We start from the raw sequence: 127,801 nt of genomic DNA, 5'->3' as shown, positions 1-127,801 counted from the left end.
GATTCTTGTTATGCAGCATATTGTGCAATTTTAATATGCTGTGATTTCTAGTCTTTCGACAGATTTACAACCAGCTAAAGTATACAGAAGTGGTTTTACAGAATGTTCAATAAAAATTAACTGCTGTTGTTTTTAAACACCCCCACAGGCTAATGCTATATCAACTAGTTGTTGTTTTGGTGAGTTTCTTTGTACCGTAGTTAGTAGAAGAAGCAGTAGCTGAAAAGAACAATGTGATTTATGGTGAGACTGAGAGCTAAAAGCATTAGTTTGGAGAAAAAGAATACTGCTTTAACATTTTACATTCAATAAATATTTATTCTGTATACGAAATGGTTCAAGCCATATTTCACTTTAATAATTTAAGGTTATTCTGGGGTGCCTTTGGATATCCGGGGCTCTGGCAGCCCTAAGGTCCTTGGGGCGGGTCTGGGGCCCCTCACACCTGCTACCGACCACATCTTCCTGCTGCAGGAACCTTTTAAATCATATATACTCAAGGATACTGCAGGCATTTGGATCCAGCTGTTCATAGACACACAGTTATTCTTAATACGAAGCTGTAGCTTCAGCTATATTTAGCCCTAAATAACACTATGGGATCTTTATAGGTTTCGCTTTTGATGTTTGTATACATGTATTTACTCCGTCTCCTTGTGTTGTGGTAGATGTTTTTTTCTTTCTTTCTTTTCTTCCCTCTTGTTTCCTGCTGGTTGGGAAGCAGGTTTCTAGGATTAATTCTGTTTTCTCTGTGCTTCTTTTTTCTAATTTAGTCTCTCTATTTTTCTCTCTCAGTAATGCTTTTCCCCTCTTCCTTTCTCATCTACCTTTCTCTATTTCCTTTCCCTCTTTAAATTTTTGGTGATGATCCAGATCACCATCACGATCTAGGAATTTTTGGAAAGAGTCTGTGAACAGAGGTATTAACTTGAGGTGGAAGTCAGTGTATCTCAGGGGAAATTAGCTACTTTGTGGATGTCTGCGCTCTCTGAGTGCTTTTCTAGTTTTTTTTTTGTTTTAACTTAACTATAGTTCTGCTCTGCTAAAAAATCAAGATAAAAAATAATATTTATATATTATAGTTTTATAAAGATCAGCCAAATTCTAATAATTAAAGTTTTAAAAATATATTTTAGAAAAATTTATATCAATAAAAAAAGGTGAAATAAACCGCGTGTGAGTAACAAATATGAAAAATAAAAAAATTGAATACAGGTAATTTATAGGTAATTCTTTTTGTTAAGAGAAATTTAAATCCTTTCAGCTATTTATAAAATATTTTAACAATCCTTTCTACAAGGGAATTAAAAAAATATATAGAAAGTTATCGGTAATATAAATAAAATTAGATTATTAAGTCTGTTTGATGAAAATACGCCTTCCATGTTGTAATTGAGATGATTATTTCAGTATTTATCTATGTCTCGCTTGAATTTACATGGTGTGTGTTCCAATATTACTAAGAACGCACTGATTCAAAGGTTCTGAAATAATTATTTTTGACTAAAGCTAAAATATAATTTGTACTTATGAGTACCGACTATAAAGCTTCCTAAGATTTAAGCTTCTCAAGCGAATACTGGGACATATTTCTTCAAATAGTTCCCTAATGGCAAAGCTAAGTGAATTAAACAATAGGTTGTAGCAACTATTAAAGTGTTACACCCTTCACTGATATAGCAAAAAATTAAAATTAGGATTTAACTCTAATCTTCATTTGAATAATTTACAGCATGCTATGCAGGGAAAATAAAGAGAAAGAACTACAGAAAACCTGAAAACCAACAATACGACTTGATGAATAAAAATGTTGAATTGATCGTATTGCATCATTTGACTTTTAAGTTACACTTTGATTCATGTCATTCTGTATTTTCTAGCTAACTGGTTTCATTTCTGTGTTGTGTCTTTCTAGTTGTTTTTTGGTTGTATTTCTTGTTACTCTCTGCTGCCCCCTTGTGTCAGTGTCGTTTCCCCTTAGCTCCCTTCTAGGTCCTTCTGTCCACACCTGCTCCCAATTAATTGATTACTCCATTCTTTCTTTGGTATATATATACTCCTCCTCTGCAGTTACTGTTTGTTGGATTCTCTTTATTCCTTCACCCCCTCCCTCTATGTGTTCCCTTTTTCACAGGTTCCTGTGTTCCTTATTTAGTTATTTCCAGATCAATGCTTCTGTTTCTACCTTTCCTTATTAAATTTGCAAGAAACCACCTCAGCTTCCGTCTCTGCATTTGGGTCCTCTACAAACATCCACAAAACCTGACACCATTCTTTTTATATCAGATCAACATACTTAGTTTTGATTTTGATATGAAAATCTAACCATATAAACTTTGCTCCAACAGTATCTGCTGGATTTAGGTGTGTGTGACAATTAAGCTTGAATACTCTGAGATTCAGACATAAATTGTCATGAACCAAGGACAGATGGACCCAGTATTCAAGGAGAGACAGTCAGTAGGAAGGTTCAAAAGGTTTATTAAATAAAACAAAAACTAAAGTAGAGCTGTGGCTCGCGGACACTGCAGGAGGGGGGCGGGGCACCGCCCAATCTAAGACATTCTGCAGGAGAAACACAGGTAAGTGACCACGATAATCTGACAGAAGATGATTATCCTAGTTGGCCACTTACCTGGTTTAACAGTCCAGTCCTAGAATGTCCCCAAGGGCTGCAGTCCCAGAGGACATGCTGGAAGCCGATCCTGGTCAGGGATCCAGAACAGACAGGAACAGACAGGGACAGGATCCAGATCAGGCAGGAACAGAAACAGGAGGCAGGATCAAGACTTCCAGGCATCCACAAGCTCCCAGGAGGGTTCAGAGTCTGACAGGGTCCGAAAGCGTGACCAGGTGGTCACGCACAGGAGCAGACAGGATCAGGTGCAGATGAGCAGGCTCAGTGGAAGAGGGTAGCCGAGACAGGACGTGGAACCAGAACTTGATGCAGGACCTTTAAACTGGTCTCCTCACTGGAGCCAGGCTTACTTTGATAAAAACTGAACCTCCCCACATATAGAGCCAAAAACCCAGAGGACTCAGTGGGGGAGGAACAGTGGACGATTAGGAGAAGAGACAGACACAAAACCCTCTTTCCACTGTCCGCCAGGATCCAGGGCATGAACCATGAAATAAAAAAAACAGAGAGGCTAACAGAAAGACAAATAATGATCTGGCACTGAATGCTCAGGCTGAACTGAATATAACCAAGAGGAAACAGGTGAGAGGAATAAATTATAATTGAGGCAGGGAGGGAAAACTACAGGTGAAAGGAATTACTAATTAAGGGAGAGCAAATAGGCCAGATCATGACATAAATAGTAACAGATGTTTGTTTTTCCAGGTTGTTTTATTTCCTAAATCATTTTTTGGAAATTTTAAATTTGTCAACAGCGTCTCTATTTTTTGCAGTTTTTGGCCTTTTGTTACAGTTCACCTCAGCATGCATTATAACCTACAGTGGGTGGGGGGTAGGTAGTAATAAAGGAGGCCTGTTAACTCACTGAGTCTGTGACATACAGAGGTGATACTATTTGTAGTAAACACATATTAAGTACAAAGGTTTTAAGGCCTTATCTTATGATGAAGCAAACAGTGTTACAATCATCCTGTTCCCCCATACATTATAAGTTCAGAGTTTCAAGAGCAGGTTGATTAATGTTTAGATTAGAATAAACATTTTTAACAAATCTATGTTAAATAACACAACAAAAAAGGCATTTTATTTTAAACGGATATGTTTTTTATTTTGCCTGAGTTTTTAATTGGGTCACAGCATCTACTGTGCACCAAAAGTTTTTAACTGTGCAGCATTTGTGAGGGCCGGACTCTTGCTGCCAATGCATTCTTCCAGTCCAGCAGTTAAACAAACAGGCTCTGGGCCCTTATTGGTCCAGGGACTCCTGAGGAATTTATGGTCTTAATGCTCTGCTTTTCAGCTGAAGGAAATTTGATGTTTTGGTGCAGAGGTTTCTCTGTGCAGCACTAAGAGCTTACACACCACGCTGGTCCTAAACAGATCAATCATGCGTTTGCTGATGGGAACCGAGTCCAAGTGGAGGCTGTGGCTGAGCGCTATCTTTCTTTTGGCTGTAATCTGTGAGTTAGGTAAGTCATTTCTATGCACTTTGTAAAATAATGAGCCAACAGAAATGCTCATAAAATAATCAGGCATATAATTAATAACAGATTAATGATACCAAACAGCTTTTAACTGTATTAACTGTCATATACCTTTACATTCAGAAGCCAAAATAGAGACGACATCCACAACAAAAAAACCCAAACTTGGAAGAACAACAATTAAACGGCAAAGAGCCGAGACGGATAGAGCAAAGATCAAACCTACAGCTGCAGCTCAGACCAAGGCATCACTCACCCAGGTAGGAAACAGTCAATTACCAATGGAGATGTGCATCTCTTGTCTGTTGATAGAAAATAGATTTTAAAAAATGACTGCATTAAGGTTGTTGGCAGAGGCTTGTTTAAAAAAGTTGGAGAGACTCTGAGTGTGCAGACAGGAGACACACTGAGCCTGCGGTGCAGGGGCAAACCTGTGCAGTGGAGCGTCCCTCCTAATGTGGAAGAGGATGAGGATGAAGGAAGGCTCATGTAAGACACATCCTCATCAGTTTCTGTTATGTGAAATGAGGACAGGAGAGTGGAATGTGCATACTTAGGTTAAATCTTTGTCTCTGTTTTTAATCTGCAGGATCACCCAACAAGAGAAATTCAGCTCCCTGACATTAGTCAACACTACTGTTGCAGACACGGGGGAGTATACCTGCTATCCAATGTACCGTGAAGACAGAGACTGCAGGAGGGTGTACAACAAAGCTGTTAAAGTCTTCATCTTCTTTCCAGGTAAGACAGAAATGTGTTTTCTTGGTTTTAATGTTGTGGCTTTCTTAAGTGTATTAAGAATCCTAAAAGTTTTCAGTTTTTAATTGCAGTACGGAGATCTCACAAGAAAATAATTTTGAAGCCTTAATATAAGTATTTTTACTACCTTAAAATTAATTATCTTTGTGGTGTATTCTTTACTTTTTCAGTGGATTTTTTATTTTAATTATTAACCCATATTTATCTGTTTTCCTGGATTATAAAATATGTTGAGACAACAGGAGCCAACAACACATTTCCAAATTAGAAAGACAAGAGAATATGCTAATAAGCTACAGTAAATTTACTTAAAATGTGTTAATCTTAAAGGTTTGAATGAAATACTAAAAGAAAAGAGCTACTTCCCTCAACCTAAAGAAAGATGAATAGTCAAATAAAAAATGTTTTTAAAATGACTGCTACTGTAACTTAACATCAAGGATCTCCTAAGTTTGGGGTCTACATCATCAAGTCTCCATGGCAACCATCGGATGCTTTCTATATGTCGGCTGGTTGTCTGGGGGTGATTATAGGAAAATACATTTTCTGTCCTACCATCACAAACATTGTTCGCTGAGACTTTGACTGAAAGTGTGTGCGTTGGTCAAATTACACTAAAACTGAGTTTTTTGCAAAAGTCAGTGAGGATTTAGAAAATGGTTTCCTAAACATTTCAGCCTGTGACCAGGAAATAGCAATGTGACAGACCAGCAACCCCCTAAAAATTCATATTATTATTTCACTCTATTATTATTATTATTATTTTAAAATACACAGTGTCATGTTGGGTTGTGGATACTAGCCCAAATGCAGAACACACTCGGAGACTGGGGAAAAAGTTCAAAGGTTTATTGGAAAAAAAGGTTTGAATAAAGAACTGATTCCGGGTATAATCTGGTTCAGGACTGGTCACGACTGGTTTCACTGCAGAGGGGGACAGGACGGTTAGCAGAAGCGCAAGTAATTTTGCTGATTGAATGAGTGCAGGTCTGTACCTATTCAGAGGTTTGAGCAGAGCGGCAGAGGGGGGAACCAGGAGGGTCCAGAGGCTGTTGGCAGGTTGAGGGCTGGGCAGAGGCAGAGCTTGGCTAGTGATTTTGCTGATTCTGATCTGAACTTCTCTTTCAGTTTCTTCTGTGAGCAGGCAGGCAGATATCTGACAGGTTTGATTCTCCAGGGTTCTTCAGCAGTGTTGGGCACGTTACTTTGAAAAAGTAATTAGTTATAGTTACTAGTTACTTCTCCCAAAAAGTAACTGAGTTACTAACTGAGTTACTCCACAATAAAAGTAACTAGTTACTAGTAAAAGTAACTATTGCGTTACTTTTGCGTTTCTCGCCCCCGTAACCCTCACCACCCAGCCCCCACCTTCTCGCCGTGTGTTTCCAAAGCCAGCTGAACAGAGCGGACGACAAAGACAAGAACCTGCAGAGAGTTTTGCATTTATTGCAACTCAATGTAAATGACATCAGGGGGGAACGCGATGTGAAGTTTTTAACGGGGCATTCAGATCTGGTGAAATTAATAACTGGGGATGTCTAATTCTGAAATCCTGTGTGTTTGGGTTGTTATAGATACTGCAACATCTATCTATCCATCTATCTATCTAGATGTATACTCTGTGTGTGACATAAAATATGGATCTCCATCCCTGCCACAAAGGCCATCAAATAATGCTTAAAATAAAAAATACAGTAGGTTGAGAAGGCAGAGTATCCATCCATCCATCCATCCATCCATCCATCCATCCATCCATCCATCATCCATCCATCCATCATCCATCCATCCTTCCATCCATCCATCCATCCATCCATCCATCCATCCATCCATCCATCCATCCATCCATCCATCCATCCATCCATCCATCCATCCATTCATTCATCCATCCAGATTTCTCCCTTTCTCCATACAGGCTATCGTTTCTGGCTGTTGTCAGGTTTCTGGCTGTTGTCAGGTTCATTTGATCGTTCACGCTCTCCATAGTTCTCCTGTGGCGCGAGCACAGGGTGACTGTTGCGCGCCTTTAGCGAGCATGCGCGTTTTCTGTCGCTTGCGCGGTGACTCGTGTCGCCTGCGCGGTGACTCGTGCCGCCTGCGCTGTGCGGAGATGCAGAGGAAACCGTCTGTGATGGGGAAACGCAGCTCGACGTAACACCGGTATTTCCATCAGGAAAACGCTGTTTTGCTGCTGGAGTCATCCTCACTCTCCATCTCTCTGTGTGTGCTGTACGTTAACACCCGCCAGCAGAAACACCCACCTACCCAACTGACAGACGGAATCTCACTATTCATCAGCCATTCTCATCCTCCCCTCTCTCATGACAAGGCGCACACCTCTGGATGACCTAAAAAAATAATCTTTAATATCTCTTAAACAAAAGTAGCACAAACAATATTTTTTTCTGCACAAATCTGCACTGACGTTGCACTAACCATTCAGTCTATTTGCAGAGTTTTTTAAGGTGGGTGGGGTGTCAGCTTCACGCAGCTGCGCACGAGTCCTATTATGAAAAAAGGTTCATTGTGCGACCTGAGTAACGCGCAGTAACGGGGTGTCTGCAATGGTAACTCCGTTATAGTTACAGTCAAAGTAATTAGTTAGATTACTCGTTACTAAAACAAGGTAACGGCGTTAGTAACGGCGTTACTTTCAACGCCGTTAGTCCCATCACTGTTCTTCAGTGATCAGACAGACTGGTTTCAGACAGAGAAACTCTTCCTGAGTTTCAGACTTCAGACAGGTTCTTCCATAACTGGCAAAACACTCTGGCGCTGGAGTGTTGCTCTGCCTCTCCTTAAATGCTGATCTCCTGATGAGCAGATGAGGAACAGCTGGTGAAGTCAGCTCCAGCTTCAGGAGATCCAGTACGCCCTCTGGTGGGGAAAGGTAGACAGAACCCCAGACCCCAACAGAAGCACAAACCCCCAGGAAGGGATCCTCAGCGCCCTCTGGGGGGCAAGCCTCAGGATCCCAACACACAGTGGAATCATTATATTCATTTTATTTTTTTATTAATTTTAATTTTAATTTAATTATACATTTTAAATGACATATTAAATGTATGTTTTATTATACATGAAATCAAATTATTTAATTGTGTTTTATTTTCTTCAATTCAATGCTATATTTGATAATATATATTTAATAATATTGCAGGTACTGATCAAATAAGACATTCATGTGTATTTATTACATTCACGTTTATGTATTTCAGGGTATATTTTGGCCCTCCATATACCTCAGAAACCATATCACAATAATTGTTAAAGCCGTCTTATGACCCGCCACTTTATGTCTCTCGACCCCCTGAGGGTTCATGACCCTGATTTAGGAACCCCTGATCTAAACAAGAGATCAACAACAAGGTGTCCATTAGTGCCAGGTGATCTACAAGGACCCCGTTAGGGCGTCCTCAAGCCTGTTCTAAAAATATCACAGACCTCCAGTAAACTTCATCTAAAATGTTATCTTATCCGTTGTTATTCCTTTTTTAACCCATTTGCGGTTATTTAGGGATGGGGCGACAGTGGCGTTGGATGCAGGAGTTTGCCCTGCAATTGGACGGTTGTCGGTTCAAGCTCTGGCGCCGGCTTTCAGAGTCGTTGTGTCCTTTGGCAAAACACTTCACCTGCATTGCCTACTGATGATGGTCAGATGGTGGCGAGAGTGTACGGCAGCCTTGTTTCTGTCAGTGAGCCCCAGGGCAGCTGTGGCTACAATGTAGCTAGCCACACTCAGTGTGGGCAGTAATGGATGAATGACTGAATGTAGTGTAAAGCGCTTTGGTCTCCTGACTTGAAAAAGCGCTATATAACAAAGGTTTGAAAATGACATACCTTTAAGAAAAGAAGTAAAACTGTTTATTATATGAGATTAGGTATGTCTTTTGACACCATGTAGAGTGTTGATTTTATGTATACACATGTTAATTTTATGTATACACATGCATATTTTTATCCTGTGCGGGCAGTGCTTTTATTTTATTTTATTTACTTTTATTTATTTTAGTTATTTTATCTTTTTTGTGCAGCACTTTGGAAACCTTGGATTGGATTAAAGGTTGTGTGATGCTTAGGGCCTCTTTTTCTTCAAATGGTCATAGAATCGGTTAAATCTGATGAAAAAGAACACAATAAAAAAGCAACAGAATAAATTACTTACAGAGATTTGGGCACAATGTAGTTTAGGTTAAAATAGGCTGATAAATTTCTGTCTAAATGAATCTTCCCTATAATATTAAATGATGCCACCGCAGTGAAACAGTTTCACACATCTTCATTAGAGACACTAATTTAGGGTAGAGAGTACTATACTATAGTTTGTGCCAGTTTTTCAGCTGCATCCGACTGACATTATCAGCCTCTCACATCTTTTGATGCATAAATGATGGCTGTGTGTTTCCTGGACGGGGCCGCCTTTTACAGCTGTATCTCTTGTATCTCTGCTTTTTTCTCCTTGAACCCAAGTCGGCCTCAGCAGATGGCCGCTCACACTGAGCCTGGTTCTGCTGGAGGTTTCTTCCTGTTAAAAGGGAGTTTTTCGTCTCCACTGTCGCTACTAGCATGCTTAGTGTGAGGGATTGTATTTGAGTCAACGAGTCGATGCAATCAGCTGGTTTTCCTTAGATAGAAAACTTTGTATCAATTTGACTGTATGATCTGGTTGAACTGTAAAGTGCCTTGAGATGACTTGTGTTATGAATTTGGCGCTATATAAATAAACTGAATTGAATTGAAATTAAACCAGATCCACGAGAATTATTCGTCCCATCGTCGAACCACTATGAAATGATCCAGCTTAGAAGAAACTGGCCTGCAGTCCTGCCCTGCCAGGTGACGTCGCCTGAGGCCAAAGTCACTCTGCATCGTGAATTCCCCCCGGGGGAGGTCCCAGTGGACGGGACGGAGATCTCCTTTAACAACAGGAAGGGCTTCACCATCCATCGGCCACAGCTTCATCACGCAGGAGTAATGCAGTGTGTGGCCCTGCTGGGAAACCTGAGGCAGAGCTCCACCAAGTACATCCTCATCTATGTAAACTGTGAGCACCGCTGATGAGTTCATGTCATCATGAGTTTAAATGGTGCAGAGATCTGCTCTGACATTAAGTTAAAGTTATGAGAAGATTTTTTATTTTCTATCCCAAACACTAGATCCAATTGCTCCTCCTGCTCCAGTGATCAAGGCATCATCAAGCTCAGTGACTGTTGGGGACAACCTTCGTGTTACCTGTGCTGCAGCGGGAGAACGGGACGTGCTCATAGAATTCAACTGGGAATATCCGGGACAGCAGGTAAGGGATCCGATTTAAAGATTTTCCACTGACCTACACTATTTATGGTTGTGGCAAGAAAAACAAACATTATTTAACTAAACTTTTCTACTTTTTTATTTCGGTACCAGTTAATATTATTTTTAAATTAATGTAGAAATTAATCATCTTAATTGGACATATCCCTTTGGTCACATTAACTTTAGCCTTTTCTAAGAGTAACGTCTTTTTTTCCCCATGCCTGTTTCACAAGTTGAATTTTTTAAACCGCTCTGTTGATGCATGGTTGAAAAGCAATTTCTGATTTTCATTTTCTCATCTTCAGACGTTCTTTATCTATTATTGCTTTTGTGAAATTCAAGTTATTTCTGTGATTGTGGGTTTTTCTTTCATTAAACGAGGCGTACCAGCAATTTTATACATGTGGGTATATCAAAACTGTATCCTGAATAATAAAACTGTCATATGGATATGTTAGTTTTAATGTGGTTAGCTGGATGTGCTCTCTTTCATCACTCTTGACATGAAAAGTGGCTCATAGCTCTTCTGCTTGTTACTTTCCTGGAACAAAGCATACATAGTATTTATGGATCAGTGCTTCTGTGTTCCTCTTGTATCTCTCCCTCTGTCTTCTTGAACCCCCAGTCGACCTCGGCAGATGGCCGCTGACACTGAGCCGGGTTCTGCTGGATTCTTCCTGTTTAAAGGGAGTTTTTCCTCTCCACTATCACTGCATACAGGCCTGCATTATGAGACTGAGACTAATAGACAAGAGCCAATAATAGGAAGAGCAGGGAAAAAGCTAAAAATCAAGGACAGAATGAAATGGGAAATCTAATATTTCTTGGTTACCTGACTATACTACTAAATTATTTGTCTGAAAAGAAACAACAAATTCCTGTATCATGCTGATAGTGGAAATATTTGCCATCCTAGGCAGCAGGATTACTGCAGTCTATGCAAGAACAAGGTAACTATACAGTCGTAAAGAGAAACTTTGTGCAATTCTGGTTCTGTTTTGTAATGATTTCCATGTAATTTCCATATATTTCCAGAAGGAAAACCCTAATTGATAACAAAATAACATGATGAAACTGGACCTGAGGTGGAGTGAACATCTTATTCCCATAGAGAAAAATGAGTAGAAAGGTCAGAGACAGCAAAGCACTAATAGGACAAAAGTAGTCAGAGGGAGCAAGTCTGAAACCAGTCATATTAAAGTAATGTCAATACAGGTGAAATCATCAATTAAATCCTATAAAATATTTGTATTTTACTCATTACTGCACTAGAAAATAACAATATATCATTTAACCTGCAGAAATGACCTAAAATATAAATAAGTTTCATCCAAAAAACTCATCTGATCATTTTGACCTATTAAGGAGGCTACATATAACTCAGCTTGAAGTTGTTTCTTGTTGAATGGAGTGTTTATCCTGCTTACAGATAGGGAGGCCTCTGTACACAGAAGAGACGAGGATCCCAGTGAGCGGAGACGCCTCTCAGCAGCAGTTTCAGTCCGTTCTCCAGGTGGATGAGGTGAGGGATGTGGACCAGGGAACATACACCTGCACTGCCCAGAACCTTCAGGGGGCCAAGTCAGTGTCCACCACAGTTAAAGTGCTCGCAAAAGCCAAAGCTAAGAAAGGATCACGCTCAGATGGACGGAGCCAGTGAAAGGAGAGAGGAATCCGAGTGGTCACATATAAAAAAATACAACTAAATAACATATTCTCCCTTTGGTGGCTGAGTGATGAAATCATGCTATAAGAAGCAGGAATATTTTGAGGCAAAGGTCAGTTGTTACAATTTGGAAAATGAAAGTTTTTTTGTACCGAACAAATGTGTTTACATTTTCCCAAGTGAATTTACAATAAAATGTTTCAAAGATGAACAGTTTTCTTTCTTTCAAAGTTGATTTTGTGTTATTAATGTTCTCCTTGTTTCATTTATGAAACTTTCTTGTAATTTCATAACTCAGTCCTTGGTCCAAAGTGTCTGTGTGCACAGAGCTTTGCTGTAATTGGAATATTACTATTTGTTTTTGTTTTTTTTTGTTTTTATAAAACATTCAGATGCTAATTTATACAAAAATACATGTTAACATATCACTAACACATGAAAACCTCTAAGCATCTGTTTCGTTTTTGTTTTGTTTTTTCAAATTATGTTCTTGGAAGAAGTCCGGTTTTAGATTAATATATCAACATGTTGAAATATCAAATTAGGACTAATAAGGTTGATCATTAAACAGATAGTCAGAAAATCCTGCAAAACTTACTGCTGCGTTTTCCCCGGAAAACAGGCCTCAGGTTGTATTTCTGTAATGCATAATTTTTTTCCTTACCTTAAACAGTCTTTCCTATAAAAATGTATAGTTTTCCTTATTTTCTGATCCAAATTTCAGGATTTCTCTTTCTAATTTTAGAGCCAAATTTATGGCTATATATACTTTAATTAAAAGTATAACTTTAATGTTGAATTTTAAATTAATTAAAATTATCTCATAGAAATGAGACGGGGTAACTCAATAAACGAATCAAGTTTTCCTAAATTGCCCAGGAATCTGCTGCTGGTTTTGGTTTCCAAAAAGTTCTAAGAAGAGAAAAGATGTTAAATGCCCTAGCTTAACATATTTTAAAGTTGCTTTGAAGAAGGCATAATTCATAGATACTCTATCAATGTTGGTCCTTGTATTTAAGCCGGAAAACTTTTTTTTATGTATGCTATAAGTCAGGGGTCTTCAACATTTTCCAGGCTACGGACCCCCAAACTGATGGCGAGATGAAGCGGGGACCCGCTAATTATATATATTGTATGAAATTGTCAGAGATGGCAAAAGTACTCACTTTCCGTACTTGAGTAAAAGTACAGATACTTGTGTTAAAAAATACTCTGGTAAAGGTGGAAGTACTGATTAAACTTCTTTACTCAAGTAAAAGTAACAAAGTATGGGCTTGTAAATTTACTTAAAGTATAAAAGTAAAAGTAGAAACCACTTTTTTCATGCCGTTGCCTACATTTTAAATGGATGTCTGCCAATAGGACTAGATAATCCGTGTATCATTCGTTCTTTCTATTTTCAATTGTCAATCAAAAAACAAAAAATAAAAAATTGACTGGTTATTTTGTTTTTTGTTTTTTATGGTTAAACCAAAAACGAAAAAAGGATTTGTTTTTCATATATCAATTCTAAGCTCAGATCAAGAATACGAAATGGAAAAACGCAGAATTTGATTTTAATATTTAATCGGTACAGTTTACGTGACCCGGAAATAGCTCTTTGCGAGGCAGTGGGGTGATGAAGTGGCTACCATGGCGACGCTAGAACGCTGTTTGTTGTTGCTAGTTAAAAGTACAGTGCACAGAAAAGTTTCAAGAAAAAAGTTATACCTGGAAAATCCTGCTGATTTTCTCCGTTGTCATGTCCTCCTCCTTTAGAGTCACACGCTTGGATCCTCGACCGTAACTGTCCATGGCTGATAGGTCCGACTGCCTTATCTGGTGCAGCTTGATCGAACGTGGTGGGGGTAAGCATAGATATCCATAATAAAGCCTTTATTATGGATATCTATGGGGGTAAGCCAATTGTTTTTTTTAGCTAAAGCTCCACCAAACTTCCGGGTCACGTAAACTGTACCGATTAAATATTAAAATCAAACTCTGCGTTGCTGTCCGTTTTTCCATTTCGTATTCTAGATCTGAGCTTAGAATTGATATATGAAAAACAAATCCTTTTTTCGTTTTTGGTTTAACCATAAAAAACAAAAAACAAAATAACCAGTCAATTTTTTATTTTTTGTTTTTTGATTGACAATTGAAAATAGAAAGAACGAATGATACACGGATTCTAGATCTCCGTTGTGTTCATTTTCAATCATCTCGTCATCCATGCTACTATGCTAACGCCACCGCCACCAAGCTGCAATGATTTGCCGCCAATGAATACCGCCGAATCTGTCGATTCGTCTTGTAGTGGTGCGTCAAATGCAACGTAGATTCCCATCCAATTAGATTGAATTTGGTATTGATGACGTGAAAAATAATAACGGTAACTCCATTGAAATGATTCAAAACTAAAGTAGCGAGCCAATTTTTTAAAATGTAAGGAGTAGAAGTAAAAAGTCGCCATAAAAATAAGTAGTAAAGTAAAGTAAAAATATCAGAAAAATCTACTGGAGTACATTAACGAAGTATTTGTACTTCATTACTTTCCATCTCTGGAAATTGTGTTATATCAAACTGGTCCTACAGTCACTCTATTACATATGGAGTAATGTAAAGAAAGTTTTCTCCCTGGGATTTTTAAAATATTTCTGATTCTCATTCCTGGTTGGTGGGACAGGCGTTGTGAATGAAATGGTGCCCAGCTTGAAAGAGCTCCTGTGTGTCGCTGAATGTGAGCATTGATGACTGAAAGACATCTTCTGCCTCCATTAATCTGTTTACTACAGTGTGTTGAATTAATGTTAATGTGCATTTAAAGACAGAATCCTGTCTTTAAATGCAGGGGGTAATATAGAAAATAAAATACTTTTTTTCTCTACCTTGAATCATTTGTCGGACAGATACTTTTAGTAAAAACACGATGAAGTGGTAATCTTGTTTAAGTAGAAGAATTTTTGGGAGCTCTACCCACCTCTGATTTTCATGCTACATTTAAATAGAAAAGTCTTGCAGAACACACGTAAATGTAAATTAAAAAAAAAAATGCAATCCAGATTTTTTCTTTTTTTTTCTTCCTTTTTTATATTTTGTTTTTCGAACCAGATAATTTTAAACTGTGTTTTACAGATCAGATTGTCTTCAATTACAACCAAATAGCAGAACTCGCTCTTTTGACCAATACAAATGCATTTCCTGTCCTCCAGAGTAAAGCCTGCCCCTCAAGGTTAAGAAAATGTGATCTGTAATGCAATTTGCAAGATTTTTTTTTATAGAATTCTCACATAAATTTCAAAATTCTGACTTTTTTCTCAGAATTGTGACTTTTTTCCAATATTAAACTGAAATAAAATTTAAGAATCAGTTAACTTTTTTTATTTTTATTTTCAGTGGCCCTAATCCTCTTCGGTACAACATAAAATTTGCATTTAAGTTGCATGTCTGGATTACTTTTTAACTCTATTTCAATTTAAAAAATCTCGTGCTTTCACCGAAAAAAATAATGCAATCGTTTTTAGCATTTATTTTATCATATTTAGTTACTTTAACACAATTGTTTTCATGTTAACAGGGTAGGACATAAAAAATTGTGTTAAAGTAACTAAATATGATTAAGAAAATGCCAAAAGTGGTTGCATTATTTTTTTCAGTGTTGCTTGAAATGGAACAAAACAGTTTTGTTATGTGTAACAGTTGGTAAATGTTTTATTAAACAGTATGTGGTAAAATAGGATGGTCTGTTTGTGTTTATTTATTTTTATGTTCAATTTTTTTTGTTTTTTTTTTTTGTTTTATTTGTTCTGTAAATGTGGAAGCAATTTGGGTCGGCTCCTCAAAGTTTTTCAGGTTTGTTTACATCTGATGACGAAACCTTGTCTACTGTATGTGATGGTTTATAATAATAATAATAAAAAAAATGGGATGGTCAAAGTGTGCTCAAACCAAATGTTCGCACTTCCCCTGTTAGCCGATAGATGTCACTGTGGTTCCTTATTTCTAAGGGCGTCTCTGCGCAGTTAACGGGGCCGCCTTCAGTCTTTCCTCTCTCGCTTTTTTCAAACGTCCGGGAGGGAAAAGAGCCAACCCCAGTCTGCTTCTCTGCTCCGGGATCTCAGGCTGATTCCAGTCCGCTGTTCGGCCCTGAAGTCCGGGGCAAATATCCTGTCTTTGCGTTTGTTTTTTTTTAGTTTTTTTAGTGTCATTCAAGCAGCGAGCGCAGAAAAGTGCAGCAGAGCCCCAGTGGAAATGTCCTGCACAGAGAGCATGGTGAGTTTCTGTTTTCTCTGATCTGCTTCCACATGCAGCTCTGCAGCAGATCAGAGGGGGTGTCGGTGCCTGATGGGGAGGTCTGCTAACTTTATGCAGACAGCGTTTGATGCTTTTAGGAGGAAATTAACATTTTTAAAATACATTTGCATAATTTCAAACGTGTTTATTTGAGAAAAGTCTTTTTCACCAATGCAAGTCTTTCTGCAGCTCTTGTTTTCTGCTGCTTTTCTCTTATAGCTGCTTGATTTTAGATATTTGGGCTGAAACATTCACTTCTTTAGATGCACAGAGGGGACAAAAGCTGCTTCTCAGTGTTTGTGTTAAAGGAGAGGGTGGTGAGGGTCCCTGGAACTGCCAGGCTGTTGTCCTGGAGACCAGAGGCCACAGGTGACCTCTGACCTGAGGAGTCATGGAGCATTGCAGGAAGACTCCTTTGAGTGCAGCGGATAAGGGCGTAGGAGCAGATCTGACAATAGGGACACAATGGGTCTGCAGCCACCTGTTGGAGATGCTGCTGCTGCAGGGATTTTAGAAATGGAGGAGCTCAGAGGTGCTGATTGTCAGATGATACTCCTGACTCTGCTGTGAGTGAGTGCTTATTACAGCGCTGCAGTCAAAGTGACAGCTTAAATATTTTTTTGAGCCAAAGTCATTCCACAAAAATGCACTTTTCCATTACATTCACCTTAAATCACAGAGGATGAGCTCTAGTCTTTAAGTAAAGCTTAGCAGCTTCTAACTATATATATATATATTTTTTAAACAAAAAATAAATAAATCAAAGGCTGACTGACAGCTCACTGTTACTGTTTGGAAAAAGTTCAGTTTTTTTAACCCACCTGTAGCTTCTTTTTTAATTTGTCAATTTTGACATCTATCAGTCCCTAATATTTATGTCCAACACCTTTTTTCCCTCAATATCTCCCTCAACATAACACCTCTTCTTCTAACACCTCTAATAACTTAACATGTCTAAACCACACTTACTCATTTAAATAGACTTTGCACATCAAATCTCAGCCAGTTCCTATAGTTTGCAGCTCCAAGTAAAGGCTTTCATACGGCAGAGGATTAGGGCCACTGAAAAAAAAAGTTAAATAATTTTAAAATTTTATTTCAGTTTAGTATGGGGAAAAAAGTCAGAATTCCGACTTTAATCTCAGAATTCTGACCTTTTTTTCAGCTTTTTGACAGCTAACAAACATGTTAGCATCAAGCCATAGCCATGTCTGTTTTAGAGACTAGCTCTCTTGTTTTAATGACCTTCTGCTACTCCGTTAATGACGGGACCCCTCGGGCACGTAAAAAGTTGCCTAATTCCGTCATTTTCCACCAATGTGTCATTGGTCACCTCAAACAACTCACATCTTTGTCAGTGAAGCTGAGTGCTCCCACATCTCTTCCTTCATGGTGCCCTACATTAAGATCCAAAATTCTGAGATTAAAGTCCGAATTCTGAGAAAAAAGTCAGAATTCTGACTTTTTTCCCATACTAAATTGAAATAAAATTTTAAAATCAGTAAACTTTTTTTTTCCAGTGGCCCTAATCCTCTTCCGTACTTTCACATCTATTAAATAAATTGTTTTTCTATTTGACCAATGTTGTTGGGAGCTGGAGAAATTCCACCTTTCTCCAGCAGAGTCCGCCGTGGATCCTCTGAGGCCTCACACCAACCTCCTTCTGGCCTGCTTCAACCACTTCCTATTCCCTCGCGTCCCTGGCAGTGATGGGACTAACGGCGTTGAAAGTAACGCCGTTACTAACGCCGTTACCTTGTTTTAGTAACGAGTAATCTAACTAATTACTTTGACTGTAACTATAACGCAGTTACCATTGCAGACACCCCGTTACTGCGCGTTACTCAGGTCGCACAATTAACCTTTTTTCATAATAGGACTCGTGCGCAGCTGCGTGAAGCTGACACCCCACCCACCTTAAAAAACTCTGCAAATAGACTGAATGGTTAGTGCAACGTTAGTGCAGATTTGTGCAGAAAAAAATATTGTTTGTGCTACTTTTGTTTAAGAGATATTAAAGATTATTTTTTTAGGTCATCCAGAGGTGCGCGCCTTGTCATGAGAGAGGGGTGGATGAGAATGGCTGATGAATAGTGAGATTCCGTCTGTCAGTTGGGTAGGTGGGTGTTTCTGCTGGCGGGTGTTAACGTACAGCACAAACAGAGAGATGGAGAGTGAGGATGACTCCAGCAGCAAAACAGCGTTTTCCTGATGGAAATACCGGTGTTACGTCGAGCTGCGTTTCCCCATCACAGACGGTTTCCTCTGCATCTCCGCACAGCGCAGGCGGCACGAGTCACCGCGCAGGCGACACGACTCACCGCGCAAGCGACAGAAAACGCGCATGCTCGCTAAAGGCGCGCAACAGTCGCCCTGTGCTCGCGCCACAGGAGAACTATGGAGAGCGTGAACGATCAAATGAACCTGACAACAGCCAGAAACCTGACAACAGCCAGAAACGATAGCCCGTATGGAGAAAGGGAGAAATCTGGATGGATGAATGAATGGATGGATGGATGGATGGATGGATGATGGATGGATGGATGATGGATGGATGGATGGATGGATGGATGGATGGATGGATGGATACTCTGCCTTCTCAACCTACTGTATTTTTTATTTTAAGCATTATTTGATGGCCTTTGTGGCAGGGATGGAGATCCATATTTTATGTCACACACAGAGTATACATCTAGATAGATAGATGGATAGATAGATGTTGCAGTATCTATAACAACCCAAACACACAGGATTTCAGAATTAGACATCCCCAGTTATTAATTTCACCAGATCTGAATGCCCCGTTAAAAACTTCACATCGCGTTCCCCCCTGATGTCATTTACATTGAGTTGCAATAAATGCAAAACTCTCTGCAGGTTCTTGTCTTTGTCGTCCGCTCTGTTCAGCTGGCTTTGGAAACACACGGCGAGAAGGTGGGGGCTGGGTGGTGAGGGTTACGGGGGCGAGAAACGCAAAAGTAACGCAATAGTTACTTTTACTAGTAACTAGTTACTTTTATTGTGGAGTAACTCAGTTAGTAACTCAGTTACTTTTTGGGAGAAGTAACTAGTAACTATAACTAATTACCTTTTCAAAGTAACGTGCCCAACACTGGTCCCTGGTCCCATATCGCCATTGATTTCGTCACCGGTCTCCCTGTCTCTCGAGGTATGTCCACCATTTTCACTATTGTTGACCGCTTCTCGAAGTCCTGCCATCTTATTCCCCTCAGAAAACTTCCCACGGCCTTCCAGACTGCCCAGCTTCTCATCAAGCATGTTTTTCGGTTACACGGCATTCCCCAAGAGATCCTCTCGGACAGAGGCCCGCAGTTCATCTCCCAGGTCTGGAAGGCCTTCTGTTCTGCTCTCGGCTGCAAACCTTCTCTCACCTCTGGTTACCACCCCCAATCGAATGGTCAGACTGAACGCATGAATCAGCAATTGGAATCCACCCTTCGCTGCCTCACTTCCAACAACCCCGTAGATTGGAGCCAATTTCTTCCATGGATAGAATACGCCCATAACTCCCTCAGATCTGCATCCACTGGACAATCCCCATTTCAGGTCAGTCTCGGCTATCAACCTCTTTTTCCCGCAGACGAGAGAGAGATTTCGGTGCAGTCCGTCAATCATCATATCCGCCGTTGCCAAAGGATCTGGAGGGAAACCATCGCCACTCTCAACCAGTCTTCAGAAGCGACTAAGCGCTTCGCCGACGCCCGGAGACGTCCCGCCCCCGAGTACGCCGAAGGCCAGGAGGTATGGCTGTCCACTCGAGACATCCCCCTCAAGGGGATGTCTCGAAAACTCTCCCCTAGATTCATCGGACCCTACAGGATCACTCGAGTCATCAACCCTTCAGCCGTCCGTCTCCAATTACCTCAGTCCCTCCGGATCCACCCCACCTTCCACGTGTCCCAGATCAAGCCTGTCTCCTCGAGCCCTCTGTGCCCTCCATCCGACTCCCCACCACCCGCCCTGGAGGTCGATGGACATCCGGCCTTCACGGTTCGCCGCATCGTGGACTCCCGTCGACGAGGTCGCGGATGGCAGTACCTCGTCGACTGGGAGGGCTACGGACCGGAGGATCGCCAGTGGGTTCCAGGCTCGTACATCCTCGATCCTGCTCTTATCGAGGAGTACGAGCGCTCCTGCCCATCAACCTCTTCCGGACCGCCAAGGGGCGGTCGTTGAGGGGGGGGTACTGTTGGGAGCTGGAGAAATTCCACCTTTCTCCAGCAGAGTCCGCCGTGGATCCTCTGAGGGAGCCTCCTGCACAGCTGCAGCTCATCTAGATCATCAGAGGATCCACTACTTAAGCTGTCTTCAGACCTTGCCTCAACGCCGCAGTGTTGTTCCAGTTGGTCAGCGCTTAAGCCTAGATCCTCAGAGTAAATCTATGACTTTTGAATCCAGCTTGGATTCTAACCACTGTGTCTGTTTTCCAGGAAACCTGTGCCTCCTCTGTGAAAGCTCTGGAAGAGCTAACCTGCCGAGCCGACCCTCTGAGCCAAACCCTAAGATTCACAGAGAACCTCCAAGCAGCTCTGGACTTGAGCTGGGTAACCCTAAGCCAAGGTCTGTTCTAAGTAGACGTGAGACGCTGAAGCAGCTACGGACTCTGCTGATGAACTCTTCTCCAGAACCAACAGTGACTCTCCCAAAGCTAACCTCAAGAACCCTCAAGGTACAATTAGTAGACTTCTGGAAATCAAACCTCTGTTGGCAACGCTAACTGAACTGTCTCTCACGCAGACTCCGGTGAACCAGAATCCAGGCCCCGAACCTGAACCAGAATATTCAGTGTGTTTGTGCAAAATAAAACTGTTAAACTTTCATCCTTCTGTCCGTCAGTGGTGTTCTGCATTCTTGGGTCGCTTTCAGTGAACCCATCATGACAAATGTGTTGTTTTTTGTTCATTTTATATAAGAGGAAAACACAAAAAGTACCTTAATTAGTTAGTGTAGAGAAATTGATGGTTTGTAATGTTTTGAAAACTAGAAATTCAAGCTCAAATGGTGATTGGTTACATGTGTGTCTTTATCCATCTTGCCATGCAACCTGACAACCTGAATTTGAGAAATATTGGCGAGTACTTATTAATAAATAGATAAGTTCTTAAAACAGTTGTTTGTAGCAAACTTTATTTTTTAAGAGTAATTTCCTGTAAATCCACCAAGGCTCTGACCAGAGAAAATTGGACCATCCCCTTCATGTTTGGGAGGTTTATGTGGCTTAAGCAAAGAAGTTCAAGTATCTCGGCGTCTTCAAATTGTCCAGAACTCTGCTGCAAGACTCCTGACCCGTACAAATAGGACAGCCCATGTAACTCCTCTCTTGAAGTCCCTACATTGGCTTCCTGTTGCTTCCAGGATAAAGTTTAAAATCCTTGTCCTTACTTTCAGGGCCCTTCATGGACAGGCGCCTGGCTACATGACAGGTCTGATCCAGCCGTATACGTTGGTCCGTAGCCTAAGGTCTTCAGGTCAAAACCTGCTTATGGTTCCTCGGACCCGTTTTAAAACCCGAGGAGACCGGTCCTTTAAAGCGGTGGCACCCCGTCTTTGGAATGAACTCCCCCTGTCCCTGCGCTCTCTGGACTCGGTGGATATCTTGAAAAAGCAGCTAAAAACACACATGTTTTCACTAGCCTTCCAAAGCACATAGCGTGTTGTTTTATTCCCTTATTTATAATAGCTTTTATTGCATTTTATCTGTTTTTACTTGTGTTGTTTTTATGTTATCATGTGAAGCACTTTGTGACTTTGTCTGGGAAAAGTGCTATACAAATAAAGTTTACTTACTTACTTTACTTACTTCAGGGTTAGTAGGTCTGATGGAGCTGGCGATCAATAGATTTAAACTTTAACTGAAATGTGGGTACGTCTCCTACCTATTAGGGCAAATCCTACTGGAAGGAACCCCTGGTGCAGATCCGAAACTTGCAGGAGGAGCTAAAAAAAATACCTTCTGGACTGGGGAAGTCTAGAGATCTCCAAACAAACTGGATAAAGGGAATTTGGGGTCAGTCCATGGATGGATGGTCAGATTACGGCTGCAACTAGCGATTATTTTACAAGTCGATTATTCTGTTGATTAATCTTTTTTATTTATCGATTAATAATCGGAAAGCAAAACGTTCTTTGAAGAAGAATTTTTGCGAATTTAAACAAGGTGAAACTAAAACTTTTCCACTTCGAGTTCCGGATAGAGAATATATTTACAGAAAAAAAAGATATTTAGATAGATAGATAGATAGATAGATAGATAGATAGATAGATAGATAGATAGACGGACGGAATAAATAATAAAATAAATAAAATAAATTTATTTATTTTATTTATATTTTATTTATATTTATTTTAAATGAAAAATATAAAAAAATTTTTTTACAATCTTGGTATAATCACTGCTCTAAACGGGTCGCTCTGTCAGCTTAAGGAACGTTTTAGAGTCACTAAAGTCCAGTTAACAATTAATCGATTGATAAATTAGTTGACGATTATTTCAATAATCAATTAATCTCAATTAATCTGATTAATTGTTTCACACCTAGATCAGATACAATTGCACTTCACATTTTAAAATATTATTTGTAAAAAAATCAATAAATAATGAAAAATCTGCAGTTTTTCACTCTATTGTGTTGCTATTCTCATAAAAAACTAAATAAACTACATAGAAGTTTATGGTTATTACAGAACAAACTGTGATGAAGTTCAAGGTAAAACATTTGCAAAGAAGGGTGAGTTAAAAATGATTATTCCCTTTTTTGCCTGTTTGAAACATAGTTTCTATCTGAATAATATTTAAGTATTAATCAGCAGCACCATGCAAGTATGATACATATCTGCTCCACTGGCTCCTATTTAGTCATCGACTGGTTTGGTTTTGAATACTTGGTTTTGTAGAAGTCTGATTGTGTCTTTAATAAACAAACTCTATCCAACTCCCTTTATTTAATAAACCATTTCTTAATTGCTCCTGTAGAATAGGAACCCATAATGCTTTGCTGGATTATTTATTTAAGAAAGTACAGCGAGAGATAAGAAGTTCATAACTGTTCTGGAATGTTCAGTTTGTAAATCTTTAGCTTGAAACTCTGTAATTCAGGACGAGCTGAGGCAGGAGGAGGCTGGTTGCTGTTTGATTGAGAAACAAAACAGACGCATCAAGAAGATAACAGAAACCTTTAAGGAGATGACAACTGCTATAGATATGCTTGTGAGGAGAAGGCATTTTAAGATGAGTTTGGCTGCATCCAGATTCTTTCAATTGTAGTTCCAGTTTATTCAGCTTTTATGGAGTCAAGAGTGAGAACTTTATTGTGTGTAGAAAGGAAGCTCTGGACCGTTGTACTAATTCTGGACAGATTTTAACTCGTTGTCATTAACGTCTATGGATGATGGCTGGTTAAACCAGGAATACAGCGTTCTGATAAAGCAATGCACAAATGTGTGGAGTCTTTTTTTGTATAACTGGAAATTAAAAAGAAAGGCATTGTGTAAATTAGGGGTTCTCAGTGGCGCAGTGGATAGCACTGCTGCCTTTCTCGCTGCAAGAAGGTTCCGGGTTCAATTCCCAGCCTGGGGTCTTTCTGCATGGAGTTTGCATGTTCTCCCTGAGCATGCGTGGGTTCTCTCCGGGTACTCCAGCTTCCTCCCACAGTCCAAAAACATGACTGTTAGGTCAATTGGCTTCTCTAGATTCTCGTTAGGTGTGAGTGGGTTTGTTTCTATGTTGCCCTGCGATGCACTGGCGACCCCGCCTCTCACCCGTAGACAGCTAGAGATAGGCACCAGCACCCCTCATGACCCCGCTTGGGATTAAGAGTGTAAGAAAATGGATGGATGGCATTGTGTAAATTGAAATGTAAAAAAAAAAAATGTGTTTGAAAAATATTTCAATTAAATGATGTAATGAGAGTATCTCTTGCTCAGATTTTATTATTTAAATTTTCTTTTCAAATTTCTTTTTTCAAATATAATTAAAAAAAAAACACTTTCAGATTTATTTTGAAAATATGTTCACAAATGTAAATTATCATTTTTTATTTCTGTTCTTTAGATTGTTTTTTATGAATTGCATTTTTCTCAAATTGCATCCTTCAGATTATATTCTCCTTACTTCAAGCCAAATAGAAAAGCTGTCTCTTCACATGCGTACTGACCGATATAAATGCTGCTGCTAAGGTCCATACAGACCAACAGGAATACGTCTTTGCTCGTCCCTCCAGAGGAAAGCTCATCTCCAGAAATGAACAGAACGTGATTTGTAAAAAGAAATTTGAAAAGAATGCAATCTGAAAAATTCAATCAGAAGAACAGAAATTTGAAGAAAAAATTTTGGAAATAAAAAAATCTGTAAAACAAAATAAAACAGCAAAATCTGAGAAAACAGCAAAGTCACTCTCAAAACTTAAAATGTTAATAGTTGTTTTTTTTTTTTTTTTACAAAAAGTCTTTTTTTAAATGTCAATTTAGAAAATTTGTTCTTAGCTTTCACCAATGTCAGAACAGGATTTACTTTTTATAACTAAAGCAAACAGCTGAAACTCTCCATTATAAAAACCCAAACATACGAGGGTGTGTACATTTGTATGAGCTTAGAGATGAAGCACTGAAAGTTGAAAATACTTTGCATTGAGTTTTTTAAATGATTACAAAAAATAGTTAATTATTGCTAATCTTTGATGTTTTTATTGTAAACCAACAGTATTTGGGACTCAAATGCCTACTAGATAATGTTATTAAACTACATTTGGTTTTCTTTCTCTTATTGGAGTCGGCCTGACTGGATGTGATGTCTTTGCTCAGCTGTTTTAGTCCTTTGGGGGTTCAAGTCTCTCCTAAGTGGTGCATGTGGATGTGTGTCCTTAAAACTGTTGCAGCTGATAAAACACAAATTCTGCTGACCATCAGCTGTCTGCTGGCCATTTGCTAAGTGCCGACTAGACCCCAAGATTAGAGCGCATACGTTCTGGTTCATCAAGCTCTGTGATGTTTGAACGAAACCCACTTTAGTGCTGCTGCACAGTTTGTTTAAAGCTAATTCTAAAGATGCTCCTAAATGATTGGTGAGAGATAAACGAATCCAAAAATAACTGGCCATAGATTTACAGTCTAGCAGAAGGTGTAGTGGGCAGAGCAGATTTATAACAAAGCTTTGCTCCTTGATGGACATTTTTTTCCAGGTGAACCTTCCATTGAAACACTTAAAGAGCCTTTATATTATGAGCTAATTGCTTCCGATCTCCTGAAGCCTTTCTTGTTTCACTTTTATTTCATTTTCCTTAATACTTCCAATTATTTGCACTTCCTGTTATCATATTCTCCCTCTTTCCATTCTCACAGAGGCTGTGATGTAATTAAGGCCACGTCTGGTGGCTCTAAGAAGAAGGTCTCATCCTCTTAAACCCTTTGCCGTTTCTTATTCTATGACCGTCTGCTGCTCTGATCTCTGTCAGGCTACTGTTAGTGACGTGGTTGAGTTTTCACAGCTCCCTACTTTCAAACAAAAGGGGAACATCTTGTATCCAAGCACTGTCAGCATTATAAAAGAAAATGGTGATAAACAAAGCAATGTCTTTCAAAGATATCCATGTCCCTTTTAACTTATTAACATTTTGTCAAAATGTAAACACATACTATGAAGTATGCTTTCTTTAGTACTTTGAAGAACTGCTTAAACCTGCAGTTAGTATCTGAGTCTGTCTCATGTTGGCTCTTCTCTAGAAAGGGACTAAAACTCAGTCAGAGAGGATTCAGAACATTTATAACTTTTCATTTTCAAGGCACAAATTCTTTATTGGATTTTAGATCATGACTTTGAGATCAGATAGATATAGAAAACCTATTTATTGTCCCACACTGGGGAAATTGTGGATAGTCATGTTGATAGGCGACAGTTGTGTCAGCTGCAGGAATTTACCCTGCAACCTGGTGGTTGTCGGTTCGAGCCCTGACTTCAGCTTTCAGTGTTGTTGTGTCCTTGGGCAAGACACTTTACTTGCCTGCTGATGGTGGTCAGATGGTGGTGCCAGTGTACAGCAGCCTCGCTTCTGTCAGTGAGCCCCAGGGCGCCTGTGGCTACAATGTAGCGTGCCACCATCAGTGTGTGAGTGAATGGATGAATGACTGAAGTAGTGTAAAGCGCTTTGGTCACGTTTCCTGACTTGAAAAAGTGCTATATAAGTACAGGCCATTTACCATAGTCAGATAGTCAGCTGAAGATATAAACACTTAATTCTTCTTGTAATAAGTGCATGTTAGTTGCAGATCTTTTTATTTACCTGCTCAAATTAATTGCAAATATACTTTTTAAGGAATATTACGTCAACCTATTTTTTTCGTAGTCATTTTTTTTGTCTTCCCGATTCAACAAACTGACTTTCAGTAAAAGTCAGACACCTATCTATTCAATTCAATTCAATTTTCAATTCAATTCAGTTTTCAATTCAATTCAGTTTATTTCTATAGCGCCAATTCACAACACAAGTCATTTCAAGGCACTTTACAGTTCAAATAGATCATACAGTCAAATTGATTCAAAGTTTTCTATCTAAGGAAAACCAATTCATTGCCTCGACTCTTTGACTCAAATGCAATCCCTCACAAACTATCATGGATAATTCTAGAGCCTTGTTTGTTTTTAATGCAGATACCAAATTAAATAAGGATATAATAATTTCTATTAGTAAAAATTGAAGGAATTATAAGAACTTTGTAACCTGACTCCGCCAGGTGGATTTGCTCCGCATTTCCATCTGGAAACCTTCCGTTGAAGTAATTTTGGGAAGGGGCGAAAATACTGGTTAGCTGATTGGCCTATGTTGGTGATAGACGGGCCAAATAAACCAATCAGATCAACGAAGCATATGACGTACTAACAGCGCGATGAATAAAAACACAACCACAAGCCAGGCACAAGCCAATTGATAGATCAAACTCTTGCCAAAACCAATCGGGAGAAGAGCAAAAACATCTTTTCCTCTGAGAAAAGCCTCCAGAGCAGTGTTTTGCTCTTCTTTCAGTGAATAAATACTCTGTAATTCTGATAAAACTTGCTCCATAGCCACGCTAACGCTAGTTTCATCGGCTGAAGCCGCCATGTTCTTTAGACTGAACTGTCGCGCTTCTCGTTGCGTCACACCTCAACCCGCCTCAAAGCCAACGCTGATTGGACGTTCGTTTGGTGAACTGCTCCAGATTTTCTTTAACGGAAAGTAGCCAGACTGATCTGCGAGTGAAACCTTGAAAGCTCGCGAGATCAGGATGGTCTCACGAGGCTAAGAACTTTGAGCTTGTATACCAGAATGACTCCCTGCGTGATAGATGTAAAGCAGAGAGAGCTTCTGTTTCAGGCCAATTGTCTAAATAACTAATAATAATAATTTAAAGTGAGTTCTTTTATTCCATTTTTATACATTTAGTTAAAGGAAAGACAAATATAGTGATGTTTTGTTTTTTTCATTTTTGGTTTTAAATGAGACATAAAAAACTTCCCGAATGTAAATTGACCTAAAACCATTCCATTGCACTATATTTTATTATTTATTGCAGTGTAAATAGTAAAGAAGGCTGAGTACAAATGAGTCATTAATTGTTTGACAATCATCTAAAATCCCAATTGTTATATTAGGAGTTTTTGTTTTTTCAGCGTGATAAAAATATCTCAGAGTTTATAAATTCTTCTGCAGGGCACTAAGCCTCATACACTTCTTAAGGAGGAACTTTCAAGTCAGAACAAGGTTATTTCCAAACAATTAACACACCCAAGTTAATTATTATCCACATTTCCTCATCCTAAAGGTTGTCATAAACTCTAAGTCAATATTTGTCCATCGGCATGCCTGTTACGGAAACTAAAAAGTTGTAGTAGGACGTTTGAATGCAGCTCAACAGTGAATTGGTTCACTATTTAAAAGCTGGCTGTTATCACTACTATCTAAAGTCGCTGAACACAATCAGGGACTTTTTCTAAAGATCTGATTACCGTTGAACGTTGCGGTTAAATCACTTTGATGTGGTCAAATTGAGGTAAATGAAGCAAACAAAGAAAAAGAAAAAAGAAAAAATACAGTTCCGACTCATTAATTGTTTGCAAACTTTACTACCGGGTTTTTATTCTAAATGCACATGTGTGCACTTCTTGTTTTGCTTAAAAAAAACACTACAGCAAATAGTCTTTTGTAATGATTGTGCTGTAAAATAATGTAATACCATTAATTTGTACTTAAAACCTATCAACACTGACAAGTGTTGAAATGAAGTTCGGGAAGTCTTTCCGTCTACATCTATTGAAACAGCTTCAATAATGTGTTTGTGCTGAAAAACACAATATAGTTTGTACATTTAAATTTGAACAAACTAAAATACAGTAACGGAAGTCTTTCTGATTCTGCATAGTATTGAAACTGCCCCTAAGATAAGAAATATATATATTTTTTTTATTATAACACCAAAAGATAATTTTCAGACCTCTTATAACCTGAATCACACGTTTAAAATCAATCTTAAAAGTGTCTTCCTTGATGAATTAGATACTGATGGACTAAAACACCTAATCTAAAATACTCCAAAAAGTAATGACAATATTGGATGCAATAAATTGAGATAATATATTTGCAAAATAATTTTGCAGGCCCACCTCCTTCTGAAAACATCTGGCAGGCTCATTACAACCTACGGTAAAAGCAAAGAACATTTTTTCAGGCCTTCACAGCACAGGGTTGGACAGATCAGGGTCCTTTGGGGTTTTGATTGTCTTTGGATATCAGGTCAAAGTCTTTGGCCCTTTGTTGTTCTACTTTAATAGTTGCTTTGTTTAAATAGTTAAAGATGTTTTGTTTTGGGGGAAAAATAGAATCAACATCTAAAGAAGGATACGGTATCATACTAACCCTGGTTAATCAATAATTTAAATAATCATCAACTAATTTGATAATCAAATGATCATTAACTGGAGTATAGAGACTCTAAAACAGGCTTTTAGCTGAACTGGAAACCCACTCAGATCATTGCTTATACAACAAATGTAAAAAAAAAAAAAAAAAAATTAGTGATTGGAGGTCATTTTGTTGTGTTTTTTGTTTGGTTTTTATGGCTCAAGGGAATTGTATGGTTTGTTTTATATGTATCACATTGTAAATGTATGACTATGCAATTCCTGTTAAAAACCAAATAAACAACGTTTGTAAAAAAAATTTAAAAATAAATAAATACAAATTTTACATCCAGGATGAAAAACCTTTTTTTGTCCACCAATATGTTATATACAGAACTCCTCAATCAACATAATTTAATCTTCATCTGGTTTAAAATCTGCACAAAATCTTATTAAGGAAGCTTTTACTGGTTAATAAAAACAAAATCAACAGATTAACTGATTAGCAAAAAATATCTCCTATATAGTAGATATCAGTTACAGGTGTTATTCACTTTAGCTGTTATAATAAATGCAGGTAGGCATTTCCTCAACGTTTTGCAGAAAAATTGTGTAGCTGGTATAATAACGAAAGCTACTTAATTTGAGTAACTGCTTTTCAAAAGTGCTGAATGAAGTAAAGAAGCTTGTCAATGTTCCATGGTTACATTTTTATTTATTGAGTTCAAAGTCACCTAAAACTTTCTGATAGATTCACTCACAGTTAGCATAGCATGGCTAATTTAATGGTACATAGTCACCTTATATACCTATACTAAAAAGACCAATATATAGTTCATTATGGGAAAATAAGAGTATAAACTTTAGTGTTTTGATTGTCCTTTTTGAGCCTAAATAGAAATCCAGCATTGGGTGCCATAAGATGACATAAACAGACATGGCACCATCTACTGGCAGTACCACTGAACTACCAGAAAGCAGATGCTAACCTTTGAAATAGCTACTAAATGTTCCAACTGTGCTGTAATACCAACAGCTTAGACGATGGGATTTAAAAGCATTACTAACACCAGTAGCACTATTTGCAAGGACATGTACTCACCTGTATAACAACTTCACAGCGACATTAGAATGCTTCCTGAGCTTTAGCTGCAGCTTAGTGTACTCCAACAGTTGTAATGTTTTCCTAATGCAAGTCACGTTTGATCCCTCTTGGAATCCCAACTTCTTGCACCGTTTTACCCTTGCATGTTGGACTTTTTTTTTACTTTAATGATGCTGAAACTTCCACTCTTGCTCCATTCTATTGCTTTAGCTTGTTGATCAATTTTACACAAGCACAGTGACGTAATCTCGATCGCATGATAGTGGTTAACATACTATATTTGCTAACAAACGGAGCTAAAAAGAAGCTTAAAAGACAGAAATAGTCTATGCCAGCAGGACACCATCATTTTATGCGACCAGAGTGAGTTACAACGGTATACATTTAAATAAATGTCAAATAATGTGACTATGTACCTTTATAGGTCAAAACATTTGATGAGATATATGATGGGTAACATGTTCATGAGAACAGGTGGTATTGTACATGACAACTAGTTGGCTCTGTGGCTCGCACACTCTCTCCTGACGATCCAAATGTCTCTCAAGATGTAGTAAGCACAATGTTTTCTCATATGCTGGTGGTGATTGTACTATCACTCGACATGTTGACGGAAATTAGACAGAAGGCCCCCTCTGTCCTTTACTAGGGAAAGATCTGAATGATTATGAGGTGAAACGAACATCATCCTTCCTTTGAAAGCCATTCAGCCCCCACAATAAGCTTTTGTGGACTACTAACGGTGACATTATCTCATCCTGGGAATTTTTTGTTTTGGTAACAAATGTCGGTGATTCAACCGTGTTGTATTCACCTGATCTCATCCTTATCCTTTCCTCACGTTTTATCGATTGGCTTATCTTCTTCTAAGCACCGCATGCACTCTCCTGCCTTTCTTTTACATACTGGAACCAGCGGTTACCCTGTGTGTGTGTGTTATCGTGGTTTATTCAGCCCTTGTCTCTTTTATTTAGTCAGACGAGTCGTAGTGTTGCTCAACAAAAAGCCAGAAGTCAACGCCCTCCTCTATGAGTGGGCATTGTTGTATTTATATGGACTCTGTTCTCTCCAGCAGAGTTTCAGTTCGCTGTCACATTCTGTGCTTTTTCCATGAAATATCTATGGATATTGTAAAGGTTATGGTAAATGAGTGTGACCTACCCTTGGTTCTTTTAGGTCACTCAGGTGAAAGGCTGAATAGTGGTTAAAGATTTACTAGTAGGATCTTTTGTCATCAAAGAAAATGAAAACTGGATGCATTGTAGGGATGGGAACAGAGAAATGCTTCATTACTGCTCTGTTTTAAAGAAAAAGTCCGGTCACATTCAGAATACAAACTCCTAAAAGTACTTTAAGTATGAAATTGTTACATACTTTTCAATAAAACATAAGTGTTTTTAATTAAGAGTAATTTCATTTTAATGTGCTTTACGGAGACATTCATGTTTGTCAAAGAACACTACTGCCACCTACCGGTTTGTGACATCACGGTGCAGTATCGGCTGTTGAGCAAGTCCCAGTGCTGTATCTATCCATGATGGTGACGACCAGTGAACTATGTGAAGCAGAGAATAACGGTTTAATGACGTGTTTATCCTCTGGCCAGAAGTTCGATGGCAAATCCTCCATCTTCAAGTTGGCAATCCAACGACGAACCCGTCCGTGGAGGATCATGAATCAGAAAGGTGAAATAATTCATCTGTTTTTACTTTTACTCGATGTATTATAACATCCAACTGTCATGCACGTGGGCATTGTCAGTTTCACTATAGCTCTCCTGAATTTCAATGGTGAAGTCCTCTCGAAATGTAAAATAATTGTGTTGATTGCAGATGTGTGTAATTGTCCCCATTAATTTTGCATGTAAAGTGGGCAGAATGGCGCTAGGCTTACTGCACCGTGACGTCACTGCCGGAAGATGTCAGGAGTGTGATGTTTCTATGTTTGGGCAAAAATGGCCGCTCCCGAACTCAGTGATCGCGATGAAAAATTGTGTTTTTTACTGATTAACGCTAAATTAATTAAATCACTGCACACGTATTAGTTTTAGGTATAAATAATGACCCATTTGTTATTCCTTGCTGCACTGTTTAATTAAGTAATAGGATGTTACAACTGCTGGCCAACCAAGACAAGACAAACTAAAGTTAGTGTTTTATCTCGCTGAATGTGTGGAACACTTTTTCTTTGGGCAGAGCCCATTTCTGAGGCAGATCTTTCTGGTGTGAATCTATTCCAAACCCTGTAGACGACAATTGAACCCTAGCACGGTTCCATCTGCCTATCTAGGCTTGATTTAGCTGGAACCATTCGCTTGCAGTGTGAATACATGCCTTTTCTCATTGTACCGGAAGATGGGAGAGAGGATGTAACACCTGAGTGGAGAAGTTAGAGTAAAAACAGAGATCCCTGAAAATATTTCTTTGAGCTATGTAGAGTGATATTGTGAGATGCGTGAGATTTCTTGGCCTAGTTTTACAGTCTCTATATGACACCAAACTGTGGCAACTGAGAAGGTGAATCTTGCTTTTACTGATTCCTGGACTGAACCAGCAGTGTGAAAACGCCCTGACAAGTAGGGCAAGGACAGCGTGTAGCTGAGAAGCAGCCAAGAAGCCGATGGTTTCTCAAGAAAATGTGCAGAGAGTTAAAGTTGTAGAGTATTCACAGGATATTTCAATTCAAATATTTCTCTCCAGAATGGCATCACAGCCAAACAGGAACAGATTAGATGAAGTCACTACGATGAGAAAAAAGAGAGAACATAATGTCATTATCAGAGATTGAACTAACAAATACTGCAGAATGGGAGAATAGAGATGGAATAATGAAAAGATGTCCCTATGTCCTCCAGCAGTCTAGGCTTATAGCAGCACTAATGCAGAAAATAGCTCAGGATTTTGGATGAGGTATAAGAAAGGTAGAGCCACAGTGTGGCCAAGGGTGAATGGTTTACATCAGAGCTTAGTCATGTGCTAGATGGCCTAGTCAAAGTACTTGTACTCGCCACCTTAGCTGGCTCCACTCAATGTGGAGGAGAAGCATCTCTACTCCAAGCTTCTCCCAAATGACTGAGCTCCTCACCCTATTTCTTAGGGAGTGCCCAGCCACCCTCTTCAGCCACTTGTATACGGGATTTTGTTATTTTTTCAGGACCACAGATTTTTACCACAACTGAGCAATAAACCATCTACATTATAGTCGAGTCAAAGTCCAGACCTAAATTTGATTAATTAGCTTTGGCAGAATTAAAGAAAATTAAAGCAGTTCTGTTCACAAGCTGTTTCTATCTTTAACTGAGTTTGAACTATCTTGATGATAAAAATTTACCAAAATTTGGTCTGTTTTAGTTATAAAGGGGGAGTGTAACCCCAAGGACTGTAATAACTACTATGTAAGGTAGCTCTGCAATGCCTCAACAGAGCTAATTTTATTCACATGTGAAGAAGTTGAAGGTGTGCTTTTTCTAAACCTTTCTAGACCTTACAAAAAAAAAGCCAAGTCATACTTTCATTCAAGAAATCCATACCAGCATGGGAGATTAGGTGGCTGTTGAACATATAATAACATTTCACCAGACAGCTAGAATGCTTGTCATAGTTGTTTCTTGTAATGCCTTTGTCCGGAAGAGCTTAGGCAGAGGAAATGAGTCTAGCTTGGACTGCTGTCCTGTCTAGTTGGACAGGTTCCGTAGCTTTCATTAAACCTTGATTCATATCTCCAACAATCTCCGGTTCTATAATAATTCCATAAAAAACTACCTGACTTACCTATTCCTCTGGTCTCCAGGGTTGCTGGTGAAGCTGTTTTCTAGACAAGTTTGGAGATTCTTATAGCCCTTTTCTGTGGCAACTGAGATTGGATATGCCTGAGGGGCCCAGACATAATAACAGGGGAACAGTGGCACCTGCTCTAGTGTTAAACCAGGCTGTGTAGCTTTGATCGGGATGTTATTCCCTCTTTTTATTTTCTTCAATGCTACGCTCTTGCTCTGGAATGCCTTTAATAGCTCTCCAGTCTCCGCATAGTGCACCTGTGACTGGCAAGGTGTTTTATTAGCTGTGATTTTTGCGTGCCCACCCACCGGTGCCAACTTTAAGAAGTCCTTGACATCCCACTGCTCATCACGTGGTCTATTCTTGTTGCAGAGAAGAGAACAATGTCTTCTCTCTTCTCCCTCCTCGGATGCTAACGTCTCCTGTTTGAATTATGTAATTGGATATGGTGCAGAACCCGTCCAGTAACCCAGGCGCGGGAAGTTAGACTTTCACTCAGCCCCCATGTCTTTGTTTTCTATGTTTTTCCTACTTCATACTTGGTTGTTTTTCCAACCCTCATCCATCTCTTTTTTGCTTTCTTGCTGTCTGCGTTTTAACCTCCGGCCTAATCCTCTGGTTATTGTGCTCTCACCTGTGAGCAAACCGGGCAAACTGTTGCTGTTATATTTCTTCCCTGAAGCTGGCTCTTTGTGCTTCATTGTAGGTTCAGAACCAAATGCTACACATGGGTTCACATGCGGGGCTTTGTGTGATTTGAACTGGAGGAACGAGTTGGATCACCACTGAAAGAGAGCTTAGAGAACACAAAAAAAGATGAACAAAGGTGCAAAAGTGGCTTAAGAGGCGAGAAAAAGGCTTTCTCCGAGTTTCTTTTAGAAATCTCATTGAAAACATCCTCTTACTGGACATCATGTCGGCTTAATCATATTTCCAAATCAGTGCGAGGTCATCCTGGAGGTCAGCTCTTTAGGGAGTTTCCTCTGCATCCACGTACCTCCCAGCTGCTGTGAAATACAGAGAAACAGGAAGCCATGTGGTTTGATCATCTGTAGCACGAGTGTGAGTCAGAAGGACCGAGAAGTTCAAGAGAGATGAGATCAGAGGAGGACAAGTAAATTCTCAGTCGGAAAAAACACAGGTAGGGACTTCAGTTTTTTCAAAGACATCGTTAGAACTCTGTGAAGAGTTATTGCTACAGCTCTCTTCATGTTTTTAAACTTTCACATCAGTTTTAATCTAACTGCTTTCTTGTGGGGAAGTTTGCAAATTAGATCTATGTACTGCGAACCTAATGTTATTTAAAGTAGCAATTTTAAAAAGCAGCTCAAACTGCAGAAAAAGGAGGGAAAGAAGTCGGATTTGTAATTATTCCACTTGAGGAACTTTGTTTGGAGCAGAGCTGAACTTTTAAACTGTTTCTTTTATCTGAGCAGCAGCCTCAGCCTCCCATCCTTTCCTAATGTGGAAAAAAGGGAAATAATTACTTTATGTTTCATGATAGATGGTCACATTTCTTTCATAACAAGCTTCTTGAATAATGTGTTCTACTAACCTAGTTATGAAAAAGAATGAGTTGAGTTTTGCAGCAAACGTACAATGCATGATCTAATGCTTAAACATTAAACTCAGTCTTACTGTAACATGACATATTGATTATTACACTTATAAAAATGTTATTTACAGTAGATTTATGTATATATAGTTTATTGCATGAAACAGAAAGATTTATTATGCAGAAAAACAAACTAATTTTAGCCAGTTGATTTGTTGCCTGCATAGCAAACACACTTCTTGTACCTTTATAACGGCATTTCAAAACAAATAAGTTTTTAAGTATAAGTGTTGATAGTGCTGCTGTACTAATTAATGTGTCCATAAAGATTAGTTTGTTTTTCAATAAATATGGGCAACAATGTGTGTCAGCTTTTTTTTTGTTTTTGTTTAAATCTACAGCTGGAGGAGGGGGAAGTGAAATCTTATTCTGTTCTTCATAAAGTCAAACACAGCTCAGATAAAATGAGTTTAAAGGGATCCACGACTAGTTGAGCATGTTGGTCTAAAAATGTTGTAGTTTCCCTATTGAAGGTATTGTGGAGGATTTTCAAGATTTTTTTTAAAAGATCTGCCTTCTCAACTTTGAAAAACAATGCACGTGTGAGAGCGTGCACAAGCCCATTTCTCCTTGTGCACGCTCTGTTTAAAAGTTTCTGTTCTCATAGCTCATACAAGCTTACTGTTTCCAAAAGTCCGCCCTAACCCCTAAATCCCTCAATCACTATATAGAGTGGGGACTATATAGTGGACTTTATTGCGAACTCAGTTAACTTATCGTTCGGACAGATGATCAGTGCTTTTTGCTGTGTTGGTCACGTAGCTCCTCCTCCACCGGGCCTATGGTGACAGCGGGCCGGTGTGTGCAAATCCCATAATGCATTGCAAGGAGAGCTCTCTGCGCAAAGCATTCTGGGATCTATCTGCCTCTTCTGCAGCCTTTCTTTTCTTCTCACACACAACTGCCTTTTGAGCTTCAATGACTGTCTGAAACCGTAGCTCACCACAGATATACGCTTGAAAGTGCGAATGTGCAGAAAAAGATAGCTAACGGGACGAGCACGTAGGATGGCCTTTCGCAAACATATCAGCAGAATGATTGACAATTAGGAGGACCACTTATTTGAATGATCCACACAGAAATAAAAGATTGTCCTCTATACCTTTTACTTAAAAAAAAATATGCTTTTAACGATATAGAGACACTCCATTGCTTCAAAAATTATATATCATTTGTTATATTTTTCAACCATGGAGGTCACCATTTTTTCAGCGGAGCAGTGTATGCAGCGATAATGATGCGATTAGATCTTACTACACCTAATTTTACAAAGTATATACAGGAAGGCTAACATTACCCAAGTTTGCTGTAAATTTAAACAATACCACGCTGTATGATTAAATCAAAGTTTTCATGAGCTTTTATAAATGTAACATCTGTTAAAACAGATTGCTTTGTGATCTACTGTTGTTAGTATTAGCTAGAGCTAACACCATTAGCCGACGCTAACGTGAAACCAAAATCAAATCTTAAGACAATAAACAACTGTTTAAAGGTGACACTGAAGCATCTTTTAGTCGTTGTAGAACATCGTTATAGAATATCTGAGAACATTTTTCTATTCTTGTGCTTAAGTTTCAAACTGGAACTCTTTGTAGCATTGCTCTCCATTTGGGTTAGCGTCTCCTATTAGCATCCACACAAACACCAGCCAACTATCCCCTCTTCCTCCGTTTGGTTCTCTTTAATTTCATTACCTTTCAATCTCATCTTTGTCAACTTTCTCCGGCTCAAATTGAAAAGGTTTATCATTACTCATTGCTGTTTTTTCTGTAAGGAACTGGCAGCTACAGGACCTAGCATACATGATTTACATAGTTCCACCGTAGCAATATGGTGACGTCAATGTGACAATATTATATTTTGATTTATTAAAACTAAAAAGCTTACAAATGTTTTACTTTATATCAAAAATAGCTATTTTCTTTATTGTAACAGCTAATCGTGGATCCCTTTAAACTGCACGAGCAGTATAGGGGGGAAAAGTAATCTGTTTAAAACCATATGCTTTAATATGAGCCCCTTGTCTACGTTCAGTTGTGTATTTTTATTTGTTCACATAATTATTTTCTATGTTCTTTCCTTTGTTTTTAATATTTAAACTCATAGTTTATTTTTGGTTCTGGAGTTCCCCCTTGAGACTATTCATGATTTTTTTTCCAAGCACTAATGTCATTAAGCTGACTTCAAGACAAAATGCTCTCCACATTTCACTGGAATTTCTTCCTTTATTGGATTTGTTAACGCAGCGCGGCTGAACTGAAACTCTGAAACAAGCTGATTTTCTAAGGAACAACAAACAATCTCTATGTTTACACTGAAACTAGAGGAGTGAAAAAAAAAGTGCTGATCATCTGTCAAGACATCGGCATGCGTCAGTGTCGGTGTTTACCACCTGATGACCTGCCTGATCCCTTCCTGCTCCGGCTTGTCGTGCTACAAATAACGATCAAACAAAAGCTGTCTGCCTTTTTATCAGTCAGGCATCTGATGTACGATCTCTTTTTGATTCAGATCTGACCTGGAAAACATTTTCAAACAGGTTTTTTAAACGGTCGATGGATGCGCTCTCTAATTTAAGTTTGGTACTGACCAGTTTGTGCTTAGCGAAGGGTTTTTGACGCTGTTTTTGGACGGACATTCAGGGAAGATGTTCAGTTCTGAACTGATGGGAGTGGCTTTAATCACAGCAGTTAGTCTCCAGGAAGCAAAGACATTTGTCCTGAACCTGGCAGGGAAGATTTTAATAACAATCACTCTTTCATCTCCTTTTTTGGTTCCGTTTACTACAGTTTTAGCCAACTCTCTGATTATATGGTTAAATGATCAGTCATTATGTTGTTCTCATTGAGATTCCTATAGAAACTGAAGGCAAGGCAAGTCAAGGCAAGGCAAATTTATTTGTATAGCACAATTCAGTACAAAGACAATGCAAAGTTAAAATATAGGAAAATAAAACATAATCAAAGCAAGTAGGGAAAAATAAATAAAATAAAAAATGCAGAAACAAAAAAGAACATTAACAGTTGGACAAAAAAAAAAAAAAACTTGAACTGATGATGTTTCAGTTGAACTAGAATATTGGACCCAGAATTCAAGGCGAGTCAGGCAGTGGGCAAGTTCAAAGCGTTTATTTAATACAAACAGGAGCGCGGGACTGCTCGTCTGCTGCGGGACGGATCTCTGCAGAGACGGGAGAATACAGGTCAGTGACTGAATGTGGAGCTGAATATGACTTGGAGCTAAGTCACTGACCTGATTCAAAGTTCAGTCCGTTCGCGGAGAACACAGCTGAATGCAGGAGGGAGGTTTGACCGCAGTTGCGGCGGGCGACTCTCCCAGAGTTCCTAGAGAGCGAGCGGAGTGGGCGCCAGTTCCAGGTTCAGAAGCCGGTAGAATCCAAGATCAGATGCAACAAACAGAGCAGACAGGGGCAAGGCAAAACTCGAGATCCTCAAGGCAGAAACTGGTCAAAATCAGGAAAACAGACAGACTACAGATTGCTAGGAAACATCTCACCAAAACACTCAAATAACCTGGCGCTGATGGGAGGCAAACACACAACCTAAATAGTAGAGGAACCAGGTGGAAATGATCGGCGATAATCAGCCGCAGAACCAATTAGACAGGGAGCAAGGAGCAAAGGGAAAAAACCCAAACCATCAGCGCCAAGATCATGACAAGAACAGTCGAAGGCAATCCTAAACAAATGTGTTTTTAGTCTTGATTTAAAGGAACTCAGGCTTTCTGCCCTTTTACAGTTTTCTGGAAGTTTGTTCCAGATAAGTGGAGCATAGGAACTAAATGCTGGTTCTTCATGTTCAGTTCTGGTTCTAGGTATGCAGAGCAGGCTGGAGCCAGAAGACCTGAGTGGTCTGGAGGTGCTAAGCCATTCAGAGATTTATAGACTAACGGAAGTATTTTAAAGTATATTCTCTGAGATACAGGGAGCCAGTGTAAGGACTTTAGAACTGGGGTGATGTGCTCCACTTCCTTAGTCTTAGTGAGGACACGGGCAGCAGCGTTCTGGATCAGCTGCAGCTGTCTGATCCACTTTTTAGGCAGACCTGTGAAAACACCATTGCAGTGAAGAGCTTCAGCCATTCAGCTTCTTTATCAGAGTGAACTGTTTCCTCTTGAGCCTTTTATCAGAGCTTGTCAGGTCTACATGTGTTATGAGAAGGTACATTAATAATTACCAAGTGAGAAATGCCAGGAATGTTAGTGTGTTTTCTCACATGCCTTTCGCTGAACTTCAGCTCTGCTAATAGCAGCAGCTGGCAAACACTTTGTGGGCTTTGACTGCTAACAAGGTGCAAAGAATGACATTTAGCTGTTTGCTTTTCTCACAAATTCCTGTAAAAGTACGTATAGGGACAGTTTTTTTTTCTACCTGAGGGTCATTTTTTATATATTTGCAGAAAATGAGTCCAGCATGATCTTAGATAAAAGCGATCTTTAATAACCACAGCAATTGGACATCTTTTTTTGGTTTTACATTTTAGCTGCTTTTTACAGCCAATCAACCAGAAAGTTTTTTTGATGATGATCTTAAATACCGGCAGACACCAAGTCTGAATCTGATAAGTGTTTCTTTGTTCATAGATTCCTACTCCTCACTTATATGTGGAATTTACCAATATCTAATCCTGTCGATCAAACTTCTTAATGTTTACACAGGAAAACGTGCACACCGATACACGTTTATATATATTTTTTCCCATTACTTTGCTTTGCTGATCCTAAGGTTATAATTTTCTGGCATTGTATAACTTAGCTTTTTCATGTTTGAACAGAGCAGCCTGCCGGTCAGCAGTTTCTGTGTGGCTGAGCTCATCTGTTTAGTTTTGCAGAGATGATTACCGGTAGTATTCAGAATAAAAAAAGCAATAATATAAACAGTCAGTAGTAGGTAAGAGACATTAAAATTTGTTATCAGGAAGTATTTTACCCTGTTATTTAAAAACAAAATTATCTAAAAAAAAAAATTTTTTTTAATCATGTAGGGAAAATATCCGCCTTTGAATCCTGGTGAATAGATCCTAAGTGTATGAAGTGCATTTCATATTCATGTGTTTTTAAATTAATATATGAATCTATATATATGTATATATATATATATATATATATGTGTATATATATATATTTTTTTTTTTTCTTGCTTTTTTACAATTTTCAGATTAGATGAGGCCAAAATTGACATTTAATTGATTAGTACAATGTGTTTGTGCCTGTGTGAATGTAGGTTATGGTGTGAATTTCGTTACATTTTTGTTACAAGCAAAGAACCTGTTTTATAAACTGAGATTAGAAAAAAATGCAATCAAGAAATGAAACTCTGAAAATCGTCTTAATAAATAAGTTTTAAGTTTTACTTGGCTGTTTTCTTTCATAATTTATGTATACCGGTATTTTTTTAATCTCTTTATCTCTCAACTTTTGTTTTCTCTCTCAATTTTCTCTTTTAGATTTTTACTAATAGGTTTCTTTTCAATTGCATTTCACAGATCACACTCTCTTCACTTAGTGCCCATTAAAAACTTTCGCTCTTAACGCCACAACGACCAATACAAATGTTGTTGCTAGCATCCCTGCAGACCAATAGAATTAGTTTCACTCCTCACTCCAGAGGAAAGCCCGCCCCTTGAAGTGAATATGATCTGCAAAACGCAATTTGAAAAGAAACTTATGAAACTCAAAGAATAAAAATGTAGAAAATAAAACTGAAAAAGGGAAAATATGATAATTTTTTAAAAGAAAAACGCAAAGTAACTCAAAAACCTTTCTTAATTAAGGAGTTTTTAAAACTTTTAATTCCTGAAATGATTTTTTTTAGATCAAATATCCTTTTAAAAAATACGTTCTTTGCTTACAACAATAATAAAACAAGATTAATTCCATAGAGCATGAGCATGTGTGTATGTGTGTAAAACATTTGTAGAGCAAAGAGATTTCAGTTAAAACAACACTAAGGTCAGGCACATATCCATATGCTGCCTGTGCTAATCTCTCTTTATCTCACTCATGCACACAAACCCGCTCAGAGAGGCTGAACTCACAACCTGACGGCGGGATCAGCACAGGAATTAATCTATGCAAGGTTTGGATTATTCCACTAATCTGTTGCACATGACAAATTTGTGATATTAAAACCAAACATTGTCTTTTTAAGAGATTTATAAACAAGAGAAAATACAGCAGTATTGATGTGTAATAATAAAGATATAACATGTAGAGGAATAACCCTGATGATGCATTTGACTGAAACAGGACATCCTGTGAATGCTCTCCCCTGGGTGCTGTCCTCTAAAACAAGGCAGCCTCACTTAACATCAATCAGATCCATATCAATGAGGTTTCATGAAGTAGCAGCGGTGCGGCCGGTCAGTCCACATAACCCCCGGCTGCACTAATCAGACCTAGTAATTGAATGCTGTGCAGAAATACAATACTGTTCAGTCAACAGGGGCAGTAAAACAAACAAACAGCTCCGACCTCTCAGATCCAAAGTAAGGAAACTCGCCTCAGCTCGTCCGCCGATGAATAATCGACAGCTGCCTTACAAGATGAGTTCAAAGGAAAGACAGACCGCCATCCAGAGACTGCATGAACACAGACGCATTGATCATACACTTATTAAAATTTGAGATGCTGAAATGAAATGAACTCGATAAGCATGCTTAGTAGACATTAATGACATTTTATTTCCGGCAGGAAACTTGTTGATGTAAGCATAAAATTACCTGAACATTAGCATTTCAGCTGTGAGCAAATAGCCATCAGGTAGGCCGTAAGATAAAGCTAACACACTCATACAGGAAACAAGGGATGGGGGTTCCCACAGTGGGGGTCACAAGACACATGATTGACAATTATTGAGGCACCAGTAACCAGTAACAGTAGTGTTTTTGGACTGGAGGAAGCAGGAGTACCCAGAGAGAGAACCAATGCAGAAATACCCCAGACTGGGAATCAAACTTCTTTCTGTTGCAAAGCAACATATTATAAACTATAAATATTCTATAAAACAGTATATTAAGTATTTATTTATCTTAATACATTATGCAAATATTTGATATACCTTTAAATAGGGATGCACGATATTGGGATTTTGGTCGATATCCGATATGCCGATATTTTAAAACTCATGTAGCCGATAACCGATATCGATACCGATGTTAAAGCTGGACAAAAATAAGTAGTCATTGAAAATAGCAGTTTTGTTATCCATTTCTGACACTTTGAAAAATAATATATTCAAATATATTTTCATATCCTGATATCAAATTGATTTTTAAAAACGCGGTATCGATCTATTTTACTTTCAAAATCTCGTGAAATTTCATCGTTCTGTTACAAACTCTTGTGATAATTTGCAAATTCTTGTGAGATTTTGTTAGTAAAATAGATCGATACCGCGTCAATATATCAACATATAAAAAAAATGGCAAAATTTCGTGAATTTTCGGAGGATTTCGTAGCATAACGATGACATATAGCAATATTTCATTAGTAAAAGAGATGTGTTTTTTGATGTGGTGTTTTTAGATGTGGTGTTTTTAAATGGCAATATATCAGCATATGAAGATATTGTGATATTTTAATGTATCAATGTTTTTTCCCTCGTCTTTAGAAGTTTTTAAGTCTGTAAAAAAAGTTTTTGAGGAAGAGAAAGAAGTAGTATTGTTTTTTTTTTTTTTAGACTTTAGAAACTCAGAAGCTGATCAAATATCGGGTTAAATATCGGTGGGGTGGCCGATATCCGATATTCAGTTTTAAGGCCGATACAGGCCGATATCGATAGGGGGCCGATTATATCGTGCATCCCTACCTTTAAATTATAAAAGAAAGTCAGAAGTTCAGTAAATATTCAATTGGATGATGAAAAATATTAAATATATATTTAAAAGGATTCATTAGAAAACTAATTATCTAAATGATTAATTGTCACATATATTTTTATATAAAATATTTAGTCTCCTTTATATAATAGAATTAAGTGATTAAAGTAGAGTTAGGGGATGGCCAATGTGCTGCATTTTTATTTGTTTGGGTCAGAGGCTGAAATATATGGGAACCCCTGCACTAGGGGATGCTCACGGTTTGGTTAGGGTGATTAAAAATAGTGCATTTTCACTGTGTTTGCACAAAACACAGATTTTTTGCTTTTCTAGCTTTGCCTTGATGTGTTGTTTAAAGCTTTCTTGTCTTTAAAAATGACTTAAATATAAAAAAGAAACAAAAAAAACTTTGAAACTTTAATTTATCAAAATTGGATCCTAACTTGTTTTTTGTTCTCTTTGTTGCTTTTTTTTAGATTCTGTCTTATCGTAATGAGAAATAAGTGGATATAATTGCATACTATTGTCAGATCTTCCAGAGTAAAGCCTCCCCTCTGTCTGTCTACAATAGCACCCTGTATCTGTTGCTCTGACTAAATATGACCTTCAACCTCCATAAAGTCATCATCAATGGAGACAGTGTGGAGCTGAACGCTGCCCCTTCAGCTGAATCACCGCGTCCAGCCGCCACTGAATTATGGGCCATGTTTCCAGTCGCCGTAAAATGAAAGTTGACCTTTCAGGAAGCACTGAAAGTTCTGTCTGCTGTCAGTCGGCAAACAGAAAAGGAGACTTCATGTTTGTCCCTGTTGGTTTTTAACTGGAATCCATTCTGGGTTCACTGGTATACAGTGATAAATGTTAGGTACGCAGAAGAAGCAGCACTTAATTTCAACATGTTTATCTTCTCTACGTGGCCTCTGGATTTTTTAAAAGAAACAAAGTCTCCCTGATGCCCTCCCTCCCATAATAAATAACCTGCTAGCAATTACAAACAGCCCCTGTCTGCCGCCGCCATGCCCTGCAGCCACAGACACTTCCACTCCTTCCACCCTGACATGAAGGGTTACAGAGTGCAGGGCCTCAGGCGCAGCTTAACTTGTTCAGACGCTTAAAGCTAAGCCATATCAAAGCTAAGTTGTATATCCTCTCATTTCGTGCTCTCAACATGAACCTGCTGATTTCCTAACAGGTTGGTTTTTATTTGGAAATCCTGTGATGGTATTTATTTTTGGAGAGCAGCTGTATAAAGGATATTTTCCATTTTTTGAGTTGGAAAAGTAAAAGCCTAATGCTACAGTAGTAAATCATTTCATATATTTGCTTTAACGGCAAAACATTTTTCTTTTTATTTCCTTCCTAAGAATTAATTGGAAAAGCTACTAGAAAATGCATCAGTAATAGACTCTGCACGCCATAAACTTGAATCCAACTGAGATTATTAGAACCTTTAGGGATGCATTGATGTGAAAATCTGGGTCAATATCAATATTACCAATACTTACTGATATGTATATTTCCCTATAATTCAATACTATGAATAAATGACCACATATCTGACATTGCTTCCCTGACTCATTCAAACACAGTCCTGTGCTTTATTATTATCTCTACGACCAAAAGAATACAACATGATCAACCCCACCCCCCCACCCGCTCCTAAAACATAAAAAGCAACAAAACAGAAAGTAAATTCTGCTTTAAATATTTTACTATGTATATATATATATATTATATACATAGTAAAATATTTAAAGCAGAATTGACATTGGGATTTTGGCCGATATCCGATATGCCGATATTTTAAAACTCATGTGGCCGATAACCGATATCGATACCGATGTTAAAGCTGGGCAAAAATAAGTAGTCATTGAAAATAGCAGTTTTGTTATCCATTTCTGACACAAAATAATATACTCAAATATGTTTTCATATGCTGATATCAAATTGATTTTTAAAAACGCGGTATCGATCTATTTTACTTTCAAAATCTCGTGAAATTTCATCGTTCTGTTACAAACTCTCGTAATATTTTGCAAATTCTTGTGAGATTTTGTTAGTAAAATAAATCGATACCACGTCAATATATCAACATATAACAATATGCCAAAATTTTGTGAATTTTCGGGGGATTTCGTAGCATAACGATGACATATAGCAATACTTCATTAGTAAAAGAGATTGATATGGTGTTTTTAAATGGCAATATATCAGCATATGAAGATATTGGGATATTTTGATGTATCAATATTTTTCCCTCGTCTTTAGAAGTTTTTTAGTCTGTAAAAAAGAAGTTTTTGAGGAAGAAGTAGTAGTATTTTATTTTTCAGGGACCCAGTGTGGCAGTCTTTGGGGGTGGGGCTTCAATTCAGAATGTCTGGATTCCAAACGCAATGCCCTAACCACTGGGCAGCCATACCCGATGGGACCAATGCTGATATTAAATCTGAAACAACGTTAATCAAATGATTAGTGATCCGATTACATGGATGCAAAATGAAAACATCGTCCTTTTTCAGATATATCTCCCTCCATCCATCCATTTTCTCCCGCTTAGTCCTTGTCAGGGTCACGGTGGGGCCGGTGCATATCTCCGGGCGACAGGTGGGGTAGACACACTAAGACATATAAAGACACACAACCATGCACACACATTCACCCCTAAGGACAGTTTAGATAATCCATTCAGGTTTTTGGACTGTAGAAGAAGCCAAAATACCCAGAGAGAACCCACACATGCTCAGGGAGATCCTGCAAACTCCACGCAAAAAGAGCACGGGCCAAGAATCAAACTCAGAACCTGCTTGATGCAAGGCAACAACGCTACCCACTGCCTCCCCATACAGCTCTTACAGATATATCTTTATTTTAAAATTCATAAGGCATGAGACTGTAGTAAACTAATAACATAGAAGACTCCTTGATGACTTGCAGAGACGTATAACTTTCTGTTTTCTCCTATAAATCACCAAAACGAGTTCTCTTAATAATTTTTAATGTTATTATATTATTTAGTTAGTTATTGGTTGAATATTGCATTTGAGATTGTAGATTAGAAGGGAATCTCTTGTTAATTCTGTCTACATGTGATCGCTTGGTAAGGGTGGCCACCTCTGGCCCCTCATCTAGCTCCGCCTCTGCCTAAGAAGTCAGCAGTTAGTTTGATCACACTTTTATAAATTGTTCATCTGCACTAACAGCATTGCTTTATCTATTTATACCAAACTTACAGGTCTAAGGAAATCCCACATGTCCCTCCGATCAGATTTGTTTAGGAGTTTAAAATGTGGTAACAGCTCACATTTGTTTTCTCCAACCAGCAGATGTGAAAAAAAAAAACAGAAGTGAGCCGAGCTTCATTGAGTTTATGTAATAAATGAGTGAGCACTGCTGTGTGGGAGCGTTAGATGTAACCTGCAAAGTATCCTACAGTCGTAAACAAACTTTTATGGCGCAGAGGAAAGAGAGAGGGAACACCGAGGCAGTGGGGGGGGCAGGATCAGGTGCTGCTATCTGTGGATATGCTTTTTATCAGGGTGGTGCTGAGTGACCTCACTGATGCAAGTGAGCATCCGTGGGAGTGGGAGTATTTTGAGCATCCAAAACCAACGAGCTGGAGCTTGTTCTCCCGACAGGCATCTTTGGAATTTGGTTCCTACGTCCATCTTTCTCTGCCCTTTATCGGACTGTCCACCCGGGTTTGAAATATTCCCTCTTCAAACTGAAGTGTTTTACTGAAAGGTTTTCTTTCTCTATGAAAGACCTGATTACAATATATAAACAGTGTCCTTGAAGCCCTGAGCGTGAGGGCTTTGTTCTCCTTGTACACTTAAGTTAAGTGGTGGTTTTGCAGCTTTGGAGAGGATAAGCAGTCTGACTGGAAGCTAGTTGGCCTGCTCAGTATTTATCAAGATTTCTTTAATGAAAACATAAAGCAGATTTTTCACCAGATTTGGGTTAAGGAGCACAGTTCAAACAGAGTCCCAAAGGAGGAATAAATCAAAGAAACGACACATTTCAATTAGGGCGTAACTGATCAAGGCTGGCATGGCTTTAATCTGTGCATGTGTGTGTTATTTAAGGAGGTGTGTTGCATCTCGGCTAGTCTGGGCCGGGGCTGTAAATCTTACAGCCTCTTCCGCCTTTACTCTGAGCTCGTAAACTTGAAGGCAATTATGGAAAACAACCAGGATGCGAGATTCCTTCAGTCCCGAAGGATTTGTGGTTGCATTCTAAATGGATCTATACCCAAAACGAATAGCTTCACCTCGATCCACCTCAGCTTCCCGTCAAGCATCGATCGGCTGCCGCTGTGTGTTCTGTTCAATGGACAGAGTCAGAGAAGAAATGAGACTAAAAATACTACGCCTGACCTTGACCAGAGGCCATTAGGATTTGCACACTTATTATTTATTTATACGAAATCAAACACATTGATTCATGCACACTGTGCATAATCAGACACTTTTCACACATCTAACTTAGCCACAGATGTATTTGATAAATCAGCTACTTGTTCTATAAGTTTCATATGATATTTTATTAGAAAAATAATATTTTTTTATCAGGCTTGGTCTCTAATATACTAGCTTATTAGTAGCCGGATGCTTGAGTGGAAAGTTTCATGTAGGGGGAGGAAATGAGATCTCATGAATATAAACATGAGCAGCTTGGGCTGCTTTGATCCGGGTCTGGCTGAGAGCCCTGAGTAGAGTGGGCTGGAGTTGCTGTTGCACGGCTTTCTCTCTGCCTATTTTAACCATTTACATAATTGTTATAACTGTCCTGGCCAGCAGTGTGAGGGGCTCAATTAAAGTGGATTGTTCTATAAGTGAGAGGAGATACCAGAGTGGGTCCGAAACAAAGAGCTTCATGCGTGAAGAGGGAAAATGTTTTAACTGAGCAGGTTTGTTGTTAGTTTGTGACAGATCGATCCAATTACATGGATGCAAAATGAAAACATTGATCCGCATGGTTAGTTTTTTGATATATCTTCTTTTTTAATTCATAAAACATGAGACTATATGGAACTGATTATGTAGAAGACTCCAAGATCATGTGCATAGACATATAACTTTCTCTTCTCTTGCCTAAAACACCAAAACTAGTTCTAAAAAGAGCATTTATTCTTTATTTATCATCTTTAATGTTTTAAAGTGAATGTGATCTGTGAAATGCAATTTGAACAGGTTCTAATTGGTAAAAATCAACAAAAAATGCAAAAAAAGAAAAAGTCTGCAAAAAAAATAAAATAAAATATTGAAAATAAAATGGGAAAATATAAAACAGATAAAAACGATTATTTTGAAGAAAAAAATAATAATTTGAACCAATAAAATCTGGGGAAAAAAATGAAATGACAAAATCTGAGAAAAGTTCGTTTCAAAAATCTTTTTTTTATAGTAAAGCAGGTTTCAAACTTTCATTACTGGGTTGATTTTTTTTTTTTACAAGGGGAAAAAAAGAAAAAAAGGAAAAAGAAAAAAATAAAGGGAAAAAAATTATAATTTACAAAACATGGTCTATGATTGCCACACTAACCTAACAAAATTCATCTGTAGTTTTATTCCTTAGACAAAAAAGACCTTTTTAGCAGGATTCGGAGGAACTGATGTGTGGTCACTGAGTTGCAACATAGAAAAAGTTTGTGAACCTCTGGGTCCCCTCGTTGCTTAGGATGAGCTGCTTTTTTTTAATCTATGCATTCATGACCATCTTTAAGATGGAAGTAATTGCTTTAATCTAAGGTTCTGCTGCAGACACATTTTCTAAAATCAGAATGCATCAAGCATTTGGTTTGATAACACTTGGAAGAAAGGATGCTTATGCTTTCTATCTGTGGTGTGGTTCGGACCGCAGTCTTAAAATCATACAAAAATGACTCAATGTTCTGTTTTTATGCCTTATTTGTTTTAGAACTCCTGGTTATTATTTTTTGCATTCCTTCCATCAATTTCAGATATATTTCCAGAGTGGTGTCCTGTGGTTTTTTCACTTTCACTGCAGCTTAATTAAAAAAGAAAGAAAGAAACTGATAAGTATTCTAACACATTCAAATATTTATCGGAGATTTATTTAAAGCTACAGTGTGTAATAATTACAGGGATATACAGTCAGAAATGTAATATATTATACATAACTTTGTTATTTATCATCATCTACGAGCTCAGCCTTTTAACCTTAATATTTGCGTTGCCTTAGAAATCGTTATTTATAATTACATAGGAGCGGGTCTCGCAGCCATGGAGGCAGACATCTTTGCGCTACGGCAGCGCAGAGCCAACAAACTAGCGATTGCGAGATCGGCAAAACGTCACAACGATGTAGAAAAAATAACGGGTATATTTATTATCTTAAGTCTACATGAAATCTATACCCTACACAGACTAATGAAATACTATCTTTAAAATGATCTATGTAAACAAACCTCATCACTTGAGAAGGTAGGTGATGCGGACGTCCTGGAAGACATTTTGTCCCGTAACGCTCGCCGTACTGTTGGGGGGGGAGAAGCGGTGGGGGGAAGATGTTCATGTTGCTGCGGTCTGCAGTCTGACCGCTAGATGTCGCTAAAAGTTACACACTGTAGCTTTAAGTGACCTTCTCTACAATAGGTTTTGTTTACACCTCAAGCATGTTTGTGGATATCCGTCGGTTTACAAGGTGGCGAAAAAAACAAAGCCTTAAAGTAGGATTTAGGCAGCAGCTTGATGGCTGATAGTGAGTTTTTAGCAGAAAGTATAGATTTTTTATTGTTTATAAAAGGGTCAAAACAAGGGCTGGGTAATATGCATTTCAAATTCTTATCCCCATTGAGTGATAAAAATGACGATTAAAACATAAACAAGCATTAGTTTTTTGCAGTATTTCTCAGGAAACTGTTGGGCTGTGACTGCGTACCACAGGAATAACAGCCCCACAACATATTATGTAACATTAGGGATGGAACGGTTTTTGAAAAGCGTCCGAACCGTTCGGTTCGACCGTCTCAGTTCGATTCGCGTGTGTTGTGTTCGGTTCATGCGCTGCTCCTTTTTCTCATAGGCGAAGCGTTTACACTCCAGAGCAGAAGGTGGCGGTACTGCGACCAAAGCCAACCACCAGTAGTAAACAAGAAGAAGAAGAAGCGAAGCAGCGTAGCCGGGTGTAGCAGAAAAAAATCTGTTGTTGTGGAGAATTGTGTGGGTATGGCGAGTGGGAAAGAACAGGAGTTGGAAGACGCGCCAGCAGCACTTTATAGGTCTGCTGTATGGGACCACTTTGCATTTAGAGTGACCTACGATGACGGCGGAAAGAAAGATGTGGATAAAAGTGCAACAGTGTGCAAGCATTGTGCAACACGTTTTGTTTATGCTAACAGCAAAATGACCAACATGGTATGCTATCCCCGAAATCCCACATACTCCGTCAGCGCTCCGCCCCGCTGCGCTCCAGACCGGCTGCTCAAAGCAAAGCATGCAGCCTCTGCTGTGGCTCCCGTCCGCTCCGCTCTGAGTTCCTTGGAGATGGTAGAGAGCATGCGCGAGATGATTAAATTCAAAGCAGCAAAACATGCGGAAATGATCCAGGGTTTCCGCGGATCATTTAAAATAATTACAATTCATTAATTTTTGGGGATTTTTTCATTAATTTCATAAATTTTTATGTGATTTCGGTGTAACAATCAACATATACCGAACCGAACCGAAAACCGTGACCACGAAACCGTGAACCGAACCGAACCGTGGATTTTGTGAACCGTTCCACCCCTATGTAACATATGTTACATAAAGACGTACGATTTACATAAATAAGCATCTCGTAGTAATTTTTTAAAATATTTTTTTAATTTTTCAATAACCCAAAGGAAACACAAAGTGAAATTAAATGAAGAAGAATACAGTTTACCTGTTTTTGTGGAGTTTTTAATTATCACTGATTCTAATTTACCATTTAGACAATGAATCCACATTCTTACTACGATAAATGCCCAACCTTAGTCAAAACTGGCTGAATCTTTTACCAGAGTATTTTGAAATTAATTGAACTTTGACACTTTGGCTTTACTTTGATAATACAGAGGTTCCTGTGGTACTTTAAATTATTCAAAAACTAAAAGGTTAAGTGGCGACTACAACACCAAAGGAAGGATATATAAAATGCACGTTGTCTTTAATTCAGGGCAGAGGTGGGTAGTAACTAGTTACATTTACCCAGTTATATTTACATGAGCGTCGTTTAGAAAGAAATGCTCTTTTATAAGTAGTAACTTTACTGTACTTTTTTCACTGAAGTAAAATGTGAGAATTGTTGCTCTCACTGGAGAGTAATTTCTGGCTACTCTATAAGTAGTTTGAGCTATAGAGATCAAGTAAGCAGGTGATATTGTATATAGAATTTCTTTATCCTTTTCTGACAAATAGGCTATATTAGCTACAGCCGCGGTTCTCAAAGTGTGTGGCGCCACCCACTGGTGGGGAATTGAGACGTGACAGGTGGGGCGCGCCAAGTTCCGGTGTGTGTGTGTGTGTGTTGTGTGACTATAAATGTAGAACGTGTGAGAGCAAACTGTCCTTATAGCTGTATGTTGCCGCTTTTTAGACCAATCAAACCCACAAAGTAATCATTACTAGCCTACATACAGTCTAATTAAAAGAACATTAGATATGAGAAAAATTTCACCTGGAACTGAAGTGCCAAAATAATGATTGACGTGACGTCGGCATATTATTTGTAACGGAATAAACTTTCGCGCCCCAGTGTTGCCAACTCAGCGACTTTGTCGCTATATTTCAGACCCCTCCAGCGACTCTTTTTCAAAAAAGCGACTAGCGACTTTTGGAGACTCTTACATGAAAGCACGTATCGTTCCTTTTCTTGTCCTCCAGCGGCAGGTGCTGCCGTGGGGCGCCTACTCCATCCCAACCCCGATCTCCCTCTCAGCGCTGAAGTCAGAGCTGCAGGATTTTTACCCTCAGCATCCAGACTGCGAATAAAGCGCACATGCGCCGAGATTGACGGCGCAGGTTGATCATAAATAACTGAATTTGAAATATTTTATCTTAAATAAATAACGGCATTTGATTCACACAGCCACATGTCATGTTTTACCGTGATTTGTAGGCTCCTTGGTGGACCACAAGGGAAAAAAGAAAACGTTTAAAAAAGTTTATAAAAAAATTCTAACTCCGCCATAGTGTCTCTTTGGTTCATTTTGCCGGTCTCAAACCCGGGTAAAGGAGGAGGGTTAGTTTTGTAATAAATTAAACATTAATAAATAATAATAATAATAATATTAATAATAATAATAATAATAAAAAACATTAATGGACAGAAAAAAGTAGCTCTATATTATTTGGGTGTTTTTACTCTCTTTTTGTCTCTCTCTTACAACGTTATTTCTCCCACAGCGCCAATAACTTGCACATCACATCATGTGGCAGATTAGGTGATGATTTCTGTATTTAACACACACATAAGGCACACTATAGGGCGCGTTTTTTATATACAGGTGCATGTCCTCTACTACGTTTAAATTCCTCTACTGCGTATTTAAAAATAGAGCGGGAGCAAAACTGAGTATGATTGTGTTTTATTCATGTATTTATTACAAAGTATTAATCGAACCTATCAAAGTCATCATCCTCTGTTTCTGAATTAAACAGCTGCACTAAATCAAACATGCCAATTTCCCCTTCTTCGCTGTCAGAGTCCGTGCTGGGCGGCTCCTCGGAAAGGATGCCGGCTTTTGCGAAAGCTCGAACAACAGAGCCAGCAGAGCTGCCTTCCACTTTTCGTGGAATTATTCTGCAGGCAGAATTTGTTCGCTTTTATTATCCTACTGCTTCATTTTTGCTGCTGGTTGACACGCGTATAGACGCAGCAAAAGGTCCTGGAGCGCAGCAGGTGCAGCAGGTGCAGCGCTTCGGGAGCGTTTAAGCATCTGACGCGCTGCTGCTGCTGGAGATGCAAAAAAATTGAAGTTTTGCTGCAGGACAGCAAATATAGCTGCAAAGAAAGGATAGGACAGCTCCGCTCAATGCGCGTCAGACACACTTTTGCACCGCGCAGGCAGAGCCGCAAAGCTTCTTCAGCCGCGCGTCAGACTTTGCTGGTAAACTCGCTGCTTCTGCTGCACCTGCTTGGTCCGGTTCACACCGATGTCGAGCGGTTGAAGTTCCTTTCTCTTTCATCATCTCCTCAATGAGGTGGTCTCAAAAGTCCGCAGTAACAACACACATAGGGCGCACTGCACAAAAAGGGCGCGCCGCACATTTTGAGGGAAAAAAAAGACGTTTATATGCGCCTTATAGTCCAGAAAATACGGTACATCTGTTTCGCGCCAATGGGTTGCAGGCCATTGTGGGCAAGACAACATGGATTTTTTTGTGACACGGACCTCAAAATTTGTCGACTCGGCACCAGCAGAGAGACACCAACCAGACGGGCCTAATAAACCAAAAAGCCAACCAAAAAGAAAATATGATGAAGGATATCTTGCTCTTGGATTCACGGCAGCGGTGGTGGGGGCAGAGGAGAGGCCGATGTGTGTCCTGTGTCTTAAACCGCTAGCAGCAGATAGCATGAGACCCAACAAATTAAGAAGACACCTAGAGACCACACACCCCAGTCACGTCAATAAGCCTCTTGATTTCTTTCAAAGAAAACTGGCAGAATACCGTCAACAGGAGACTCGCATGGTAAAAGCTGCATCAATAAACAGTAAGGCACAGATGGCTTCATATAGAGTAGCATACAGAATCGCGCAATGCAAAAAACCGCACACAATTGCCGAGCAGCTCATTCTTCCTGCTGCTGTAGACATGGTGTCAATTATGCTTGACGAGACAAGCGCCGCAAAATTAAAAGCCGTCCCCCTGTCCAACGACACAATTGCGAGACGTATATGCAACATTTCCAGTGATCTTGAAGAGCAACTCATAGAAAAATTAAAAGACAGTCGTTTTGCATTACAGGTGGACGAAGCTACTGACAGCAATAAAGACTGCTTGTTCATATCGTACGTCCGCTTTGTAAATGGCGAGTCACTGTGCGAGGATTTGCTGTTTTGCAAATACATAAAAAATAGAGCCACAGCCGATGAACTGTTTAAGATCATGGACAATTACCTCAAAGAACACGGCCTTAAATGGGAAAACTGTGTGGGCTTTTGCTCTGATGGCGCACAGACCATGGCAGGTTCAAGAAGCGGGCTGCAGGCGCTAATAAAGACGGTTGCAGCAGATGCACATTGGACGCACTGTGTCATTCACAGGGAAGCGCTCGCGTCAAGACAGCTCAGCCCTGAACTAAATGAGGTTTTGACAGAAGTTGTGAGCGTGGTAAATTTTATCAAAACCCGACCTCTGAAAGCGCGACTATTCTCCGCACTTTGTGAGGAAATGGGAGCTGATCACACATCTGTGCTGTTTCACAGTGAAGCACGGTGGCTCTCCCGGGGCAAAGTGCTGTCGCGCGTCTTTGAGCTCAGGGCACAGATTCGGATCTTCTTGGAAGAGGAGCACATGTATGAGTCTGCAAGCAAGTTCAGGGATGAACAATTTATGTTGAAACTGGCCTACCTCAGCGATGTGTTTGGCAAGCTGAATGAATTAAATCTTCAGCTTCAAGGCAAAGACAAGCACCTACCTCACCTGGCAGACAAGATCACCGCATTCATCCGAAAGCTTAAGGTATGGGGCAGCCGCCTCGATCAGCAGAACATAGATGTCTTTGAGAACCTGAGTGAAGTTGCTGAAACCACTGAGTCTGGAGCCACCACAGTGATCCCATGTATTAAGCAGCACCTCTCTTCCCTGAGTGGATTGTTTCAAAAATACTTCCCAAACAACAGTGCTCAGTATGCCTGGGTTATGGATCCATTCAATGCAGCAGGTTGGTATTTGGACATTTTATTGAATATTATACTCATATATTATACATGAATTTATTTCTGTTGTATGCTACTAGCTGGAATGAATTGTTGTCAAACTGATTTCTTTGTGTTTATTATGCAATGAAAAATAAAGTAAGTCTATTTTTTTCTATTCTGTCTGCAGCACCTGCTGATTTTAGGTCTGCTGAGGAGGACCAGTTTATTGACATGACGTCTGACTCCACCCTGAGGCTCAGGTTTAATGCTCAGACTCTTAGTGAATTCTGGTTAGGAGTGGAGAGGGAGTATCCACTCATCGGGCAGAGAGCTGTGTCCATTCTTCTTCCCTTTGCCACATCATATCTCTGTGAGATGGGCTTTTCAGCTGTTGCTTCACTGAAAACAAAATACAGATCTCAGCTGAACATTGAGCATGACTTGAGGGTGGCAGTATCAAGCCTGCAACCCCGTTTTGAGAAACTGTGCAATGCAAAACAGGCTCATTGCAGCCACTAATGCAGGGATAAATAGACCTGTCTTGCCAGATGGATTTCATTTCTTTTCTTTTATTAACAGATTGCAGAGTGGCACTTTAATTTTTTCTATCTTTGAGCTTGATACAAATTTTGACACAGCTGCATTTTTATTTTCTTTATTTTTGATCTTGCTGTTATTTGATGTAGATAGTTTGTATTTAGATACTTGTTACTTCAATAAAATTGGAAAATTTTAAGATTGTTGCATATTTCATTAGCATTGTGTTGGGGCGATGGGGACAGGTGGGGCTTGAAAATTCCCCCTTGTCCAAAGTGGGGAATGACAGAAAAAGTTTGAGAACCACTGAGCTACAGTAAGAATTGTTTTTATATGTTTATGTGGAAAAAAAGTTATTGTAAAAGATGTCTTCAGCCCAAATTTATTTATTAATGTAATTTATTTGTATTTTTTCATACTTTAAATACCAGAATTTACACATAATAATTTGTCTGAATACATTGTTTTCAACGTTAAACCAAATGGTATGAACCAACAATTACTCAGTACTTGACCATTTTACTAAGTAGGCTACTTTTTTGCTATTACTTGCGTAAAATCTTAAGGTACTCTACCCAGCTTTGTTCCTGTGTGAAACCACTTCATCACATCTCATTCCCCTTTCCTTGTTTGCAACATTCCTGCTGTTTTTGCTTTGTAAAGAAACCAACTTTTAAATAAATACACTTATGTTTTCCAAGAAAATTAAAACCATAGAATCTGATATCCCACTATAAGTTATGTTTGAAAGATGGGGAGAAATTTCAAAAACATAACATTTGTGAAATAAAACAACTTTTACGTTTTTAAAAACAAATATCCAAAGCAATATATATCAAACCGAGGACTTTATGTTACCACAACATCCTGAAATCAGCGTGAACACTGGGACGGAACTCAATGGTAAAGTAAATTATTCTTTTTTCATGCGACATATGAATCAGGATGCTCTGTCCGAAAAAATGTGATTGACAGATGACCGTTGATATATGATTGGCCGAATTAAGGTGTTAATGCTGACGTATAACTAACTGGCCTGCATAAGATAACGGAGAAAAAAAACAGATTTTAAGAAATTTTCTTACTTTTGGGACAATATTGTCAGATAAAGAGTACATTTATATACATGTTTAAGTCTGAATTATTTGACATTTAAATATGATTTCCCTACGACTTTAATATAGTGGATATTGTATGATATTGTGTATTCTGATTGATTGTTGTACAGTGTCTTTGGGTGTCCTGAAATGCACGTTAAAGAAAATTTAAGATAAGAATTATTAAAATAAATATTTTTTTTTAAGTAAAAATTATTATTATTAATAGCAACAATCAAAGTCTCTTACCTACTATGACTGTTGATATTATGAATTTTTCATGCTAAAACTCCTTTTAATCATCCCTGCAAAAGTAAACACCAGCTCAGCCAGACAGAAGCTGCTGACCTGCAGGTCTGTTCAAACATGGCAGAGCTACGTTACACAACATTAGAAGGATGTGATGTTAGGATCAGTAAAGCAAAGTTTTAAAGAGGAAATGGGGGAAAGAATTCTTCCGTTGATAATCAGTCCAGTAAACCTGTCTGTCATACTATTAATAGAGTTACTGATCAATATAAACAACTCTTAACCTCAGTTTGTTCTATGGGCAAAACCAGACTTGATCTACTAGTTTAAACGGTTCAGCATAAAGCTGTTAATCACAGAAGGATCGCTGATGGCGCCCCGCCTCCCAGCTTCAACATCAATCAAATGATTGACGATCCAATTACATGGATGCAAAATAAAAACATTGATCCATATGATTAGTTTTTAGATTAATTCATAAAACATGAGACTATAGGGAACTGATTATATAGAAGACTCCAAGATCATGTGCATAGACATATAACTTTGTCTTCTCTTGCGTAAAACACCAAAACTAGTTCTAAAAAGAGCATTTATTCTTTATTTATCGTCTTTAATGTGTTAAAGTGAAGAGAATGTAATGCAAATTTGAAAATGTTCTAATTGGTAAAAACTCAGCAAAAAAAATGCAAAAAAGAAAAGTCTGCTAGAAAAAATAAAGATAAAATATTTAAAATACAATTGGAAAATATAAAACAGATAAAAACGATTATTTAATGAAATGACAAAATCTGAGAAAAGTTCATTTCAAAAACCTTAATTGCTGGTTTTTTTTTTTTTTTTATTTACAAGGGGAAAAAATAAGGGAAAAAAAGGAAAAAAGGGGAGAAAAAAAAGGGGGGAAAAAATACAATTTACAAAACATGGTCTATGATTGCCAGACTAACCTAACAAAATTCATCCGTAGTGTTATTCCTTAGACAAAAAAGACCTTTTTAGCAGGATTAGGAGGAACTGATGTGTGGTCACTGAGTTGCAACATAGAAAAAAAAAACAGAATCTCTACACTTTCTGCTCCAGGATTATAAATCAATTTGAATCTCTGGTTTAAGGGAAGAATCAGCTGCAGGCTGAGGGACGATGATGGAACAGTTGATGCCAAGGCTGCTTTATTGGTGCCACATCAGCATCCTGAACCTGAACTGCGTCCCTTTGTTTCGCTTCAGTGCACCTTAATGAGGTTGTCTGAAAAGAAGGGAAGGTGTGTGTGTTTGTGTGTGGGTGGGTGGAAAAGAGGTGAGAGGAAAAGAGGGGTGATAGGAAGAAACAATGCATGATGTGGGGGATGAAGAGGCTCTTAGAGCTCTCAGGTGGGTGTTTGGATTACTTGGCCACCGTTTTAGTCTAGAATTAACTCATTGGTCGTTTACAAAATGTTAACAGCTGAAGAATTTACCGACACCAGCTTAGGCTTCTTCAGACCCACTGATTGATTTATCAATGATTTTCCCTAAGATGTTAGAAAGCCCTGCTGCTGTGCTTGATTAAAATGCGGGCTTTTCTCCTTTAGGGGAATGAGTTGTAGTAACCTAGTTGGATCAAAGTTACGTAACAGCTTTAGGAAGAAAAAAACACCCAACATGACCCATCAGCGCCGCTGCTTAACATGATGCTGTTTTCGTTTGAGTGAAAAACAGCAATAGCTTCTTTAAAGATAGGCTGTTGTGCCACTGTGACCTCATGAAACTTGTTGATATCGTGTCCCTGTGAAAAGACGTGATTTGCATTTATTTTCTTTGTTTCCATTTGCATCCCAGTCAGGATGTGTGGGTTGGTTGTAGTGAGTTCTTCTGGTTGTGCTGAGAGAAAGCTTTCTGCAGGCGCAAAAAAAAAACAGCTGAGGAAACGTATGTCAGCTTATCTTTGTCCTCCAGGGACAGACGTCTACTATCAAAGGGGTAAGAAGAGTTTATTTTAGCAGAGAGGGGGAGTATTTGTTTCATAACCTTTTGGATATCTTTAAAACATGTCAGTTTCTTTATTAACATATGCATTTACCATGTTTACATTCATGCTAACTACAGTTTATTAACTGAAAAAAGATCTGCTGATCAATATGTGAGTGGTAACGTGAAAGGATGACGGGATTTACTACAGAGGGACCGATACTGTACCGACCAACATGTGCATGCGCTGGAGATTAGAGCCTCCATTTGCTTTCCGTTCTTGAGTTATTTGATTTATTAATACATTTTTTTTTCTATTGAAACCTGTATAACAGTTGCTTTAATTTGATCATGTAAATAGAGAACTTAAAAGAAATGTTGGCCTGAAGAATTGGCCTAAAAAATCAGCACATATGAGGGATCGGTTAGACGGATGTCAGAATAATCAGTATCATCATTGGCCTTACAAAAAAAGAAGGTCTTGCTCTAATTGGAACAAAACTACTGATTAATGAAAAGCTTTCATTCTAGATCTCGACGGTTTGTGCAAAATTTGCCATATAAATATAAACTGATAAGTAAAGATAATTTTAATAATTTGTTTTATATTTTCATTCTTAAGTTTGTTTCATTCAATTTTTTTTTCTTTCTTGATTGTTTTTACTGTCTGTTCGAAATAAATAAAATAAATGAATAAAAATAAATAAAGATGCACCGATCTGGCTTTTACCAGCTCATATCATTAGGGTTATACCAGCTCATTCTAATTTAGACTGATTTCTTTTTGGTTTTTGGCTTCATAGAATCCAATTAGCTGTCTTTAAATAGATGCATTCAATCCCTGAGAAAATTTGAAATTCTAATGATAGGTTTTAAGTTTTGTTCAAGTGGCAAAAAATTGCTGTGTATATTTTTTTTTAATTCTGTCGATAATCTTCAGCAATAATCCGACAAAATTCATGTAGATTATTGGGAAAGAACATAAAGAAGGTTCACGATGTTATCTTTAAACCCAAACCATATTGTGGTGTTTACATTTACCCACTCCCACCTATTCCTGTGATCAATGGTTGGTTTTCTTCCACAGGTCTCTTCACGTCCCCTCAGTGTTTTGTAATCAATGGCAACCTCGGTCTTAACTCTCCCTCTGACGCGTGGCCCCGACCAAAACTTCCGCAGCCCTTTCCCCGCCGCTCCGCTCTGCGGAATGGGAAGCGTAGGCAGCCTGGTGGAGAAACCAGATGTGTCTCCGACTAAAGGGAGCCGCGCCGTGCCCCAGGTCAGACCCAGACAGACCAACGGCCTCCTGAAGAAACCCCTCACTCAGAGAGAGCTTCTGAACTACTTCAACATCACCAGGTGGGAACAGAGCGTCACTCTTTTGGAGAACATGACAGTGAGATATCCTTCTGACCTCCTGTGCTTCCAAACAGAAAAGATCCCAAAGCGGGTTCGAGCAGCGACGGCAAGAGGGACATTATCGGAGGTCGGGACGAGGAGGAGGTTTTCGCCAAAGTCTACAGTAAAGATGGCACCGAAATAGACCTGACCAAAAACTCACTGCCGAGTGGGGGCAAGTATGAAAAGGTGAATGAAAGAGAAACTAACTGAATTTAAAGAAGGTTCTATTTATTCAGCACCAATTGTGTTAGAGGTTACTGTTTTTATTAGATATACTGTTTTTTTTTTTGTTTTTTTTGTCTAACATTAGAACAACAAGCTTAGATGTTTTTCCGTTGATTTTAGAGGCAGATCAACTTAAATTTGGTGAATGTGATTGAAACATTTTTTTCAATCATCTCCAAGAGTTGTTGTTGTATCTCTCTATCAACTTTTTAATTTCAAAAACTTTAATAAATACTAATTTCTTCTGGCAAAATACCTGCAAACTTTGTCAAATTGGATAAATACTTTCCAGGAACAAGGAATTTTAAGCCTTGAGGTCTTTTGTCTTTTAAAAATTTGATCAAGATCTGCAACCTGCAGCTCTTTTGACCTACAGTTGCTCTTAATTGGTGCTTGAAATGATATAAATAACTTATGTACTATAATAACAAATACAAGCCTTAGAAGCTTTACTGTTTTTTATAAAGAATATTTGTATTGAATTGTCATAACAAAATGACATTGAAAGCACCAGAAATATCTTTCTAGGGAATTTCTCTTTTAATTAGATTGGAAATTATTCGTTTTATCATAATTTTTTTTACATCAAATAATAACCTATAGAAGAATGCCTTATCCTTATGCATTTTTTAAAAGCTAAAAATACAAATAAGCTCTTGCTTGATTAAGATAGCAACATGTTTCCTATGGCAGATATTTAACAAAAATAATAGGTTATAAAAAAAAAAAATCATGTAATATTTTGCGGCTCTAAATAACTTTTACTTGGCCAGATTAATGGAACAATGGCATCTTGGATATAATAGGTTGCAGAACCCTGTTAAAGACTGACTACATTACAAAAATAAGCTTTTTTTCTTGAAAAAAAGTGTATTTTCCCTTTATTTAAGCAAGTAAGACAATTTGCCAAAGGAGTAAAAAGATTTACATTTAAAAAAAGTTATCTGTTATCTTATTTCAATTGGATAATATCTAATTGTCTTGTAAAAAGGGAAAAAAAAACCTAATTCCAATGGCAGATCATCCTATTTATTGCTCTCTGAATCGAGGGTTAAAAAGGATGCAGCAGCATTGATTTCATTTTTTATGCGCTCTCTTCCTGTTCTCCTAGATCCGGTTCAGGTCTTCTGCATTCAAGCCCGTCACGCCCAAAAACTTCAGCTCAATGCAAAACCTCTATCCTTCTTCCAAGTTGGAGGATATGGATCACGGCCTTTCCAACGGATTGCACAGAGCGTACGGTCACGTCTCTAAAACCGTCTCCACCTCCTCTTCATCTTCCTCACCTTCCCGTCATGGAGGACCCACATCATGTGGTAACAAGGTAACTGATCCAGCCTTATTTCAGTAAAAGAAAACTTTTCTTTTTAGTTTCTCTATGGCCTGATAAAACCTGAGGAAAAAAAAATGGTTAAAAATGACCAGATTTTTCTGTTAAAGGTGAGATTTAAGCTCTGTTGACCATAATTCTGACTCTGCAGGCCGTCTCGTCGGTGCAAGTGATGAGCCACGAGGATGATAACCTCTCTGACTCGGGTCACAACTCCATGAGCAGCCTGCCGCCGTACCGCCCTCCCTTCCGCCCACATTTGTCTCAGATCAGGTCAGCTGCTACATAGGCGTCTTCTCAAAACATCAAGGGTTTTATTCGTTAATTTGGGTCGGGAAAATATGAGATTCTAAATAACCTCTGTTTTCCACCCCTTCCTTAGCGCGTCCATGGGCCACATCAACACCATTGGCTCCTTGGATCGAACGCCTCAGGGCCTGAAGGCGGCAGGGGGCGTGGCTATGGGGGAGGAAGCATGTCGTAGCATGGCCACTCTGAACCGTCTGACTCCCTATGGCAACGAGCCTCCGCCTCCTTACGAATGGACGCTCTCCCCGTCAGTGGAGGACGTGGTAAGAGCAGGACCAAAGGAAAATGGCCGACTAACAGTAGGCTATTTATAGATTTAAACGTGTTCTGATGATACCCTTAAATAAAGTCTCACTCTCTATTCTAGGTGCGCGATCTGGAGGAGCGTCTGGTGGAAAAAGAACATGAGCTGAAACAGATGAGAAGGAACCTGGATGAAAGCGAGGGCGCCATCGCTCAGGTGATTCTCATTTTATTATCTCTACCTTCAGTCCAGACATTCCTTCATTTATCTAAGCCACGCCCCCCCCCTACTGGTGGTCCTGCAGGTGTTTGAAGGGAAACAGCGTCGTTGGGAGAAGGAGGTGGATGAGCTGAAGCGGCTGTACGCCGCTAAGCTGCGACACGTCTCCCAGCACACCCAGCGGTCTCAGCGCAGTTTGCAGCTGGAGCTGTTTAAGGCTCAGCAGGAGAAGAGCCGCCTGCAGGCGGAGCTGGACAGCCTGAGAAAGGAAGTGAGCCGAGACGTCGCAGCCGGACCGCAGCCGACCAGTCCGACACTGGAGGAGACCCGGTGGGAGGTGAGAGTGAAGCCTTGCAGCATGGTACCCCCACCACCATGCTTCACTGTTGAGACAGTCCCATACCTTTAAGATAGTTTTTGGTTAAAAAAAATCTTTTGAAAAATGGAAGTTTTGCTTTCTTAAAGGTATTGTGGAGGATTTTTGCGAATTTTTAAAAAGACCTGCCCTCTCCACTTTAATAAAATGCACATGCAAAACTATGGAAGCAAATCGTTACCATATTTCAAATGAAAAAGCATTTCCAGAATAGCTTTTTCATTTTCAAATTTTACATTTCAAATTGAATTTTGGTATGTATTTGCTGGGGTGCATTTTGAAAAATAAATCTCAAATGTCTTTTTCATTTTCATTTTAATTAAGTAAAAGGATGAGTGGTGTTGAAGAAGAAAATGAAAATGCAAACAGGATTATTGATTAATAATTTCATTTATGAGTCAAACAATGCAGCCACATTCTTAAAATGAAAAAGCATTTCTGGAAATGCTTTTTCATTTGAAATATGGTAACGATTTGCTTCCATACAAAACCCTGTACCCGCTCCCGAGAGGGATCACCTATTAAATACTAGAGAGCGTGCACGAGCCCATTTCTCCTCGTGCACGCTCAGTTTAAAAGTTGCTGTTCTCATAGCTCATACAAGTTTACTGTGTCCGAATGTCCGCTCTAACCCCTAAATCCCTCAATCCCTCTATAGAGCGGGGGACTATATGGTGGACTTTATAGCGAACTCAGTTAGCTGACCGTTCGGACAGATGATCACTGCTTTTAGCTCCCCATTGGTACTTAACTCCTCCTCCACTGCGTAGTGCCTGCGCCTTCTTTGTTATTAGTCCGATGTGACAGCAAATCCCATAATGGTTTGCGAGGAGAGCCCCCTGTTCTTTTCTTCTTATGCACTTCGTTGACACTTTTTCTCTTACGATCTTCTGCTATTTTCAAAGAACTGCGGTGAGAAAGGTGATCTTCAATGACTGTCTGAAACCGTAGCACATTCTGTGCACATGCACAGAAAAAGATAGCTAACGGGACGAGCACGTAGGACGGCCTTACGTAAACATTTCACCAGAATGATTGACAATTAGGAGGACCACTTATTAACATGATCCACCCAGAAATAAAAGATACCTTTAAACGAAAAAATAAGTCCCAAAGAGAACTGATCTTATTTGCCATTGTTGAATGTTTCAGGTGTGTCAGAAATCGGGGGAGATCTCGTTGCTGAAGCAGCAGCTCAGAGACTCACAGGCAGAAGTGACCCAGAAGCTGAGTGAGATCTTCAAGCTGAAGACACAGCTGAGGGAAACGCGGACGGAGCTGCGCAACAGGGAGGCCCAGATAGACGCTCTGAAGCTCCTGCTGCAGGGGACGAAGCCCGGCAGGTGTTCCTCCGAAGGGGAAAACAAAAAAGAAGCAGAAGAGACTCCATCAGCGAGAACAGCGGGTATCTGTCACTCACTAATGCCTTTTATGTTTCAGTTGAAATCTTAAATCAGGTTCCAGCTGTGTAAGCAGGTCAGGAGTGAAGCGCTTTGAAACGGTACCAGAAGCTAGTAGCTTTCATCACCTTCTATATATGAACACATGAACTTCTCCTTTGCAGGAGGCCCCACAGAGGAGCGTCTGCGAGCAGAGCTGCTACTGGAGCGTCGCCAGAGCGAAGCCCAGGCCACGGCCTTCGAGGAGGAGAGGCACACATGGCAGACGGAGAAAGACAAGGTCATCCGCTACCAGAAGGAGCTGCAGGCCAGCTACTTGGAGATGTACCACCGCAACGAAGCCCTGGAGAGGGAGTTGCAGCAGCTGAGGGCGGACCGGGCTCGAGAAGGAAGGGGAGGGGGGATCAGGGATGGGACGTTGGAGAGGGAGGCGCCAGAGCCGTCAGCTGAGAGAGCGACAGGAAAACAAGAGGACACACCTTCCTCCAGTCTGCCCTGGATAGACAGGATTGAATCGTCTGAAATTTGAATGTGACACACTTGTTTGCAATGCAAACTGTTTTCACTGACCGATGGAAGAACGAAATCAGATCAAAGTTTAGAGAAAAAACAAACACAAGGTGACAAATTTGGAATAAATCAGAAGATAAATGGACTCCTCAAAAAAAAAATTTATGAAACAGTCAATGAAAAATAACTAAACTGCAAAAACGGGTGGCTCTCATTGGACCAAAGAATAACCTGATTTAGGTCACTTTTTCACACTGTTGTAAAATATGCATTTGTTGACTTTAAATTAGTTACATTTGGGAACCAAGACAATTAAATGGTTAGAAAAACGAACAATGTGAAACCTCTGGAAGACAATCTTTAGATAGGATCATTGTTTTTCCTTTTCTCATGTAGTTTTTGTATTTTCCTGCTAGAGAAATTCTTCTTAGATTCCTGTCGGACCCTTGATTGTATTATTACCCTTTTCCTGCAGATGATTGGAGCATCAATGTTCACTCCACCTCCCGTCTGAGTCAGAGCTCAGCAGAGTAACTGTGAGATCACAGAAAAGGTGCTGTCTATACTAAGAATCCTTCAAATCAGCTTATTTGTCACTTTTTTCAAACTGATATATTAGAGGATCTTAAAAATAAACACAGGGTCTGTTTAGGGAGCTCTAGTACTTGTTGACGTGGGATCAGCTGGACCGGTTTGTTGGAAGCTAAAGCTTTACCAGAGAGTTAAGAGTTTGGTCAGTTCTCCAATCAGAATGCAACTTTAGATAGAAAATGAGCCCAAAGGATAATTGTTTGTCTTCAGCTGATAGAATGAAATTGAAGTCATTTTCTGACAGATACCAGGAAGACTTTTCTCTCCCTTCCAGCTTTTTATCTTCCATCATAGAGCTCGGTGGATGCAGAAATGTTGGCTGCACTTTAACAAATCTTAGAATCAGGCATCGATTTTTCAGGGCTGTACTGTTTAAACTGAGGTTCTCCTCCTCAGGTAGACAAACTCTAAAAAATAATACTCTCATTATATGCAAACTACAAGGAAATCAGTGAAGTGTCTGGATTGTAGAGCCCAAACCTTTATTCTAACGCTTCTATATTTGGAAGAACCATTTCTGAGTGAGATTCAGGTTAAGGCTACAAATGAGCTTGTTACTCTGGCTATCACTTGGTTTATATGCACGGCAGCCATGTTGGATTCTAAAGTCAGAGTTGGTCGGAAACCTGGCTACTGGATGAGGTTTTTGGTTTTGTTTTTATAACAAACTGTTAAAGTGAAAAAAGACCTCTGTTTTATAGCAATGCTTATTGTGCAAAACCAGTAATATGGCAGTTATTAATCAAAAGCTGCAGGAAGAGGACAGACGCTTCTAAACTCTGCTCCAAATAGGACCACTTATTGCAGGCAGGCAATAAAGAAATAAACTGGAATAGTTGAAAAGTCTTTACCAGGAGAGGTTTGCAAAAAATCTTGGTCTGTTATTTGCCTGCAGATTGATAGCAGCACTTGTTTTTCAGCTGAGTTAATGGTTTGGTAATGAAAAAAACTTCTGTGTCACTTCTTTTCAACTTATTTCATTCATGAGGTCAAATGTTGTACATATCTGCACTTTCATTAGCCTCTCATTGTTGTACTCCAAAGAGACTCGTCTCAACTCTGTGAAATCGGTAGACTTCCACGTGGTTTGAAGGTGGTAAAAGCAAACCACTACCTGTAAATACCAAGTTAATCCTTCTAAATGCATGACTGAAGTAGAAAAGTTATATTCTTACATAATTATAAATATTCTCAAGCCAGTTTCCTGTTGCTCTTTGAATATACTGTGACTTGTTGATTTACTGGAATTATAATGTACAGAATAAATATTTGTTTTGCATTCAATGTGAAGAAGTTGGTCTGAATTCATAGGTTCTCAACCTTTTCAGGCTGTAAGCCTAAAAATAAAAAATAAAACTCTTGAACCCCTAAAAATAATTTCAAATCAACATTTAATTCATAATTTAAAATGGCTTAAATAATTTAATGACATTTAATTATTTAGTTGTGCGTTTTATTATTCTATGGTATATTTACCATAAAAGTGAATTTATATCAACAAAATTTATCATTTTTAAAGTAATATCTACAGATAGTTTTTCGTATAGTCGTCTACATTAGCATTTATGTATCACATGATATATGTTGGCCCTGCATAAACTTCAGGAATCACCTCACATATGAAAATCATTTTACGACTCCCGCTTTTGGAGCCCTGCACTAAAGTATGGAAGCCAGTTGCCGCCACTCTGTAAAAATAAAAATAAAATTATCTCATTATAATGAGATGCTAACTCAATATAATGAGATAGTATCTCATATTGAGATAGTATCTCAATATATTGAGTTACCATTTCATTATAATGAAATAGTATCTCAATATAACAAGATGCTATCTCAATATAATGAGATGCTATCTCAATATAATGAGATACTATCTCATTATAGTGAGTTAGCGTCTCATTATAATGAGATACTATTTCATTATAATGAGATGGTAACTCAATATATTGAGATACTATCTCAATATGAGATACTTTCTCATTATATTGAGTTAGCATCTCATTATAATGAGATACTATCTCATTATAATGAGACGCTAACTCAATATAATGAGATACTATCTCATTATGAGTTATCATCTCATTATAATGAGATGCTAACTCAATATAATGAGATACTACACTCACCGGCCATTTTATTAGGTACCCCATTCTAGTAACGGGTTGGACCGCCTTTTGTCTTCAGAACTGCCTCAATTCTTCGTGGCATAGATTCAACAAGGTGCTGGAAGCATTCCTCAGGGAGTTTGGTCCATATTGACATGATGGCATCACACTGTTGCCGCAGATTTGTCGGCTGCACATCCATGATGCGAATCTCCCATTCCACCACATCCCAAAGATGCTCTATTGGATTGAGATCTGGTGACTGTGGAGGCCATTTGAGTACAGTGAACTCATTGTCATGTTCAAGAAACCAGTCTGAGATGATTCCAGCTTTATGACATGGCGCATTATCCTGCTGAAAGTAGCCATCAGAAGTTTGGTACATTGTGGTCATAAAGGGATGGACATGGTCGGCAACAATACTCAGGTAGGCTGTGGCGTTGCAACAATGCTCAATTGGTACCAAGGGGCCCAAAGAGTGCCAAGAAAATATTCCCCACACCATGACACCACCACCACCAGCCTGAACCGTTGATAAAAGGCAACATGCTTTCATGTTGTAGACGCCAAATTCTGACCCTACCATCCGAATGTCGCAGCAGAAATCGAGACTCATCAGACCAGGCAACATTTTTCCAATCTTCTATTGTCCAATTTAGATGAGCTTGTGCAAATTGTAGTCTCAGTTTCCTGTTCTTAGCTGAAAGGAGTGGCACCCGGTGTGGTCTTCTGCTGCTGTAGCCCATCTGCCTCAAAGTTGGACGTACTGTGCGTTCAGAGATGCTCTTCTGCCCACCTTGGTTGTAACGGGTGGTTATTTGAGTCACTGTTGCCCTTCTATCAGCTCGAACCAGTCTGGCCATTCTCCTCTGACCTCTGGCATCAACAAGGCATTTCCTCCCACAGAACTGCCGCTCACTGGATGTTTTTTCTTTTTCGGACCATTCTCTGTAAACCCTAGAGATGGTTTTGCTTGAAAATCCCAGTAGATCAGCAGTTTCTGAAATACTCAGACCAGCCCTTCTGGCACCAACAATCATGCCACAATCAAAGTCACTCAAATCACCTTTCTTCCCCATACTGACGCTCGATTTGAACTGCAGGAGATTGTCTTGACCATGTCTACATGCCTAAATGCACTGAGTTGCCGCTATGTGATTGGCTGCTTAGAAATTAATTGTTAACGAGCAGTTGGACAGGTGTACCTAATAAAGTGGCCGGTGAGTGTATCTCAATATATTGAGATGCTATCTCAATATAACAAGATGCTATCTCAATATAATGAGATACTATCTCATTATATTGAGTTAGCGTCTCATAATGAGATACTATTTCATTATAATGAGATGGTAACTCAATATATTGAGATACTATCTCATTATATTGAGTTAGCATCTCAATATATTGAGATAGTATCTCATTATATTGAGTTAGCATCTCATTATAATGAGATAACTCATAATGAAATAGTATCTCATTATATTGAGTTACTATCTCATTATAATGAGATAACTCATAATGAAATAGTATCTCAATATATTGAGACGCTAACTCAATATAATGAGATACTATCTCATTATGAGTTATCATCTCATTATAATGAAACAGTATCTCATTATAATGAGACGCTAACTCAATATAATGAGATACTATCTCAATATATTGAGATGCTATCTCAATATAACAAGATGCTATCTCAATATAATGAGATAGTATCTCATTATATTGAGTTAGCGTCTCATAATGAGATACTATTTCATTATAATGAGATGGTAACTCAATATATTGAGATACTATCTCATTATATTGAGTTAGCATCTCAATATATTGAGATAGTATCTCATTATATTGAGTTAGCATCTCATTATAATGAGATAACTCATAATGAAATAGTATCTCATTATATTGAGTTACTATCTCATTATAATGAGATAATTTTTTTTCTTTTTTTACAGAGTGGCAGAAACAGGCTTCCATACTAAAAGATTCTGGTTAAGGTGTCTAATCAGGAGAACATTAGACCAATAGAGAGGAGCTTTATGGGCCAGATGTGCATAAAATCCTATTTATCTCGTGCACAGATTGAAAATACTATTGTTCAAAATGCTCAAAGGCTAATTCTGAAATTTTAAGAAACAAAAATGACTGCCTTTCTAAGTGAAATATCCTGTGGATGTAATGAAACCAATAAGAATAGAGAATGAGTGAGTTAGTAAAGCAGGTTTGTGTTATGCTGGGTCCTAATCTGAACAGATACAAGCTCCTCTGACTCATGTGGCCCTTAGCCCGACATTTAAAGCATTATATAAACTGGGGATTAATATAACTACACAGCTCCAGAGAGGCTGAGTGATTTACTGAAGTGGGCTGAGAAAAGACTCTTATCTCATGTTTTTCCACTCTGTGGGAGTGTTGCTGTGCTGGATTCCATCGCTGCTGTTTATCTAAAGAAAACTAAAATGATTCTCAAATATATATTCCATCAGGAAAAGTGGTCCCAGTTGTAATTTCTCTAAATTTAAGTCAAATAGTCACAATGTAGCATCTGTGCCACCAAGTGGTGATTGAGAGATATGTTTTTGTATTTCAAAGTTTGAAGCAGTTCCCCCAAAACTGACTGGAGTATATATTTTCTTTTATTTTTGAATATCAGATGCAAATATATGAAACATGTTAGCGGATAATTATTTACAGTAAAAGTTGCATAACACACAAAAAGCAGGAAAGGCAAAACATTTATAAAAAAAAAAACCTTGAGTTTACAACAGGCTGGCATTCTATCAGAGAAGCTGTGAGTGGATGTCGACCCAAAGAGGCGAAAAAGATCAAAACCCTGGAGACGTTAAGCGATGCACCTGACAGCGGCGTGCTGCAGAGGGAACCGTGCTGTGCGTCCAGCTGCCTTCGACACCTCCTCCAAATGTAGCATGACACACAACAGGATGAATATGTACAAACTGCATGAAACGCCCACGACTATTAGCATCAGATGTGATAAAACGGAATATATGACTCCTTATATAAATGTACATTATTTAATACTAAATGTAAAGTGTGGTATGAGATATTACCAATGAACCCTGAGGAAATGTGAAGATCTTACTGTTTGTATCCTGACTCAAAGAGATGCATTCTTGAGTAAATATTTATTCAAAAACATCCACGATGACCAAAAGACTTAACCCACCCACCACAAGTTTGACTTCACAAGCCCACCCACAGTCACTGCTAGTCAAACTATAAGGCTACCATCACAGCGATTTACATCTCCAAATCACACGGCATGCTAGCTTAGCATACACAGACCGAAGCGATGGCATGAGTGGAGTAAGCTTTTTGAGTCGCTTCACTTTAAAAGTTACGCAATAGTGCTGATTAAGTGTGTCGCTGTGCGAGGAAACTATTTTACATGAGGTGGTGGTGGAGAAAAACAGGAACAGAACACATTTCACAGTAGCACGCTGTATTTCTTTTTGTCACTTTTGTTAAATACACACACAGAACAAGACAAATTGCTTCTATAATTAGAAAAAAAAATGTTGCTGGTGCATTCGGTTACAGAGGAGAAATAAGAAAGCTGATCCACGCGCTGAAGAATTCATTGTTTTACTCATCATCAAACAGTGGATTTCAGGCTGTTAGGCCTTTAGTACAACTAGGAGGAGGCAATCCAGAGTTCGATTAAAGGGAGATCTCCGCACTCTCAATCCCCCCCACCCATTTAACCAGGAAATAATAAGCCTTCCGTGTGTTAAATAAAGCGATTCTTACCATCCTGAAAGCAGACCCCGCCCATCTACGGCATTAACTCAAAACACTACACCCATTTATATTCATCCCATCTGCTTTTAAAATAAAAACAAAAAACCTGCAAGACTGAAAAAGAAAAAAAAAAAACTAAATAATAGAAAGTAATATGATAAATCTATAACTCTGCAGGCAAATGAATTTAAACAGGTGATCTTTTCTCAGAGGTGCTTCTTCACGAAGACGATCCGATCGACGCGTCACTCGACTACAAGCTGTCGTTTAACCAACCGTGCAGGATTTTTATTCTATGCAAAGTTGGAAGGTCCGAGGCGGGTTTGCAGGACTGCCGTCCGGAGGAGCACTGGGATAAAACCTTAATACTTACGATAAACAGGCCGAGAGGCCGGGGGGGGGCAGAGGACAGGGGCCAGAGCAAAGGGTCCTGGACATTCAAAGAGCTCCAAGTAACGTCATCCTTGATGAGGGGAGGGGGGGTGGTATCAAAAGTAGATCTGCTTGGCGTGTGACGGGTTCTGCTCCATGGGGCAGTAAGGGCATTTCAACCTGCAAAGAACAAACGGGATGAAATTTAATTGCCGCTCTCTCCACTTTAAACCAACTTTTACATATTTTGTTACATTTCAATTTAAAAATTAACTGTATTTTACAGAGATTGTGAAAATACGGCAACAGAAAATCCTGTGAAACTTTTGAGCTACAGTGAAAACTATGAGGAAGGAGAAACCCGATGAAGTACGGAAGAGGATTAGGGCCACTGAAAAAAAAAAAAGTTAACTGATTTTTTAATTATTTTAGTTTAGTATGGGAAACAAGTCAGAATTCTGACTTTAATCTCAGAATTCTGACTTTAATCTCAGAATTCTGACCTTTTTTTCAGCTTTTTGACAGCTAACAAACATGTTAGCATGAAGCCATAGCCATGTCTGTTTTAGAGACTAGCTCTCTTGTTTTAATCACCTTCTGCTCCTCCATTAATGAGGGGACCCCTCAGGCACGTAAAAAGTTGCCTAATTCCGTCATTTTCACCAATGTGTCACTGGTCACCTCAAACTATGAGGTGCCCCCAGGGACATAAATCTAATCATAAATGTGTATATGCAAGTTAATTCTGATTTATGTCCCTGGGGGCACCTCATATCAAACAACTGACATCTATGTCAGTGAAGCTGAGTGCTCCCACATCTCTTCCTTCATGGTGCCCTAGATTAAGATCCAAAATTCTGAGATTAAAAAAAGTCAGAACTCTGAGAAAAAAAAGTCAGATCTCTGGGGAAAAAAAAGTCAGATCTCTGGGGGAAAAAAAGTCAGATCTCTGGGGGAAAAAAAGTCAGAACTCTGAGGAAAAAAAAGTCAGAACTCTGAGGAAAAAAAAGTCAGAACTCTGAGGAAAAAAAAGTCAGAACTCTGAGAAAAAAAAGTCAGAACTCTGAGAAAAAAAAGTCAGAACTCTGAGAAAAAAAAAGTCAGAACTCTGAGAAAAAAAAAGTCAGAACTCTGAGAAAAAAAAGTCAGAACTCTGAGAAAAAAAAAGTCAGAACTCTGAGAAAAAAAAAGTCAGAACTCTGAGAAAAAAAAAGTCAGAACTCTGAGAAAAAAAAGTCAGAACTCTGAGAAAAAAAAGTCAGAACTCTGAGAAAAAAAAAGTCAGAACTCTGAGAAAAAAAGTCAAAATTCTGACTTTTTTTCCCTTGTTAAACTGAAATAAAATTAAAAAATCAGTTAACTTTTTTTTTTTTTTTTTTCCAGTGGCCCTAATCCTCTTCCGTAGATGAAGGCCTCGTCATGCAGAGGGAGGATTTCTTTAGGAAGAACTATATGTAGAGGAACATGCATGGGAATTCTAGACGAAAACTAACTTCAACTTAAGCAGCAGTTTATGTTGGTTAAACACATAAAATACATTACAGCTGGGGGATGCAATGTGACATAAACTAATCACAGCAACTATTTTATAAGAACTTACTTCCCGGCGTTGGTGAGTTTGTTGAGGGCATCTCTGGAGATGACGTGGCCACAGATGAGCTTCATGGGAGGGTTGCTCTCGGAGGTCTGCTGTCGAAGGATGGGGCAGGCGAACACAGAGTGGTACCAGCACTTCTTCCCCAGGTCGATTTCAATCTCCATATACAGACGGAAAGAAAAGATTAGTGAAGGTTCACTCTGGATGAAGACACACCGATGAAGCAACGTTTAATAACAGACTTACAGGGAGCTCGTCTTTGTGCGTCCACACTCCACTGCATTGTCTCTGTTCGATCACCTGTTTGATGTTCATCAGCACCGGTAAGGCCATGCATCCTGATGCGAAACTAAAAGATAGAAAATAGTGGACATAATATAGAGATGCCTGGGGTTTTGTTTCAGGACTCCCTCGCCTTAAAGCCTCATATTAAGAATCTTGTGAAGAAACCAACACAGATTTTGTCTTTTCTTATCCAATTAATGAAACAAATGTGTTTTTTAGGTGAAAAATCAGCCTGTAAAAGCAATATATTTAAAATTATGGACAGCTGTTGTATTATAACACCTCGGCCCAAAGTCTTTATTAGATTAATGCTGCCCATCATGCTTCTCTGAGGTTTGCTACAAGCTGAAAAGGCTTGAGTCGCCATTTTGAACTTTACTTTGAAGTGGGATGACCTTCTTTATCCACCAGCAAGGTGGAAAATTTCTATAGGTTTATTAATAAGGCCAAGATTGGGCTTCTGTCCTCCGACAATTGTCAATTAATCACATGAAAAGAAGTTGGTACTTCTTATTTTAGTTTAAATGCCAATTTGTTGCTCTCTGTTCGAATTGAGAACTTTAAAATTCAGAGTAGGAACAATAAAAATCACTTTAAATGTTTTCTTCTCCAGTTGTATGGTCAATCAATTTTGTAATCTCATCATAATTGCAGTATATAAATGTTAAAACGATGAAGCTTTACCTAAAACAGGACTGTTTTAAATACTATTTCTGTTTATAGGTACCAGTAGGAATTACATAGAAGCTCTGTTACCCCTCTAGTGGGCGGTATGTAGGGATATCCTGATCAGATATCAAAATTGGTCCGATATCGGCCAGAAAACTGATTTTATCAGCCTATGTCTTAACCCTTTATAGGGCAAGTTACGTTTTTGATAACTTGCATCCCCTTTACAAATGGAGTCCCCCTCTCCTTCTAGAAACACAAGATCTATATCCAGCCATTCAGCAAAGATATTGCTACATGGCTGTACATCTTATCTTTGGATTTGACCAATTTGGTGGGTTCTTGAATTATATATTACCTACTGTAATAACTTAGAAAAAAAAAGTTACGAAGTCAAGAAAAAAAAAAAGGTACAAAGCTAATTGAAAAGTTAAAAAGGAAAGTTAAAAAGTTAATAAGCCCATAGGTGCCAGTATCAACGTGATACATGATTTTTATAGAAGCACTTTGGTTATTTTTCTTAATATATTCAGGCAAGTTGGAGTTTGTTATTACACTGACATTTTTTTGCCATCAAAATATCCATATTACAAAGATAATAAGATCTTGTCCTGGATTCCAACAACACTATTGGCCTGAAAATTTGATTTTCAAAGTATTTCAGTGAGTGCCCTAAAAAGGGTTAAATCTCCAATATAGTCAAACTGATAGAAACACTCAGTTTCTATCAGTCAACGCTTCAGTTTCAAATTTCTGGAAGCCCATTGCTTAATATTACATGGGTCAGCTGTTCTTATAACTATTTGCTGTTTTCTATTGTTCTCTGTTTTAGTAATATCACTTGATTAAGCCTTTTATAATATTCTACAGTACAAAATAAGTCACAGAAGCGTGAATGATTCATGCTGTTATTTCATCAGGTCAATATCGATGTCGGTCCATTTTTAAAGCTGCAACATCCGTATTGTAAATGAAAAAGTTGTATCAGGGAATCCATGGCTCAATGTCAGAAACTCAACAAGGATTTTCACAAAACATATCTGCCTATAAATTTGTCACAATTGGGGTGTTTTCAAAACGTGACGTTTATTAATCCATTAAAAACTATTTATGATTATTTTTCTATTTCTATTAACTCTTTAACATTATATTTTTAATCAATTATCTGCACACACAGCAGCAGAAGAAAAGTGGAAATAGTGCCATTCCCTGTCTAACACCACTAGTTGGTGGTAAGTTATTTAAAATTCAACAACAATGTTTGCTGCTTACAAACAGGGCAGAAAATGAACCCCTTATTGGAAAGCACAAAAACCGGCCGGCGGTTGTTTATGTTGTACAGGTGCGCATTAATGTCTCCTAGGAATTATGAATAAATTACATTAATTGTTAACCAGATTAAAATTTGCTTTGCCCAATTAACTGACGACATCTAGTGTTGGCTAATTAGTGGCATTTGCAGTATTAGAACAATTAGTCAATGTTTTATAGTCGGAGTACATTTGGTGAGAATCAGACACAAACTTTCTTATTCCAGACCTTTAGTTGGCGCAAATACATGTAAAACGGATTTGCTGCCACACAGAATGGGATTGAGATTTGCAGCTAGTACAGATCTATGCATGAGAGTAGAAGTAACCACTTTTCCACACAACAGTAACAGTAAATTCTTGCGACAATGGACTCTAGAAAAGTGGCTTTGAAGGCCTTGAAAACAATGAAAACCTGGAGTGAAATATGTACATGATTGTAATTAGTGCAAAAAGAAACTCAACATTTCTATATCATTTAGCCCCAACTACAGGTGCTGGTCATAAAATTAGAATATCATGAAAAAGTAGATTGATTTCAGTAATTCCATTTAAAAAGTGAAACTTTTATATTATATTCATACATTACATACAAACTCATATATTTCAGATGTTTATTTTGTTTAATTTTGATGATTACAAATGACAACAAATGAAAATCTCAAATTCATCATATCAGAAAATTAGAATATTGTGAAAAGGTTCAAAATTGATGGCCCCTGGTGCCACACTCTAATCAGCTAATTAACTCAAACCACCTGCAAAAGCCTTTAAATGGTCTTTCAGTCTAGTTCTATAGGCTACACAATCATGGGGAAGACTGCTGACTTGACAGTTGTCCAAACGATGACCATCGACACCTTGCACAAGGAGGGCAAGACACAAAAGGTCATCGCTAAAGAGGCTGGCTGTTCACAGAGCTCAGTGTCCAAGCACATTAATAGAGAGGCGAAGGGAAGGAAAAGATGTGGTCGAAAAAAGTGTACAAGCAAGAGAGATAACCGCACCCTGGAGAGGATTGTGAAACAAAACCCATTCAAAAATGTGGGGGAGATTCACAAAGAGTGGACTGCAGCTGGAGTGAGTGCTTCAAGAACCACCACACACAGACGTATGAAAGACATGGGTTTCTGCTGTCGCATTCCTTGTGTCAAGCCACTCTTGAACCACAGACAGCGTCAGAAGCGTCTTGCCTGGGCTAAAGAGAAACAGGACTGGACTGCTGGTGAGTGGTCCAAAGTCATGTTCTCTGATGAAAGTAAATTTTGCATTTCCTTTGGAAATCAAGGTCCCAGAGTCTGGAGGAAAAGAAGAGAGGCACTTCATCCACGTTGCTTGAAGTCCAGTGTAAAGTTTCCACAGTCAGTGATGGTTTGGGGTGCCATGTCATCTGCTGGTGTTGGTCCATTGTGTTTTCTGAGGTCCAGGGTCAACGCAGCCACATACCAGGAAGTTTTAGAGCACTTCATGCTTCCTGCAGCTGACCAACTTTTTGGAGATGCAGATTTCATTTTCCAACAGGACTTGGCACCTGCACACAGTGCCAAAGCTACCAGTACCTGGTTGAAGGACCATGGTATCCCTGTTCTTAATTGGCCAGCAAACTCTCCTGACCTTAACCCCATAGAAAATCTATGGGGTATTGTGAAGAAGAAGATGCAATACACCAGACCCAACAATTCAGAAGAGCTAAAAGCCACTATTAGAGCAACCTGGGCTATCATAACACCTGAGCAGTGCCACAGACTGATCGACTCCATGCCACGCCGCATTGCTGCAGTAATACAGGCCAAAGGAGGCCCAACTAAATACTGAGTGCTGTACATGCTCATACTTTTCATGTTCATACTTTTCAGTTGGCCAACATTTCTATAAATCCTTTGTTTTTATTGGTCTTCAGTAATATAGGACCAATTGATAACGACGTGGGACTTTTTCCACTACAATGTTTTTGGGATGCGAAAATATCGCTCTTTTGAACACATAATGTTTTGGGAAGAGAAAAGTTTTATTTCGCTGTTCCTAAAAACCTGCAGGACTACTTTCGGCTTGACCAAAACTGGACGATAACTCTGCTCACAGGACGCTGCCAGGGGTAAGTCAGTGTGATTGCATGCCGCTGTTGATGGGGATGCCATACAGATTCATGTCAAAAATACCGAACTATCCCTTTAAAAGGAATTTCTCCCAGTGTTGTAATATTACTCTAGTCCACTAGAGGGCTCCACTCTTAGTTAATTTGAGCCTCAGGTATTTTCAAGAGAAGTGATGCCAGAACAGTTTTGAGGCAATGAGTCCAGGCTGGGGTTATTTCCTATGTTTAACACAAGAGCGACAATGTTGACAGCACTAGACTGGTGATTCTTCTCTTTGTTGTTGGAGACTTTGGTGAAAACATGTAAGGGATAAAGATAGTAAGAGAATAGCATAGATTTTCTTTTCCAATTGTGTGCATTAGAAAAGTATGACTTCGCTTTATTTACTAATTGAGATATTAGAATATGTCATCTTATTAATCAATTGTCAGTTTATCGATAAGCTCAATCAAGAGCTTATCGATTCATTTATCAAAAATTTACCTGAACCCTTCATTTCTTCACATTCCTGTTTTATTACATGACAACAGAGAGCTGGAAGTTTTAAAGTCATTCAACTCTGGAACTTTTTTCTCAAATTGTCAGAGAAAGAAAAATGTTGGCTGTGAATGAACTGCGGAAAATAGAGCTGCAAATAATTATTTTGCAAATCGATTGATCTGTTGATTATTTTTTTAATTATTCGATTAATAATTGGATATCTAAACTTAAAGAAGACTTTTACCCAATTGAAGCAGGTGAAACTTAAATGTTTCCACCTGAGGAGTTCTGGATAGAACATATCAACAGACTTACCGTACATGGAATATTTTTACATATATATATATATATTTTTAACAATTTTGATATAATTACTGCTCTAAGTGGGTCGCTTTATCAGCTAGAGGCATATTTTACAGTTTCTATACTCCAGATAACGAGTAATCGATTACTAAAATAGTTAAAGATTACTTTAATAATAGATTAATCTGATTAATAGTTTCAGCCCTCGTAGAAACCAAACAAAACATTTTCATTTTCTTCAAAACACATGTAAACAAGGCTTCTGGAACCTGTTTTCCAATGATGCTATTATGAGATAAAAATAAACACATTTGTCATGAAGATAAATATTGTTGACTACATAAGACTTTAATTGCTTCAGGAAAGATAAAGCCATTAACTCAATGTTTTGCAGGTGAGATCTAGTGAAAGAAAAAACAAACGACATCTGATTATATCATGATGTTTTACTAACCTTACACTAAGAGGAGACTCTACAGAGAGGCCCAGCAGAGCGCAGGCATCCCTGGTAAAGATGTTACAGATCTCAGCCCACTGATTTGTCTCCAGCAGACTGCGATACGGAGAGTTTTCAATGCCATGACGTAGATAAACCAGGCTGCCCATCAAGATCTGGATATCTGCAATACAGCGGAGACAAGACAAGGACTTCTATATCAGTTTTACAAAAGTATTTAATTCTTAATCCTAATTAGTGTAAAAAACAAAACAAAAAAACTAAGTAAATGTTTTCTCTATTGTTTAAAAAAGAAGTTAAAACAATATCCTGTAAAACATAAAACTGCTAAATATCTTCCAGCAGCTGGGCCACAGACCTCTCTGGTGTTGGGATGCGAATGGCTGGAAGTGCCTGGCGTACTGCAGGGCCTCCATCTGGTTTCCGATTCCTCCACTGAGCAAACTTATAAAGTACAAACGATGCAACTTGAACTCTAAACTGCTGTTTAGCTCCAGAAGGCGCTGCCGATTTGAAACAGCCCACCTAAAGCAATACACACAAATGCAAAAAAGGTGCAGTTAAAGTACAGGACGTACGTGGGAATCAGAGTAAACTGCGTATCTGAGTGGAGTTTCCATACTCTAATGCCGGCCTAAGGTCCTGCATCCTCAGAGCTTCAAGGATCCTGTTTAGCTCCAGGAAAGGCTGCTTCATACTCATGTCGATAACTACACCAGACTCCTAAAAACAAAACTTTTCATTAACTAATTGCAATAGATTTAGGGACTTTTTCATTTAAATTAAGATCATATTAATTATTTCAAAATAACCTTAAATCTACTGCAGTTAGTTCATAATGCAAACAATTCACAAAAAACATTCATATAATTTTGCAGCCTTCTTAAGGAGGACCTAATGAAAATGGGTTAGATTTATTGTTCATCATCTGTTCAACTATTTTTATTTAATTTAAATAAGACGCCACCATTTTTACAATCAATGTTGGGTGAAAACACCGGCAGTTGGTCCGCATGGGAATTTAAAAAAAATCCGATTAAATTCAATTCCTTAGGTTTAAGTTTCTCCACCAGTATTGAGGATAATGTTAGGTTGTGTTTTATTTAAAATACAAATAATCAAGAAAACAAAGAAGAGTATTCAACATCCCTACAGTCAGTGTAAAAAAGCATGAAATAAGAGCATAAATTAAATATTTTATTTGCCTTAAGTTTAAAAATAAAAGAGTTTAACCATATTTTTTTTTAAATAATTTGTAATTATCAGCTTCCATTATGCTTATTTTTTGTGGCAGTAGAGGCTTTTACTTTGAAAAAGGTCAGACAGGAAAGGGGTGGAGAAACAGGGGCTGGACATGCAGCAGAGGTCACTGGGTTGAGACTAAAAACCAGGGCAGTTTCCTAAAGAACAAAGGCCGGGTGGCGAGCTCTACCTCTTTGCTGCAGCAGCGCTTCAGTTAACTTAGAAAATATGGTTAAAAAAACTAAATAACAAGACCTCCTGATAATAAATATCTATCAGAGTCACATAATCAGAATTAATCCAAGCGAATACAGATCTATAGGAATGTCTATAAATCATTGGTTGTGACAGCAGTAAAAAGATCCCCTCTGGTGGGTAAAAACTGACATAGTCTGCTGGCAGAGGTTTACAGAAAACTGAAAACATAGATGGCAAGAAAGAGGTAAGATGACCAGGATCCCTGGAGGATGTTTGAAAAAGCAAAAACATTAATAACTTTTATAAACAAAAATTATATAGTGTGGCTTTTCCCAGACACAACAATCAAAGAAGTTAAAAAATATCAATGAATCTTTCTGAACTATAAAGTAATTGATACAAATAATTTTTTTCTCCAATTAACAGCAAACCACTTTCAACCACTGAAGTCTTTAATTGATCTTTAGAAAAAATTCTTCAACTGAACAAGAATTGTACCCTTGATTGTATATTAAATGAATAAAACTGAATAGAAGGAAATTAACACAGATTCTGCCATCATCAGCTGCGCCATGATTAGCATCACTGTCTTCAGATTATGGGGGAAAGCTCACTGCAACATTAGTGGATTTATTTAGTTTATCTGATCTGGATACGAAGCACTTTGCTATATAATTCATACATTTTAAAAACAAAATTTTTGTACAAATTATGAAACATTTGGACAATTAAGAGCATAAAAAATATATGTATTTTTACTTTAAATTGTTTAAAGCACCAAGTGAGCCAATCATTTGCAGGCTCTTTACTTACCTGACAAAGGTCCTCTGCGACACTGAGCATCCCTTGCCGATACAAGTGCTCCACAATAGACTCACTCAGATATTTCTGTCTTTCTGGAGTGTCCCACACTGTTTCTGCCACCACAGCACTGATCTCAGCATCAAAATTCTATAAATGCATATTAAAACCATGAGATCAATGCACCCTGATCTTTCATTCTTGGAAAATATGTTTTGTTTTTTGTACTAACCCGGTCGATTGCTTTGCCGACTTTTGACACGCTGCCATGAATGTCTTTATGCCGAGAGGCCAGCATCTGCACTGTTTCTTTGATATTCTTACAACACTGGGCCATATTCTGGGATAGGACCGATAGGTCTGCATCTTGTACTCCTGCTAGACAGAAAAAAATAAAAAATAAAAACGACCAGATTGCATGTTTACACCAGACAGTATAAATGACAATAACACTAGAATTACTTAGTTTCAGTAAACAACTGAAACTAAAGATCTGCAGTCAAGGTGTGGGTAACATTTAGCATAGGGTTATTTCCTCACCAAAAGCTACTAGTTGTGCTCGTATCTCACAGACACTGCGCAGAAGTTCGTCTAGACGCTCCTCTGACTGGTGACCATACATCACAAAGCGATGGAGCACTTTCTCCAGCTCCCGCTCCACGCATGCACACTGTTCCATGGTAGAGGCCGGAACAAACACACACTGTGGTAGAAACCTGCATGAAAGGGGAAAAATAAAACTTTTAAATTCACAAACAAAATGAGCCATGTGTTTCTATTTCAGCATATGACTTACAATTCTACACAAAGAAAACTAGAAATCATACAGAGAGTGATGCTACTGCTTTTTCTTTTTCCACTTCCTTTCTCTCATGTATGCCCATAACCCCTATGGGCTAAATATATTTTTTTTTACTTTTAAACAATGTTAAATGATCTAAATTACAACATTTCTGTAAATAATTGCTTGATAGTGACACATTTAAGGGTAAACTGAAAAGTAAAACCTTATAATAAACTTACTAATTTGTTGAGTAATACCCAGCATGCAATTGTAAAATCCATGTAAACAAAACCACAACCAACAAATCTACAAACAGATTTTAGAGCCGCACAAGGAAATCCTCTGAAAGGCACAACCAGAGGATTTTCCACAATTATGAGCTGGTCAAAAACCAGAAATCTGGCCTTTTATCCAATCGCTGAATTAATCATAAAACATAAGCTGTTATTATTATTATTATTTATTTTTTTTTACAGACATTAACAATCTAAAGCGAATGTCTTCAACAGGGGGTCCGCGACCCCTATGGGGGTCCACGGAGGTCCTGCATCGGGGGTCACAAAAGTTTTGGTTGATTAGACTTCTTTTTTTATACCCCCCCATGCAATTTTTTTCCTCTAATTGAAATGTCTTTAAATGCATATTAACATGAATTCAACACCCTGTAGTAAACAGATAAATGGAGGCAGAAGATGTCTTTCAGTCATCAATGCACACATATAGCGACACACAGGAGCTCTTTCAAGCTGGGCACCGTTTCATTCACAACACCTGTCCCATCAACCAGGAATCAGAAATGCTTAAATGCGAAATTACGTGCATTACATTACTCCATCTGTAACAGAGTGACTATAGGACCAGTTTGATATAACAATATATATATATTAGGGTTGTCACGATACTAAACTTTTCAACTCGATACAGATACTAAGGAATATATTCGATACTCGATACCATTTTCGATACCACAAGGATAAAAACAAAGACTCCAAAATTCAACAGAAATATTTTCATTAATAAATAAAATACAATAAATTAATACAATAAACAATAAGAACAATTTTTTGAGGTTGTATGCTGTGCACAATATTAAGCAAGCTGGATAAAAAACTTACAAAATTTAAATTAAGTGTTCCTTCCTTGGCTATGCTTTGCAAACATAACAATGACACTAGCCAAACCGGTTAAGAAACAAAAATAATTCTCAGCAGCTGCACCTCTTACAAAAAAAGTCTGAAACTGAAAAGTGCACAGAATTATTCAATCACACATTGTTCAGAAAGTGCATTTTCCTCTATTCTGCACTTTAGATGAATGACTGCTTAGGTGCCACTGGTCGTAGCACTGTATCAATACTTTTAAAAACTAGTATTGTATCCGGATACAACGTTTCAGTATCGATACTTTTGACAACCCTAATATATATATATATATATATATATATAAAAATATATAATTAGGAGGTCCCCGCTCCATCTCGCCATCGATTTGAAGGTTCTTGGCCTGGGAAATGTTGAAGACCCCTGATCTAAAGTTTGAAAGTAGTTAATAATCAAGAAACCTGGCTTTCTAGTATCAGTGATTTTTCTTTTTTCTTACTGAGGTCAGAGGAGGTGCAAAGGTTAAAAAGAAATATTCAAGATAATCCCTGTAAACGTTTTCTTTACCTTTAAATAGAGACAAACTTAGCTGTTCTTCATGTTGTTACATTAAAACATTGAGTTAAAACATCAGAAAACAGGAGGTGGGGATTATTGAAGCAACATTTCTTTATTTCATTTGATTATATAATGTTGCTGCTTTCGGAAGCCCAAGATAGTAAAAATACAGTTAGGCAAGATACTGGAGGTTTTTGACTGTATTTGTAGATTTCAGTGATACAAGGAAAAAAAACTCTGGAATCTGGTCTGGTTTTTCACAATTTCATCTTGAATAAGACGATAATTTTACTTTATTCACAAAAAAGTTGAACTGGAACGTGCTTAGAAGTCAACATAGGAAGATAAGAAATAAAAAAATATATCTGCTCCAAATCTCAGGTCGAAGCTCCACTAATAAATATATGGGATTTCTACAGAAGTCATGTAGTTAAGAGTTGGGATAATATGTTTCGTTCTATAACAAGCAAACAGTCCAGGTTTTGGATTTGCGTTTAGTTGTTTTTATTGCAGTAGCTGCCCGATGTCAAAGTTTGCTTTAGTGCGGCTCTGATGACAACAAACAAGGCCTGAACAATCCCAGAGAGAGCCAGGCTATCCTGCGGCCTGCTGTTTACTAACTAAGCCACAAAATAAGGGGAGGTAAAAAAAAAACAACAAAAAAAAAAACATCGGAAAAACAAATAAAACGCGTTTGATTTGGGACTTTTTTAGCCCCTGAAAAAAATCTGTTTATGCATAAATATTGTTCGAAAATATACTAAGCTCTCTGATGTGTGTATCTGCTTTAAATCTCACGGCTTATAGCAGAGTACAGAAAATGTCCACCTAGCCAGCTACAAAAACTCGACCGGAATATAATATTTTAAGGACAGAAATAGCATAATTCAAATATAGCTTAAACAATTTAATAGTTTGTTTGTATAGATAGTTTTATAAAACCTGTTGTTTTTTTTACGTCGTTGTGTAAAGGTGGAAAATAACCAGCCACCAAGCTAACGTAAACAAACGATTGGACAGTTGCTACTGTTCGGTGTTAGCCTGCCGCGGACTGACAAGGCCCAAACAACATAGAAACACAATGACAACACGCTGCTGGTAATCTTTAGGCATTAATACAACAACTAGTGTGTCCATAATAGGTGAAGTAAACTGAGAAAAAAAGGTTTGAGTTAAAAACACTCACCTATCCTGCTAATTAGTTAGCAAACATTAGCCTTAGCCACTTGTCGGTTAACTTCATCCGCAGTCGTAATGCAGAACTTCCGGCCTTACATCCGGCCTTATCTGCAATTTCAAAATAAAAGTCTAACTTTCTTCTTTTAAAACTGTTTTAGATTTTCATCTGCATTGGCATCTCAGTTTTACGGAAGAGGATTAGGGCCACTAAAGAAAAATAAAAAGTTAACAGATTTTTTTAATTTTATTTCAGTATAATATGAGAAAAAAGTCAGAATTCTGAGCTTAATCCCAGAATTTTGACTTTTTTCTCAGAATTCTAACAGTTAACAAACATGTTAGCATCAAGCCGTAGCCATGTCTGTTTTAGAGAATAAACTAGCTCTCTTGTTTTAATCACCTTCTGCTCTTCCATTAATTAAATAGCATCAACGGGGACCTCTCAGGCACATTAAAAATCGCCTAATTCCATCATTTTTTCACCAATGTGCCACAAGACCTCTCAAAAAACTCAAATCTTTGTCAGCGAAGCTGAGTGCTCCCACATCTCTTCCTTCATGGTGCCCATCTACATTAAGATCCAAAATTCTGAGATTAAACTCAGAATTCTGAGATTAAAGTCAAAATTCAGATATTTTTTTTTTTGCCTCATATTAAACTAAAATAACATTTAAAAATCAGTTAACTTTTTTTGTCAGTGGCCCTAATACTCTTCCGTACAGTTTACAGTTAGATCTTAGATCAGCTCATTGAAATGTTCTCTATCAAAAAACTAAATTGTGACCTTTTTTATTGTAATTATTAGATGATGATAAAAATTATTTAAGTAACCACAAACTAGTTTGTCACTTTTTTGCCTACAAATTTTTTATGTGAATATACGAGGGGAAATACCCATTACCATAAAACAATTGATTATGTATTGGTTGATCTTCCTATACATAAAAAAAAAAAAAAAAATATATATATATATATATATATATATATATATATATATATTTTTTTTTTTTTTTTTTTTTTATAACCCTCTGTTCCTGTTCCATAACATATTAAGATGCTTACCATTGTTGACTTTATCTTATGTTGCCTCTTCTGATAAGTTTTTAATTGAATTTTTGCTTCAAATTTTACTAAACAGAAAGTTTAATGCAAACCTCGTTTATAGCCTGCTTTTGCCCTTTTAATTGCCAGAGAGGGAATCCAAATAAATTTAACTGTAATGTTTCTGATTGTGCTAAAAGTTCTGCTTTGGTTAATTAACAGTTGAGATAAATTAAAACTGTGCACCTGTAATCAATATTGTCAATTTAAAGGAACATTAATGTTTTTTGCAGCTCTACTTGCTGTTCTAATTACTTTAAACACCTCTTCACAATCCAAATTTGTTTTTAAACATGTTTATTCTACTTCAGGTAAACAAACAAAACAAAATTTGTTCATTAAAATAATGAAAATTTCTTTTTTTTTTTCTTCTATGTGTCCTGTTTTCCAATATAGCATAAATAAGTGATAGCCCAATGCTGGATATTGGCCCAACAAATTTCCTTATAAAAGTGGACCATTGTGGCTGTTGCCATAAGGTTCCTCTTGGTAATTGTTTATAAAACTTTACTAGAAGTGGCTTTAGAAAAAAAAAGATATGCAATAGTCAAGGAGAAGGAGAAGGAAAGGAAGGCTAGAAAGGGAGAGGAGAGAATAATTAAGGGGAGAAAGAGGGAAAGGGAGGGAGGGGGAGAAAGAAAGAATAGTGGAGTAAAAAAAGAAAACAGAAAATACTGGATAACTCCTAGAAGTCTGCTTCCACATCAGCAAGAAACGGGAAGGCAAAAGGGAAAACAAAGAAAACACACTAAAAAGGTGCATTTCTATTTTCTGAATTGTTTTTTTTGTGTAATTTAACAAAAAAAAAGTTCAACTGTAGGAATGTGCAAGTCCAAAACAGAATCCATCACTATAGCAGCGACCACACGAGTTTTAATCAAAACTCTTAACCTGTCCTCTATAAATAAAATGAACTACATGATGCGTTTGATATTACATATGGAGACAATGAACACCTGCAAAGTAAAAACTTAGATATTCAAAGTGATTAGAGCAAGATCAAACATGTCCAGATGAACAGTTCACAACAAACCTAGCTTTTGAAGGTCATTACGTAAAGTGAGTAAAAATAGGATGTTATTCTACCAGTGAGATATGATAAAACTGGAACCTTTTGTTCAAAGAAGTTTTCCACAAGCTGTCAAAGAATGACTTAATGCCTGTGAATAATTGGTAATGACATGAGGTATTATAACAGGAATAGAGGGGCTTATATAACCTCATGCATGTCTAGACCCCCCCTCAGCATTGCTGATTAGGCCTTGCTATTGTAACACGATTGGGTGGGTACAGTAGAAATGACATCATGAACGGCATCAATCAGGGTTGTTTCATAAGATTTTATTTTTAAAATCAGAGTTTGGACATTCGAGGGCAAAAAATTGCTTAAAGTATATCACTTCAACTTACCATAATAGTGTTGCCAACTAAGCAGTGAGTGCTTCACATGAGACCAAGTCAAATGGCCTGTGTCAACCTCTGACCCCCGTCTGTAGCCATCCCTCAGCCGGTACTCATCTACAACTTCCCACAAAGTTAGATTTACTGCATCCTAAGTCTTAGATAAACTGTTAGAAGTTGTGGCAAAGGGAACAATGAATGAGCTATTCTTCCAGCACAGTAGTTACCCTTTATTTTCCCATCAGCACACCCAGCCAAAGAACTAAAGCTATGTCTCTATGGCCCTGATAATTTGAGTCTATATATAGAGAAGCAATGGGACTGAGCTGGCTGTAAGTGTCAGATTCCAGACGAGCTCGTTGGTCCTGGCCTGATCAGAATCTGCTGCTAACTATAAACCCACCCACCCCATGAGGTACCCCACCCCGGCTTACACTGGAAAGCCAAAGCCCATGTGAACCTCAGGCTGGAGAAGAAAAAAAATCATCTGAGCCACTCTCTGTGAACGCTTTCCCTGCTGGCAGCTCAGAGGGGTGTGGCACAAATGGAGATAAGAGTATTAGGGGATGTAATGTTTCTGAGGAGGTTCCTCTTTTCTTTTTCTGTTCAAGCCTAATACATGGCAGTGCCAGTCAGTCTGGCTCCATCAGCCTGTGATGTAGAGCTCCTTGGTTCTGGAGACGGACAGGGTCTTTTTACCCTGAAGTCTTTTTCTGACTTTTGGTTGGAGAAGGGACATATTTGGAACTACTGAAGATCTCCAAGCCTTCAGAAAGCCCTTCATCAGAGGCCTCAGGTACGGTGAAAATAATTCAGTTTGTCTTCTTTTATCATAGAAACCATCAACTTGAAGTATCTGTCTTTCTTTGGTCATTACTACACTTGAGACCAAGTTACTCTTTTTGCAAAGATGTGTTATAATATAGCTACAGAAGATTTATCACTCATTCAAAGTAAATGCTGTTTTTGGGAATTTTATGAAACTACACAACCATGTTGTTCTTGTCAGCTGCATCTGGTATGATATTGCTTTTTAAAAATAGGGGTCCTTTTTTAGCCATATTGACTTTTAATTATCTTTATATTAATCTCATATGAAACCTATGCAATGCAGATGAATAGTTGTTATTATAAACGTAGTCATTCTTATATAATGTTGCTTGTAGAATGAATGTGCTACACGCCCTCCAGGTGACCATATCTTATTGCAGGAACCCAGCCAAAAGCCCACTGGAGAAGAAGGCAGGACTGGCCACAGTGATCCTTTGGAGCTCATGGTCTAGCGATGGACAGTTGGACTCTCCAGGGGGACCGTTACTCCTTTAAGCGCAGTGTGCCCCGCACATTTTCCCTGTGCCATCGTGAGGGTACCCCTAACCACGTTGAAATCTTTGACATTATCAACATTCCCGCTCAGAGGACTGTCATCTCTGAGACCACCTGCCTCTGTGACATTTTTGGAGTCGACGGTGAGTCAGTATCGCTCTCAAGCAGCCCATCTGCGGTGCCCTTTGTTCCTTCTCAGACAGAGGTGAATGACTGTGCTGCTGCATCACCATCCGTGGATGATGTGAATGATTCTTCTGGCAGCTACCACACTGCACCAGGGTCGAGTGAGGGAGAGGAGGGCTTTGATGATTCAAGAGAAAGGTATTATAGCCCTGTCTGGCAAAAAGAGTCAATTGATGGGAGGCAATCAGATGAAAAAGGATTGAACTCTGAACATTCACAGGTTTCAGAGGATAGTATTTCAAATTCTGAACCAAAAATAAACCCTGTACTCCTGCAAAATACAAATACCCCTTCATCCATCACCCCATCCTCTCAAAGCCTTAATAGTGGCCAGACAACGCCCTCTCCTCGATCTATCAGCCCATGTATCTTTAATCCAGAAGGAAGGTTGTCATCGTCTTCTTCCTCCGCTGAAAAAGGACTCTTACCTCTGACACCTGGCACCCAGGGAGCCCAAACTGAAACTGAACCAAGCACAATAACTCCTCCATTCAAAGACAGACACCGTGCCTCAATTCAGGCTTTGAGTTCATCACTTCCACAAGACCTGCATGAACCGATAGGCAGCCAGTCGCATCAAAACAACAGTTCAACTTGTGAGACCCATATCCAGTTATCTCAGGATTATACAGACCTGAAATCTACAACCATCTATTCATCTTCCCAGCGTGAAGATTCCAAATCTCCCACTGAGAGACAGTTCATCTTCCCTGAGCACAGAAATACTTCTCCCAGAACACAAGTGTCATCCCCTTTCTCAGAGTTAGGAGGGAGAGTTTCTGTACCTGATCTATTTAGTAGAGGTTCTACCCCTGATAGAAACGATTCTGGCAACACCACTGAACTTATTTCTGATCTTTCCACTGCTGAAAGAGATACCACATCTATTACTGAAAGCCAGGACACAGGATTGTCAACAGGACAAGGTAGCTCTCTTTCTACACCAGGCCCTGAGTATACACCCCCTTCTTCTGTCATTTCAACAGCCTCATCTCCTGAACTTCTGGAGGCAGCAGTTTCAGCTGGAATAAATAGCACAGGGACCTCACCTCAGTTACTTAGTCCCACCTTTCCAGTCAGTCTGTCAAGAACTCCACCCCTTGCTGCCTCACCTGTAAAAGAAAACAATTTAGAGTGTTCTGAGAGCAGAAGCCAAGTGTCTTCACCTGTGGTTATTAATAGTTTATCTCCATTATCTAGAGTGCATCAGAACAACGCTCCTTTAGAGGATAGATATACCACCCCATCACCTGAAATAAGAATTATATCCTCCTCTCCAGAGCCCGTGAGAGAAGAGCAACAATCACAAGAAAATCAATCACTAGAACTTCAGCAGAGCAGCTCACCTTTAGAGGAAAGATACTCTTTGCCATCACCTGAGGCAGGTGTTGTATCACCATCCCTAGAGCTCTTTTGGAATGAGCAGACCTCTCAAGTAAAATCAGCATCAAAGTCTCCTCTCTCTGAGCCCCACGTTTGCCCCCCCTCACCAAGAAGCTTTACTTACCCTGCTCAAATCACGGGTGTGTCCTATTCTGTTATTCAGCCTGAGGACAGGACCAGTCCTCCATTTCCTGAACTCTCTCATATCTCCTCCCCAAATCCAAACGAGTTTCAGTCCCCTGAATCTGGTATAGACAGTTCAGACACCAGTGCAGCAGAGTCGACAAGAAGCCAAAGAAACTCTCCTCATATAGACATCCAAAGTTCTGGTTCACTGTCTCAGCCCAGAAGCCAGACACCCTCTCCTCAGCCAGTCTATCTTCCATCCTTACCTGAACATAGATTTGAGACCTGTTCACCAGAGTTTCAAAGCCTTTCCTCTCAGCTCCATAATCCATCACATGAAACTCAATTTTTAGGGCTGAGATACCAGCAATCACCAGAAGTACCCTCTACAGACTTAAATCCCCTTTATACAAAACCTGTTCCCATAGACAGCGAAACTGAGTGTCCCTCAGGTTTCAATACTGTAGGGTGCACAGGAATACCGTCACCTACAGGTCTGGCAAGGGAAGCCGTGTCACCTTTGTTTAATTTAGAGAGGAGAGAGGAAACAAGTGTGGCTGAGTTTAGTAAAGATTTATCAGTGGTGGAAGTTTGCACACCTATATCTTTCTTATCAGATAAAAATTCCTACAACTACCAGAAACAACACATCACAGAAATAGAGACAAAACAGGAAGAATTCTGTGGAGAAAGATCAGGTGTAGTCCTCTTAACTCGGGAAAAACTCAGTTCTCAAACCCCCTTTTCTGAGGAAGAAATAACATCTCCTTGTGAAACTAAAAGCAACAGAGCCACGCATAAAGCTGTGTCTAGGGAACCTGTGCAAAAACAGGACAATCTCCATCTTCTGATTGCCTCCCACTCTCCAAATTTTGACAGTGATTTTTGTCCACAAAGTTGGACTTACACCCCTCAGAACTCAAGAAGAAAACTTTTACCCAAAGTTATACAAGAAGACAGAGAGAGGCTAGCAGGGGATATGTCCCGTCATGTAAACAGAAGACAGACTCCTTCTCCTCCGCTAACTAGGTTTACACCTGTACACATTATAGCCCCACAGAAACCATACAGAAAGTGGCAGAACAGAAGCAATAGCCCCTCTCAAGTTTTAGAATCCCCACTTAGTGGAAATTTAGCAGAAGCAGCAACAAACAGGGAAAGCCCCAATGTTGACCCTGTTGACAATAATAGCCAGGCCCAGTGGGTCAGACCTGGAAAGCAATTGGAGATAGACAGTGACATGCCACTGGAGCAGGAGAGGGAAGAAGTTATGGAAGGGCAAATGGATAGGGGGATGAACAGGGAGGGAAAGAGGGAGGAGCAGCCTCCTGATAGGGAGGGTTGGCAGGGGGTTACCAGTTACAGAGGGGAACAGGTTGAGCTGTCATTCAATCCCAGGAATAGAAAAGGACCTGTGAGTCACAGTGCAGCTCCCACAACCAGAGACACCCGCCAGGGACTGCCAACAGCACATTCTTATTCAGAGAGTCTTCCTGCAACAAGACAGTCACAGCAGCAACAGAGTCGGTTTAAACTCTCACCTAAGCCAGACCCCAGTGGTTGCAGCAGCATCAGAAGACTTAAACCCCCCACATCCCAGGATAGGAGAAGTGCGCCTCGACGTGTGGCCACTAACAGGCAGTGTCCAAGCTCCAGCTCCAGTATGGGAAGTGAACTTGATGAAGCAGACAATGAAGTGAAGTGGCTTACCGATGCTGCTTTCCGCAGCCTCTCAAGTCCTGAGGTAGATTACCTTGAAATGTACAACTCCAGCCACTGTTCATCTGCAAACATTTCTCAGCCATCTACCCTCGACAGCCCTGCTGGGCTCAATGCTGCCTGGTTGTCATATGCTGACTTCAAAGGCTCTGCACCAAAGCTCGACCTTGATGAACTCTCTTCTCACCAGCAGTATTCTCACAATTTTGATTGCCTGGATCCATCAAAGAGATATGAGTTGGGGAGCTTTGAATGCATTGATGTAGCTGTGGAAAGGGAGGACAGCAGGAAGGTGAGAAGAGGTGTACCAAAAAGACAGATCCAGCTGAAGAGACGGAATAATACAGAAGGGAAGCAAGATGAGAGCAGTGAAACTAGTAGTCCCGGGTTACCAGCCATGGTGGAGAGCCCCTCTCAAGAAATTCATCCAAGAGGGATCTTTGTGAGACAGCACAGTACACCAGCAGCAATACAAAAAACTCCCACTTCTGATAGCAGCTCTGAGATACCACGGCAAAAAGGAAGACAGTTCAAACTCCAGAAATCTGCCTCTATGGATGAAACATGCTCTAAAACCAAGATTGCCTCATGCCATATCAAGAACGTGTTGTCAAAGAAGATGCAAGTAGTTGACAGACAGCCGGATCAGCAAATAAGAGGAGAAGGTAGCCCACCAACAGAGAGTGGGATGGCACCATCTGAAGAGTCACTGAAACTTGACTCTAGCAATATGAGTTCCAGTCTTCAGTCAGATCACAATCTGTCTTCTGAGGGACTTTTACTGAGGGAAGAGTCAGGCATGAAGAATCAAGACACTGTTCCAAAGGACCATGGAGTAAAATGTAGTTATAGGCCAAGTTCATCCAGCAGTTGCAGAAGTGTTACATTTCCCCAGCTTGATTGTGAAGAAGGTGAAGAAGAAGATTCCCAAACAAGAAGTACAAAATCAACACCTTCGGAGGTTAAATCAAAAATCAATACACAGTTTGAAAGCGACAGTGCAGATTTACAGTGCTGGAAAACACATGAAAGGGTAGCCTGTGAATCAGTAAAAGCTTCTGCATGGGACACAGGAGCCTCCTCAGCAAATGTTGCCAACAACATGCAGGCAAGAGTGACAAACAAAGACCAAGAACAGGAAAACAAAAAACAACACAGACAAATGCTGCAAGAAGAAACAGATGACTACACATCTAAAATGCAGGAGATGGCACTCAAACCTGTTGAAAAAAAGAAGGCCTCACTAAAAGTCTGCCTGACACCCGAGGCAGAAAGCAAGCCCTTTCCACCAGACACATCTGCTGGAGAGATGGAAAAGGCAGAGACCAAAGTCGAAGGCAAAATACAAGTAGAGGGGCATGATGAGGACGGTTTTAAGGCTCCCATTCATAAAGTTAGAGATGTAAGGCGGCTTGTGAAAAATACTTACAACCTATCATTCAAGGCGGTTAGTCCTGTTAACCCATCAAATGTTATTGAAGAAAGTTGCTATGAGAAAAAGATGGAGGAGGTATCAGCAACGAAGGGTGGAAATGTGTTACAGGAAGTAAGCAGAGAAGAAAAGAGAGAGGAAGGAGAAGAAGAGCTCAGGATACTGAGAACACAAGGCCATAAAGAGGAGGCGAAAGATTCAGAGACTCCGGTATTACCTGATTCTGCTCAGAACAAAATTAATTCTCAGCTTTGTCTGCAACCTATGCAAATTGAATGCAAGGCTGTTTGTTGGAAAGATGACAAAAATAAAATGTCAAGCATCAAGAAAAACTTCGACGATAAACCCAAAAATTCTTCAGCATCTCCTCCAGATGCAAACTTAATTTCAAACACACTAAAACACACAAGGGAAGATAAGATGGTTGAGGAGCTTGACAGATGTGATATTAGCCTCTCAGCATCAAAGAAAGAGACTGTGACAGATATCGTGAAATTGCCAAGTAGTGAGGATAAGCCTGCATTGGTTAGAACAGACCAAAAACCCCCCATGCTCGGAAACATCCCGAAGGTACCAAGTAAGGAGAGAGAGGTGTCCACTGCTGTAGTTTTGATAAGAGAGAAGTCAAATAAACCCAACTTGTCGGCATCTTTAACCCATGAGGAGACCTCTACTTTACTCAAAGCTCCCGCTTCCCTCTCACCAGGGCCCTCTGCCTCTGGCGAAGTGGTTGGTGGTAGTGGTGGCCACTCGGTTTCAATGCTTTTAAAGGAGAAAGGTTATCAAGCTGACATTGGAGCAGTGATGGGTGACAGTCAGAACTCCTCAAAAGTGAAAGAAGTTCCCTGTAAGCATGTTAACTCACTGGAGATCCCTCTTCAGACCATCCATCCTTCAGAAAGAGGTTTTCCTGAGTCTCACAGAGAGAGAACATTCTCCTCCTCGTCCACCGCTTCTGGCCCCTCGGGAACAACTCAAAGTGTAGAAGTCTTCAAAAAGCCAGTAGAAGAAGAGGAATTAAGCATTAAGCCTCCAAAGAATGTTACTGAGAGGACAAAAACGGAAACAAAGGAGCATACGACAGTGCCCACCAAACAAAAAGACACCATAGTAGATTTTGAAGCAGTCAAAAGACTAGATCCTACTTTTCCTCCGAGGTCCCCTGCAATACGAAGATTCAAACCACAGCCCAGTGACACCAGGTCACCATTGAAAGAAATAGAGAAAAAGGAAATATCCAACTCCTCTAAGGGAAACCATAGACCTCAAACGATTGAGGTGAAATCCATAGCTAAACATGTTCAAGTTGTGCCCCCAAAACCAAACTGCAAATCTAAGCCTGAGAATTCAGGTAACGGGGCAAATGAAGCACACAGAACGTCATCAGCCTCATCTGCTGGAAAACAAAGAAATGAGGAGAGACCTCAGACAATTGTAGTGAGCTCACCAACAGTCTACAGGAAGATTTCCAATGAGGCTGTCTCATCATCAAACTATTCAAGAAAACTTGCTGTATCAGCTGTGTCAAGCCTTAAACCTCCACCTCACAGGACAGCAGCCCCTGTCTCCAGTGTCTCCAACGCATCAACATCTTTTTCAGGAACAGAGGCAGCTACTGATAGAGGTCAACACCAACCATCTGCTGCTCCTCCTCAGAGCACAAGGCATGCACAGAAACTGGCATCTCCAGCTACATCAGACACTGTTTTAGGTGTTGCCCCACAACTTGTTCCAGAGCCAAATCCAAACCAAAATACTGGATCTATACTATCTGAAGCTGAGCAGTCAACTTCAGGGGACCCAGACAGTCAACTGCAGTACTCTGGGGAAACGTGTGCCCATGAGCAAACTAGGCCGGTTACTTCCAGCACTGTAAAACAAGTGCCTTCCATTACTTCTACACAAAGGTACACCCATCACCCATACAGCAGAGTGCCTCCCAGTGATGTCCAGAGGATAGACGACCACAATTTTTATGCCTCAGATGACCCTCCAAGCTATGATGAAAGAGAGAGCTTCAGTCCCCTCTTGCTGCCTGATTTGACTTCAGTGAGGTCTAATCAGTATCAACCTTCGTCCCTTCCCGCTCCCTGTTCCTGTGGAGCTAGTTACTCCTCCCACTGTGGTCCCACTTCTCCTAACCATCACTGCAGTCCCCATGACCTCACCCCACCCTGCCTGTCACACTCTCCAGGATCAACATTTCCTTACCAAATGGCTCAGCCCCCTCTTCCCCCCCATCACTGTAGACCCGAACACCAGCCAATAGGTTACCAACCAAGATCTCCAAAATCAAGCCCACTTGGTCCAAATCCCCCACCGTCCATGTACCAGTCTATCCATCACTCGGCTAATTGTGCCTCCCATCCCTCCCTTGTGCAGAGCTGTCCTGCTGACCGCTCACTTCCACTACAGCAGCATATTGGAGCTAGAAGGCCTCCTGTCCGCAGATCTCCTCATCAACAGCCAGCAGGCCTAACTGGGGTTCCTTACAGCGATCCAGGCCACAGTCACTCTCCTGGTCTGCCTCCTATGGACCCTCAGTACCTTTGTGGCCCCCAAAACATGGGACCCTCCTATGGTTCAGAATATGGTGGTGACAGCTCTAGTGTTTATTCAGAAGGTAGCTTTGCACAACCACCTCGTAGAGTGCTCCTTGATCCTGAAACAGGAAAGTATTTTTATATTGAGGTACCTGTGCAACCACTAAGGAAAATGTTGTTTGACCCAGAGACTGGCCAGTACGTAGAAGTGCTAATCCCACAGCAAGCTATATCTCATTCAGGCCTGTACCCTCCCACTGCTGCCCCTTTCCCACCACTCCACAACCCAAACATCTATGCCCAGGCCCCTCAGTATATACCCTGTGCTGCTCCTCCATTAGCACACCCCCAGGCTCAGCCTCAACCACCCCAATATCCTGACGCCTCTGCTGCTCCTACTGTGCATCCAAGTGGGCCTGGGGTCAACTACAGAAATCCCTCAGGACAGGGATCTAAGCAAGAACACAAAAAACACCCCCCATTGGACCAAAGGTACCCGGAGAATATGTATTATGTCCAAAGTGTGATAAATGCAAGCCCAAATACCACCCCACCAGAGTATTACCACAGGCATCCTTCCAGCTTACCCCCACCTGGGGGGAAAAGGTCCTGAAATAGAGGGCAGAGGCCGCCTTGCTGGAGCCCCTACAGTTTAAAATACACTGTGTATAAATGGGGCATCTAATGTTAGTCTGAGATGTTATTCGAGTTTGAAGACTAAAATTCTTTGGCTGTTGTTTATTTGCTGATTCTGCTTACACAGAAAAGATTTTTAGGTTGGTGGCTTTGAAAATACACTTGTGTGGGCCTTTTTTATGAGCGGTTTCTATAGAATATTACCTAAATTTTTCTATTTAGGTCAACTAAAGTGATGCACAAGAGCAAGAAATCTGTGGTTGTAGGAATTTACTGTTGTGCCTTTCTTTTTCAAATGTCCACAGAAACTTGAAAATGCGATATGAAAAGACCTCATATTTATTTTGATAATGCACCGACACAGGTTGAATGACTTTGTGTGCTCGATGTCTACAATTCAATGCAGCACTGTCAATAAAATATTTAATGTTCAATTTACTGTCTTCATTCTTTGCTGACTTATTCTTTTCACTCTTCTGTCAGTTAGTAATAAATTATTATAGTCTTGCACAGAGCTGACTAACGGCATTAGCAAACTAAGTACTGATAAAACTTGGCTTTATATTTTTAAAACTGTGCATTTTTTGCATCAAGATGTATCTAATCATGAAGAAAGCATTGCTCATACATAAAAAATTGCCAGATACCAGATTGACCTCAGAACGTGGAAGGACCAGTGTAAACATCTTTCCAAAAAAAGATTTTTCAGAGTAGAGCAGTCTGTTTGTGATGAAAGTGAACTGGCTTCAGAGAAGGAAAGCCTTCCAGACACCCTGAAATACAGCTGACCTCATTTATTAACCTATTTACTTGCTGTTGGAAAGGCCTGCACTCTACCTGTGAATGTTGCATCTACAGGGTAGAGCTTTTTCAAGCTCATATTACTGGAGAATTAGCTGAGATCTTTCATGGTAGACACTAATTGTATCATTGATTTTGCACAGAAAAGCAGGGAGCACAGATTATAGAAAGTGAGCAGAGAACTGAAGATGAACAACCATGTGTGTGGGAGAGAGAGCTTGTGTTTTCAAATAGTTTTTCTATATAGTTACATCCATTTAGACAGTTTAAAACCTAATTATTAAAATTTGAAATTTAATTTTCTGCTTAGTTTTCAATGTTTTTTATTTCCATTATTTTAAAACATGCTTGACATGTTTTTGTTTAATTTATTTTATTATTATTTAGTACAATTTTGATTCAGTAAACCTTTGTTGTTGTTGTTGTTTTTGAAGTACAGGTTATTTTTGCACACTGCGGTTGAAGTTGAAACCAAAACAGTGTAACAGTGTAAACAGCACTGCCAGAGCTGCAATGAGTTTATAATAAGTGTGGAAATGAGCTGATGATCCAACTGTTGATTGCAGGAATACATATTAATGACTGAAATAGAGAGAGCTAATATTACATTCTGTTTAGGGCCCTATAGAGGTATGGGTTTCTTCGTCTTGCAGGATATTTGAAATCTCAAATAAGGTCTGGTTTCACAACTTGCTGTAGAGAACCGGCTACTGAAAGTGATGCAAAAAAAGTGTATACCTCTTTAAATATTTAGGGCAACTAGATTTTCTTCATAAACTGATTTTAAAACATCAGTTTATGATGAAAATTGATTATGATTTTGTTGTTTTTATGTGCAAAGTCACAGATGGCATCACCATAAGAGACCTGAAAGACAACTTTGTTAAGACTAATCACTGCCAGCCCACTCCATCATTTGTCTACCATGCAGAGCTAAGGTATTTCTTTATGTGCATGAGCTTGAAAATGCAGCATTCACAGCAAGAGTTCATGCCATTCCAATAACTAAAGATTAGGTTAAACCACAGATCTAATTTTGAGAGTTAATAGAAGTCAATTAATTAGGTAATCTGTCTTTTAGGATGTCAGCAGGTTTTCCATCTATAGAGCCTGTACAGTCTCATCACTAACAGCCTCTTCTCTTAAGAAAAGCTTGTCTCTAAAAAGTTTACACTGGTCCTTCCTTGTCTCGTGTCAGTCTGGCATCGAGCCCACGTTTCTTTCATCTACAAGAACTATTTCTCCTAAATTCTTTGTTAAAAATTCCCAAATGGTTAAATATTAATTGATGTAAAAATGCAATTTAAAATATATATAGCAGTTTTTGTTGCCAAATATACATCAAAATCATTTCCATGCAAAAAGCCCCTCAAAACAATTAATTGCCTTAAGAGGAGCAAGGGGCCCCCTAGGTAACCTGGACTCCTAAGCAGTCACTGAACATTTTCCAAATGTGTGTGTGTACGGTTACTTGACGGCTCGTACTTTGAACTCACTGGTTCTGATGATGTAATGATGTTTTTTGTAAAAGTATAATTTCAATATACATTTTTTTTTCAGTATGTAAAATATAACTATATATATTTCATGTGACAGTACTCCAGCTATCTAATTTTTTTTTGTGTGTCACATATTCTTTTTCACCACTAGAGGTCACTGTGCAACACCAAATAACAGCCTGGTGTTTTCACGGTTATTGATGGCTCCTACTTTCAACTCACTAATTATGATGATGTAATGTTTATTGTAAAATATCATTTTAAGCTGCGATGTTTTATTTTAAAAAAGTAAACTATAAACAAATTACATTCTGCAGAAACACAGTGTAACTCTGTGAGCGCACAGGGCATTTCATTTTGACCACATCTGTAGGAAAGGTCTCTTCCATGAAGTTCAATAAAACCTTTTTACTTAATGGGAGCAGAGCCATCCACATGAGGACAGTTTTATTACCTCTGTTCTTGAGCTTGCACACATAAACTATGTCCAGGTGCCCACTAATAAATTCTCATACTCTTTGAAGTGGTTGTCGGTTATGTTAGTTTGTGAATAGCAGGTGGCAGGTGGCTTTTGGAGTATCAGTATAGATTAATGCCAGATGGGGTTAAATAGGCCAAATAGTGCTAACATTCTAATGCAGAGAAAAATCAAAATAACATTGATCTTAATAAGTTATGATATATCTTAAGTAAAGAATGTGTCAACCTAACAATTTTTTACTGTTTCTGGCAAATTATTCAGTGTGTTATGACTACATAGCAACATTCAAAATATGTATTAATCATTAACAGAAACAAGTGCCATCCAGGGCTCTCATCTTTTATCTTTGTCTACTGAAAGTGTTGCGGAAATATTCAAGTTTATTGCCGTACAACTCCTTTCTCAAAAACTCAACAATGATTCAAGACACACCTTAGTAAAACACACTAATATGTGTAAACCTCCTGACACGCACAATGGCTATCAGACAAATCCACATACGTCCACGTGCCTTTGATCTGCCCTAGTAGTTCTTATTTTGTGGTATTTTCTCTGAATCTTCCTGAAGAACCTGCTCAGAAACTTTTTTTTTCTCCCCTGATAATCCAAGCATGAGATCATCGGTTGGAGAGAGGGCTCTTTCCATGTTTTTCCTGTTGGTTCTGTGATCTGTTCTGTCTATTGAAAGGTGTCAAGCCCAGGAGATCTGACACACCCAGAAGTGAGTGGGTGAGTTTGACCCTGGAGCCACGTTTGATGTGGACCAACAGGACAGCTGATTATTCACTGGAAAATAGTCCTCTCTCTCCATTGTGCGATATCAGAAATGTCAAAAAGGAAGAGTGGGTGGCCTGGGCCTGGCCGCTGGATAAGAGACTTTTTGGTAATAATGATCTGTTTGGAAAACATCCTTAAATTTTCCAGGGAATTCTCCAAACATGTGCCACCAGAGATTAGACCTTAGTTATGAAAGTATAACTGTTGGTCAGGATGACTGTATTGCTTCTTTAGCAAAAAAAAAATAATAAGGGTGATTTTATTCTCCCTATGACTGTCTTTGCATGTGTGTGATATTAATAGGGAAAAAGTTAGAACATGTTGGCACGTCTAACCCCGGTCGGACATTAGTGTTTATACTGGGAGTTTTTCAAGAAAGTTTGAGCTATCTTAGAACGCCAATAATAGGATTTGATGTATTATGAGTGGTTGAAGAGAACAAAGCTGTTCACCCTCCTAGGTTTAATGCAAAACAACTCTTTCACAATAAAAATCATCCTTCTGACCACATGGAACTGATTCAGAGCCTCTGTTGTCTAATGTTAATCCCAGATTACAAGAAAAACTAAATGGATACCTTGACCTATATAAGATTGCAGGTTCACGTTACAAATGGGGGATAATTAGATTTTCTTAAATGCAACTAAAATATCCATACAGCTCAATGTTAAATGTTTAAAAATGCTGTTAAAGCATGCCAAAGAGATGGGTTAATTTTAGGCTAGGTGAGGTACATCTCTATGTCGGCTTTTGTCTAACCTCCCTGCTAAAGAAAAGAGCCCCTGTACTATGATGAAACCACCACCGTGTGTGACAGTGGAGGAAGGTGTGTTCAGGTTGATGTGCAGAGTTAGTATTCAGTCGTAAATCTAATTACCTCAGCCAAGGAGGTTACGTTTTCTTCTGTCTGTTTGTCTGTCTATCTTTCTATACATTTTAAGTCAAAGGTATAAAAATGGAGAAAATGTCACTCTCACTCCGGCTCAGTTACCTGGGTAACAACGCCCATGCCCTTAAAAGGCTTTCCTGTCAACCCCGGCGGAAGTGGACGGAGTTCTCTGTGTTCATTTTGCCTTTCAGTGAATGACAGGCGCAGCAAAGCTCTTACCTGTGATCCAAGGGGGACACCTGAAACCGTGCCTGGGGGGGCAATCATTTGGTTGCCTGGCAACCTAATGGCACAATAATGACTCCATGTTGTAAAACGTCCTACAACCGTGTTTACACCTCTGTGTGTCATACAAACTTCCTGCTCTCCACCAGGTGGTGAGTGCCTACCTCACGTCCGGATGATTGCTTCATTGCAAGCTTTTTAAATCCTTGTCATCTGGCAGCAGTGATCATAAATCGATTAATCCTTTTAGAAATCACTAAATTCTTTCTTCTTAGTGCTGAATTATGTAGGAAATCTCTGCTTCTTTTTAAGTAAAATAAAGAAAACCAGCAGAACAAGATCTTTTTTGTTGTTGTTTACGGTTAAAATTATTCGTCTAGACCCGTCTAGTCTTCTGGATGTCCCAGAACCACTCATGTCTGTGCAGGAAATTGTTACTTTCATTATGAGTCTGTCCTTTTCTCCATGAAAGAGAAACCTCAATATATGTGCATATTTAAAAAGATGAAGCAGCCTTAGAGTGATGTCATAGCGTGATCACTTTACCCGTCCTCCTTCACCTCTACCAGAGGAGCTGGACAGTAGATCAATGAGGGCTGGAAGGAATGACAGGAGCCTCTGTGTGTGTGTGTGTGTGTGTGTGTGTGGCTGCTGAGACAACAGACATGAGTTACTGGCGGGTTCAAGTTCTTCGCTGTCTCAGATCCTGAATCACCCAAAGCTGATGACATGTCTGAATTCTCATTGATACCATACCATGTCAGCTATTCTCTTCATATTTTGACGGACAGCCCAAAAGAGAGCTCTGGAAGGCTGCAGAGAGGTCTGGCAGATACTGACGGGAGGAAATCTCCAGAGAATCCGCCTTAAGTTTTATTTTAGCGCACGTGTTTGCTCTGAGGTGGTATGCACGGGTCACTGAATTCCTCCAGCATGATGTAGAGCTATGAGTCAAATTAGGACAGCCTTGGCCAAACAGACGCTGGTCATTACCCTTTATATTAAAGCATGTAAATATTATATATCGCTCCCCTGATTTTTCCAACGTTTCTGTTTATCATTCAGTCCTAAAGAGCCTCATTACTGGTTACACCATGTCTGTGGAATCTCTTTGCTAAGACTGTCCATGTTGGGCTGTAGAAGGAAGAAAAAAGCAACCAAAGAAATAAAAAAGCTGCCAGGAGGAATACACCGTCATCGATCATCACCCAGATAGTAGCTGATGAGGTAAATGTTAGTCATGGACTTTGTACATATGGCAATTATATGGGTGAACGTTTAGGGATTTCAACTGTAGCTTATGAGTTAGATTATATACATTGTTCAGGTTTAAAAGCTTCAGCAGAGCACATTTAAAGCACAGCAGTTACATCATTAAAAACACAAAGATTGATTGTTGTGAGCAGAAAACCTAATCTGAACAGAAATCTACAAATTGGGGCAAAACTTCCAATGAGAGCAACACTGGAAACAAATTTCGAGGTAAAATCTAACTAAGTGGATTAGTTCTACTAAAGTATAGAAAAAATTATGAGGAATCTAACTAATAATCTGGATATTATAAATTTACAAAGACATTTAAAATATGTTTTAAATTATAGTTAAACCTTTTTATCCAACCTCCATTTTCTTTTCTATTTAAAGAACGTTGAGGTTAAGGCATGCCTTCAAGAACCATAGCAATTGCTTTAAAGAATATTAAGCGTTTTGCATTTTGCCACATGAGGACTTCCGATATCCATTCATTTTGTGGAATTTTTGATGAACCACAACAACAACAAAATTCTCAGTATTTTTCAAATGAAAACCAGATGAACTGCAAAGTGCCTTAAAGGTACATTGTCACATTATATGCCTAAACCAAACAGACCAAAACCTTGTTCATTATGATATATATATATAATAAAGCTATATACTCCAAGTATCCTTCCTGTTAGTGTTTAAATCAGGGGTGTTCAAGTCCAGTCCTCAAGAGCTACCATCCTGTAACTTTTAGATGCATCTCTTCTCTAACATAACTTAATTGTAATGCTCAATCCCCTCATTTAGCCCAACAGAGGCATGGTGACTAGCTACTTATTTGATTCAGGTGTGTTAAAAATGGGGTGCATCAAAAAGTTGCAGGACAGTAGCTCTTGAGGACTGGAGTTGAACACCCCTAGTTTAGATTGCCCTACTTGAGCCTAAATAGAACCTCAGCACTGGGTTTTTTGAGCTGAAATAAACAGACGCCATCTACTGGCAGTACTGCTGAACTACCAGAAAGCCACATGATACCCATTGATGCAGCTACTAGGGGTGTAAATAATAATCGTTTTGTATCGATGCATCGATCCAACAGCCGACGATCCGATGCATTGATACGTCTGCAAGAGAATCGATACATGTTTTTTTTTTCCTCCGGTCTATTTTTATCCATTTGTTCCTGGGCGTAATTCTCCCTCCCGTGCTGCGGTGGCGCTAAACCTATTTTGCTCTCCTACCTCGCTTCCTGGTTATACTCTTACAGCAGTGTGTTGCAGTGAGCTTGACACAGACATTTTTGATTTATGCTCAATATTGATGCATGGTCTGCACTACACACTACGGGTCTAGATACGGCCGAGGCGGCGAGGAAGTGGGGGCGAGTTTAGTCTGATGACGGAGGGACATGAGGGCCATAAAGAGCGGAGATCCAGGTGGAAAAAGGGTCCCAGCGTTCTCGCGCACCTCGCTCTTCTAGCGGATCAAACTTCGCGAGTTGTTTTTCGTAATTTTGGTCTTAAAAACAAAACAAGCCGGCCTCCTGTCTGCGGCACTGTTTGCAGTCAGCTACAATTTGGGAGAGGAGCAGCGGAGCGTCTGTGGAGGGGGCGGGACGTCTGGAGCTGAGGTATTTGCATTGCACTCATTGCACTGATTATGTGCAGTATTTTTGCAATATTTTTTGATGTAACTTGTCTACTTCTGTTATTTGCTGTTGTTTCTAAAAAAGAGGCATAACGATATTACAGCTTTCATTGATTTATTTCAAACTTGAAACTTTGTTTAGCCTGTAAGGTGTAAAAAAAAAAAAAATTAACCGATTAATCGAATCGAAACGTATCGTGGTGTATTCTTGAGTATCGAAAATAATCGAATCGTTGGGTCAGGAAATCGATACTGAATCGAATCGCCATGATGGATGTGATTTACACCCCTAGCAGCTACCATAGTCCTGACAGTGCCTTTATGCCTCCCAGAAAACCGACACCTTAGAGCACTGATTCCGAACTTTGGGTCATGACCCTATTTAAGGTCCATGATTAACCAGTTTGGGGTCTTTAGATCCACTACAGAAATGAAATAAAAAAAATACATATTTATGTTAAAGTGATTTAAAATATGAAAGAATCAATTAAAAATTGTCAGACTGTTTTGGTTGTTGATGCATTTTTTTATATTATACCAACGGTTACTTGATTGGTAGAAGCATTTGTGTACTAAACCAATAGTTTGGGTCATGAGTTGACTCACGTGGGTCTTTGTGAGTCAGAAACTAAACAGTTGAGGAACCTCTGGGTTAGAGGATAGGGCCTAAGCATTACTAACGGCAAAAGTGATATTAGCAAAGGACCTGTAATCACATCTCTAAAAACTTTACAGCAACATTATAATGCTTCCTGAGCTTTAGCTCCAGCTTTTGTGAACTCCAACGGTCAGGATGTTCTCCCAGAAAAACTTCCGGTTATGACCTTCTTAGCACTTTCTCAACCTGATATTTGACCCTTTTCTTTTTTGCAGCTATGCTCAGAGTTTCACACTTGTCCCCTCCATTGCTTCAACCTGTTGACCAATTGAATGCATGCACAGTGAGGTTATCCAGGTCACCTGATGTTGTTACAGTAAATATGCACAGTAGAGCTATATTTAGCAGGCTGAGCAGAAACAAAGCTTAAACGACCAAAATAACAAATACTAAGCCAGCAGGACACAGTGAATTATTAAAAAAAACTTTATAGTCAACCAGAGTGAAGTATATAAATGAAAAAGTCACATAACTTGACTACATTTATTGCAGCCCATCATGCTTTTTCATCTAATCTCAAAACATTGCAACCCATTCACCTCAGTAGCTACCCAATAAACAGAATCCACTAATGTTGGATTATCATTATATAAAATAATTTGTTCAAAACTATTAGTGATTAACATAAAAAACCTTAAGGAACACAACAAGTAGGTTAACAATACAGTAGGGTGAAAGTTTAAAGTAGCAGGTTTCAACCTTAAAGAAAGAGAAATGGTGTAGTAGAACAGCAAACTCACAGATACATGGTTGTCAAGTATCCATTTGTCATGGGAAGCTGCCAAGAAGACTATAGATGACTCTGGAGGAGCAGCAGCCACTCATAGCTCGTGTGGGAGAATCTCTTTACAGGACAACCATTATTTTGCAGCTTTATCAATATTGGTTTTATGGAAAAAGGGCAGGATCGTTGTGTTTCTTACCCCTCTGCATCACAAAACAGTTAAAGGGACAGCAGAATATAAGGAGGTGTAAAAGTAACATCCTGAAAGGCATCAACCAACCCACAGGGTATGGTTGTGGCATGGTGGTTGTGGTTCATGTTTTGCAGGGACAAGAAACCTAAAAAAAGACTGTTGTAAGGTTCAAGCACTCTGAATAAACAGTCTGATGCAGAATGGTTCAGCTCATAAGCGTCGTTAGACCTATTTAAGGGTGGCTTCAGTCATCCTTTCTTTGGCATTAGCCACCCTATAATTATTTTGCGATTTAAAAAAAATATTTTTTTTTCTGAATTTATTTTTTCCTCATATTTTCCCAAAACAAATGCAGTAAAGCACCGAATAAAAGCCATAAAGAAGACAAGTTAATCTGAACAATCATAGGCGTAACTTCCTTAAGGACTGGTGTGGACATATCCCCACCAATCTTGACCGGTAGGGGGACAGTCCCCACCAATATTTTGTACACGTATTTTCCTTTCGGTGCTGTGTATATCTGATTAAAACCCCATTCATGCCGCTCCTCAGAAAGAAAATAAAAAAAGTTCTCCCTGCTGCTCACCGTCCACAAACCCCGACAAAAAACTCAGAAAAAAGAATCTGTTGCCTCTCGCTTTCTCCCCATCACCCCCCTCCGCCCTCTCCCCATAACACCTGTCGCTTCAGGGACAGAAGTGGACTCAGACTTGCAGGTGAGAGGGACTTGTGGAAATATTAAGACCCAATTTTAATCAGGAGAGACTTAAAGTAGTAAAAGAATAGAGAATAGTGTAAAAATAATTTAATACCGTATTCAAAATATAACTGAACCGTTGGAGGAAAAAAAAAACTCAAACCACTCTTTTCCGGCCCTGTTATGTCAGCTACACTAGAGTCCTGCAACGGGTCGGGTACCCGCGAAAAATACATAAAAAAAAATAAACGGGTCGGGCGGATATTTTTTTAGTCCGGGCGGGTAGGTGGTGATTTTTTTTTTTATGCGTGTGTGTTGTTATGGACATCAGAAATGTTATATTAATCAGGCACTGGGTGCAGCGCAGCGTACAATAGCCTATGATGGGTTTACGGGTCGGGTTGCGGGTTAAATATCAACGGGTCGGGTTCGGATTTGAATTGAAGATATCCGCGGGTGACGGGTCGGGTTCGGTAGTCATCCTAACGGGTTCGGGCGGGTGCGGGTTGGTAAAACTCGACCCATGCAGGTCTCTAAGCTACACTACATTCAGTATCGTTGCCATAGAAACAGACAACAGCGCCAATATATCAGAATTATACTAAAACACACGCAAATAATTTATTTTATCTTTGCAGGGGGTCCAAAGATAAAAGATTTAAACAATTTTGGCATTGGAATTTCAGATTTAAGGGAGTTAGAAAGTTCACTTAGTAAAAGTGCAAATAATAAATCTGATTACCGATTACTTTTAAGCTGGTTGAACATACCGCGACAGACTGGTGACCTGTCCAGGGTGATCCCACCTCTCACCCAGAACGTGGCTGGAGATATGCACCAGCACCTCCTGATCCCACTGAGGGATAAGGTTAAAGAAAATGGATGGTTGAACATACTCCGCTCTCCCAGATTCTATCAAATCAGTATTGATACCCTCAGGGGCGGATTTAGGAAATTTGGGACCCTAGGCAAAGACAGGCAGGGGGCCCCCTGAGAAGAAAACCCATAAAACAGACCCATTCTACAGATAGAGAAATGTTAATAGAATAGACATCCATTATTTGTTCTAGGTTTTGTCCCTCTCTTCTTGTCCCTTTTTCCTCTCTATCAGCGTTCTGATGGCATTTTAGCCAAAGGATTTTTATCAAAAACATAATTAATGTGCACAAATAAGGATTAGTTGTATTAACCATACATGGAAACAGAGTTTTATGGGGCCCCCAGGAACTTGGGGCCCTAGGCAACTGCCTAGTAATGGTAAATCCCCCCCTGGATACCCTGCTGGTGGATGTTCTTGACAGAAAGACGGAGTTGCTTAATCATATTCTGCTTAAGGCCCCATAAGATCTTGTCCGAGTCCTGGTTTAAAAGTAAATTAATTTTAAAAAGTGACCCAAAATTGACTGTCAATAAATGTTCTACAAAATTGATATATTTATTTGATTTCTTTGATTTGTACTGTCTGTTTAGATTTATGTGATATTTTTTGCACAAAATATATAAGTGAATATTGTAACAGTTATGTTTTCAACTGTAAGCATTAAATTGATTAATGTTATTCGCATTTTTTAGGCTTTATCCTTTCCAACAAAAAAAAAAGGCGTCGCGCAGGTAGCTCCCTTTCCTTATGAGCTGTCCCCACCAACTTTCAACACAAAGTTACACCCTTCTCTTAGACAACGCCTTAGCAGGTGCACTGAAAAAATTTCGCGCGCGCTATTCGCGCAATATCTTCTAGGGGCTGAGCCACCCTTGTCTCTTAAACCTAGAGACGCCCCTGGTTCAGCTCACAGGATATTAATGTGCTGGATGGCCTAAATATAAATAAGAACCTGTCACCAGAGTTGAAATCAATATTCAAGAGACTTGTCTGCAAATATAAATATGCAAATATTTAAGTCTTTTAAAGGTAAAGTGAAGGATTTTCACAAGTTTTGAAAAGACCTTCCCTCTCCACTTTACAGAAAAAAGCACATGCACAACCCTGCAACCGCTCCCGAGAGGGAGCGCCTATGAAACGCATGCGAGAGCGTGCACGAGCCCATTTCTCCCGGTGCACGCTCTGTTTAAAAGGTGTTGTTTGCATCTCTTATACAAACTTACTTTCCAAAAGAAGATTTGTAAATTTCCAATATGTCAGACTCACCACCAGTAAGTGAAAAAATAGGGACGAGCACGTAGGGCGGCGTTGTGTAACCGTATCACCAGAATCATTGACAATTAGGAGGACCATTTATATAGATGATCCACCAGGAAAAAGAACATCCTCCACTATAACTTCAATGTGCAAAGTTGGTAGAAAAATATCCCAAAAGACTTAAGCTTGTTGTTCATTGGAGCATTAGCATTGGGAGGCGGAATACATATGGAGCCCACACCTTTTAACTTTGAAATTAAAAGAATTTGATCACTAAGCATGACTTTCATGCTTATTGATAAATATCCATGCAAGTCTATCACCAAAAAAGGCAAATATAAGATCATTAACTTTGTGCTGATAGCCTGGAGGGCGAATATGAGCGACACGCTGTATGTTCATCAGCTGATGTTTTTAATGGGTTTTGAGTAACTTAAGAGGGGCATGAGTCAAGGTCTACTCTCTCTGAAAATGTCTACCACGTCTCCATCATAATTTCCATCATCTGAATCCTTCTTTCTAAATCTGAATTCATGGTTACTGAAGTCACTTGTGTGGACTTTATGTCCCTATAACATGACAAAATTAAAAACTCTCATCATTTGCATGACCCAGTGCGGCCTTCCGGGCCAACAGATAGTTTTCTTAATCAGGCATACGTAATCAGATAGCAGACTGGTGAACTCTAGCCAAGCTGGGAAAGGATGCCAAAGGTTATTGATAGAAGAGCTCTTAACACAACTGATGAGATCATACTAAAGGTTGGGAATGCCTTCAGATATGACATGCATTTTATTCTAATCGCTCCAAATAAAAATATCAATTCATTTTGTTGCCAAGGAGATCTGTTTATAGATCAGTGGGTGGTAACCGAAACAGAAGTAGCAATAATCTGTAATATACTTTTTTTCAGTTTCGGTTTTACATATCTATGAAAAACTTAGGTATTGCACCATGCAATCCCTAATTTGCTTCTTTCACAATAACCACCTACATGAGTCGTTGCTTTTACCTTGTCCTCATGTACCAAGAAAATGTAGTCCTTTGATCAAGTTCCAAGAAGTGTGGTCCCATCCGTCATGGCAACATAACAAAGCTTAGTAGACAAGTGGGATGAGTTGCAAACAAGGTGTAATTTAATCATGTTGTTGACTGAAAGACTTGTAATTTATCATAAAGATCTTTGCCACAAGATATTTGGGGGAAACCTACAGGAAGGTGATGCATCATTTTCCATCTACATTCATAGGCTGCTTAACAGAAAAGAAACAAAAAAAAAAATGTTTGTTATTCATTTAATCCCTCAACCGTATCAAACACAGGTAGACCGTGAAACACTTCAGATGTCGATGGGTCAGAGAGCATTTTGGTTACAGATAAACTTTTATCACGCCTGTGGAATTGCATTGCTTAGAGATGAAACAAAACAAAACAAAAAAAATTATAGGGAGTCGAAAAACACCATGTGCTTCAAAGATTTACATACAGTTGATCGTTTCTAGTGAGGAAAAATGCTCGTTTTCTACAAGGAAAGGAACAAACCACAAAGCCAGTTTGAATTTGTTTGGTAAAATAAGATAAAGTGACCGTTAAACACTTTCTACAATAATAATGGAAATGTTAGCCTGGAAAGGACCTATCCTGACTGGTAGCAGCATTAAACCTTTTGCCAGAGCTACACTGAGTTTCTCCTACAGTCTAAATGTAATACTTTGGAGAGCTGATTCATTCAAAATTAGAAAATAATTACAGTTATCAATAAATTATTGATAAATATTCAATAAAAAAACAATAAAGTCTAATAAAATACAAAATGGAAATGTTGAAGCCTTTTCTATATTTTGTTTATTCTTTTTTCATTTAATTTAAGATATGTTTATCTGTTTGTTATGTATTTATTTACAGATTTATACCAAAAATAATGATATTGTTATTTTGTTTAGTAAAGCTATTCTATTTTTTTTATATAAATCTAGAAAATAAAGATGATTTAAAATATTAGCGATAAATGATGATATTTGGAAATAAATACATCTGGATGTAAATAAATAATATTTTAAAACAAACCACAATAATTTTAAAACAAACCATTCATTAAATGTATGAAATACTACATTACATTTTCAAGTAAATAATTATTTTTTGTGTGAATAAATCTTAAAGAAGATAAATGCAAGAAGATAAAAACATATGTATGTTGCAGCTCTGATGTGCACAAATTTTTAACCTTTTCCTGCTAATTGGTAAATGATGTCCAAAACATTTAAGATGTATCTATCGAAGCAATACATGGCGGGTAACACTTGCTGCAGTTTCATTTAAACAGCATCCTCCACTTGTAATATGAGCATTGAAATAAATATTTTAGAAAAAATCTTATTTTGATCAAATTATATTTATTTATCGGGGATAAAATCAAACAAAGAATTGTTTATGTTTTGTTTTTGTGTTTAGGAGCTCACTTTTTTCTGTTTGTTTGGGTGCGAATACAAATTGAGAATCATATTAATCAAACTAACACGCATCATTAGTGTCTGGATGTAAGAGTGGCATTGAAATGTTACCACATGTTTATTACAATCAAGAGAAACCGACCAATTTACCAACCCGCTCTTTCTGAAGTTATTTAAAACTTTTATAATATTGCAAATATAAATAGAAAGGGTTTGCTTTAACTGGTATCAGATGATTTGAACATATGAGAGTAAACCTCATATTTTCTATAACATCCAGTCCAGGGAGCTGATTTTAAAAAAGATTGTGTAAAAGCTGAACCAAAAGGCGGAAAGGGTTCATGCCAATTGTAGATATATAAAACCAAGCAAATTATCACTAGTATACAATTTCTATATATAAATCAGAGCAATACTTTGAAGTTTGCATACATGGTTCAGCCTAATGTCAGCTTCTGAACACCTCAAAATGTTTAGCACTAAAAATGTGCTAAACCATTGGTGGTACATTCTGGTTTTGGGGCCTATGGTCCTTTATGTTAAATATATCTCTGCTTCGGCACACCTGACCCAAACTATGGCATTACTGCACCTTCTCAGGAAACTCCCCAAGTGCTGATCAAGCTTTTAGAAGCAGCATTTAGGTCCTATGCTCCACTTATGTGGAACAAACTTCCAGAAAGCTGTAAAAGTGCGGAAAGCCTGAGTTCCTTTAAAGCAAGGCTAAAAACACATTTGTTTAGGATTGCATTCGACTGTTCTAGTTAAAAAGTTCAACTAAAACATCATTAGTTCAACTTTTTTATTTTCTTTAGTCCAACTGTTTTTAAAATTCTTTTTTGTTTCTGCATTTTTTATTTTATTTTTTTTTTTTTCCTACTTGCTTTGATTCTGTTTTATTTTCCTGTATTTTAATCATGCAAAGCACTTTGCATTGTCTTTGTACTGAATTGTGCTGTACAAATAAATTTGCCTTGCCTTGCCTTTTAAATCAGGTGTGGAAGCAGAGAGACACTTAAGGCCCGGGATTAGGAACCAGTGCACCAACCAGTAAAGCCTGTTAGATCATAAATCTACAAAAAATGTTGGATTTGAATTTGAGTCCAGAACAGTGACTTTAAATCGATATTGTGTTGGAGTAGGGTTATCCAGTGTTTTAATGAGCCGAAACATGACGCAAAAATAATTCATTACACAAAATGTGCTTTTCTGATACTGCAGGCTGAGCAATAATAGAGTCTGCAAGTAGTTCAGCCAGACTCAAACTGAAATATTTAACATCCAAGAATGGAAATAAGAAAAGTCCTAAATGTACAATGCTTATAGCCAATGATTCATGGTGATTAATGTAATAGTTAGCAGATAGAGAAGGCCTTCCATTGTTGAGCAGAGAATAGTGAGCAGATTCCCTCCTACCCCTGCGGTCAGAGAGCGAGGCCTCTGATAAGCTTCCTCCAAACCAATCTCAAAGGATCTGTTGTCCAGCTCTGATAGATTGCAATTATTTCCCCACTTCTGAATACCTCTGAGTGGAGCTCTCAGATAGCAGCTCCCAGAGCCGATGGAGGCACAGGGTCCAAAGCTTGTGAATGTATTTCAGCGCCTGCAGATTGATGTGACAGGAATCGGTGTCGACAGTTCATCAGGGTACTTTACAATACGGAGACAGCTGCTGTCGAGGTGATTAGGAACAACGGCTGACAGAAGACAAATGTGAGATGTTTTTAGATCTTGTAGATTTTACAGCATGGCTGCCATGAGGCAGAGAAAGCTTTACCCGTCCCTTCAGCAGCTTCATCAATCCATTAAGTGGCAATTATTGGTGCAATTATTGTGTATGTGACATATTAATTAGCTAAATCAAGACACAATCCATTTTAGGTGATACTGAATCATACCTATAAACCAGCTAATTGTTGATCCTTGCATTAGGTTGTATTCCCTGGTTAGGTCGAGTTCTGGTTCTGATTCCATTCTGTGTTTCTAGAAGCACTGTTTTCTATTTCTTCTGATATATATATATATATATATATATATATATATATATATATATATATATATATATATATATATATATATATATATATATATATATATATATATATATATATATATAAATATATATATATATATATATATATATATATATATATATATTTATACCTGTGTTAACACGTATTTAATCTTCAATCAGTCTTCTGCTGTTTTCCATAAATCCTATCACTTACTTTCCTCTAGATGTCTCTTAAAGCTACAGTGTGTAATAATTACAGGGATATAAAGTCAGAAATTTAACATATTATACATAACTATGTTATTTATCATCACCTATGAGCTCAGCCTTTTAACCATAATATTTGCGTTGCCTTAGAATTCGTTATTTATAATTACATAGGAGCGGGTCTCGCAGCCATGGGGGCTGAAATCTTTGCGCTACGGCAAGCGCAGAGGCAACAAACTAGCGATTGCGAGATCTCCCATTACGCTCGAAAATAACTACGGCAAGTTGAGAGAGATGAACTGAGACGGTACTGAACAGTAGATGGCAGTATTATGCCTGAGAAGCGTTTAGTCTGCCTGAAACCAAAGAAGAAGAAGAAGCAGGTATACTGCGCCTCAGTAACAAGAAAGGTGAACAAGGCGGCAGGCGTGAGTGACTTTGCAAACTGTTTGGCACTGTGTGGCCAAACATCAGACGAATGGAGGATCATGCCTACACTGTATCACAACGAAAAGCGGCGGACACCGAACCCCCGTCATCTAAGAAGCGGAAACACGACGAGAATAAACGCAAGCGTGAGAAGAAACGGCAAAAAACACGGATCAACATTGGCACGGCATTTACACGATGCAAGTCACTGATGGAGGAAAAAGGTTTTCAAAGTGACGCTCAAGTTGCCAGTTTTCTCTTGGACAGGTAATTAATCCTACACACACAATTGTCTAATATCACTGCAGTTTTTGGAGTACAGGATGCTCAGACCTGTCTAAAACAATAACATGCTGCGTGATGATGCTGTTACTCTCCAGTATACTTATTCAGCAACGTCCCTGACGTTTCACAGGTAATGATTCAGTAATTTTCTGTAAAATAATTTTCTGGATATATACCTCGGTTACTTCTCTCCGGCTCCTTTGGAGATCTTCAAGCCTTTCCTCCTCTGCTCTCACCCCGCTGGCACCGCTGCACGCCCACCCCGCCCTCTCTGCCCTCGCCCTCTGCCCTCTTCCTCGCCTTGTAACCCCCGTGCCACAAACAAGACTTGGACTCTGTAAACGGGGAATATACTGTATATTCTTCTAGCGAACACAATCTCGCTGTTAAACTAATGACTACAATTCCTTCGTCTGTTTATATCCCCATGCAAAGCAGCTCACCAAAACGTCACAACGATGTAGAAAAAATAACGGGTATATTTATTATCTAAAGTCTACATGAAATCTATACCCTACACAGACTAATGAAATACTATCTGTAAAATTATCTATGTAAACAAACCTCATCACTTAAGAAGGTAGGTGATTCCGACGTCGTGGAAGACATTTTGTCCCGTAACGCTCGCCGTACTGTTGGGGGGGAGAAGCGGTGGGGGGGAGATGTTCATGTTGCTGCGGTCTGCAGTCTGGACGTTAGATGTCGCTGAAAATTACACACTGTAGCTTTAACTGATCAGCACACTGGTGTCATGCTAGACAACATTCTTAAAGAAACAGCATCACAAAATTTTTTGTTTTTAATTATTACAGTAATATTATCTTAAAATGATCTTATGTATCTGGTCATCTGAAACAAGATTAAATTTTAAACTGTGCTAAGAATAAAACTTATGACAAAAATATACTTATAACAAAACATATAAAACATATAACAAAAATATTTTGTCTATAGACCAATTTAAGAATGGTATAAATTATATAAAAACATATATGACCATATAAATAAGTGAAAATTTTACAGACTACACAGAATACACTATACATTTTGTGATTGTTATCATTATTTCTATCTTTACCATTTTTTTGTTTTTGTCATAATTCTTTAAGAATCTCATGCCAACTTCCTAAAGGAGTGGTTGTTCATTTCTCTGCATCATACCTAAAAGATAATTTTACTGACAAACAAACATCCTGGTCTCCGGATTTGCGTCACTGAATGTGGTTTACTCCATGCTGGCACTTCAGCACCATCCACGCCACAGTATCAGTACATTCGAAGAGAAAAAAATGTAGAGTTTGGATGGAAACCATGGCAATGACTTGTGACCGCAGCAGTGACTTGCTACCTCAGTCACCGCGGCACTGGGCAAACCTTCAGCCAGCGTTTGCAGAAGCACCAAAGGCCTCTAAAAATGCAACACTTTGTGGTTGTGGAGCATTGGACCATTTTTTTCTCCACATTCTCAATTGTTCTTTCGCTCTTTTTCTTTGAGATTCTTGCAACAGCCAGTCTAAACAACTGCTGAGAATTGAAGCTGGGAGTATTTATTTTTAGATGTATATTTAGCTAGTGACTGCAGGCCTGAAACATGCTGGCCATGCTAACTAGCTGGGGTTGGACTATATTTAAAGAGCATAGGGTATCCATCACGGCGGTGTGAAAGCACACAGACAGCCAGAGAGCGAGGAAGGGAACGTGTAGCCCATCCGTCACCACAGTCCGATCTCAGGGGTTGCCTATTTAAAACCCCACACAATTTAGCCACAACAGTTCAGGAGATCGTGCTTTGCAAGTGGACCCACAGCTCAGCATTAATATCTGTATGATTTCACTCTGCAAATTGGCATATCTGTACATACACTGCAGATGCACGCTGGAAAGCAGATGTTCCAATAATAAATTCACCTACAATGTTTAAGGCTAAAAAGATGGTTAGAATACATTTTCTTCTAAAGTAAAATAATATTTAAATAATGAAATAGCTGGTCTCCTGTGGTAATTGTGGAGATGTAGGCAACACAAACACAGGACAAACGACCATGCACACACTAGCTCCGACTAGCCATAAAATAGACCACTTTTGGAAGATATTTCTATGTTTTTTTACTCAAATAAAAGTAGAAAGCAATCACCCAAGAAGAGAAATCACACAAGTAAGGGTAAAATAACATGCCTTGAAATTAGCTGCTCAATTACGGAGTAAATGTTGACTAATAACATCTAAATTTCATTTTTAAAAATATGCAAAAAGACAGAAAGTTATGTGCAAGTTCTGGTATTTTAAAGTGTAATCCAAAAAAAAGAAATTCAATAAATCATTTTTTCAAAATAAAACATTTGTGCAGAATTAATAAACTTTTTAACATAAAATTCCAGAGAACCAATTCTACTATAAATAATGTTTACATGTTAGGAAAGGAAAGAGAATATCCAGCTACTATTTCTAGTGTAGACTGTATTTTCACCTGATCTCCAAATAGCTCACGGTATTTATGGTGGTTAGAGTAACCACAAAATGTACATGTATATAAAAGTAGCAACACTTACAAGAATGAAGTGAAAATAAAAAGTGTGAGAAAATAACCCTAAATATATTAGTACCACTTTTTCTAAAAGGAAAATGCGACTGAGTAAATGTCTTTAGTAATTACCCATCTCTGGTTGAAGGAAGCTAGAATGCATTGATAGAACCTGAGGAAACTCTGGGAGTTGATGAAAACAGCATGCAGAAAGGTTACATTTACACATAATGTACATCTGCATCATGTGCATCTCTACATGCAAAATTAAATGCTTATAAATGTGCTTCAGTTTCAGTGTTGTACATGTGAAATGTCTTTATGCAAGTGCACTTTATTTAAAATAGACTTCCCTTAGCATGATAATTCCATCACACATTAAAACAGATCCCTTTAACTGGGGATGCTTCATCCGGGGTGATGTTCAGGATTAGCTTGCATCAACCCTCCTCCAAGTTGAGGAGGCAAAAATAAATAGAATACAGTTAAAAAAGAAGTTGTAATTGGTTTTAATACTATTGCCAAGCACTATAAACGCTTCTTTGTCAGGAAATCCTTTCTTTACAAATATATATATATACTTTTTAATGTTTCTTATTTCTCTGTTTGTATTGGTGATTTTAATTGCATATCCTTTTGTTTACTTTTTTTACAAAATGGCAGCCCCTACAGCCCTTGCAAAGATTCAAAACCACTTTAAAACTCACACAGGATGCTCAGAGCAGCGGGTGTCCAGTTTGTCCAGCGACAGATAGAAAGAGGAGAAGCAGAAGCAGCTGACAGGGACTCCTGGGCTTTCTGCGCTGGCAGCCTGCACCTGCATGACATCATGTTAACTGTCAATACAAGCAGCGTAGACAGTCACCGTAGACAGACAGTTTCTTCAAATAGCCGACCAGACAAGCAGGTTCAAGAAGACAGACGGAGACAAGGTCAGGGAGCAGCAGAAACATACATGCTGTGTCACAGCTCCAGACTAACCTGTTGAATATAAGTTCTACCGGACAAACCATGCAGGCATCCATTCAGACTTGCTGAAAAAAATCAGTTTTGCAGCTGAAAATGTCAAAGGACTTCAAACTAAAGAAATGCATGAATAATCAAATAACTGTGTTTAGCCCCCTTTCAACAAACGTTCAAATCTACAGCTATTTTTTATTACTTAGACTTGGTTAAAGAAAATCTATTCAACTCTTTTTGGTTTCATTTCATCTCAGCAAACTGTTCAGTTCAACTGAGGTTTCTGCTGCTGGTTGAACCTCAGTCTGACAAATCCAGGCAAAGGTTAGTCAGTTTGTTTACTGCATCGTTGAGGTGGTTGACAGTCGCTGTCATCCGCTCTATGCTGAGTTATTGGCCTCTCCTGAGACCTAAAGCATGTTCACACTAAACTCCAGTCACAAGTTGCTTATTTTCTGCTCCTTTTTTGTCAAACATCTGCAAAGGGTGCCAGCTCCCATGTCTGTCCATAGGTATCTACCAAGGCTGAGGGTTCTGCAGGTTTGCCATAAGCCATTGATGGTATTTTTATTAAAGGTGGTCAATCATGTAATCATGTTTGATAAAAATTCACCATGTAGGGACATTTGTCTGTGAGCTAAGAAATACTGAAACCCAAGAAGCCTCCCAAATCTCCCCATCTGACTGCCTTTGGGGTATAAATAATACAAACCCATAAACACTCCTGCATCCAACAAATAATAAAGACTGACAGCAAGCTGTGTTTAAAGAAGCTGCGAATTTAAGCTGGTTCTCTGCTCAATAAAAGTCAAGCAAAGCATCGCTTTTACTTTACTTACCTGTGATTTAAAAAATAACATTCTTAGACAGCCATGCATTAATATTAAGCCATGAAAAGACTGTGTGTCTACGTCTAGTTTAATGACATCATGCAAAATTGTAAATGAACACCGTTGGCTACTAACCATCCTCCAGGCATGTGGATGCAAGAGCTTCTTAGATGATGAGGTCATGTTGATCTGGAGATCCTTGTCATGGAGTTGGGGGGTACAGGGGTCGTCAGCTACTATATACAGAGTGAGGATGGGCCGAATGCTAGCATTGCATACCCACTGCACTGCAAACTATTTTTAATTGCCATACCTATGTCTTCATGCTCAGTTTGCTTAAAACACCTTATTCCAAAGTTTTTAAATATGAAGTTGTGAACCAGGCTGACTACTTGGTCTTAAAATGTCTAGAAAAAAGGCAGAGAGCTTGGAGAATGACTCTATAAATATGGTTGTTATAATGTTTAGTTAAAGATCTGGTTCATGGTGCAGGTAAATGAGGACCCAGTCGGATTTTTTGGGGGTCAGGGGATCAGGATAGACTCTTAACACTCACCTCATTTGAAGTAATCCTCGCCTATTTTGCATACCCAAAAAGAAAAGCAAATAACTTAGGAACTGTAACCCCAAATTCAACGCGTGAAGCATCATTTGAAAGCTAACACCTTCTAGTTTCTGAAAATATAAATTAAAATAGTGTGACTAAAACACGGCCTAAACCGCATCAGCTTAAACATGACTCATAGTAGTTGTTTTTTTCTTCTTGAAAATAATAGGTACTTTTTGAACAGCAGTAAAATAGAAAATGCTTCAGAATCGGCATGTCTCATTGTATTGCATTATTCATGTCAACCACAAATGCAGAAAATGCAGCTTCTCCAAACCTCTCCAAATGTGCCAAATGCTTTTACTCAACTGTTTGACCCATAGAATACCACTGAAGCATGTTGATGCCCTAAAAACATTTATGAAGCAAGTATTTTCCACTGTTTATTTTCAGAATCCTCGCATACAACATAACGTAACCTCTAAAATAACATAAAAATCTATAAATAAGTAGTAAAACTTCTACTTTTCCAGCTAAAATAACCCCAGTCAAGTTTTCCTGAAAAATGTAAATTTTTCTTTAATTTAAGCTGGTAGATAAGATAATCCGCCAATTGAATCAGCACCTTTTCTCTTTTTGATTTTTGTATTGTAAAGGTAAATAATGTTATTCCCATTACAAATTGTTTTAGTTACCGGCTAAAAGTTAGAGGAACAATTATTTCAAGAAAAAATAATATAATGATATTTTAGTTTTTGCAGTGACAGAACAGAAAAGTCAAGACCTTAGAGCTCATTAATGAACAGACCTAATTAAAAAGCTTATAGGAACCATCAGGATATGGGAAATAGCTTGCATGTTAACCTTTGTATACGACCCTTCAAACAAAGGACATTAATATGCTTTAGAGGTTGTGATGATCTGCCTCTTTTGGGATCTAATATATTTTATAGCATTAAATTGTCTGCATGTAAAGTTGAGTTGAGGAGAGTTGCTAATATATTTGATTAAAAGCTGTCCTTAGCGTGATCGAGTTCTGCAGAAACTCAGCCTATGTGAAGCTGTTAACCTCCCTGCCCCCCCATCATAGCTGTGTATCCACAGTTGTCATCAGATCCTCCTAACAGGCCACAGAAAAGATTTACTCCCCTTTTATTTATGCATTCACACACAGAACCTGCTGCTGACACAATAAGATGGTTTCTGTTGTGCATTTAAAACATAACTTCTGTATCTCCATCTTAGCTCTCGTGCTACATGTGAGGATGTTTTCTTGTTTTCATGCAAAAACTTACATTAAAGTCAGATACGGACCACATTTTAAAGGAATGACCGCACAAAAAAATCTGATTCCTAAGCATCAAGACTTGTAGACCACTTACAGAAATATTTTACCCAAAGTTGAAGATTTATTTAAATAATTTTTATATAATTTTAACACAAACCTATTAAATAATCCTACAGTATATTCACTTGTCTAATAAATTTTATTGATTTGAAATACATAATCATCAGAATGCATCTGATGTTTTAATAAAGTATTTTTCTAGAAATTAATACCAATAAGTGTATCTAATTCAAATATGTAAAGTTTATTTGTTTGAATCACATAAAAGTAACCTGAATATTAAGCAAATTCAAACAAATAAACGAAGTATTTGAAATGAATACAATATGAATGAATTTTGATTAAGTATACGTTATTGATTTTATATACATATACCTTCCAGTTATTTATTTTTGAATAAATAAGCTATATCAAAGAATGTGCATCATGTAAGGTTTGTTAAGTTTGTTTATAGTAAAATAATCTAAAAAAAAATATTAAATTAAATTTGTTATGCGATAAAAATTATCTCAGCTTTTGGTAAAATATTTTTGTGAGTGTGACATAATGTGTCCTTCCTTCCTTCCTTCCTTCCTTCCTTCCTTCCTTCCTTCCTTCCTTCCTTCCTTCCTTCCTTCCTTCCTTCCTTCCTTCCTTCCTTCCTTCCTTCCTTCCTTCCTTCCTTCCTTCCTTCCTTCATCCATGTAAGAAGTTTAGACAATATGGTCATAAAGCTCTATAATTTCTCTGCTTTATGTGTTTCCTAGGTAAACCAACAAGACAACAATTATCCACGGCAGTAAACTGTGTGTGCCCTCCAGTCTCCTCTGTATTGGTTTAATGACCTCGGTGTTGCGTACATAGACTACAGATGCAGCGGCACAGCAAGAGGTGCCATAAATCATGCACGCACTGATAGCTGTAACCTGTAAGGTGTGTGAGGCTTGTGCAATATTAATAAAGTCACACAATCCACCAAAAAAACAAAAAAGTGAAGACAGTAACACCACAGAACCAATTGTGACATTAAAATAGATTAGGATTAGGTTTGTTTTTCTGGAAAAGCCCAACTCTTCTCTTTTGGAAAACTACCACAGGCAACCTCCGGCAACACAGAGAAGCCTGCTTTGCATTCCTGAGGTTATGAGGTCATAATCCGTGCTCATGCACATGTCCGGGCAGAGAGCGGTGTCGACATTTCTACTACACACCTTTAGGTCAGGTACATTTTATTCTTTTTGCAACTACTGTGTAATAAGACCACTGTTTCTCAATCACCCTACAGTTATAGTTTGGAAAGAAAGAAACAAAAGAATAAAACTTCCAAAAAAACCTCAAAAACTAAATTGTTGGTCTGTCTTTTTAAAAAGATCTTATCAGATGTTTAAGTTGTAAACCACGTCATGTTCCTAACCTCAGCAATGTTTTTTTCTTTTCATGTGGCAGGATGGCTTTTCTATCTTCTGCATCAGCCAAATTGGTTCCAGCTTCACTGTTGAATCATTTACAAAACAACTTCTTGGTTTACAATAACATTCAGCAGCATCACTGTAGAAATGTGATGTTTTACAGCATCACATTCATTATTTACATATTCATGACCGCGAGGGTTAGGGTTACCAGTCACACTGCATCATGAGACAGAGGCTACTGCTTTATAAAGGCAATGTGGAGAGTGGCTGCGAAAGTTCACTCCCTGACCTTTCCTCACATTCTCTCATATAACAATCACAATTTCTATGTGCTTTATAGGGATTTTTTTTGTGGTAGAAAAACAGAAAATAGAAACATATAAATAAAGTTGAAGATAAATAAATATGCATGACTTTATAACATCTATTGAATTAAAATCCAAGAGTGATGCATGTGATTGTATTCAGTTCCCTTGGTTAAACGGTTGTGACAATTAGGGGAATAAAGTATTTTAGGGTATTTCTTTAACAGCTTTGCACATCTTATTTTCGCCTATAAACTGCTTAAACCCACTAAGAATGAAAAGAGAATGTCAGATATTCTTTCTGGAGTTCATTCTTTTGATTTAAGCCTAGAACTTTCCAGGGTTGGACCATTGTACCGCTGACCATATGCTTACTTGTTCTCTTGTTTGAAAAATAAACCTCTGGTTTTAGCCAACTTTGGAACAGAGTTTAAGTGTCCTTTACTTGACTTATGGGAAGCTAAAATGTTAAATCTTACCAATGTCTTTGAACATTGCCGATCCTGTTGTCATTTTTACAAAAAAACCAGAGTCTTCATAACAATGAGGTGAGTAGCGTTCTAGTGGTTAGGGCATAGGGCTTTGAATCCTGAGGTTGTGAGTGCGATCCCCCATTCAACAGACTGCCACTCTGGGTCCCTGAGCAAGACCCTTTACCCCACACTGCTCCCGGGGCGCCGTACAATGGCAGCCTACTGGTCCCAAAGGGGATGGGTTAAATGCAAAGAATTAATTTCGTTGCTCTGTAATTGTGACAGTGGAATGACAATAAAGTTGAATTATATTATTATTATATTATATTGAATTATTATATTATATTATATTATTATGCACCATTTATTGTACGTTCGCTTCCAGAGTTACCAAAGGCTTCTTGCCTGCTCCTTTGATTTTTGCTCGGCTGGTCTGGTTAGTTGAACATTTATGAATTGGTAGATTTATAACTGTGCCAGACCCTTTACACATCCCTAAGTGCTTGGCTGTGTTGTTTTCTCTTCATGACTCTGTTTTTTTCACTAATGTCTAGCAAACATCTGCTGCATTGATAAAACAGATGTGTTTGGCGTAAGATTAAATAAATCGCGGGAACTCTTATTCTTAAACAGGGGATCTCCGAAAGCAATCAACTCGTAAGGATCTTATTTGGGGACACAAGAGCAAAAGTTAGGAGGATATTGATGACTGTCACACATGCATTGCATGAAATTAATTGGAAATTTATTTTCAAAACCTTCCCTAAAAAAGATATCAGTAAGATACAAAGATATTGTGAGAATTTGAAAGACATTGCAGCTTCAGCAACTAGCATTACAAGTTTTTTTATGGTAGGTTTGCTTCTGCACTAAACATAGAATAGAATTGCGCTTTGCTGGAAAACTGTCTTCTTCACAAAAAATTCCTAAGAAAGTGTATTTCTTTAAATACCATAAATTCTTTGGCAATTTTGAAACAATGGAGTTGTTTTTGTTTTTTTACTCATCCTGCTTCAGTTATTTCTCACACTCCTTTGCAATATACTCCCATCCTTCCGCTCAAAAACAGAAGTTGATTTGCAGAACTGCATAATAGAGAAGTGCAATGATTTACACACAGTAAAGCCAGTTCCTAATCACCAGTCATTGATTAATGCGATATTCACTCTAACTCAAAAAAGTGTCCTGAAACTATTTTGATTTTATGCTCTTCGTTTCTGGTAACTGAAAAGTTTTTGTTCGAAAGCAAATACAGGTCTTAACATATGAATCAGATAAGAGTAGAATTAGAAGTTCTTAGTTGTATTTTCGTTGAATAAGTTCACAACTGTCACAACTGAGGAAGGGATTTTAAGATAGGTTCAAGCAGTTTGTAAACACTAAATAATTGTTAACCTGTATAAAGTATCTCTTCACAAAGTAGCTCACCAGTGTTCCACCTGAAATTGTTTATTTTTACTCTTTGAGACAGGTTAACACTAGTCTTGCCCTCTGGTTTTGCCACAAAGACCATGAGTTCAAATAAGGGAAATGACAGAGTTTAAGTGAAGAAATAAAGAAAGCTCATCTTATCTGCTTTAAGGGTGGAAGTTAATTCAGGACAAAAACAAATAGGGATGTACTGATGGCATGTTTCAAGACTTATTACTGTAAATACATACAGTGATTAAAGGTATGCAATCTCTAAAGAGCCAAACACAATAGAGTACCTCAATTCATCCTTTAAAACAGTTTTCAGAAAAGTCAAGGGAATCTGAAATTCAACCTTATCCAGACTTCAACTAAAGCCTTTCAGTGGCAGAGAGGTTTAACTGGTAATTACGGTTTAATGATTCCTGGATGATGGTTAAAGCACTGGATGATCATTCTGGTGGTCGAGTACTAATATCAAGAAAGTTACAAGTGATCCTTTGGACTAATGTTGAGTCTTTATAGTGTTATAATATTTAAAGATTACAAATTCCTGGTTGAGAACTGCACATTCCTGGTTCAGGAATACATCTCCGATATTAGAGAACATCGGATTGCGCCTGCATTTTCGACATACTCCTTGACACCTGGAGAGGCCGAACAGTACCAACAGATTCCAGAGGTATCACAACAAAGAACATTGAAGGAAGTGCCCACTCTACTGTACTTCAATCGGCCAGAACAAAACGGAGTGGCCATGCAAACCCTGCAAACGCTAAAAGGGTCAGGAGAGGACTAAGAAGCAGCAGCACACATAGCCTCCATGTGTTCTACCTGCATTGCCACTTTGAAGGTATTAAGACTCCAGGTGGAATGCCACTGACTGCACCACATAAGCATTTGTTTGCTGTGCAAACCAAATCCACCATGGAGTGGGCAAGCCACTGCTTTAGAAAGGCCTGCTACACTGTCCAGCAGAGAATCAGAACAGTACTCTGTGGTTGACATCCTATCACATGTCTATTGCCTGGTCACAAGGGTTCACTGGCACCCCTAGGGCAAGCAAGTTGCATAGGCACAGTTAATGGCACCTGAGGGACAAACTCTGCTTTAGGCTACATGCGTTACACCTGAGTTGTAAGGGTCGGTACTGGCAGCAGGACTCATGATATTGGGCCCTGTGGCAGCCAAACCCAGAGCTACAGAATGTCCCTCCTTGGGGGAGAGACATTGGAAAGTTGCAGCAGAGCTCGTGCAGCAAAGGAGGTCCTTTCCAAACCAGGTCCTCCTGGGCCACAATGGGGCCACGGGGAGAAAACTATGCCCGTATATATATGCTCCACCACTTAATGTTACCCTCAGTAGCATCAGGTGGTGGAGCATATAGGACCAAGAAACTGGTGCTGCCAATCCTCTGGTAGGAGAGAAGCCAAACGAGTCCCAAAGCAAATCTATTCAATATGCAGCTTAAACCCAAGTGTCAAGTTAAACTAAAAAAAGGTTAAAAAAAACAATCCAATAGACTTTGTTTCCAAGTTTAAAGACGTTTCGCTTCCCATCCAGGAAGCTTTTTCAATTCAAAATGTCAGAAATTGCGTTGAGTTCGAGGCTTTAGTCAGTCGCCCAACAAAGCCTTGTTTTTGCTCGGAAAACATGGAAATTGAAACAAACGAACGGGTCCACCCCTTTGGAACGGAGGTTGTTTGCCTTCTTTTGTTAGCGTGCAATGCCCCATACCTGTCCATGTCTCTGAAAGGGGGTTGTTAAAGGGAATTGTTGGCCTGGCTGAATAGGCCCTGTATAGGGGGAACAGAAGACCTTGATCTTTAACTAAACATTAACGACCCCCATTCCAAAGGCGGGGACCATTTCAATTTGCATGTTTTCAGAGCTGAAACATGGCTTTGTTGGGCTACGGCTTCAAACTTGGAAACAAAGTCAAGCGGTTTGTTTTTTTAACCTTTTTTTTTATATAATTATGACCTGGATGACTGAGAATCTTAACCAGCATATGCCAAGTTAAGCCAAATATGCAATGACAATTAAATGTAGATAACTAGGTCAATCACAGATGCCACCTGTGTTCATCTGCTACTTGATGCAGAACCCAAAGTGCAGCCCTGAAAAAAAATACAAGTGAGCTAAAACACAGCCACCCAACAGAAAAAAAAAAGAAGCAAGCTCGGCCCAGATTCTTAACGTCAAAAACAAAACAGAACCAAACATGCCTACGCAGAAGCTAATAAAGCAAGCCTGAACACAGCTTCCAAAAAAATTAAACAAAGTAACCAAACAGACACATAACTGTTTAGAAAAACTGAAAACAAGCTACCACGGCCACTGAAGGGAAACACACAACAACCGAGGTGAGGAAGACATACAATAGAAGACAACCTACCAGTTTTGAGAATCAAACAATAGTAATGTAAAGGTTGCCTGTGAAGCCTCTGGAGGGCAAGATAACTTGCAACTCTGACCCAAGTCTTGAGGCTCAGGCATTAAGTGAAATAGGAAAAGAAGCAAAAAGTGTCACCATTGCAAACTGATGCTCATAAAAATGTAAACAAATTGAGCTACCGTATCATGTGACTATATAGACTCCCTGGTATCTCAAAGGTGAAAACGACACACGTGACTTTGTTGACATTAGTACTTGACCTGCACAAGTGCAAGAATGTCCAATTGTGCTTTAAGCCATCAAGCTGTCATGAATGCCCACACTGACTCCTAATCAGGATGATTAGTTAAATGCATAACCATGTGTCATTCAGTAGTCAAATAAGCTACCGCATCCAGAGAAAATGAAGACAAAACATATAGATCCATCAAAGAAAAGACCTAAACCAAGCCAAATGATGCATTAGGGTTCACAGCGGGACCTAAAGTTATTGTGTTTTGAGTGCAGGGCTTTTTCTCTCTAAAATCAGTAAAAAAAAACGTATTTTGAAGTATCTGTTAAAACTTCGGCGGGCTGCTCAATGGTGCAGTGGGTAGCATTCCAAGAAGGTTCGATTCCTGGCCCGGGGTCTTTCTCCATGGAGTTTGCATGTTCTCCCTGTGCATGCGTGGGTTCTCTCCAGGTACACCAGCTTCCTCCCACAGTCCACAAACATGACTGTTAGGTTAATTGGCTTCTCTAAATTCTCTTTAGGTGTGAGAGTGTGTTTGAATAGTTGTTTGTCTCTGTGTTTCCCCGCAATGGACTTGAGATCTGTCCAGGGTGTACCCCGCCTCTCACCCATAGACAGCTGGAGATAAGAACCAGCACCCCTCGTGACCCCTATTGGGATAAGCATGACATTAAATTGATTGGTGCATGGATGTAGGTTAAAACTTCCTTTTGTCTCTCTAGCTGTGAACAGAGATGTTGATTTTTACACTGTCTGGAGCCGTTGTTTCCTTTATGTTGACCTTCCGTCCCCTTGTTATTTTTGTGCATTGTCTGCACGTGTTCCTTTAGTCTGTACAAGTTCCCTTATCCTGCATTTACTTGTCGGTTAAGTTTTTTTTTCTGTTTGTATTTTTTTCCTCTATTTTTGTATTTTACCTTAAATGTGCCCTTCTCTTTCATTTTTGTTGATTTTATGACATTTCTGCTGCGTTTTAGACAAATTTCATTCCTATTCTTGGCAAATTTTATTTATTTTAACTCTTTTATTCAGGCTGCAAAGTTCAAAGCTGCAGGAGCTGTTGGTTTTCAACTTAGCAAGAAGATATCAGTCTGCATACATAGATACAAAAACTGGTGTTATCTGAGATGCATCTGAACTTTCACTCATTCACAGAAAAGTAATCCATCAAATATCCTGTGTGTCAGCAGTGTCATCAGACTGTCTGTCTGCTCAGATTGGTTTTATTTCTAGTATCAGACTCAATTTGTCTGT

General features: G+C 38.8%; 4 protein-coding genes across 5 annotated transcripts; 3 read left to right on the top strand and 1 right to left on the bottom strand.

Moving 5' to 3' along the window:
- Positions 1–3,959: 3,959 nt before the first annotated feature.
- Positions 3,960–11,989, top strand: LOC119783231 (platelet-derived growth factor receptor-like protein). Its single transcript, XM_038284628.1, has 7 exons — positions 3,960–4,107; positions 4,246–4,382; positions 4,466–4,611; positions 4,712–4,863; positions 9,629–9,922; positions 10,035–10,174; positions 11,603–11,989. Exons 1-7 carry the CDS (start codon positions 4,026–4,028, stop codon positions 11,831–11,833), a joined length of 1,182 nt encoding a protein of 393 aa, XP_038140556.1. The 5' UTR covers positions 3,960–4,025; the 3' UTR covers positions 11,834–11,989.
- Positions 11,990–16,004: 4,015 nt separating this feature from the next.
- On the top strand, positions 16,005–66,903 carry n4bp3 (NEDD4 binding protein 3). The gene is made up of 10 exons (XM_038284612.1): positions 16,005–16,087; positions 60,102–60,373; positions 60,448–60,601; positions 61,752–61,964; positions 62,122–62,243; positions 62,353–62,542; positions 62,647–62,739; positions 62,828–63,079; positions 64,271–64,523; positions 64,683–66,903. Exons 2-10 carry the CDS (start codon positions 60,135–60,137, stop codon positions 65,045–65,047), a joined length of 1,881 nt encoding a protein of 626 aa, XP_038140540.1. The 5' UTR covers positions 16,005–16,087; positions 60,102–60,134; the 3' UTR covers positions 65,048–66,903.
- Positions 66,904–70,345: 3,442 nt separating this feature from the next.
- Positions 70,346–85,039, bottom strand: rmnd5b (required for meiotic nuclear division 5 homolog B). Of its 2 annotated transcripts, none has more exons than XM_038284580.1 (10): positions 84,928–85,039; positions 81,840–82,015; positions 81,532–81,677; positions 81,312–81,449; positions 79,681–79,781; positions 79,417–79,583; positions 79,056–79,221; positions 73,705–73,807; positions 73,462–73,616; positions 70,346–72,041 (listed from the first exon to the last, which is right to left on the bottom strand). In XM_038284580.1, the coding sequence occupies exons 2-10, from the start codon at positions 81,976–81,978 to the stop codon at positions 71,978–71,980; spliced, it is 1,179 nt and encodes a 392-aa protein (XP_038140508.1). In that variant the 5' UTR covers positions 81,979–82,015; positions 84,928–85,039; the 3' UTR covers positions 70,346–71,977. The 2 variants fall into 2 exon arrangements, with proteins under 2 accessions (XP_038140508.1, XP_038140509.1); XM_038284581.1 differs by having other exon boundaries at positions 81,532–81,674.
- Positions 85,040–87,853: 2,814 nt separating this feature from the next.
- Positions 87,854–97,207, top strand: si:ch73-43g23.1. The gene is made up of 2 exons (XM_038284629.1): positions 87,854–88,218; positions 88,634–97,207. The coding sequence occupies exon 2, from the start codon at positions 88,708–88,710 to the stop codon at positions 96,748–96,750; it is 8,043 nt and encodes a 2,680-aa protein (XP_038140557.1). The 5' UTR covers positions 87,854–88,218; positions 88,634–88,707; the 3' UTR covers positions 96,751–97,207.
- The last annotated feature ends 30,594 nt before the right edge of the window (positions 97,208–127,801 follow it).

The sequence above is a fragment of the Cyprinodon tularosa genome, unplaced genomic scaffold, assembly GCF_016077235.1.
Source record: "Cyprinodon tularosa strain WSP-4 unplaced genomic scaffold, ASM1607723v1 ctg20, whole genome shotgun sequence".
Classification (NCBI taxonomy): Eukaryota; Metazoa; Chordata; class Actinopteri; order Cyprinodontiformes; family Cyprinodontidae; genus Cyprinodon; species Cyprinodon tularosa.
This window is presented reverse-complemented; position numbering and strand designations above follow the sequence as displayed.

Bases quoted from the DNA above. Each gene is read 5' to 3' on its own strand.
- LOC119783231 (XM_038284628.1), top strand. From the start codon at position 4,026: ATGCGTTTGCTGATGGGAACCGAGTCCAAGTGGAGGCTGTGGCTGAGC. The intron at 4,108-4,245 runs GTAAGTCATTTC...CTTTACATTCAG, and splicing joins GGCTGTAATCTGTGAGTTAG to AAGCCAAAATAGAGACGACA. The intron at 4,383-4,465 runs GTAGGAAACAGT...GACTGCATTAAG, and splicing joins CCAAGGCATCACTCACCCAG to GTTGTTGGCAGAGGCTTGTT.
- n4bp3 (XM_038284612.1), top strand. From the start codon at position 60,135: ATGGCAACCTCGGTCTTAACTCTCCCTCTGACGCGTGGCCCCGACCAA. The intron at 61,965-62,121 runs GTAACTGATCCA...CTGACTCTGCAG, and splicing joins CCACATCATGTGGTAACAAG to GCCGTCTCGTCGGTGCAAGT. The intron at 62,740-62,827 runs GTGATTCTCATT...GTGGTCCTGCAG, and splicing joins GCGAGGGCGCCATCGCTCAG to GTGTTTGAAGGGAAACAGCG.
- rmnd5b (XM_038284580.1), bottom strand. From the start codon at position 81,978: ATGGAACAGTGTGCATGCGTGGAGCGGGAGCTGGAGAAAGTGCTCCAT. The intron at 79,782-81,311 runs GTAAGTAAAGAG...TTTTGTTTTTAG, and splicing joins TCGCAGAGGACCTTTGTCAG to GAGTCTGGTGTAGTTATCGA. The intron at 73,617-73,704 runs GTAAGTCTGTTA...CTGTATATGGAG, and splicing joins CGCACAAAGACGAGCTCCCT to ATTGAAATCGACCTGGGGAA.
- si:ch73-43g23.1 (XM_038284629.1), top strand. From the start codon at position 88,708: ATGGACAGTTGGACTCTCCAGGGGGACCGTTACTCCTTTAAGCGCAGT.